This window comes from Nicotiana tabacum, chromosome 2 (assembly GCF_000715075.1).
Source record: "Nicotiana tabacum cultivar K326 chromosome 2, ASM71507v2, whole genome shotgun sequence".
NCBI lineage: Eukaryota > Viridiplantae > Streptophyta > Magnoliopsida > Solanales > Solanaceae > Nicotiana > Nicotiana tabacum.
This window is the reverse complement of record NC_134081.1, coordinates 120,942,152-121,086,330: the sequence shown is the minus strand read 5'-3', so window position 1 is coordinate 121,086,330 and position 144,179 is coordinate 120,942,152. Positions and strand designations below refer to the sequence as shown.

Below are 144,179 nucleotides of genomic sequence, written 5' to 3'. Positions count from 1 at the left end.
TCCTAGAGGGCTGGTGCAGAAACAAGTATCTCAGGTGTCTGCCCTCCAACTGGAGCTACTGGGGGCTCCTCTGTAGCAGCCCTTGCAGGTGCCCTGGCTGCACCACATGGACATCCTCAGCCTCTAACCCGGCCCCGACCTCTCGCGGCTCTAGCAGGGGGCGCGGGTGCCTGGTCATCAGATTCGCTTGTATGTGTCCTCACCATCTGTGAGAGAATAGAATACAGAAGTTTAGAATTTTTGCACGACAAGGAATAAAAGTAGTGAAATTTTCCTAACAGTTCCATAGCCTCCCTAAGATAAGTACAGACATCTCCGTACCGATCCGTGGGACTCTAATAAACCGGCTTGTGACTCACGACACCTACGAACCTAGAGCTATAATACCAACTTGTCACGACCTAATTTCCCCTCCGTATGACGTCGTGACAGCACCTAGTCTCTACGCCTAGGTAAGCCTAACGTTTGCGGAATAATGAAATGAAAATACAAATTCAACAACTAACTATAGTAATAACAACATAAATGGATACCTTGCCACTTGGCATATACCATAACTAACTCCTCAATATACTACACAGCATTTCCCAAAACCTGGAACATCGTGAATCACAAACTACAGAAGGAAAATCTAGTGTCTCTATACATCAGAGTTTATTAAAAGAAAATATATAAGATAATGGACACGGGGAAGAGTAAAAGGGGACTCCGAGGTCTGCGAACGCAACAGATATACCTTGAAATCCCCAAAGCTGTCTCGGCTCACTGACAGTGCGGCTGATAAGGAGCACCTGGATCTGCACACGAAAAACATGTGCAGAGAGTAGCATGAGTACACCACAATCGGTACCCAATAAGTGCCAAGCCTAACCTCGGTCGAGTAGTGACGAGGTCAGGTCAGGACCCTACTGGTATATATAATAATAAAGCAAGGCAGGAATGAAATATCGCAGTAAAATAAAGACTAAAATTTAACAAGAAAGAATTCATAGAAGGTAACATCTCAGTACACAGAAATACAACAGGGGATCTCCCGAGATACCGTCTCGTAGTCCCAAATGTAAATATGCAGGGGGATCTCCCAGAATACCGTTCCGTAGTCCCAAAGTAAATATGCAAGACATGGAGATCTCCCGGAATATCGTTCCATAGTCCCAAAATAAATATGCAGTATAGGGGGATCTCCTGGAATACCGTTTCGTGGTCCCAAAGTAAATATGCGGTATATGGGGATCTCCTGGAATACCGTTCCGTAGTCCCAAAGTAAATATGCAGCCAAACAATAGAATTCAATAGTTACGGCACGAAATTATACAGTTCAACTTAAGTACCAGTTAAGGAAAGCCAGGTAAATTCACTAAATATGCTACACGTAGTTCAAGTAAACAGTTAAGATAAGTAGGCATGCTATTCTAGTCTAGCTCGATACCACACATGCTGATGGAACTCAAATAAGAAGTAAATCAGGTTATTACTTAGTAGAAAAATTGGGGTTTTTACACAATTAGCATGTATACGTACTCGTCACCTCACGTACATGACACTCATATATCAACAAATCCTACGAGGAGTTCCCCCATACAAAGTTAGGCAGGTCACTTACCTCGAACCAAGCTCAATCAATCGGTAAGAATGCTTTTCCACGAATATCCGACTCTGAATGGCTCGAATCTAGCCAAAATAATTCGATACAGTCAACAAAAATTATAGAAATCAATTTCATAAGACAATACTACATTTATCAATAAAAATCCGAAATTAACTCAAAAATCGCTCGTAGGGACCATATCTTGGAATCCGACGAAACTTACAAAATCCGATAACTTATTCAATTATGAGTCCAACCATACCAGTTTCACTCAAATCCGACTTTGAATTGACACCGAAATCTCAAAAATTCGTTTCTATGAGATTTCTAAAACTTTCCCAAATTTCCATCTCAACACACTAATTAAATGGTGAAAACAATGATATATTCGTGTATATTGACCAAATCCGAGTTAGAATCACTTACCCAAATAGTTTCCCTTGAGAATCTATCAAAAATCGCCTCTCCTCAAGCTCCAATTGGTCAAAAATGGCAAATGGGACGAAGTCCCCTGTTTTTATAATTTTGTCTAGGCAGCCCTCGATCCTGGCCCTCGATCATGGCTTCGATCATGTCCCTCGATCATGGCTTCGATCATGGCCCTCGATCCTGGGACTCGATCCTAACCTTCGATCCTGGGCATCGATCATGGCTTCGATCCTGGCCCTCGATCCTGACTCTCGATCATGGCCCTTGATTCTGGCCTTCGATCATGGCCTTCGATCATGGCCCTCGATCCTGAGCCTTCGATCATGGCCCGAGATCATGAGCCTCGACCCTGGCCCTCGACCCTAGCCTTCGACCCTGGGCTCGATTTTTGGGCTTCGATCTTGGGCTCGATTTTCTGGGCTCGATTTCTACATTTCCAGCAGAAAATAATTGCAGCAGCTGTTTAAGTCCAACTTTTGATCCGTTAACCATGTGAAACTCACTCGAGGCCCTCGAGATATCAACCAAATATACCAACAAGTCCTAAAACATCATATGAACTTATTTGAAACCTCAAATCACATCAAACAATACTAAAATCAAAATTCACACCCCAATTCAAGCTTAATGAAACTTAAGAATTTCCAGCTTCTACATTTAATGTCGAAACCTATCAAATCAAGTCCGATTGACCTTAAGTTTTGCACACAAGTCAACTCCCCGGTCAAACTTCCAAACTTAAATTCTTATTTTAGTCATTTCAAGATTATTTTAACTACAGGCTTCTAAATAAAATTTCGAACACGCCCCTAAGTCCAAAATCACCATACAGAGTTGTTGGAATCATCAAAATTCTATTCCGGGGTCGTTTGCACATAAGTCGACATCCGGTCACTATTTGAACTTAAGCTTTAAAACTTGGAACTAAGTGTTTCAATTCATTCCAAAAACTCACCGTACCCGAACCGACTACCCCGACAAGTTAAATAATAGTTATAATGTACAAAATGAGCAGTAAATAGGGGAGTGGGGCTACAACTATTTAAAATGACTGGGCGGGTCGTTACAACATGATCCTTTTATTACTTAAGTATATCAATCTAAGGTTCGGGTATGAACACATGGGCTAATATTTAAAGTACATCTAAAGTTTTTGTAGCATTTTAGAGTATTTTAATTTTTTATCTTTTTAGATCTGAGATATTTATTTGTATATTCTTATTACTTGGCTTAATATTTTTTTTTTTTTGAGTTAATGTACGTTGTTCTTTTGATCATGAAAAGAAATGGGACAACTTTGGATTTTATTAGTATTAGGCCAGTAGAAAATAAATTCATTTGGCCCCAAATTATGTGCTTTATCTTCAAATAATTATATTTAACCTTATGTACTATCATTAATATGGAACATAATAAATAATTGTGTAAGCTAAGGCATTAAACATTCACTAAAAGAAATATGAAGGACTTAAATATCACCAGAGGAAAAGAAAGATATATAATAATAAATATTTAAAGTTTTAACTAATCTTACTAATTATGTGGCTTTCATGTATTAACTTTTCGGCAGAAACTAAACTTAAAGTTATATATAAAGAGCCAAAGAAATGTTAAACTCAAATTCTTACAAGATTAATAGGATTTCAATATAAAGACTAGATATATTAAATTCTTAAGAAAAATACTACAGATACTAATAAGTTAAAGATATTAACGGAATGACTTTTAGGAACAAAGAACCTGTAATCTCTTTAAATTGGTAGACTATCGGGTATATACCTAATATGAATTTTAAACTAAAAAATATTTCTTTAATTAAAGTAAAGTTCTACTGCATATCCTTAACAACTTAAAATAAATAAAGCCAAAATTATGCAGATTTTTATAACCGAAACTATTTTAACTCACTTAACAAAATACTACTTACTACATTATCATAAAGAAAAACTAAGAGTCGAATTTAATTAAAACAATGGATATAATAGGCTCTAAAACACATATCAAATTGCAGATTCAAACGGTAGGCAAATAATATTAAAATGAATAACAAAGAAAGTATAGATGAAGCTTAGTTAAGCTTTTCAATGTCGAAATATAAATTTCAGAAACTACAATAAATGAGAAAAAATTGTAACCGCGAACCGGATCTTGAAACTGGATTGAACTTTCGTTTCTTCAAATAAAATTCTTCCTCCTTTAAAATCTCCTGAGGATGATGTTTCTGTGCATGTAATATTTTTTCTTTTTGGTTAGATTGCCGAGTATTTTGTGGCTAAGTGTTGTATCCCCCCTTTTGTTCGGTATGTCTGTCTTTTTATAAAGAAGAATATTAGTAGTTTTTTTTTAATCTTCTTCCAAGATTTTTGAGTGGGGAACGTGGGGTTTTAAAGTGAAGAAGATGAATTGAGTGTGTGCTAGTGTAAAGTAATGTGAGGGAGTTGGGAAAAAGGGGTCAAGTGAGTGCTAGTGTAAAGTGATGTGAGGGAGTTGGGGAAAAAGGGTAAAGTGAGTGCTAGTGTAAAGTGACGTGAGGGAGTTGGGGGAAAGAGGTAAAGTGAGGTATTTGTGAGATGAGTGATATATAATTTTCTTAAGTAACACCTATAAAAGGTGACATAAGAGCTAAAATATGTAGATTAAACTTAAAATATATTTACATACTAAAAAGTGATAAAAATTTCAAATGGTCAAAAATTAGGTGCTCACAACATGCCCCTCTTTGCTTGGGAACATGAAGTGTTTTCAGGCAAAGAAAGATGAGCGATATGACTAATGTTTGGCCATACCATTATTAAAAAGGGAAGAGATAAGAGAAAACAATGCAACCGAGTCTTGATTTTGGACAGCCAACATATCCCGGGTTATAAGGAAATCGGGTCGCGTGTAGTTCAAAGAGGAAGAATGGAATGATGGAATGACGAGTTGGAGATCTAGTGAGGTTCTGTCGAGACTCCGGTTCGCGGTTCTGTTATTAAATCAAAATCAAAAGAAACTAATCAAGCCTACTAGCTATCAGTTACAAGATTCCTATCTATATGTCTTCTAAAACTTGATCTTGAGTCTTGACTGGTTCTTCACGCAGACTCTGATCTGAACCTTGATGCTATCTAGTTGCAGGTGTTAGTTTATTCTTCTACGGCTTCTTCTTATCAAAACTGGAAATGCAATGCTTCAGCCATGTGTTGAGCAGTCCACATCTTTTCATATGCTTCTGCATTTTGGATTAACTTATTTTTTTATTCTGAATTGAGACTTTTTATTTTGATAATCCCGAACTGTGTGCCTCCTGGTAAAACCTGCTCAGACACCAAAACAAATAAACAAACAAATATTTTCTGCCCCAGTTTTCATTAGGAAACGTTCATGAGTTATTTGTAACAAGACTCAATAATTCTTCATTATTAAAAACAATAAATGGTCGGGATTGGTGTAACCTGGGAAAACATGACTCTTTGGGAATGGTGTACCATGATTGTCTAAATGGTGCCTCAACTAGGGAGTGGGGACCTTATGTTAGAAAAGGAGACTAGGGAGTGGAGATCATATGTCTAAAGTAACGTCAACTAAGGAATGGAGACCTTATGTTGGAAAAAGAAACTAGGGAATGGAGACCCTATGTTGGAAAAGAGACTAGGGAGTGGAGACCCTATGTCTAAAATAACATCGACTAGGAAGTGGAGACCCTATGTCTAAAATAACATCAACTAGGGAGTGGAGACCCTATGTTAGAAAAGAGACTAGGGAGTGGAGACCCTATGTCCAAAATAAACATCAACTAGAGAGTGGAGACCCTATGTTGAAAAAGAGACTAGGGAGTGGAGACTCTATGTCTTAAATAAAATCAACTAGGGAGTGGAGACCCTATGTCTTAAATAACATCAACTAGGGAGTGGATATCCTATATTGGAAAAGAGACTAGGAAGTGGAGACGCTATGTCCAAAATAAATATAAACTAGGGAATGGAGACCCTATGTTGGAAAAGAGACTAGGGAGTGTGATGTCGCCCAAAATCACATCACTAATTGGGATTGTGAAGCGGTCGATGCAATTATAAATATCCAACACGAGTCGGGGTCGATTCCATAGAGAGCTTTATGTTGGATTAGGTATATATCTAGTCTAAGTATATGATGTTCCCAAGATTGTACTTCCACATATTCGGTTGTTTCTTTTCTACTCCTAAATCTTATGCTAATGTTGTAATTGTAAAGCTAAGAGACAATGTTTTGGTATTGCTGTTTTTCAGGTTATAAAAGATTTAGGGTTGTAACTTTCACCTAGTTGGTTACCTAACGGATTGAGATATTTAGGGGATGTTTGGTTGGTCGGGATACAATATAACAATCACACACGATTACTCACTCTATACCTCTCGGTAGTTTGAGTGATTTTGCCCTATTTGGCTTTCTCAAGTCCAAATGGGTATTTCACAAAACAAGTGATAAATGCTCAAGTCGGGTCTTACTATCTCTTGATTCGACCCTTTAGTTGGGGCTATCAATTTTATTGAGCTCACCCCAATTTCTTGATAGCCAAGTTTTCCTAGACTTAGTCTCTCTTTCTCAAGTAGAGACTAAGTCAATTAGGCATGAATCAATATTTGCAACCATCAATTCTCAAATTCAAGCAAGAACTAGGCTAAATATCATATACCCAATCATAAATAAGCCCTAAATCAATCACCCATTAAGTACCCATACTAGGGTTGGATCACAACCCTAGCTAAGGGTTTAGCTACTCATAGAAAATGAAGAAATTAAAGAAGAAACTAAGATAAAACTCATAATAGATGATTAAGGGAAGAAAATCTAATGTTAAAATGATAAACTATTACAAAGTTACCCAAAACAGTAAAAACAAAATGGCTATCTATTCTCAGGTGTTCTCTTCTTAACCTAATTTGACAAAAAGAGCTATTTATACCCAGCTGAAATTATCGGACAAAATTGTCCCTGTGGAGATTCTGTGGCCGTACAATTATGTGTGTGGTCCGCACTTTGACATTAGCTTGACAATATGGACTTCTGCGGCCGCACAATTCTGAGTTGCGGCCGTACTTCTTCAATTCCGCAGTCCGCATATTTCTGAGTGCAGACGCACTCTCGAATTTTAGCTTTGACATGCAAGACTTCTGTGGACCGCACATTTTTGATTGCGGCCACACTTTTGATTCTGCGGCCGTACAATGATGGTGCGGTCCGCACTTCTTCATAACCCCAGAATCCATCTCTCAGAACCTCATCTTCTGCGGCCGCACAATAATTGTGCGGTTCGCACTTTGCATGGAAATTTTGTCAGAGGCCTCACTCGTGTTCTGCGGCCGCACTCAATATTATGCGGTCTGCATTTTGACCTTTTAGCTTTGTTTTAGTCCTTGTCCAAAATTACTCCTTCTTGAGTTGATTTTTATCTCTTTGACTCATATTCCAACACTCCTGCAAGAAAGCACATTTCATCAGTTTTCGGAAATACCTTTAAGCAATTTTGTGCTAAAACAAAAGTAAAAGAGTGCAAATAAGTAGTCAAAATCCCTACTTATCAACTCCTCCAAATTTAAGCTTTTGCTTGTCCTCAAGCAAATAAGGTAATTCCCATCTCCACAAGAAAAAGATATTTCAACTGGCCTAAAGTGAATCAAACACACATCAATTGGGACCAACAATTACCCACAACACTTATAAATTAACAAGAATGCAATGATTTGACTTTTTAAGTATAATAGTTCTAATGTGACACTAGAGCATCAAGAGTTAACTTTATTCATCAAGGAAGCTCACTCTTTCATGTAGGTCATTGTGGATCCCAAACTCCTCCTCCTCCTCTACTCTCTATTAGCATATCTTACTTTAGAATGTAACACGCAATTCAAGGATTGTGAAAAGTTTGCTCATCTCTCTCAAAAGAATGTTACAAGTACGACTCTAAGTACCATATGTTTTCCCCTCATGTAAATTACCACTAATGTAATCTCACTCGACTTGAAATCATGTAGGGAATTTTCTGGATGTAATGAAGGCTTTTGGACTAAGGTAGGATTTGTTGGAATATCATCTTTCCTTAAGCACTCCATTTTCTCCTTTTGGCTCATACTTTGTCGACTTTTTGAGTCATTTTCTTTTTCCTAGGGGGAACTAGAGAGACTTAACGTCACCCTTTCTTGGTCATGATATTCATTTTCTCCTTCTTTGTTTACTCCATGCCTTTTATCCTTGTTTTTCTTTGAATCCCTTCAACTCTTTACTTTATTCACTTTCTTTTTGGCATTTTTCATTTTGTTCTTTCTTTCTTTTCTTTGCCTTCCCTTTTCTTTGCCTTCCCTTTTCTTCTTTGTGCATGGAATCATCAGCACCTTCTGGATCCTCCAACTGGATTTCATCGTCCTCCGATCGGGCAATAATAGGGTGGCTGAACATCTAGAGCATCTCCGCAACGGTGTGGGCAGCAGGGTCCGGCTCCTCAGACTGGCCAGCTGCTGTCTCTAATGCCTCAGGTACTGTTGGAACTGCTGGTGCTGCTGGTGTTGTTGGTGTTGTCTCCATCAGAAGGTCAAGGGGAATATCCCTAGCTAATGCAAGCTTGGCCACCTCGGTGCTCAATCTTTCCATTGATTTATTTGATGCCTCAGATTTTCGCATCTTTTTCACCTGTTTGCCCAACTCTTCAATAGCTGCCACCACTGTATCCATGATAGTCTTATGATTTTCTAGGATCTTCTACAAAGTTTCCTCCACTGACGGAGGTACCTGAGGTGCTGATGGGGTAGAGGACTATGCTGCAACAACACTGGATATGTCAGACAGCTTTGAAGTAGTTGTCTGCATCCAGTTGTTGAGATTCACCAATGTCTGGGAGACTCCCAGCGCAGTGAGTGGATATGTGGAAGAGGCAGACACTGGCATTGATGTAGATGGTCTAGAAGGTGGAGATGGTGGCATGTCAGAAGTCTCGGTGGAAGGACCGGCTGCTGTGGAAGGCATGGCAGCTGTAGAAGGCTCAACAGCTAAATCTGTAACCACTACCGTTGGCTCATCAGACTGGCCAACGGTGGTAGTTGCCTTACCCTTGAACTTTGGGTTTCCTAGACCTTGCAAAGAGTACCATGAGAAGGGCTGTTTAGCCCGCACCTTTTGATCAAAACTCCTCGGCTCCACCCTTACATCCGTGAGGTATGTTGTGAGTGTGTTGGGATATGGATAGGAACTTTCATCTCTTTGGACCACCAACGACATATTGGTCGACATGATGGAACACATATTTATTGGGTACTCGGCCATGATGGATGCTACCAAAACTGCTCGGGGGAGGGGAATATTATTTTCATTCCGGCTCGGGTCTAAGCGGCTGCACACAAAGGATTTCCACCCTTTTGCTTCAAAATTGAGGGTGGCCTGAGAAATGGGAACCCCCGTTGTGATCCACGGTGGTGGTGGTGGTCCTGGATCTGCCAATATCTCTGCTAGCCAAGGGCGAACTGCATCACCCTTAGAGAGCTTTTCCAAGTACTGGACTGGTTCTAACTCCTCGAATCCCAAGTACTAGTTCAGTGTGCACTGATCGAATCTAACTTTCAAATTTCGCACTTTGGTAACTTTGGTACCCTTATTGATGTGTGCCACATTGGCATAGAATTCTTGTACCAAGTACTCCTTGGAATCCTTGACACTCTAGGTGAACCACATCCACCCTTGGCGCTCCCGGAACTGTCTAAGGACATTTGGATTATGAATATCTAAATCCTTAATTAAGAAATGTCGCTCAAGTGTGAGAGATCTCTGGGGCCACCACTCTCTGAACCTTGAGAAGGTCGTCAAACTCACAAACCGATCCTCCCATGCTTCCTTCTTCTTCGACTTCTCTAGGCCGCCTACTCAAGTGCCACCTCCTCTACCATCATCCGGGACATCATCATCATCATCTATTGCCACTATTGTCGGAGGAGTAGGTGTAGAGGAGGGCTCTGAACCCTGGCTACCGGCATCGGAACCCTCAAAAAAACTTGCTGAGGTGGAGAGTTCATCCCGGAGTTGGTATCTCCCTGGGAAGTGTGATGGTTGGGACTGGGCCTCAAATTGTTCTCCTATTGAGTGACCTTCGGAGGCTTCCCTACACGGGAAATATGAGCTTGATTCAAAAGGATCTGTGGCCCTGCCTCTCCCCGGGGTTTGCTTTTTTGTCAAAGTTTTCTTTTGCACCCCCAAAGGTTGAGTGCCTTTGACCGGCCTCGGGAGGGTTCACCTATCCCTTTAGATGTATCTCCTCTACCTCGTGAATGAACCATTGTCTGAAATATGAGGTACATAAGTCAGTTAGAACGCAAAACGGTGTACACAAATACATAACAGTTGCAGGAAAACAGATTGCAGAAGAGGCAGTGCGAACCGCACAATTTTGAGTGCGGCCGCAGACTGCCATGTGCAGACCGCACAATTTTGAAGTATGGTCGCACATCCTGAAGTGCGGACCGCATAATTTTGAGTGCGTCCGCACAATCCTAATTCCAGAACATTGGTTTACTGAAGTTCCAAAGTGCGGTCACACACATTTTTCTACGGTCGCACAATTTTTCTGCGGACCGTATAATTTTGAGTGCGGTCCGCACTTTTCATGCAACATTTTAGCCCTAAGTTTAAGATCTACGAACCGCACAAATTTGTGTGCGGCCGCACAATTTGAAATTACGCAGCACTGACTCTGTGTTTTGCAAGTTTTGCACAATTTAGACATGGTATTTGCAATTAAACATGATTAATGATCTACCCAGGTCCCAATGAACATATATGATATTACCCACATGATTTTAAGCACACATGACTAACAATTGACATTTTAGGTCTGAAAATAATTCTACCACAAAAGAACAAAAACTAAAAGAAATTGAAAAATCTAAAGAAGTAATGAACATACCAGTTATGAAGGATGCAGGTAAGAATCTACAATGATGAAATGAAGGAAGATTTTGAACTAATTGAATGTGTACTGTGTTTGCTTAGGGTTCAGGAGCTCAGAGTCTGTAAGCTATGAATAGTGCGTTGAGGTTCTATTTATAGGTTGACCAAGTCACCCCAAACCTAAGGTGAGTGCGGCCATACAATTTTGAGTGCGGACCGCACTCTTTACCTGGACCTTGATGCAAATCTACGGTCCGCACAAAAGTGAGTGCGACCACAGAATTTGTGCGGACCGCACAATTGTGTGTGCGGCCGCAGATTGGCTATGAATTTTGACAAGCCAACTTCAGAGAACTTGCAATTTTGGTCTTCCAGTAGTGCGACTGCACACAGAATTGTGCGGCCGTAGAGTGATTTCTGCTGGTGCCTTTATAATTGTGTGGTCCTCACAATTAAAGTGTGGTCCGCACATTTTCAACACTTAGCCAATTATGACACAGTCCCTGCAGTACACATCGATTGCTGCATATACTTCAAAACTAGTTAGCACAAAACAAAGCCTATCTAATGAAAAAGAAAAAGAAAAAAGAAAAAGACACATTGGTTGCCTCCCAAGAAGCGCCTTATTTAACGTCGCGGCACTATGTAGATTACCAATCATTTGAAATGAAGAACCGCCACGATGTGGCCATCATCAACCTTACCAAGATAGTATTTTACCTGGTGCCCATTGACTCTAAACACCTCATCATTTTTATTCAAGTCCAAAGCACCAAAGGGGGTTACATTCACCACTTCAAATGGGCCACTCCATTTAGACTTGAACTTGCCCGGAAATATCCGTAACTGGGAATTGAACAATAACACAAGATCACCTTCTTTAAACTCCTTGTTTCGGATGGACTTGTCATTGAGGTACTTCATCTTATCCTTGTATAAGGATGAACTTGAATATGCATGGTACATGAATTCATCAAGCTCATTCAATTGTGCCACCCTTAAGTTGGAGGCAACATCCCATTCAAGATTAAGCTTCTTCAATGCCCACATAGCCTTGTGCTCAAGTTCCACCGGTAGGTGACAAGCTTTCCCAAACACTAACCGATATAGAGACATACCAATCGGTGTTTTGTAAGCCATCCTATAAGCCCAAAGAGCACCATCAAGTTTCTTTGACCAATCCGTCCGGTTGGCATTCACAGTCTTTGACAAAATACTCTTGATCTCCCGGTTGGAGACTTCGACTTGCCCACTTTCTTGAGGATGATAGGGAGTCGACACTTTGTGACTGACACCATACTGCGTGAGTAAGGTATCAAAAGATTTGTTACAAAAGTGCGATCCCCCATCACTAATAATGGCCCTTGGAGTACCAAATCTCGTGAAGATGTTCTTTTTCAAAAATGCCACCACACTTCGAGCTTCATTGTTAGGTAAAGCCACGGCTTCAACACACTTTGACACATAATCCACAGCTACCAATATGTAAGTGTTCCCACAAGAGCTCACGAATGGACCCATGAAATCAATGCCCCACACATCAAAAATGTCAATCTCTAAGATGGTGTTGCGGGGCATCTCATTCTTCTTAGAAATCCCACCGGCCCTTTGACAGTCATCACAACACTTGACGAGATCGCTAGCGTCCTTGTAAATATTAGGCCAATAGAATTCACAACTCAACACTTGTGTTATCGTTCTAGCTCCACCATGGTGACCACCATATGGTAAAGAGTGGCAAGCCTCAAGAATTTCCCTTTGTTCCTCCTCCGGCACATATAGTCAAATCATACTATCGGTACAAATCCGGAAGAGATACAGCTCATCCCAATAATAGTCAAGGCAATCTCATTTGAGCTTCTTTCTTTGGTTTGAAGAGAACTCATTCGGCACAATACCACTCACAAGATAATTGGCTAAGTCGGAGAACCATGGCATCCCGGTCATTGAAATGGCTAGAAGTTGCTCGTCGGGGAAGAAATCATTTATCTCAAGGACGTCATGTGGCCTCCTCTCCTCCTACAAACGAGATAAGTGGTCTGCCACTTGGTTTTCACTACCCTTGCGGTCTTGAATCTCTAGATCAAACTCTTGCAATAGAAGCACCCACCGCATTAATCTTGCTTTAGAATCTTTCTTGCTCATCAAATATCGAAGTGCCGCATGGTCGGTGTGTACAATCACCTTTGTACGAATCAAATATGGGTGGAACTTCTCCATAGCAAAGACAATAGCAAGGAGCTCGTTTTCGGTCACTGTGTAGTTGACTTGGGCATCATTCATGGTCTTACTAGCATAGTAGACCGGATGGAAGATTTTGTTGATATGTTGCCCCAAAACTGCTCCGACCACCATATTACTTATGTCACACATGAGCTCAAAAGGCAAGATCCAATCCGGTGCGGTGATAATAGGAGTAGTAGTCAACTTAAACTTGAGCAATTCAAATGCCTTCATACAATCCTCGTTGAAATGGAACTTGGCATCCTTCGCCAAAAGTTTACACAAGGGGTTCACCACCTCAGAAAAGTCCTTGATGAATCGGCGATAGAACCCTGCATGACCCAAGAAGCTCCTCACTCCCTTCACGGATGTAGGGGAGGGAGTTTGGAGATCACCTCAATTTTGGCCTTGTCGACCTTAATACCATGCTTTGAAATTTTGTGGCCAGGGACTATGCCTTCTTCGACCATGAAGTGACATTTCTCCCAATTCAAAAACAAGTTTGCCTCCTCACATCTTGCCATGACCTTATCCAAGTTGTTCAAGAAATCATTGAAGGAATTCTCAACCACAGAGAAATCATCCATAAAGACCTCAAGAAAATCCTCCACCATGTCGGTGAAGATGGGCATCATACACTGTTGAAAGGTCATTGGTGCATTGCATAATCCAAATGGCATCCACGAGAATGTGAAAGTACCATAGGGACAAGTGAAAGTAATCTTCTCTTGGTCCTCATGATCATTAAGAATTTAATTGTAGCCGGAATATCCATCAAGGAAATAATAAAAATCTCGTCCGTCCAACCCATCAAGCATTTGATCAAGAAATGGAAGCGGAAAATTATCTTTCCAAGTGAATTTGTTGAGCTTCCTATAGTCCATGCAAACTCTCCACCCGGTGACCGTTCTTGTGGGGATCAACTCGTTTTGGTCATTTGTTACCACAATCATACCCCCCCTTTCTTTGGGACACATTGCACCGGAGAGGTCCACGAGCTATCGGAAATGGGGTAAACAACCCCGGCATCCAACCATTTTATGATCTCCTTCTTCACCACCTCTTGCATTGCTTCATTTAATCTTCTTTGATGTTCAATTGAGGGTTTGGCATCCTCCTCCAAAATAATCTTGTGCATGCAAAAGGCGAGGCTTATAACTCGAATATCCGCCAGTTCCATCCTATAGCTTTCTTCTTCTTTTGAAGTACTGCCAAAGTAGAATCTACTTGCACACTAGTCAAGCAAGAGGAAAGAATAACAGGTAAAGTAGAACATAGCCCAAGAAACTCATACCTGAGATGTGAAGGCAATGGCTTTAACTCCAAAGTGGGAGGCTCATATATTGAGGGCTTTGTTGGAGGAGTCTTCCGGTTCTCAAGATCTAAGGATAATTTTTGGGGTTCATAAGTATACGACCCCATTCGTTGTAATGCATTTACACATTCCACAAAGCCTTCCTTCTCATCATCATCATGATTAAGCAATACGGCTTCCAAAGTGTCATCAACATTCATCATGGCACTAGCATCATCAACAATTACCTCGGTCACTAAGTCCACAAACGAACAAACTTCATTGCTATCCGGTTGCCTCATAGATTTGCATACATGGAAAACCACCTTTTCATTACCTACCTGGAAGGTGAGCTCACCGGCTTCCACATCAACAAGATCCTTCACCGTAGCAAGGAAAGGTCTGCCCAAGATAATAGGCACCTCATAGTCCACTTCGCAATCAAGAATCATAAAGTCCGCTGGAAGGATGAACTTATCAACACGATCCATCACATCATCAATAATACCCAATGGTCTCTTCATAACTATCCGCCATTTGTAACCCCATAGATGTGGGTTTTGGTTGCCCAATTCCCAAAGTTTTGAACACCGAGTAGCGCATCAAGTTGATACTCGCCCCTAGATCATATAGAGCTTTGGAAAAGTCGGTGATTCCAATAGTGCAAGGGATTGTGAAAGAGCCGGGATCTTCCAATTTCTGAGCCATTGAGTGCACAATAGCACTCACTTGATGTGTCATCTTGATAGTCTCACAATTCATTGATCTTTTCCTTGTCACCAAATCCTTCATGAACTTTGCATAACCGGGAATTTGTTCCAACGCCTCAACCAATGGCACATTAATGGATAAGCTCTTCATCATGTCAATAAACTTCTTGAATTGGTTCTCACTATTTTGCTTGGCGAGCCATTGAGGGTTTGGAGGAGGAGGCCTTGGCATTGGTGCCTTGGCCTTTGGCACTACCAGTTCTGATATGCTAATCACGTGTTCCCTAGACGGGTTCACTTTTTCTTGGGTCTCCTCCACACTCTCATCAATATCTATTCTCACTTCTTTATTAGCTTGAACCATATTTCTTGGAATCTCAACTTCTTGAACCACTACATCATCATCCACAATTCTTCTTTGATTTGAGGTGGTTGCATCTCCACCTATTCCACTCCTTGTTGTTATGGCCATGGCATGTCCCGTATTTTTCCCACCCTTCGGGTTCACCACCGTATCATTAGGTAGTGCCCACTTAGGACGAGTGTTTAAGGCTTGCGAGATTTGCCCCAATTGAAATTCCAAATTGCGGATTAAAGTATTGTGAGAGGCTAATTGAGCATCGGAGTTGACATTTTTCTCCATCATTTGTTTAAACAAATTTTCAATTCATCCCATCTCATTGTTGGAAGAACTAGAACCTTGAGACGGATGAGGAGGCAGGTTGTTTGGTTGTTGATACATCGGGGGCCTTAAAAAGCCCAGCCCCCGATTCCCTTGGTTGTTGCCTCCCCAATATCCTTGATTATTGCCACCCTAATTGCCTTGGTTGCCTTGATTGTTCCAATTGCCTTGATTATTGTTATTGTTCCAATTACCTTGATTGTTGGTACCACCACTCCAATTGCCTTGGTGGTTTTGATTGTTTCAATTTCCTTGATTTCCTTGAGATCACCATTGTTGTTGATTCGAGCCTTGAGAGTTGTTCCTTTGCCTTGGTAGTGATTCACATATTGCACTTCTTCCTCTTGCTCATATGATTCGTCTTGGTCAAACCCACTATCATCTTGCACAAATTGTTCCACACGGTTTTGCACTTGTTGACCCTTTTGCCTTTGCTTGTTCACCATCATATTGACACCTTCTATTGCATTTACTTGCTTAGGACCTTGAACCTGTTGAAGTTGAGCTTTGTCCAATTGATTCATTGTAGTGGTCAACTCGGCAATTGCTTGCCCATGATCATGCAATTCTTTGTGTAGGTGAATCACATTTAGATCACCTTGAGGAACATTTTCTCTACTTTGCCATGCCGATAAAGTATCCGCCATTTCATATAAGATTTCACAAGCTTTGTCATATGGTGTTGTCATGAAATTTCCACCGGAAAGTTGATTGACCACGCATTGATTGGTAGTATTAATCCCCCTATAGAAGGTTTGTTGAATCATAGCCTCATTCATGTCATTATTCGGGCACTTTTTCACCATAGTGCGGTACCTCTCCCATATCTCATGCAAAGGCTCATTAGATTCTTGCTTGAATACTAGAATCTCGTCTCTAAGAGTAGCTATATGCCCGGGAGAAAAGAACTTGGCAATGAAGTTTTCTGCCAATTCATCCCATGTATGGATAGAATGGTTTGGCAATCTTTCTAACCAGTCCAAGGCTTTCCCCTATAGAGAGAAGGGAAATAGCCCCAACCTTAGAGCATCCTCGGAGACGTTGGTCTGTTGACTCCCCCAGCAAGTATCCACAAATCCTTTCAAGTGTTTGTACACATTTTGGTTCGGAGCCCCGGTGAAGAATCCATGTTGCTCAAGCAATGTGAGCATAACATTTGTGATTTGAAAGTTGCCCGCCCTAATGCGGGGTGAGACTATGGCACTTGCGTACCTTTATTCGGCAACACCCGATATGAAGTCGCTCTTTGTGGGTTTGGGGGTGGAACGGGAATATTGTCTTGAGGCGGTCGGCCTCATTTATTTGATTGAGGCTTAAGAGGAACATCCTCAACTGGGTCATCTTCCACGTCCACATCCCCCAAAGGCATGTTTCCGAGATGATCATTGTTGAGAGTCATTTTTGTACCTACAAATGATTCACAAAAAAAGTTAGTAACCCAGAAAGAAAAGAAGACAAATCACACACAAAACCAAATATATAGCTAAACCAATTTTTAGCACCCCGGTAACGGCGCCAAAAATTAATGTCGCCAAAACTCACACCACTAATTAGGATTCTGAGGCGATCGATGCAATTATAAATACCCAGCGCGAGTCGGGGTCGATTTCACAAAGAGCTTTATGTTGGATTAGGTATATATCTAGTCTAAGTATATGACATGCCCAAGATTGTACTTCTGCATATTCGGTTGTTTCTTTTCAACTCCTAAATCTTATGCTAATGTTGTAATTGTAAAGCTAAGAGACAATGTTTTTGGTATTGTTGTTTTTTAGGTTATAAAAGATCTAGTAGTTGGTTACCTAACGGATTGAGAGATTTAGGGCATATTTGGTTGGTGGGGATACAATATAGATATAGCAATCACACACGATTACTCACTCTATACCTCTCGGTAGTTTGAGTGATTTTGCACAATTTAGATTTCTTAAGTCCAAATGGGTATTTCACAAAACAAGTGATAGATGCTCAGTTGGGTCTTACTATGTCTAGATTCGATCCTTTAATTGGGGCTATCAATTTTGTTGAGTTCACTCCAATTTCTTGTTAGCCAAGTTTTCCTAGACTTAGTCTCTCTTTCTCAAGTAGAGACTAAGTCAATTAGGCATGAATCAATGTTTGCAACTATCAATTCTTAAATTCAAGGAAGAACTAGGCTATATCATATACCCAATCATAAATAATCCCTAAATCAATCACCCATTAAATACCCATACTAGGGTTGGGTCACAACCCTAGCTAGGGGTTTAGCTACTCATAGAAAATGAAGAAATTAAAGATGAAACTAAGATAAAACTCATAATAGATGATTAAGGGAAGAAAATCTAATGTTAAAATGATAAATTATTACAAAGTTACCCAAAACAGTAAAGAAAAACGGCTATCTATTCTCAGGTGTTCTCTTCTTAACCTAAATTTGACAAAAAGAGCTATTTATACCCAGCTGAAATTATCGGAAAAAATTATCCCTACGGAGATTCTACGGCCGCATAATTATGTGTGCGGTCTGCAATTTGACATTAGCTTGACAAGATGGACTTTTGTGGCCGCACAATTCTGGGTTGTGGTCTCACTTCTTCAAATTCCGTGATCCGCACATTTTTGAGTGCGGCCGCACTCTCGAATTTTAGCTTTGACATACAAGTCTTCTACGGACCGCACATTTCTGAGTGCAGTCGCACTTTTGATTCTGCGGCCGCACAATAATGGTGCGGTCCGCACTTCTTCATAATCCCAGAATCCATCTCTATGAACCTCATCTTCTGCGGTCACACAATAATTGTGCGGTTCGCACTTTACATGGAAATTTTGTCAGAGGCTTCCTCATTATCTGCGGCCACACTCAATATTGTGCGGTCCGCATTTTGCCCTTTTAGCTTTGTTTTAGTCCTTGTCCAAAATTACTCCTTCTTGAGTTGATTTTCATCTCTTTAACTCATATTCCAACACTCCTGCAAGAAAGCACATTTCATCTATTTTCGGGAATACCTTTAAGCAATTTTAAGCTAAAACGAAAGTAAAATAGTGCAAATAAGTAGTCAAAACCCCTACTTACAAGAGTGGAGACCCTATGTTGGAAAAGAGACTAGGGAGTGGAGACCCTATGTCAAAAATAACATCAACTAGGGAGTGGAGACCCTATGTTAGAAAAGGAAAACTAGGGAGTTGAGACCCTATGTCCAAAATAACATCAACTAGGGAGTGAAGACCCTATGTTGGAAAAGAGACTAGGGAGTTGAGACCCTATGTCTAAAATAAGATCAACTAGGGATTGGAGACCCTACGTTGGAAAAGAGATTAGGGAGTGGAGATTCTATGTCTAAAATAACTTCAACTAAGGAGTGGAGACCCTATGTTAGAAAGGAGATTAGGGAGTGGAGACCCTATGTCTAAAATCACTTCAACTAGGGAGTGGAGACACTATTTTAGAAAACAGTCTAGGGAGTGGAGACCCTATGTTGGAAAAGAGACTAGGGAGTTGAGACCCTATGTCTAAAATAACTTCAACTAGGGAGTGGAGACCCTATGTTGAAAAAGAGACTAGGGAGTGGAAACCCTATGTCTAAAATAACTTCAACTAGATAGTGGAGACTCTATGTTGGAAAAGAGACTAGGGAGTGGAGACGCTATGTCTAAAATAACTTCAACTAGGGAGTGGAGACCCTATGTTGGAAAAGAGCCTAGGGAGTGGAGACCCTATGTTGGAAAAGAGACTAGGAAGTGGGGACCCTATGTCTAAAATAACTTCAACTAGGGAGTGGAGACCCTATGTTGGAAACGAGACTAGGGAGTGGAGACCCTATGTCTAAAATAGAATCAATTATGGAGTGGAGAACGTATGTTGTAAAAGAGACTAGGGAGTGAAGACCCTATGTCTTAAATAACATCAACTAGGGAGTGGAGACCCTATGTTGGAAAAGAGACTAGGGAGTGGAGACCCTATGTCCAAAATAAATATCAATTAGGGAGTGAAGACCCTATGTTGGAAAAGAGACTAGGAAGTGGAGACCCTATGTCCAAAATAAAATCAACTAGGGAGTGGAGACCCTATGTTAGAAAAGAGACTAGGGAGTAGAGACCCTATGTCTAAAATATCAACTAGGGAGTGGAGACCCTATGTTGGAAAAGGAAAACTAGGAAGAGGAAACCCTATGTCCAAAATAACATCAACTAAGGAGTGAAGACCCTATGTTGGAAAAGAGACTAGGGAGGGGAAACCATATGTCTAAAATAAGATTAACTAGGGAGTGGAGAGCCTATGTTGGAAAAGAGATTAGGGAGTGGAGACCCTATGTCTAAAATAACTTCAACTAAGGAGTGGAGACCCTACTTTGAAAAAGAGACTAGGGAGTGGAGACCCTGTATCTAAAATAACTTCAACTAGGGAGTGGAGACCCTATGTTGGAAAAGAGTCTAGGGAGTGGAGACTCTATGTCTAAAATAACTTCAACTAGGGAGTGGAGACCCTATGTTGGAAAAGAGACTAAGGAGTAGAGACCATATGTCTAAAATAACTTCAACTAGGGAGTGGAGACCCTATGTTGGAAAAGAGACTAGGGAGTGGAAACTCTATGTCTAAAATAACTTCAACTAGGGTGTGGAGACCCTATGTTGTAAAACGCAGCTAGGGATTGGAGACCCTATACTACAATGATTTTGGACTTTCTTTCTTCTTCTTCTTTTTTTTTTTTAAAGATAATGAGTAAAATGCGGGAAAGAATTTGGAGAAGACTTCCCTTTTGAAGTTACTGCTGCTGCGGAGCTATTTTAGTCTCTGCGTGGTTTCTTTTGGCTACACTTGCTTCTTGCAAGGTTGCTTTTGGATTGCACTTGTTTTCTGTTTTTTGTTTTTCAAACAAAGAACAATTGTTAGTGTGAATTGGTGGTTGGTTTTGGGGCCTTGAGTGTTTCAGTCACTTGATCTTGGTCCATCTTCTTTTGATGATGATTTCAACTTGCCACTAGTTGTTTCTTGAATATCACTTGCATTTTTGGCCCCAAAGAGACTTTGACTTTTCAAACTTTTACATGACGGTTGGTTGCATGGGACTTAACCTTTTCAACTTTATTCTGCCTTTGTGGCATTTCACTTTCAACTTCTTTCTTCCAAAACTGTCAATTTCAGAGCATTGGGAAATCTTTGGATTTTCAAACTTTTCCAAAATGGTTAGCCACTTAGGACTTAACCTTTTCAACTTCATTTTTCCCTTGTAGTCACTTTCAATTTGATTTCCTCCTTACAAGTGTTTTTGATTTCGAAGTATCTGTCGTCATGCCCAGTCGGGGTCGACTTGATGCCCCTTGCCGAGGCTAGGCCCTTTTTTGCATATTAGCTTGTATCAAATGAGAGCCCTGTAAATCAGTCTTGCCATTCCTTCTTTGCCTTAGTTTTTAAAATAAAGTTATACCGAAAGGGATTCAAAGCAATGGAATGGAAAATGAGTTTAAATAAGAGGTGTCCCTTTCGGGGAAAGAAAAGGACTTATCTGGAGTACATGTGGACTTCAATGAACATGGCATGCCTTTTGGACTGGATGCTTGATCTGTGTAAATCGTCCGACTCTCAGAAATTCATCACGACTTTTGCCTCGAAATCGAGAAACCTTACCCAGGACTATCAATACCAACGGCTGTGAAGATCCTCTTTTCGATTAGTAGTGCCCTTTGCGGTATTTCACCAGCTGACCTCTCTCATTTCTCTTCTCACCATCGCCTTATAGTGCCCTTTGTGGGTTTTTACTAACAAGACTCTCTCATTTTCATTTTATCTGCTTGTCGTCGCCTTATGGTGCTCGTGAGGGTTTTCACCAATAAGACTCTCATTTATTTGTATCAGATCCAAGTGATTGTATCCTCCAATTCTTAAACATTCTGGTTGATTGATCGGAAGGACTTGAAAAGGATTTGGATTGAATTACAACATTGGAACTTTTCAGGCAAACCAATGCCGAACCATTGTAACATCTGCCCCAGTTTTAACTTTTGGGGGAATGCGAATTTTGTTTTAGGTATGACTGAACCCCAGAGAGAGGCTGCCTACATATCCTTTCGAAATCAAGTCAAACGTAGTTCAAATAACTTTGTCTCTGATTTTCTTTTGTTTTTCTTTTTTTTTTCTCTTTTCCTTTTTTCATTTTTAATTTTTCATCATTTTTTTTTAAATAACAACTTTCAGGTTCCAAAAAGGGTGATCAAAGAAAGGGAACCGGCTCAATGAGTTTACAAAGGATTGGTAGTGTTTGGATAGCAAAAAAGAAAGCCTTCGTTATCCCAATCGGAGCATGTTAAAGCTGTAAAAATGGCAAAATGTAATACCTTTTGACCGCATCTGTATTGACAGTTGTCTCAGGGTCATTTCCCTCGATATATCCCAAATACAGTGCTCCCTACGGCAACACTCTTCTTATAATGTACGGACCTTTCCAATTTGGAGCAAATTTTCCTATGGCTTCTTCATGATGCGGGACAATACGTCTCAGAACGAGTTGACCCACTTCAAATTTTCTGGGCCGCACTTTCTTGTTGTAAGCACGGGCCATTCTTTGTTGGTACAACTGTCTGTGACAAACTGCGGCCATCCACTTTTCATTAATCATAGTCAACTGTTCCAACCGGGTTTTGACCCATTCATCATCCTCGATATCGACTTCAACAATGATCCGAAGAGAGGGAATCTCAACTTCTACATGAATTACGGCTTAAGTTCTATAAACCAATAAGTAGGATGTGCCCCCACTGATGTGTGCCTGGTTGTGCGATATCCCAATAGTGTAAATGGCAACTTTTCATGCCATTGTCTAGAACCCTGAATCATTTTCCTGGGGATATTCTTGATGTTCTTATTTGTAGCTTCAACAGCGGCATTAGCTTTGGGCCGATAAGGGGTAGAATTACGATGCGTAATTTTAAACTATTCGCATATCTCCCTCATCAAGTAGTTGTTCAGATTTGCAGCTTTATCTGTAATGATAGTTTTAGGAATACCAAAATGACAAATAATGTTGTAATGCACGAAGTCCACCACTGCTTTCTCGGTGACGGCTTTGAAAGTGACTGCTTCGACCCATTTTGTGAAATAATCAATGGCAACCAAAATAAATATGTGCCCATTTGAAGCTTTTGGCTTGATTGTCCCAATAACATCCATGCCCCAAGCAACAAACGGCCAAGGCGCTGACATAGGATGTAGCTCTGAAGGTGATGCATGAATTAGGTCACTGTGTATCTGGCTCTGATGGCATTTTCGGACGAAACTGAAACAATCTTTTTCCATTTTCATCCAGTAATAACCCGCCCGGAGGATTTTCTTTGCAAGGACATACCCATTCATGTGAGGCCCACATACTCCCAAATGCACTTCATTCATGATCTTTTCAACTACCCGGGAATCTACACACCTCACAAGATTCAGATCTGGAGTTATTTTGCATAGGACCTCTCCATTCAGAAAGAAACTGTTTGCAAGCCTTCTGATAGTTCTCTTTTGATCTCCACTGGCCTGCTCGGGATATTCTTTTGTTTTAAAAAACCTTTTGATATCATGATACCATGTCTGGACATCTGGCTCCATTTTAATTGCGTTACAATAACCATGCTTCTTTCGAACTTGGATTTCCAGCGGGTCAATATGAACATTACCCGGGTATGGCAGCATTGAGGTCAAAGTAGCTAGTGCATCAGCTAGCTCATTGTGGAATCGAGAATATACTTGAACTCGATGGACTTCAACAGTTTGCTGAAATCTTCCACATGTTACCTGTACGGGATGAGTTTGATGTCTCGAGTTTCCCACTCACCTTGGGCTTGTCGAATGATTAAATCGGAATCCCCCATGATTAATAATTCCTCTACATCCAGGTCAAATGCCATGTTCATGCCCATGATGCAGGCTTCATACTCGGTGGTGTTGTTGGGTTGTGGTCGGATAGTGCTGACTGGTAGGCAAAATCAGAATTGCTCCAATCCTGACACCTTTTGCATTTACAGCTCCATCAAAGAACATTTTCCAAGAATTGTTGTTCTCTGGAATTACTTCAATTGAGTTCACTTCCTCGTCTAGAAAATAAGTTCTTAGGGGTTGGTATTCATCACCGACCGCGTTCTCATCTAGATGATCCGCCAAGGCTTGGGCTTTTATCATCGTGCAAGTGACATAGACAATGTCAAACTCGGTGAGCAGGATCTGCCACTTTGCTAACTTTGCAGTAGGTATTGGCTTCTGGAATATGTACTTCAAAGACTGTCAGGTACAAGAACAAAGGTCTCCCTGGCTCGGATGGAACCAAGACTGGTGGATTTGACAGATATTCATTGATTTTATCAAAAGCTTCTTGACAATTATCTATCCATTTGATCACCGCGTCTTTCTTTAGCAACTTAAATATGGGCTCACAAGTGGTAGTAAGCTGAGCAATGAATCTGCTGATATAATTCAATCTGCCTAGTAGACTCATGACCTCTTTCTTGGTATTCGGAGGTGGCAAATCCCGAATAGACTTTATTTTTGTTGGATCTAATTCAATACCCCTGTAACTGAATATAAACCCCAAAAGTTTCCTAGACGGAACTCCGAATGCACATTTAGTTGGGTTCAATTTCAAGTTATACATGCGCAGACGCTAAAAGAATTTCCTCAGATCTCGCACATGGCCTTTTTGCGTTCTGGATTTAATGATCACATAATCCATATATACCTCAATTTCCTTGTGCATCATGTCATGGAAGATGGCAGTCATAGCTCTCATGTAGGTTGCCTCGGCATTTTTCAGACCAAATGGCATGACCCTGTAACAGTAAGTGCCCCAAGGTGTGGTAAAAGAAACATTTTCTGCATCTTCTTCATCCATCAGAACCTGGTGATATCCAGCATAACAATCCACGAAAGACTGTATCTCATGTTTAACACAATTGTCAACAAGAATGTGGATGTTTTGCAACAGAAAGTTGTCCTTGGGACTTGCTTTGTTCAAATCCCGGTAATCAACACACACTCGGGTTTTTCCATCTTTCTTCGGCACAAGAACCACATTAGCCAACCATGTGGTGTATCAGACCACTTGAATCACACCAGCTTTCAGTTGTTTGATGACTTCTTCCTTGATCTTATCACTGATGTCGGTTTTGAACTTTCTTTGCTTCTATTGAATGGATGGATAACCAGGATAGGTCGGCAACTTATGTACTACCAAATCAACGCTTAGCCCTGGTATATCATCATAGGACCAAGCAAATACGTCTTTGAATTCAAACAAAAGTTGGATCAAGGCATCTCTAGTTCTTTCATCAGTGTGAATGCTTATCATGATTTCTCGGATCTTTTTTGAACTACCCAAATTAGTTGGCTTGAATTCATTTAAGTTTGGCTTAGGCTTATTCTCAAAATGTTCCAATTTTCGATTTATTTCTCTTAAAGCATTATCTTCATCATATTATGGTTCTTGATTCATTATTTCAAGGTTAGACAATATTTTAGGATCTGGGCATGAAGTCCACAAGCATGTCATGTTATTTAAGTCTGCATTATTAGAACTAAAAAGAAAAAAATAAGAAAGTAACAAAATCAGAATAAAGAAAGAGAGACATCTATGGATGATGAAATATTGATTCCATTTCATTGAATTGAGGATATAAGGGTTTACATCAAAATTAAAAGACAATAAAGTAAAAATATTCGAGTTACACCCTGAAATAACTCGTAATGTAGAAGAGAGGGCAAGACTGGACTACTGGGACTCCCGTCTGACAGGGAATGGGGTAGCTTTCCAATTCTGGAGCTTGATATCTGGCCCCATATACTACACCTCGGCATTGCTCGTGCCTTCCCCTGGCTGGACCATGTGGGACTCATATAGCATTTGTTTCAAATCTTCACAAATATCATCGATTTCTTCAGTCGTGAAGGCCTCTTCTTCTTATTCTACATATTTTTGTTTGTCAAATGATTGGGCGAGATGTGAAATGGGTTGGGACAGGACCCACTCTTTTTCTTTGCGCTTATCAGCCCATTTTCTCTAGGCCTCTGTAGCTCGAAAACCCACACCGAAAAACTTGTTACTGCGATTGAAGTAATAGGCTCGGTGATTCCCTACAGAGATACCCCAAGCTCTTTTCCGGGCTTGTACCCATGTTTAATTATTTGGGTGGCAACCATGACCGAAGCATTAGACAAGCAAGGTTGAGGTAATGGGGGCCCTTCTTCACACTGGTCGGCGACCATAATTTTGAAGGCTTGGTATACAATATGCTCGTTGCCTTCCCTAGCTTCGAGACACGGGACTGAAGGGTCCCGATAGATGGATTGCTCGTCCTCTCCATGGACAACAATTTTGGCACATTCATCGTAGCCTTCCTTTGCTCGAATTTCTTGGGAGTGTTCAAGATGAGCTGTTCTTTTCTCGGGGCCTTAGGAACATAGAGAATAACATTTTTAGCAGGCGCTGCACCAGTTTTTGTTTCTACAGCTTGAGGAACCGGATTGATTTTCTTCTCGGTTTTGGCCTATTTTACTGCCGCTTTAGGTCTTGCCTCTGAATCAGTGATGGCAATGATGGCCTTCAATGCTGGATCAAACTCCTTGTCATCACAGATCATTCCAATGACCGGCCCATTATTTTGAGCCGGTAATGGATTGTTAGTCACATTACGGATCTCTTTGTCCCTTAGCACAATTGATTTTTCTTCTATCAAGCTTTCAACTGCCCTTTTGAGGGTCCAACAGTCTTTTGTATCATGGCCTTCTACTCCTGAATGGTAAGAACATGTGGTTCCGACCATGTATGATGGGGATCCCCGCGTCACATAGGTCCCCTTTAGCACATACAATCTTGCCACATTCACTGTAGCCTTCCTTTGCTCGAATTTCTTGGGAGTGTTCAAGATGAGTTTTTCTTTTCTCGGGGCCTTAGGAACATAGAGAATGACGTTTTTAGCAGGTGTTGTCCCAGTCTTTGTTTCTACAGCTTTAGGAACCTGAGTGATTTTCTTCTCTGTTTTGCCCTGTTTTACCGCCGCTTTGGGTCTTCCCTCTGAATCGGCGATGGCAATGATGGCCTTCAATGTTGGATCAAACTCCTCATCATCACAAATCATTCCAATGACCGGCCCATTATTGTGAGCCAGTAATGAATTTTTAGTCATATTAAGGACCTCTTCGTCCCTTAGCACAATTTTGTTTTCTTCTATCAAGCTTTCAACCGCCATTTTGAGGGTCCAACAGTCTTTTGTATCATGGCCTTCTACTCCAGAATGGTAAGAACATATTGTTCCGACCCTGTATGATGGGGACTCGGGATTCTGGCAGTTGGAAGGCACAGCTTGCAATAAACCCAGTTGGATTAACTTTTGAAGCAGACTAGAATAAGATTCACCAATAGGGGTAAAATTGGTTCACCTGGGGGGCTCACGAGGGCGTGGGTTATTTTGGTGTGCATTTTGTGATGGGCGCGGATAATATGGATCTTGGTAGAGATGGTTATTTTTTGGAGGTGGAGCTCGGGCTTGGTTGTAGTGTTTTTATGGTCATGCATAATGTTGGGCATTCATCACTACATAGTGAGGTGGTGCCATGGCATAAACTGCATCTTGATGTGGGTAATAGTGTTGCAGGGTTCTTGGTGGCATGTAAGAGTGGTCAAATGATTGGCGAGACCCTCTTGAACCTGAAGCCATCATGGCTCCCTGCTCCCTCTTTTTACGATTAGCCAAACCCCCTGAACCATTTTAGATGGCTTGGGAGGTGGCTTTCAAGGCATCTTGACTCAATATTCGTCCAGTTTTCAGACCGTTCTGTACCATTTCCCCAATTTTGATTGCCTCAGCAAATGATTTACCCATAGCGGATATCATATTCTGAAAATAATCAGCCTCTTGGGCCTACAAGAAGACTGTAACCATTTATGCTTCGTCCATGGGCAGTTTTTCTTTGGCAGCCTGCTTGCACCATTTGATAGCATACTCGCGAAAACTTTTCGCAGTTTTGTTTTTCAAGTTAGACAGGGAATTTCTATCTAGAGCCATGTCGATGTTGTACTGGAATTGTATGACAAAATCTCAGGCTAAATCATCCCATATGTACTAGTGGGATATTTCCTGATCCACATACCATTCCGAGGCAATTCCTGTCATGCTTTCTCCGAAATAGGCCATCAGCAACTCTTCTTTCCCACCAACTCCTCACAGCTAATTGCAGTATCTTTTTAGATGAGCAATTGGATCTCCGTGACCATCATACTTCTCGAACTTTGGCATTTTGAAGTCGGCAGGTAGATGAATATTTGGGAATATTCATAAATCTAAATAGGAAACACTTTTTTGGCCACTCACGCCTTGCATGTTTTTCAAGCTTTGTTCCAAGCTTCTCATCTTCCGAGCCATTTCTTCATACTCGGGGTTCCTAACTGCTCTTTCTTGATCAACTGGGGACTCATACTATGGATGTTGAGCGTATGAGTCAGGAGTAACATGAGTTATGTCCGGCTGAAATTGCGGGCCCTGAAAGGTGAATGTTGAGGCTCAAAGCATGGCCTGGACATGGTTGGTTGTGCCATGGTGAAGACCGGTGGTGCATGGAACAACATCGACGGTGCTCCGGAGAACGGTGCCTAGGGACGGACCACAGAAGGCATACCGATGAAGCTGGATGATGTATAAGGGTGCCCAAATTGGAAATATGGGTTAGTCATGGGGATGTTGGTGGTTCCAACTGTCCTTGGGACCAGCTCGGGGAACTCGGGAATTGCGCTTGGCGGTTCCCTACCGTTGGACCAGGCGTCCCACATTTCCAATATGCGGAGATGCAGCATCTTGTTTTCTTCGGCAGTTGCCGACTCGGGTTATGAAATAGCAAGCTCGGGGCTATCCTCAGTGTTAACAAGGTGGAGATTTCTTTCTGAAGCCATTGGGACTTTTCCTTTGGATCTGGAAGTAATGATGTGTTGCCAGTTTCACCACAAACCAACCACTTTAAGCTTACTTTATAAGAGGCAACAAACGTGTTAGGGTTAAGCATTTAACAGATACGAATAACACGTAAATATGTTATTCTCCTAAGATTATTACCATCTCTAACATGCTTTTGGAAGGATTTATGTTTCATTCCGGCTTATAAGGTTACTGCTTATTGACGTTCTTATTTCCTTCTCTCTTTTTTGTTCTTTCTTTCACTTGCCTCATTTCGATCCCTCATTCTAGAGCCATTGAAAAATATTTGATCGAACTTTTTGGGGGTTGCCTACGTATCATGTCGCCACATGTATCAGATCATTACGTAGTTCAGGGGGAAATAATAAAAATTTTGATGATTTTTTTTATTTTTTTATTTTTTATAAAACAAAATAGAATATTTTTCATTCATTTTCCATCAATTTCTTTTGGTTTTTAAATACAATGAGAGAAAAGGAAAATATATAGAAACTAACTCAATTGACTCTAAAGACATAAATATGACTGGAATAAAACAAACTTTGATAGGAATAAAAGCCTCCAAATATAAAATTAAAAATGCGACAAATGAAAATGAAACTAAAAACTAATTGACTGCACTAAAACTTTAATTTTCAATGGCCTTCTTGCTTAAACTGATATCATCAATGGTTTGCATCCTTTGGCCTCCACTCTCCTCCAAAGTCTCGTACAAATTCTAAAACACCGTCGGCAACTGTGGAACAAGGGCACGTGCCTGTTGACCAATTTTCTCATTGTTTAGATGGCGATGATCATTATGAATATATGTTGCTTTCTCTGCCAATTGAAGTACTTGCTCTCTAGCTTGCCCCATATTCACGTGACAATTCTGCAATCACATTTGGGTAGTGTTGAAGGCGTGCCGCATCTGAGCCTTACGTCCTTCGTATTCTTCAATATGACGGTTTAGTATACCTCTCTCAATCATCCACTAACATCGCTTTGCCTCAAAATCTGCATGTTGACGACCCCTCTTCTGCCTTTTTATTTCTTCCAATTTTGCAAGAAGCTGACCCTTTGAGCGTATCCAATGGGCCCTTTCTCTTTCAAACTGCTCTCTCTGCTGATCAAACTCCAATTGTTATTGGTGCGCATTCTCTTCAATGATACTCAAGTCTTCTTGCATCTTATGCATTTTAGCATTTTTATTCGCCTCAACTCTTCTGACTAAACCAATCGTGCTTGCCATTTCTTTTTCTAAGCGGGCTGCCTCATTCTTAGCATGTTTTAGATCTTTATCCATGACCCGCAAGGCATATTGATAGTCTTTCTCAATATTTAAACGAATCTAAGCGACTCCGGCTTGCTGCTGGGCTTGTTGTTAGGCTATGGTCACCCAAGCATGCTCCAATTCCTCTTTTAGCCTTTCTATAGTTCTTTGATCATTTCTCCTCCTGTTGGACTCCTCAGGCCTATCTCTAAACGACGAAGGGTCATGAAACCTGGTAATATATTTAGGGATCACCTCTCCACGATCTCGGTCTTCTACCATCTCATTCAACTCCGAGACCTTACTTGCATACCTAATTTTCATAATTGTTTCTTCGGCATAAGGCTGATCTTTACCAAAATCATGACAGAACTTGCTCATATCTCGTGTTGGTGGCACTTCCTGTAGTCGTGCAAATTGGCGTATTACCTGAAGTAGAGCATAGGGTTGAACACCATCCAATCCTATGAGTACCAAATAAGAATGGTATACAGACTCACAAATGACCTCTTTAGAGGAAAACCAATCGTAGTTCCAAGTGATCCGTTTGGCAGATAGAGTAAGAAGTAGATCTTTCCAGGCGTCAATCCCTTCTGGTAAGTCATATTCGTCAATTCTTTTTTGGTGATCATAAGTATGATTGGGCCATAGCTCACTAAAATCAGTGATCGTAGGATGATGATAAAAATGCTCCAAAAACCATATCTGTAACAAAATGTTGCAACTATCAAAGTTTCGCGTGCCCAATTTATATCTAGTTAAAGCACGAAAAATGTAAGAAAGAATCATAGGGACCAAAGTATAATCATCCTCTTCTGAGGCCAGAGCCTCAACTATACCTGCCAAGCAAATGTCAATGCGTCCTTCCCTTTCCAGGAAAACAACACGCCCCAAAACAATAACCATAAATGCAAACCTTCTGTGTACCTTCCATGTTTCCTTATCTTCCTTTGATTTCAATTTTTCCACAGTCCTTTCTAAATTGCATTCTAGGCCATACAAGTGAAACAAAAATCCCAACTTAACCCACTTGCCTCCTAAACCTTCATATTATCCGTAATTTATGTTCAAGAGCTTCAGAAACCTACCCTCATTCACATTTTTTGGTACTATGGGCCTTGGCGGCGAAGATTACGGCCCTACCCCTGGAAATGGGCGATTTCCTCCAAGGTCGGAGTCATTTCACAGTCGGTAAAACGGAACACATTATTTTCAGGATCCCAGTGCGGAATCAAAGCTTCAATCATATCCCTCCTAGGCTTGATCGTACTCATGTGAACCAAATGTCCCAAGTACTTATTTATCTGGTTTCGCTCATATTCCTTAAAGTCTCTCCACCAATCCCACAACAACTGTTGTATCTGATCGACAATCAGAAAATCTGGTATCCCTTCTAATCTGGGCCTCTTTTTAGACTTACCTCTTTCCCCACTCATGGTGTACCTGTTTACCCAAACATAGGGTAAGTCTTTGATCAAATATATTATTGACACACCAAAATTCTGATTTTTCGGGTTTTGACTCAATAAAAAAAAAAGCCAAACTGTGGGACTAAAAAAAAGGTTAAATTAGTAAAATAATCATGAGATAAAAAATATAAAAGGCTCGAAATGACTATTTTTCGTAAAAATAAGTGAACGCATAAAAATAAATAAAAGAAACTTGTCTCTTTTGTTAAAACGACCATTTTGCATTTTCGAGGAAAGTTTCAAGGCTATTTCGACAAAAGAAGCGGATGCAAGAGCAAAACTGGTCAAAAGAGATAAAACTAACAAAGCGACTATATTATTATTATTATTTTTAAAAAAATCATAGATACTTATTTTTATTATTTTTTTAAAAAAATAAAAAAAAATAGGTTTGAATCCGATGAAGGTTGCCTACGTATCTCACATCCGATGAGAATCAAACCCGCGTACTTTAGTTAAATAAATAAAAAAAATATTTTGAAAATTGTGATTTTACACATTAGAACCCTTCAAAACTTTTTTTTAAAAAAAACAAAAATGGGAACTTTATGAAAATGTGGAGGAAATTTTCTCTTACTCTCTCCTCTGCTCAATCAATATATCCTAAAGTCGGTCAACATTTGAGTAAACCCTACCAAGTAATGTTACATATAGCTCAGAAAAATGAACATGCTGGTGTAACGACCCGGTCGGTCGTTTTGAGAGTTATAGCCCCGATCCCCTGTTTACTGTTTTCCTCGTATCTCTTTCTGCTTATGTGACTTGCTGGGAGGCTTTGGTTGTGTTTTCGCAGTATTTTGGGATACTTAGTCCCTAAACAGAAGCTTAAGTCTTAGGATTTTTTACTGTAGTTGGAATTGTGTGAAGACGACTCCAGAATATAGTTTTGTTGGTTCAGTTAGCTCCGTTGGGTGATTCTGGACTTAGGAGCATGTCTGGACTGCGAATTGGAGGTCTGTAGCCGATTTAGGCTTGAATTGGCGAAAGTCAATTTTTTGGAGATTTTGATCGGTAGTGGACTTTTTGATAGCGGGGTCGGATTCTAATTCCGGAAGTCGGAGTAGGTCTATAAGGCTGAATATGACTTGTGTGCAAAATTTGAGGTTAATCGAACATGATTTGATAGGTTTCGGCATCGGTTGTAGAAGTTTGAAGTTTTAAAGTTCATTAAGTTTGAATTGGAGGGTGATTCGTGCTTTTAGCGTTGTTTGATGTGATTTGAGGGCTCGACTAAGTTCGTATGGTGTTTTAGGACTTATTGGTATGTTTGGTTGAGGTCCCGGGGGCTTCGGGTATGTTTCGGATGCTTAACGGATTGAATTTGGACTTATGCAAATTGCTGAAGTTTTCTCATTTCTGGTGTTTTCGCACCTGCGGTGGGGACACCGCAGGTGCGGACTCGCACGTACAGAAGGAGGAGCACAGATGCTGATTTGGGCAGCCCTTGCTGGGTTCGCAAGTACGAAGAAAATGCCGCATTTGCGATGCCCACTGATGCGCTAGAGGAACCGCAGGCGCGAGGGAAGACCACAGAAGCGAACCATTATCCGCAGGTGCGACCACCTGATCGCAGAAGCGGTCCCAGCCACCTTAATCCATTTCCGAACCTACGATGGAATTTCCGCATGTGTGGCATCGCAGGTGTGACTAGAGGTCGCAGGTGCGAGATCGCTACGTTCCTTGAACAATGCACCGGAAAGTTAAAAAAATATTTGGCGGAAAAGCGCATTTATGTGGTCCATTATGCGATCGCATAATCACTCTGCGGACCGCATAATGGCCGCAGAAGTGAGGCAGTGGAGGGTTAGTCTGGGAGCAATTATGTGGTCGACTATGCATCCACATAACTGTTCTGTGGTGCATTATGCGACCGCATAACAGTTATGCAAACCGCATAGTGATCGCAGACACAGACAGATTTTTTGGTCATTTTGGACACCAATTATGCGACCGATATGCGGTTCGCATAACCATTATGTTGTCGCATATGCGACCGCAGAACCTGTTCCGGAGCTCCATTTTTGGGTTTTTAAAACCGGACCCTACTTCGTTAAATACACACTTTGGGCCATTTTTGAGGAAATATTTGATGTTTTAGAGAGAAGGGAGAGTGTTTTAGAGAGAGAGGAAACCCTAGGCTAAGTATTCATCAAGTCTTGCTCAAATCGTGGAAGATTAACAAAGAAAACCCACAAGTTCTTCATCTAAGAGGTAAGGTTCCATACCCTAGATTTCAATTTCGAATTTGGGTAGAAGATAGTTGATTAGGAGTATGATTCTTGGGTATGAGAGTATTATCTATACTTTCATGTACCAATAAGATTTGTGGGAAGATTGTTGAGCTTAAATAAGTAAGGATTGGATTGTGTAGTGAAGGAAATCTTGTAAAAGAACCTTGTGGTTAAATTTGCACACCAAGTGTTTGATAAAATGCTCAAATAAGTTGAGACCATGAATATCTTCCTAATTATGGTTGGGATTGCTAGAATTTCTGGAACGTTGTAGTAATTTAAGGAAAGCTCAATTGAGGTATGTTGGCTAAACTTTCTCTCTTGGAATCGAACTCCATAATGTTCCCGTGAAGTATGGATTGCGTATTTAAAATGTTGTGGCTTTGAATCGTATTTCAAATGAAAGATAGTATGCCAAATTGTGTGAGGAAATCTCAATATTCTTAAGACTCTTAATTGCTCATATGTGTATTTAAAGTCTTGACTGGAAATGTATTATTGTTGATAACCTATAAAGATGATTGGAAGTGAAATCAGTGAATTAGGGATATAAAGTGTGGCCAATGTGCCAATACTGAAAGTTATACTTGTGGCCAATGGTGCCAAGAAAATGAAATAATGTGAGAAAGATTGTGAAATGAGCTTTGACTCAACTATTCCAAAAATATTGACTTCGATAATATAATTGGCTAAAAGCTTATGAACTCAAGTGATGCCCATGTGTGGCTATTTTAGTTAATGTTATGCTTTATAAGTATTTTTCTATATGTTTTGCGTTCTTACATATTCGTGAGTAGAAATTGTGTATGATTTTAACTTGTGCTTCGATTGCCAATCATTTTACTCCATTTATTGGAAAGAAATTTGTTGTGTTTAAAACCTTCATTACTAATGAACTTAAAGTTGTGATTTCCGGAATATTATACTTGTTGATAATTATGATGATGATCTATGAAAAGGGAAGAAAATAAAGTGTGGAATATGGAATACGTCCATTGCGCCATGAATAAAGAATCATATGTATAGCCAAGAGAGCCAATGAAATAATAATATTGTAAGTGGTTGAAAGTACGAATTAAGTGATATGTGGTGTGAAAGGTTATGAGATGTACGTATTTGTTCTTTTGTTTCCAATGTGTTATGAAACCCTATGGACGGTCTATGAAACACATAGGTACATTGTGATATGAAATCCTGTGGACGGTCTATGAAATGCATAGGTACATTGTGATATGAAATCCTGTGGACGGTCTATGAAACGCATAGGTATATTGTGTTATGAAATCTTGTGGACGGTCTATGAAATGCATAGGTACATTGTGATATGAAATCCTGTGGACGGTCTATGAAACGCATAGGTATATTGTGTTATGAAATCCTGTGGACGGTCTATGAAATGCAAGGTACATTGTGATATGAAATCTTGTGGACGGGCTATAAAACGCATAGGTACATTGTGTATAAGAAGTATAAGTGTATAATATGATATGTGAACACTAAGGACGGTCTAATAAGATACATTATTAATGCAGACAATAGGTGCCCCTTTCGTTGTCCTTATTTGTACAGGTTGTTTCAATTACATTATATTATGTGTTCCACGTATAGATCATATGGGCATTCTATTTTGAAAGAGGATTTCTAGCTATACATACTAGTGCTATTCGACAGTACTAACGTCCATTTTGCCAGGGGTGCTACATCTTTAATGGATGCAGGTGGTTCTATAGCATATGACATTGATCAGTGATAGTTGTACACTCTTCTCAGCTGATTTGGTGAGCCCCATTTCATTTCGGGGTCATGTATCTTTTGTTTCTCATGTATTTTGTGGTTAAGGTATAGCCGGGACCTTGTTGTCGGCATTATCATTGTACTCTTCTTTATCTATAGAGGCTTCGTAAACATAGTGTGGGTTGTGTATTGGTGCTGGGAAAGACAACTATGTTATATTGTGGTTGTATTACTTGTCTCATTTGAGACTTTAAAAATGATGAAAACTATTGGTAATGAACTGGTATTGTAGACATGATCACGTTTTGTCTAATTAATGAAAATATGTATTATCTCCATTCGTGGATGAGTTTAGGTAGAATGAAATCTAACAGCCTTTCTCGGTCGGGCTCACTCGGTTGAGCATCGGTCGCACTCCTCGGTTTTGGGGCGTGACAAGAAGTTAGAGATTCCGGAGCGGAAATGGGAGCGGATCACTATGGATTTCATGGTTGGACTTCCACGGACCTAGCAGAAGTTTGATGCAGTTTGGGTGATTATGGATAGGCTGACCAAGTCAACTCATTTCCTTCCTGTGATGACTACCTATTCTTCCGAGCAGCTGGCTCGAATTTATATTCGCGAGATCGTCAGGCTTCATGGCGTACCGGTATCTATCATCTCTGGCCGGGGTACGCAGTTTATTTTATGGTTTTGGAGGGTCGTACAGTATAAGTTGGGTACTCGAGTGGAGCTGAGCATAACATTTCACCCTCAGAAGGGCGGATAGTCCGAACGTACTATTCAGATATTATAGGATATGCTCCGTGCGTGTGTGATAGAGTTTGGAGTTTCGTGGGATCAGTTCTTTCCACTTGCGGAGTTTTCCTACAACAACAGTTATTAGTCGAGCATCCAGATGGCACCGTATAAGGCTTTGTATGGTAGGCAGTGTCGGCCTCTAGTGGGTTGGTTCGAGCCGGGCGAGGCTAGATTATTGGGTACAGACTTGGTTCAGGATGCCTTGGATAAGATGAAGGTGATTCAGGATCGACTTCGCAAAGCCAAGTCCAGACAGAAGAGTTATGTGTATTGGAAGGTTCGCGATATTGAATTCATGGTTGGAGAGCGGGTCTTGCTCTGGGTTTCGTCTATGAAGGGCGTTATGTGGTTCGGGAAGAAAGGCAAGTTGAGCCCAAGGTTCATTGGTCCCGTTGAGGTGTTGCGGCGTGTTGGGGAGGTTGCTTATGAGCTTGCCTTACCTCCCAGTCTAGCAGGAGTTCATCATGTATTCTATGTTTCTATGCTCCGAAAGTATCTCGGTGATCCGTCTCACGTGCTAGATTTCAGCTGAGTCCAGTTGGACAAGGATCTATCTTATGTTGAGGAGCCAGTGGCTAATTTGGAAAGGCAGGTTCGAAAGCTGAGCTCAAAGAGCATTGCTTCTGTGAAGGTTCAGTTGGGGGCCAGCCGGTCGAGGAGGCGACTTGGGAGACCGAGCATGATATGCGCAGCCGTTATCCTCATCTTTTCACCATTTCGGGTATGTCTCTATACTCATTCAAGGACGAACGATTTTTTTAAGAGGGGGAGGATGTAATGACCCGGCCAATCGTTTTGAATTATAGCCCCAACCCCCTGTTTAATTCTTTCCCCGTGTCTCTTTCTGCTTATGTGACTTGCGCGGAGGCTTTGGTTGTGTTTTCGGAGTGTTTTGGGACTCTTAGTCCCTAAACGGAAGCTTAAGTCTTAGAATGTTTTACTGTAGTTGGAACTGTGTGAAGACGACACCGAAATAGAGTTTCGTCGGTTCAGTTAGCTCCGTTGGGTGATTTTGGACTTAGGTGCGTGTCCGGATTGTGAACTAGAGGTTCGTAGCTGATTTAGGCTTGAATTGGCGAAAGTCAAATTTTTGGAGATTTTGACCGGTAGTGGACTTTTTGATATCGGGGTCGGATTCCGATTCCAGAAGTTGGAATAGGTCTGTAAGGCTGAATATGACTTGTGTTCAAAATTTGAGGTCAATCGAACATGATTTGATAGGTTTCGGCATCGGTTGTAGAAGTTTGAAGTTTTAAAGTTCATTATGTTTAATTTGGAGGGTGCTTCGTGTTTTTAGCATTGTTTGATGTGATTTGAGGGCTCGACTAAGTTCGTATGGTGTTTTAGGACTTGTTGGTATGTTTGGTTGAGGTCCCAGGGGCTTCGGGTGTGTTTTGGATGCTTAACGGATTGAATTTGGACTTATGCAAATTGCTGAAGTTTTCTGGTTTCTGGTGTTTTTGCACCTGCGGTGGGGAGACCACAGGTGCAGACTCACGCGTGAGGAAGTAGGAGCACAAATGCGGATTTGGGCATCCCAGGCTGGGTTTGCAAGTGCGAGGAAAATGTCGCAGATGCGATGCCCGCTAGAGGAACCGCAGGCACGAGGGAAGACCGCAGAAGCGGACCATTGTTTGCAGGTGCGACCAACTGATCGCAGAAGCGGTCCCAGCCACCTTAATCCATTTCCGAACCTGCGATGGAATTTCCGTATGTGTGGCATCGCAGGTGCGACTAGAGGTCACAGGTGCAAGATCGCTGGGCAGAAAAGGGGACATTTCGAGGGTTTGATCTCATTTTCATTTTGGGTCTTTGAGAGCTCGGATTGAAGCGATAATTCAAGGGTTTTTCAGAGAAAGCTATTGGTTAACGATCCCTAACTCATTTATGGTCATATTCCACTAACCTATAGTTGATTTCATCATTTAATTAAGGAATTTGGTTGAGAATTTTGGGAAAATAGGAGAAGTTCTTCAACTAAGTTTTTGAGTTTTGATTGGGATTTTGATATTGGATTTTGATAATTTTAGTACGAGTGAACTCGTGAGTGAATGGGTGTTCATATTTTGTGACTTTCACCCGATTCCGAGACATGGGCTCGGGTCGACTTTTTGGGGCGATTTTCTAATTTCTTGCTTTAGCTTTTATTTCAATAATTAGATTAGTTTCTTATAGTTATATTTATGGTATGTAATTGATTTTGGCTAGATTTGGGCCATTCGGAGTCGGATATTCATGGAAAAGGTATTGTTACCAATTGATTGAGCTTGGTTCGAGGTAAGTGGCTTGCCTAACCTTGTATGGGGGAAATCCCCTTAGGATTTGGTACTGTTGTGATATGTGAGCGTCGTGTACGTGAGGTGACTAGTACGTACAACATGCTATTTGTTGCAAAACCCAATTTATTTTACTGAGTAGTAACCTATTTTTCCTTTAATATGAGTTATACCGTTTAAATGAGTATTAGTCTATTTTCATTCTTAATTAAGTTATTCCAATATGTGTAGTTATCCTGTTTAGTCTAATATCGCATGTCTACGTGATTTAACTGCTTATTTGATCTCTTTGAAGCATGCCTAGTTGATTTCCTATTTTTTTCCTTGTTCTTTATCAGTATAACTGTAGAAATCTTGTTGTTAACTGTTGTATTTAACTGTTTGAGCTACATATTTACTTTTGAGACTACGATGAGGTACCTCGGTAGTTCTCCCTGCATATTTACTTTTGAGACTACGAGGCGGTACCTCGAGAGTTCTCCCTGCACATTTACTTTTGAGACTATGAGGCGGTACCTCGGGAGTTCTCCCTACATATTTACTTTTGAGACTACGAGGCAGTACCTCGGGAGTTCTCCTTGTACATTTACTTTTGAGACTATGAGGCGGTACCTCGGGAGATCTCTGTGCTTATTTACTTTGGGACTACGAGACGGTATCTCGGGAGATCCCTTGCCGTTTAACCCTGTGTTGCACTGCTATTTTTGCTGCGTTTTCCTTTTGTTAAAATTCCAGTCTCTTAATATATTGTTATATTCCCCTGCAAATATTTATTATATACCAGTGGGCCTGACCTGACCTCGTCACTACTCGACTGAGGTTAGGCTTGGCTCTTACTGGTACCATTATGGTGTACTCATGCTACTGTTCTGTACATATTTTGTGTGCAGATCCTGGTGCTTCCTATCAGCCCCGCTACTAGCTGAGAGTGCTTGTTGATGTACGGAGATTTCAAGGTACATTTGTCGCGTCCGCAGACCTCGGAGTCCCCCTCTGTTCTCTCATATGTTATTTACCTTCCGTACTTCTTCTATTAGACTCTGGTGTATAGAAATACAAGTTTCCTTCTGTAGCTTGTGACTTATGATGTTCTGGGTTTTGAAAATACTGTATATTACTAGAGTGTTGGTTATTGTAAATGCCAAGCGGCATTGTTACCAGTTATTTAGTTATCTGTTGCAGTTAGTTACTAAGTTTTGCTTCCATTAATTATTATTTTCGCCTTTTGTTAGGCTTACCTAGTCGTAGAGACTCACGACGTCTTATAGAGGGTGAATTGGGTCGTGACAACTGGTTTGACGAATTAGTAATTGTCCTAGACGGGCCCGGCCCTGTACCGAGTCCCGCTAAGTCCAATTCACATGATGCAAATAAAGTGTAGCCTACTAGGAATATTCATTGCCTGCGGCTTGTTCTTCTAAGGTTTCAAATCCTAAAGGAGATGGTATCTAGACGTGGCTTACCCGGGCTGACAACCCGAGCCGAGGAACGTCAAGCGTCACCAGTAGTAGAACAACACTGGCTAGCTAACGGCTCTCCCGCCTAAACATGTGTGACTAAATCCTTCAGCATAAGCTGGTAGGCTAACTGGCTTTATCTCAAGACAGAAATTTTGGGATGCTGGTAGGCAAACACAACATAACTAACTATTAGAGGACTCAGAGGGGTGCGAGAGAGGATACAATATATATCACAGTTCAAATAAATATTAAAGCGGTAAATAAGCGACAAATAGCACAGTAGGCTTCCAAACACAATAATATCCAAAACATGATAAAAGCCAAACAAGAATCAATATACAAAGCTCGAATTCTTATTAGTAGTCCCCAACGGAGTCGCCAGAGCTGTCACACCTCTTTTTCCCACGCAACCCTTATTACGAGGTTGAGTTAGAAGAGTTTTTTCAATTAAAGTGACGTTTTGAAAAGGGAATATTTATTATTTGGAGTCGCCACTTGGAATTGAGTTTTGGTGTTCCAAATCACCTTTTATTTGAATCTCTCATCAAACGGAAGATTTGACTCCTTATTTATGGTCTACCAAAATAGAAGACTGAGTAAGGAATTCTGTTGACTGAGGGGGAGGTGTGAGGCACCCCTCGAATCCCGTGATTCTAGCACGGTCACTTTTATTGACTTCCAGCATAAATCAATTCTTGGCTATTCTTGTATTTTATTGATTATGGTTTACGTATTTTTTATTATGGTTTACGTATTACCACTTAATTATTATTGTATTTTATTAGTTGTTTTGACCTTGATGCAGTATACACACAAGGTATTTATTTAAAATTGAATGTTAAACCAAGGTACGGAATGTACACATGGTTGTTGGTTCCCCAAGGACACACAAGTATACGTGGCCGTCAAGTAATAAAGTGACTCGAAAGTCGGATGTCGAACCCACAGAGACTTAGATTAACCGTTAACTAAGCAAACTAAAATCAATTTACTGTCCAAGATGATCTAAAGTTTAACTTTTCTATTACAACTACTATTGTGAAATTTAAACACGTAATCAAGGGAGATATAAATTCAAGGGTTGTGGTCGGTTTATCAATCCTATTGAGTTTATAATTATACATGTTAATCCAAATTATCTATGATTGCTAGTTGACTGGATCGTTTATATAAATAGCATGTTCCCATAATACTATCCGTTTATCCATAATATATCAACCTTATATTTCTATGGTCTTGAATCTATCATGACCGAATATGATACGGTATTCAACTAAGCAAGACTGTTAGGTATATTCCTATCCTAACCGCGAAATCTTTCCCCGAGTCACGGGTTCAGAAAAAAGCTCTCTCCAATTCTACTATAATCTAAGCAAGGCTTTTCCAAGCATAACATAGATAGTAAATAGAACTCAACTGTTGGCCAAACAATTAAGCAATTATGCACAGAATTAGAGAAACAACCAAAGATGATAACTCGAATTAACGGTAATATAATTAATAAACTTCAATATACATGACAACCACGACCCTATAACGTGAAGTTTAGCTCCACATAGACATGGTAGCAAAACAACAAATCATCAAGAAAAAGTAAAGATTTCTAAATTTGATGGAAGAAAGATGGAATCTGATGAATTCCGGCCTCCACGGCAGCTCCGTGCTCTCCCTTCGTCTAAATCTGTCCAAAGTCGGTCTTCCCCTAAAAATGGTGTTTAATGACTATTTATATCTGTAAGGAAAAGACTAGACAAAATAACCAAGTCCAAAACCAAAAAGAAGATAAAATAGGCTTTAAAAATCCGGAACGCCTCGCTACAGACCTCACGGCGCGAGACAAAACGCGAGCTTCACCTCGCTACACACTGTGCGCCGCAACCTCTATAGAGAACTTCAAAGCTCGCGTCGCGTACTGCTTCTTCGATTTCAGTTTGCTGTTTCGTTGCCAAACTTAGTCAAATTCTCTCTTTTCAATTGTTCTTTTCACTTCTTTGCATTAACTCTTTTGTTCTTGTTTTCTTTCTTTTTTACCTTTGCAATTGTTTCTTTCTTTTGTCTTCTTTTAATTTGTCTTCAACCATTGCACAATAATATATCATAATATTTTCCATCATCAAATAATCACGAGCCATTTTTGTAGTGCATAAAATACACATAAAATCTCTATGTTACTCTCAATTTCGTCTTTAACGTACCTATACATAAAATAAACTCAATTAATCACAAATATAGTATAATTCAGCATTAAAGCCCCAAAATGTAAGGTGAGTAATGCACTAAAAATATATAATTATAGCCAAACATCACTACCCCACACTTAAACGTTGCTCGTCCTCGAGTCAACCAACAATTCACACTATCCTTGAGCACTTTGTTTTTACACAATTGAGGCACACTACACCAATGACCATGGTTTATAGCAACAATTAAACTTTAGCATGTGCAATCACATACACTTCCCTTTTCTTATGCCATACTTCACTAATATTCACAATAAAGACAACATGCTCCTAATAATCCTAGCCTCAAAAACCAACTCAATGTCACAATGCACTCATGGCTTGAACACCCAACATCATAGAGAGAAGTCTAATAACATTACCTATCATTTGTGAAACCATGTGCCCTTACAACAAGAACAAGAGAGTAAGTTGAATCCATACATTCAAATCAAATGCTCAAATATATTTTAAGGACTCATATATATCAAAGAAAATCTCTCACTCTCACAAAAGAAGTCACATGCATGCAATTGGCACCACTCGATCTAAAATCAATTAGGACTTTTTTATGGTTGTAATGTGGGCTAAGGGACGGGTAGGATATATTTTAGGAATAGTGGCTAATCCTCCTAAGCACTTTAACACATCACATGATAAACTTTAAGCGCATAATTTCTCGATCCACTTTAATTTCACAACTTCAATCACTCCCAACAATGTTCCCTTTTTCTTTAAGCACTACCTTAGTTTATACCCCACTAGCAAGAACAAGATATCAATTTATTCATTTAAAGATTTTTTTTTCTCTTTTGCAATTTCCACTAGTGGTGTATTCTTTTACAAAATAAGTGCATATTTCTTTCTTTTATTGGTTCCACTCGTAAACCACCCCCCACTTAGTACCTTCTTACTTCTTTAGAGCTCATCTCACCATTAAAGTGCTTTAAGAGGTAAAATGATCAAAACAACGTCAATTAAGAATAAAAGGGGTATAGGGTTGTAATGTGACTGCCAAATAAAAGTCTATATGCTCAACGGGGTTAAATAGGGATAAATTTTATTTGTGATAGCTATAAGCTCAAAAAGATCAAAAAAAGCCTAAAATTATTTTTCAAACCGAGCATCATCTCAAATTTCGCTTCGACTCACATACCGGGCAAGTTCTAGACACAAGCACAATAATATGGACTATACAAAAATCTCACCACACATGGCACATGACTCACTAAGGACGGTTTCATTCCGACTCTCAAACTAATGCAAGTATTCACGGAGCCACGAGATGTTAAGCATTAAGCACAAAGTGAACATAAGTCAAGAAAACGAAACATAGGCGTCACAAAACATGCTATCCAAATAACCAAGGCATCATAAGCACTTTTAGCACATATGAAAGATATTACGCATGCCAAAGTCTAAATATGCCAATATCAAACAAGTCAAGGGCGCCTAGGAATCTCATCTTTCTTCCTTCATTTATTTCCTAAATTCTAATCTACTCTAAAAAAAAAAAATACTACCCGGTTCAAACTACATCCCATCGAAAAGAACCGAGGCATAAAGAAAAACCACAGGGGATTATTACTACCTAAAGAAAATTAAAAGACATATTTTTGGATTTTTATTTAGACTTTAATCCCTCAACAAAACTGTCTAGGAGATCCATCGTCGGAAAAAGTCCAATTTTTCTACCTTTTTCGATTTTTCTTATTTTTCGCATTTAAAAAAACAATTAAGCTACTAAATACTACATAACTACGAAAACAAAAATAAGAAGCTAAAATCAAAATAAGAAGTTAACATTTTTACTAACATACTACTACTAATTATCTAGAGAAATTCTCTCACCCCACACTTAAAGGAGTGCAGTATCCCCAATGCACAAATAAAGCAAAACAATAACGAGGGTGGACAAGAAACTCCCTGAAAGGCCAAAGGCCGAAGCAATAGCGGCTCACGGGTATTCAGACTTCCCCAGGCATAGTCCTTTGTGTGGTCACCCCACACTTAGTTCTCACCATCTAGCTCGTTTTTGCACTCTTCCAATGGCTTTGCCTCCTATGCTTATAATCCTACAAAACAAAAGCAGATACTACAACAATAATAAGATAAAAATAAAAATAAAAGAAAGCAATAAAGCTGGGTTGCCTCCCAACAAGCGCCTGATTTAACGTGGTGGCACGACTTGTAGCATTTTTTTGTCTCCATCTCGAACTTATGAATTGAGCCCTCAATAGGGCATCCAGTTTGTGGCTATGCTCCTTCGATGGGGCTACAAAGAAAATCAGGCCAAGCAATAAAATTTTCGCTCTACAGCTCTTGACTTTTAGATGAGGAATGTAATTTTTGCTTTTTGGCACAACAAATTCAAGAATATAGGCACCCCGATCCTCGTCCATTGGCTCCTCCAAAGGCTCAGATGACTCGATTTCCATGTCATCATCCAAACACAATGTTGAAAAATGTATGGAATGAGGACCAATACGCCATAACTCTAGAATTGTATTACTCTTTACATCCTCATATGTACACACACTAGAGTCTTCAAATATAATATTATCTACTTCCTCACATGACTCTAGAACACTTCCTCTCAGCATTGGCATCCTCAAGAAAAATATGGTCTAATACTTGGTATTCTCATTTTAGCTCCTCAATTTGGTCTAGAAGATTTTTTTCAGTTTCACACAACCTATCATTAAATTGTTGGGCGTTAAACGCATCAACCTTTGCACTCAAATCTGCATCCAAGTTGTGCAATGCCAAGCTAAACTTGTCAATTTCTTGTGCAAGATCAACTCTCTCCTTCGACCAGTCATTCACCAACTTTATTAAAAGATAACGTCATTTCTCATATTCCCTTAATCGTGAATATCCGTTCCAATACCAACCCTTACTCTCATATTCAAATTCAGACCTCCCAGAGTTCAGGTCATGACAAGCCCAAAAAGACGGGCCATAAAAGTTTTCCGCCAACCAAGCGTCTTTATCAATAACCTTACCTCCAGATATTTCACACACAGATGTCATGTTGAGAGAGCTATGAACACACTAAGAGAAAATTTATTTTTTTATGAAAATAAAAATATTTACAAAAAGAAATAATAAAAAAATAAACAAAACCTATAAAGATAAAAGTAAAAGTCTAATCTAGAAAAATAACTAAATAGAAAAATTAAAAGCTTGAACAGAAATCAATTAAAAGCTTAACTTAGATAAACAATCAATAACTAAGTCCCCGACAACGGCACCAAAAACTTGTTGGTTCCCCAAGTACACGCAAGTATACGTGGCTGTCAAGTAATAAAGTGACTTGAAAGTCGGATGTCGAACCCACAGAGACTTAGATTAACCGTTAACTAAGCAAACTAAAATCAATTTACTGTCCAAGATGATCTAAAGTTTAACTTTTCTATTACAACTACTATTGCGAAATTTAAACACGTAACCAAGGGAGATATAAATTTCAAGGTTATGGTCGGTTTATCAATCCTATTGAGTTCATAATTACACATGTTAATCCAAATTATCTACGATTGCTAGTTGACCGGATCGTTTATATAAATAGCATGTTCCCACAATACTATTCATCTATCCATAATATATCAACCCTATATTCCTATGGTCTTGAATCTATCATGAACGAATATGATACGGTATTCAACTAAGCAAGACTATTAGGTATATTCTTATCCTAACCGTGAAATCTTTCCCCTAGTCACTGGTTCAGAAACAAACTCTCTCCAATTCTATTCTAATCTAAGCACGACTTTCCCAAGCATAGCATAGATAGTAAATAGAACTCAACTGCTGGCCAAACAATTAATCAATTATGCACAGAATTAGACAAACAACCAAAAATGATAAATCAAATTAACGGTAATATAATTAATAAATTTCAATATTCATGACAACCACAACCCTAGAACGTGAAGTTTAGCTCCACATAAACATGGTAGAAAAATAACAAATCATCAAGAAAAAGTAAAGATTACTAAATTTGATGGAAGAAAGATGGAATCTGATAAATTCTGGCCTCCACGGCAGCTCCGTGCTCTCCATTCGTCTAAATTTGTCCAAAGTTGGTTTCCACCTAAAAATGATATTTAATGACTATTTATATGTGTAGGGAAAAGTCTAGACGAAATAATCAAGTCCAAAACTAAAAAGGAGACAAAATAGACTTTAAAAACCTGGAACGCCTGTTGTCGCGAGGCAAAACGCGAGCTTCACCTCGCTACACACTGTGCACGGCAACCTCTATAGCGAGCTTCAAAGCTCGCGTCGCGTACTGCTTCTTTGATTTCAGTTTGCTGTTTCGTTGCCTAACTTTGTCAAATTCTCTCTTTTTAATTGTTCTTTTCACTTCTTTGCATTAACTCTTTTGTTCTCGTTTTCTTTCTTTTTTTCCTTTGCAATTGTTTCTTTCTTTTGTCTTCTTTTAATTTGTCTTCAACCATTGCACAATAATATATCATAATATTTTTCATCATCAAATAATCACGAGTCATTCTTGTAGTGCATAAAATACACATAAAATCTCTACTTTGCTCCCAATTTCGTCTTCAACGTACCTACACATAAAATAAACTCAATTAAGTACAAATATAATATAATTTAGCATTAAAGTCCCAAAATGTAAGATAAGTAATGCACTAAAAATATATAATTATAGTCAAAAATCAATGGTCAAAACATAATTATTTTTAATTTAAAGGTATCAAGACGTGGGAATGCGCACATGATCCTTTTATTACTTAAGTATATCAATCCAAGGTTCGGGTATGAACACATGGGCTAATATTTAAAGTACATCTAAAAAATTTCTAGTTATCTTTTAGATCTGAGATATTTATTTGTATATTCTTATTATTTGGCTTAATATTTTTTTTTAGTTCATTTGGTCATGAAAAGAAATGGGACAACTTTGGATTTTATTAGTATTAGGCCAGTAGGAAATAAATTCATTTGGCCCCAAATTATATGCTTTATCTTCAAATAATTATATTTAACCTTATGTACTATCATTAATATGGAACATAATAAATAATTTTGTAAGCTAAGGCATTAAACATTCACTAAATGAAATATGAAAGGCTTTAATATCATCAAAGGAAAAGAAAGATATATAATAATAAACATTTAAAGTTTTAACTGATCTTACTAATTATGTGGCTTTCATGTATTAACTTTTCGGCATAACTAAAGTTAAAGCTATACATAAAGAGCCAAATAACTGTTAAACTCAAATTCTTACAAGATTAATAGGCTTTCAATATAAAGACTAGATATATTAAATTCGTAAGAAAAATAGTACAGATATTATTAAGTTAAAGATACTAACGGAATGACTTTTAGGAACAAAGAATATGTAATCTCTTTAAATTGGTAGACTATCGGGTATATACCTAATATGAATTTTGAACTAAAAAAAATATTTCTTTAATTAAAGTAAAGTTCTACTGCATATCCTAAACAACTTAAAATAAATAAAGCCAAAATTATGCAGATTTTTATAACCGAAACTATTTTAACTCACTTAACAAAATACTACTTACTACATTATCACAAAGAAAAACTAAGAGTCGAATTTAACTACAACAATGGATAGAATAGGCTCTAAAACACATCAAATTGCATATTCAACAACAACAACAACAACAACCCAGTATAATTCCACTAGTGGGATCTGGGGAAGGTAGTGTGTACGCAGACCTTACCCCTACCCTGAGGTAGAGAGGCTATTTCCAAATGACCCTCGGCATCCTTCCCTCCAAGAACTCCCCACCTTGCTCTTGGGGTGACTCGAACTCACAACCTCTTGGTTGGAAGTGGAGGGTGCTTACCATCAAAGCAACCCACCTTGTCAAAAAATTGCATATTCAAACAGTAGGCAAATAATATTAAAATGAATAACAAAGTGACGTGCGGGAGTTTGGGGAGAGGGGTAAAGTGCGGTATTGATGAGATGAGTGGAATATAATTTTCTTAAGTAACACTTATAAAGAGGAAATAAGAGCTAAAATATGTAGATTAAACTTAAAATATATTTACATACTAAGAAGTGGTAAAAAATTCAAACATGGTCAAAAATTAGGTGCTCACAGTTGAGGTGGATGAGTTGGTTGCGATTGAGAATGATGGCGGTGGGAGTGGTGGAGATGGTGGGCGGTGGTAGTCGATAATGGTGGCGGCTATGATTGAGGATAATGTGGTGGTGATGATGGGTGGTATGGTGGTAATTGATAATGGTAGGTGGTGGCGACGACAGTTAATATTGAATATGGATGATAGCATCTTGATGAAATGAAGTCTTTGTTATAGATTTTAATCATACATACATATTCAGACTCATTAAGTGGTTGTGAAGAAAAAAAATACAAACACACTTAATTATTAAGACCTACATAATTAAGATTCAAATTTTAAAAACAAACGTATTTAATATTTGAGATCTGAATAATTAAGATTCAAACCTCTATTAAAATGCAAATAAATAAGGCCTTAGTGGGTTTAGTGTGTTTTGAGATAAAAATTTTAATTACATACTGTATTATTAAATGATACGTAGATCTTTTATTTTAAAAAAAAAGATAAATGTGATGATTTTCGCAAACACGGGATGTTTGTTTAACAATGAAATGAATAGGCAAAGCAAAAGTCAAAGTTTTGACACAAAGAAGAAGCTTCTATTACTCGGCCGCACACGCTTCCTGTTCTCGTATAGGCGTTGTTTGTTTACCGAAACATTCAATCAATCTCTTTAGATTTGCCTGTTGGGTTTTTCAGAGAATGACGTTTTATCTGTGTCTTCATACTTTACAAGCTATTTACTTCCCTCAACTAACTCTTCCCTTTTCCTTTCCCTTCCGCTATCTTCCCTTCACAGGTATCTCTCTTTCTTTTCTTGAAATCAAAATCATATACACACACTAGAAAACCATTGTGTTTTCTTTGTCATTTTCCTCAACTTGGTTCTTCATTTTGGATCTTTTTGTTGGTTGTTTTGTAGTTCTTTTGGTTGTTTTATTTGGGTATTTTTAATTTTGCGTATATATGCTGACAATTGTCTGATTCGATCCGTACAAACTTTTAATGATTCTACTTTCTCTCCGTGGATGTTGTTTAATAGGAAATTTTCTCTTTTTTTGTGTGTTGAGAAGTTGTTTGACATAATATGAGTGAATACTATGGAAATTCAAGAGCAAGCTCAAGTTCTACAACATCTAGTTTGAATAGCAGTTCACAAGGTACTGAGGATGATCATACCATTGCAAGAATTTTAGCTGAAGAAGAAGAAAATTCGCTCAATTATGGTGGCAATAAACTTGGGAGGAGACTTTCTCATTTGGACTCAATCCCGGTATGATTACACTTGTTGTAGTACTATAAGGCTTTTCTTTGTTATCCACTAATTGATAGTCTCTTTAAATGGAGATCTTGTGGAAGAAAGAAAGTAATTTTACCACTTTACCTAGAAAGGTATCTGGTATTAGTCTTTTGTGATTTGATGGACTCACTATCTTGGCTTGTAGAGGTTTATGTAGAGATTTGCTTGTAACTTGTAGTATCTGCTATGATAAATCAACTTAGGTATTCTATACTATCTCTCTCTTTCACTTTAGCTAGCTAGAAGAGAGCTTGTTCTCTTCAACAAGCATACGCCGGCCAAAATGGTACTGATATTTTCCGTCTCTGTTTTTAGCTGACTCGCTCGGGTTATCCCTCACCATTCCAACGTTTCACCTTAAATGAATCCAGAAGCAATTTGCTTGTCCGTGGTACTTGTCACTTTTCTCCGAAGGCTATTAAATTAGCTAAACCATGTACGGATTGTCCATGGATGTCCCTTGAGCCTATTCTTCATGGGATACAAGAGCAGGAAGAGCTTCTGTTCCATCAATGCAAGTAATTCCAGCAACATTCCTTACTGTAACAGAACAAGGACCATCAACTCCAATTGTCCTTATAGATAGGCGAAAACCACCTCCTTGATACATTATGCTACCAAGCTTCTCTTAATGCCAAGTAGTAGAAAAACCCATTTTTCGAGCTATTTTATCGAGTTAATGAGGTAATGGAACTTAGACAAAGACGGCTTGGCCCCAGCTAGAGTGTAGGCTTGCTTTGCATAGGTTCGGGTAACTAAATACAGATAGAAGAAAATTTCGAGCTTGAATAAGCATGCGAGAAAGGGAAAAAGGTTGTTGCGAAGGGGACATGTGATCAATTTCTTCTCCTTTCTAACCGATCCATTGCGCGTCACGTCACCCTATCCATAGAGGAAGAAGGAAAATGTTCAAGAAGTTTGGCAATCCGGGGAACTTTTGACTTTTTTATGAACAATTATCTAAATTTACATTTTTTTGGGCAACTCTTTCAAATTAAACAGAGTGTATAATGTGACCACATGTATGTATATGTATGTATCGAAAGGTTGCTTCTCTATATATTGCCTTTTGAGCTTTAACCCGTGAAAACCCATGTTGTACTATCTCTACATTCTACTTACAGTCTTATTGTACCTGCAGCACACTCCACGGGTAATTGGGGAGATACCTGACCCAAACGATGCCACACTAGACCATGGGAGGCTCTCTAGCAGGTTATCCATCACTGTACTGAGCATGCTATAGTTGTTCAGCTTGAGGTCGTTGGTTGACTTATTTTGTGAATCCAGTTTTTGGAACTTGATTGACATGATTTTCACTTCATATGTATCGATTAATTATAGTTTTTCAATTCTTTGTCCGAATTATTGTTTTTTGTGCTCGTGGTTATCTTTTTTCCATTTACAAATGTGTACTTTTTTCTTCATTAGCGTCTTTTTTCATAACTTAAGCCATGCTTTAATTACACTTAGCACTTAAACGGCGATAATTTCTTGGTGCTTTTCTATGTTTTTCGCCTTTGACAAGTCTGATCCTATGTTTAACTTTGATTCAGGTTAGCGACATATGGTCTTACTGAAATGCAAATTGAAGGAGATGGGAATTGCCAGGTTGGTCTCTTTTGACTAGTCGACAAGCTCTCGCCGCACTTGAGACCCACTTGCTACTTATTAGTTCACAGGTGGTTTAAACCTGCTTTATGACTGTCTACCTGGCTTATTGTAGTTTCGCGCCCTTTCGGATCAGTTGTATCATAATCCAGAGTATCATAAGCATGTAAGGAAGGAGGTTGTTAAACAGGTCTGTTTGCATTTTTTCAATATTTGCTTCTCATCTCTTGTCTTTGGTTGTGAAACAGGATGTGTGAAAAGTTAAGATTACATAATGATTATGTTTGAGGATTGTGTTCATCTTAGATTACCATATCCTGCACTGCTTATATTTTTTTTCATTAGTTTTAGTAGAACTAAAGTAACTCGTGCATAATAATAGAGTACTAAAAATAAAATATCCCGGTGTTTGCTTGAGACTCATCAGCTCAACTGCTTAACCTAATTTGTGGATCTATTAAACATCAACACAGTCCTATACTTGCTTGAGTTTGACACCTATGTCTAGTTTATGTCCTACACGTTTCTTATCCTAGTTGGCAATCCATTTCAGCTAAAGCACTTCAGAAAGTTATATGAAGGTTATGTGCCCATGAGATACAAAAGCTACTTGAGGAAAATGAAGAGGTAAGCTGTCTGCTCAATTTTCAGTGCTTCTTATAGCGGGAAATCTTAATACATTACCAACATATTCTTGCTCTAACCAGGTTGGGAGAGTGGGGAGATCATGTCACTCTACAAGCCGCTGCCGATAGAGTAAGTTGAAAGTTTCTCTTTTGTCCTCAACTAGCTTTTGAGGCATATATACGGTACACTTGTTAGTATGTAAGACAGCATTTGAACACTACGAACAAGAAAAAGCCAACAAATTATACTGTCAATAATGGTGTATTGCCTGGATAGTGTAACTGATGCATTGCAAATTTAAGCTTTTTAAATGAGAAAAAAAACAATGAAGGGACTTTGTTAATAGTATCTATCATTGCATTATACACATAGTGGAAAAATTTTAGGAAGTGAATTTTTGAGTTGATGTTGGTATATAATATGTTAGCATTAAGAGTTATGAGTATTAAGGCAATTCTGCTCGGCTTCCTGGTCACCATGGCTGAGCTGTTAACCTTTAACCATTTGGTTTTTATGAAAATTCTTTTTCCTTAAGAGAAAACCCCTCAATGTATTAAAATGGTTCCTGATTAGAACTTTTTGACGGTGAAATTTAGAGCTTTATTCTTGCCCAAGGGTGTAGGAGAAAATAACCAAGAACATTTCTAATAATCCCTCTTACTTTCTTACAAACACCGGCATCTTCTTATTTTTTAGCCTGACTTTTTGTGCAGTATGCCTGTGTTGCATGTAGGTTACTGAAATTTAACTGTAGATATTAGAGCAGAAATGAGAAAAAGTTAAATTTGCCCTGTCACATCTTGTCAACCTATATTTACGCTTAGAAGGTATACAAATGTCTAAGACATCAAATACAAAGGCGGATTCAGGATTGAAATTGGGTGGGTTCAGCTTTTAGATTCTTACAACTAAATTTGCTACACTTTAGAAATTATGGGTTCAAACTTGAATATATTTGAAGTTCAACATAGCATCAGACATGAAAGCAACTTAAAAGCAGGACATCTACTACGTAAAGAATTTCCGCAATATAACTTATCTCTTGCTCTTTTACCTTTGTGGAACTGCTTTAGATGTTTGTGTTGTTAATTAGCCTTTCACCCTTATGTCCTCTGCATTTTTTTTTTGCTTTCCCGTATTGGATGACTGATGGTGCTTGTGTTTGCTTGTATTTTGTTTGCAGTTTGGGGTAAAAATATGCTTGGTTACGTCTTTCCGAGACAATGGCTACATTGATATCCTTCCCAAGGACATACAACCTTCTAGGGGTACATAAATCTTCTGTTATTTTTACCTAATGATCATGGCACAATCAATACTTATGATAATTAATTCTTTGACTTCCTGCTTGAGTTTTTAAACTCAAAAAATAAACTAAATACTTGAAATTTACAAATAACTCTAAAATAATTATATTATGATATAAATTCCAGAATTTAAATAATAGTACTTGCTGGTTTTGTTTGAGACACTAAACCAAAAGTATTCTTCTGAACTTTGTAGCATGGTCCCACTTTGAACTCTCTAGCATGCTCCCACTCTATTATAAGAATAAATATGCATGAAACAAAAATGGAAAAAACAAAAGGAAAACAAAAAGAAATCATCTTCTCAATTTTGACAAATGGATGTGCTTTTCTCATTTGGAAGAAAGTATCATCGTGTTGCTTGATACCACAGACAATAGATTGTGAGTGGAAGTATGTCTCCGAAGTGAACTGGTACTAATTAACTTTTATGTATTGTAACTAAAACACCTTTAATTTGTAATGACATTGTTGCATCATTTAACGAGGCCGATTCTAATGACAAGAGTCCTTTGCTGTCATCTGTGAACTGTGAAACATTTGTATGTTTACAATCAGTGAAAGTAAGCTTTATACAGAGTTTCCTGATGCACTTACTGAGCAGTATTAGTTGCTTTCAGGAGAATTTATCTCCAGAGTCTTGTTTCACGTGAAACACACAATTTAATGATACAAAGCACCTATTAAGCGTTATTTGTTACAACCGATAAACTTGATCCTCTGCCAATAAAGTAACATCAGATTGTCACTCCTGTTTTAGTAGTTCTCTCTTTGTTATGCTAAAATTGTTTTCCCAAGAAATTGAATATGCTGAACATGTTTAATGATTAAAAAAAAGGGCAGCCCGGTGCACAAGACATCACGTGTTCATGCAGGGTCCGAGGAAGGGCTGTATCCCAAGGGGCGTGATGTAGAAAGTCAATCCTAATACAAACATTAGCGGCTGCTTCCACGGGTAGAACCCGTGATAGGTTACATGGAGACAACTTTACCGTTGCTCCAAGGCTCCCCTTTAACATGTTTGATGATGTTCTACTGATTATATTTTCATAAACAAGAACATCCATTCATGGTGATCTTAGGAAAGGCCGAGTAAACCTGATCAGATTAACTCTATCTTATTAAGTAAATAAATTCCAAATCACTTGTTCGGAAATGTATTCGTGTGGTGCAGACGAACATTTCTTGTGGATATGTTTAATCTCTTGAAGGTACAAAACTTTTGACTTCTTATTCTTGATTTTCAGAATTGTGGCTGAGTTTCTGGAGCGAAGTTCACTACAATTCGTTATACGAAATTGGAGGTAACAAAGTGTCTTCTTGTTTTTACTATTTCTCAGTTCAGAATTTTTTGTCATAGCTATTCTTGAATACTGATTTTTACTTTACTTTGAACATAATGTGCCACAGAGGTTCCAGCTAGAGTGCGCAGAAAGAAGCATTGGCTTTTTTTCTAAGGCATTCACCACCAAAAATACTGCATACTGTATATTAATACATCCTGAAGAAATGCTTTGTCCGGTCGCTACAGAGCATGGCATGCACATATAGCAAATCCTATGTATAATATTTATTGCTCAGTTTGTAAAAAGAAGAAAAATATTATTTGATTTTACCCGATTTCGGGATATATTAATTATTCTTTTGGATCTTACCTTAAATTCTTTCACGTTCATTCGACTTTAAAAATCTTTGATATGCCAGTAGAAAATGTAGAGACCCTCTAGTGTTGAAGAACCCCAAATTATTGAATGAAGTTTATTCATATTTCCTTCTTTAATTTATTTAATAACCACTAGCTATATACTCTCGCACTTCCTATTGTGTTATTGTATAATTTGAAAAGTTTAACTAGAATTGGGAATTTCTTATTCAAACTTTTGGTTGCTCGTTTGTTAAACGTCATTCTCCATTTCAACATTATTGAGGCATATTTTTATTTCACTCATGTTGGGATCAAATTAGAATTTTTTGTAAAGAATATTCTTATTCCACTTATAGATTGTTGTTATTACATGCAAGTAGTGGTGATTGTAATTGTATTTAAGCTTTGTTTCTTCTCAATAATGAGTACCCTCTAATTCGGTCATGTATATGATAATCTATCTAAATAATTTTGTAAATACTTGGCTATAATATCTAATATTTAACATCTAAACTAAAGTTGGGGAGATATAATAATATAAGAGGAGTGCTTTACTCAGATTTCTTAATGTTTCAATGATTAGAGCTGCCTCTTCTAGTAGTGTCTCAAGATCACTAAAATGAACAATTTGTCTCTTAAGAATAATAAGTCGATTATTCGGATGAAAACAAGTTCAAATAGCATATAAAACAAAGCTTTGTGGAATTGCTATATGTTTTCCCTTTAAGCATCTTATATTTGAAGATATTAATCCGATTAATTTGAATTCATAGAGTTTTCTCTAAAAGAAGTAAATCGCTCTCTTCAAAGGTCTAACCCAATACTTTTTGTATGAAAGGGGCTAAAACGATCCAAATATACTCTTAACATGATGTGATATTGTCCGTTTTGGACCAAGCTCGTACGGTTTTCCCGAAAATATCTCACACCATTAAGAGTATCAAATTCCTTATAAGTATCTTCTTTTTCTCTTATACTTTCTATGTGGGGCTTTATTCAATACATCTAATAATCTCCCCCTCGAACTAAGTTTCATATGACCCATCACTATTCATTGGTTAATTTTGGAATAATCTCTCCCTTGAACTAAGTTTCACACGACCCATCTGTTTAATAGGCTAGTTTTGGAGATTAACTATGTCACCGACATGATTTTGAGTATTTACGGTTACCAAAACTCAAAAGTTGTGTATGCATTTTCAAAGCTACGGGTAAAGGTCGTAAGCCCCGTAGACAGGCAAAGGCACGCCACACGACGCCATCTCTGTAGTTCTGCCGCCAAACCATTGGCCCTGATACCAATTGTTGAGCTAAAACGGCTATTGTCCGCTTTGGGCCAAGCCCGCACGTTTTCTCGAAAATGCCTCACACCATTAATTAAGAGTATCCAATTCCTTATAAGTAGTTTCTTTTTCCTCTTCTACTTTTCGTGTTTGACTTTATTCAACACACCTAACAAATAGATTCATACGGTTTTATCATATCATATAAGGGCAGTTTGGTGCACAAAGTATCTCGCATTTACATAGATTAAGGAAAGAGCTATATCCCAAGGAGAGTGATATTGAGATTTTATCCTAATGTAAGCAGTAGTTGTTGCTTTCACAACTTAAACTTGTGACTTATAGGTCACACAAAAATAACTTTATTATTGCTCATAATAATCGAAAAACTAACTTAAACTTGTATTTTTAGTAAGTCAATAAATATAAAATACATGGACTTTATGTGTACTCTTATCATTTAACTATATTTTTAAATCTATATAACTTTTTATCATTGACTATAATAAATTAATTTAATTTAGGTGCGAATAAGTTTTTATTTATTTATTTATTTATTTCTCCCTTCGATCCATTTTAATTGATTTTTGGATATTTTTTACACATATTAAAAAATCTAATTTTGAGAATGAATTAACAATAAAATTGATTATATTAGCCTTAGTTTGTTCATTGAAAATACAATAAATATACCTAGCTTTTTTTATTTCAAGGATAACTTTGAAAAAAAGAATTTTTTTTTTTTTTGATATTTGAAAAAATTAAATATTGTGGACTATAAAAAAAAGATAAGTGGATCATAAAAAAAGATTAAAAAAATTAATTAAAGTGGACGGAGAGTAAATGTAGTCGCAGCTCAAAAACAAACCTAAAACCCCCGTAGGCTAGGTGTTCTTTTATACTATGATCTCAGCGTTCTCTCTCGCTTTTTCGGGGGAGCAAAACAAAACAAAAACAAAACAAAAATTTGACCCCTCTCCCCTTTTTCTTCCTCTTCGATTCCTCGAAAAACCTACTATCTATTACTTCCACTCACAAACAACACACCTATAATAGTTAGATATACATATATTTACGCTATGTGCTCTTCTCTTCACATATTCAAAACCCTATAAAAGCTCAGTTCTCTTTGTTGATTCGGTGGAATCTTCACATTTTTATCGTTTTTTTCTGTATGTGTGTTTGTATAGTTAGGTTTAGTATACTTTCCAATTCTTCAGTTTGAGCTTTTTGTTGTAATTAATGGAGAAATTCGATAGCAATGATTTCAGCAACTTGGCTAGCTCCTCCAGCTCTGTATCAGGTTGAATTGATTTTACTTTTATCCCTCTGGGTTTAATTTTGTGCAAATTTACTTATTACTTCTATCAGTTTTTTTTTCTGGCCTGATTATTGGTTTTCTTTTTTTTTCTATTTGATACAGAGGGTGCGCTGTTTGATGCATCACAGTATGCCTTTTTTGGGGAAGAAGTTGAATTGAGGGGTTTAGAAGAGGATGGAAATAATGGTGTTCCTTTGTTGGGAGGTGGATTTGGTGATGATGAGTTACCGGAATACCATTTGTTTGAGAAAGATGAGGTACATACTCCCTCCGTCCCAATTTATGTTTCGATGTTTGACTGGACATGGAGTTTAAGAAAAAAAAAACTTTTGGAACTTGTGGTCTAAAACAAGCTCCACATATTTTGGCTATAAATCGCATCATTGAGGGAAAATGGGAAGTTTAAAATTATATTGTTTCTAAATATAGAAAGATGTCATTATTTTTGGGACAGACTAAAGGAATTAGTGTCACATAAATTGAAACAGATAGAATATATGTTTTACAATTGTGGTAGGATATGGACCCTCTTTCTAATATATGGTGAGTTATGTGTTATCAACTTGAGAAAGGAAAATATGAAAGAGATTTAACTTATATGCTAAAATCCATTGTTTCGTCTGTTTGGCTGTAACACATAGGAGTTGTTATTTTTCATAAAACAGTAATTTGTGGGTCGTGTAAATGGCGAGAGAGTAGCCAGTAATATTTTCTTAACTACTCCTAGGTACTAGTCAAACATTTTGGGCACTTTACAATCCTTATTTTTGACTAAGTGTAATTGTGCTTAGCACATTTGCCTTTCAATCAATTAAGAAACGAGCTTGGTACATCTTTCTACTGAGGAGTCAATACGATAATATGAAAATACTGCAGTTCTGCATCCCAGAACTTACCCTATTGTGCCTATTACCTTGATTTGATACTGTCTTGTGAACTTGTACATGCTCTTTTGAATATGATACTGTGCTTATTAGCTTGATAAGTTGCTGATAAATTGTAGAGTTTTGTAATATAGTTTGCTACCACTAATTAATTCAATGCTTTTGTTTCCAGGGATCAGCTTTGGGGTCTTTATCTGACTTAGATGATCTAGCAACTACATTTTCAAAGGTCAGCCATGCTGCACTGGTTTGAGTGATGGTTATGATTCTCTATAACCTTCATATTTCTTATGTTTAGGGTTGGATGTTTATAACGTTCTCTAATTTTCTATCTTCCTAGCAGTATGGGTCTGTTTATTTTCATTCTACAAAATGGGGAGATATCTTGCAGCGAGATTCCTAATAGATGAAATTTTTTACTAATTTTTATTGTCTTCCATCAAAGGCTCCTGGAACTAGGGATTCTAAACTTTATGCCAGCATCTCTTTGTAAATACTTCGAGATATTTTCTGTAATTTCAGGAGGTGCTTAGTACTAGTTCTCTCTGTCTCCCCATTTATTAGAGATAGTTTGCTTTTCTTAAGGAGTAACACCTGGAACTTTTATATATACTTCGTAGAATGAAACAGCAACTCAATATAATTAATTCTTTTGATCTGTACCTCTCGTAAGAGACAACAGATCCTGATGTTACATGGGCTTACTGCTTTGGATTTACTTTTTTATCCTTTATATTATGCAGTTAAATGCAATATAATTCTTGATCATCACTAATTAAAATAATACCATAACAACTTACTTGTACTCAATCAAAGAGAATGGTTGGTATTGATATGCTCCCCTTTTTTTCCCTGATAAGTAAGGGTATTGAGATGTTCTTTCTTGAGACTTACGTGAATGCTTTTCATTTGTCTCTTCTAGTTGAACAGAAATGTCACTGGGCCTAGGCATCCTGGAGTTATTGGCGACCGTGGATCAGGATCTTTTTCCAGGGAAAGTAAGTGCAGGCATTGATTCATCATTCCTAAAAGTTTTAATTGTATTTGCTGAATCTATTTTGGGATTTTTTGGGTGCATATATGTGAAAAGAGAATCCATATTTAATTAAGTTGTGGACAAAACATAGGAGATTTCTTTTTTAGGAGTTTGTGTTACATGATAAAAAGGAATTTACCTTTCTGGATTCCTAGTTATGGCGTTCCGAATTATCAGAATTCCTGATTATGGATACAATCTTTAAGAATATTCTATATGCTTAACCTTGGCATATAAAATAAATTTAGCCCATTCAACATATAACTTAAATAATTCTCCTGACATTCAACAACGCCTCAAATTCAAAGAGGTAAAGCAACTTGAGTTTGTAAATTGAATTGGGAAGTCAAATCAAGTATGTAGGAGAATGTTACTGCTGAAGGAACAGTGTATATTTTCATCATAATAGTGTTGGGGAAATTTACTTGCCATTGCCGTGAGACAGAACTTATTGGGCCATGGTACTACAGTGAATGCATAGACATGGCTGATTTGAGGACATGCATGCTGCCAGCTTGACTTGATCTCTAGCAAAGCAAGCATGACCATCACAATCTTTCCCCTTGTCTACCAAATTGGAGTTGGATACTCCAATTGAAAAAGCAGAAGATGTCTCTGTATTGCATTGATGAACGTGTTTACTTGTGGAAGTTCTTTCAATATTGATCTGTTTTTCCTCAATGCCACATTTCAACTTTGTGTCCTTTTCTCTACGCTGTTGCTGTCCAATACCTATACTGTCACTACCCTTCCTAGACCCCACTTGTGGGATTACACTGGGTATGTTGTTGTTGTTCCCTAAAAGATCATTTTTAGAGAGGCTTATTTGGCATAATTACCTGCGGAGAGATCCATGCGACACAACATTTAGGTTTTAGAGTGGAAAATTGTTGTTCTTTGACAAGTGAGCAGCAGTTGTCGTAAGACAACTCCACCACCGACCAAGAGGTTGTGAATTCGAGTCTCTAAGGGAGCAAAGTGGGGAAGGGTCACTATTGACTTCTTTTTTTTTTTTGAGAATGGTAACAATATATTCATCAGCCTTAAGGAAAAGCTGGGCACCATATTTACAAAGTAGATTAAGCAAAATAGAACTTTGTTCTTCTTAGAAGGTTACTATAAGGCTTCTAGAAAATCCATTAAAGATTCAGTATCTTCTACATATTTTCCTTTACACCCAAAATACAAAGATTGTATACAATTCATCTTAATTGTCTGTATAGAGTTACTATTGTCTTCAAAACACCTTGCATTTCTCTCTGTCCATATAGTCCACCATACACAAGCTGGGATGGAGTTCCACCATTTCTTCTGCCTTACCCTGCCTCCCCCATTTTTCCAGCATTTAAGAAGCTCAATTGTAGACTCTGGCATGACCCAATTTAGGCCAATCATGCTCAGAAAAATTTGCCAAAGCTGACCAGTCATTTTGCAGTGTAAGAACAGATGGTTATTATTTTCTGCATTCTCCTGACACAAGAAGCATCTTGAGCTTAGCTGAAATCCCCTTCTTTGTAGTTTTTCATGGGTTAAGCATGCTCTTCTAGCCACCAACCAAGAGAAGCATATCTCTTTGAAAAGAGCATTAACTTTCCAAATATTTTTCCAAGGCCAGCTTGTATTTTGGTGTCCAGTAGAGTTTTAAAAGAGTGTATACTGATTTAACTGTGAAGTCCTTTCCATCTCTCTTCCATATCATGGAATCTTCATTGTGAGATGTACCGTTGACTTCTAGGAAGGGTTTTTTGTTTTTTTTGGGGTTTGGGGGGGGGGGGGGTTAAGGATTTACCATATCCGGAAAAAAAAGGAAAAAGAATTATCGCCATTCTTCACTGGCTGTCCGGCTAAACCCAATTCTGGAAAGAAATTAACCATAAGGCATAAAGTATCTTTTCCCTTTTGTCTTGTTCGTTATTTTATGTTGGATTGCTATACATTATGTGATCTAGCAGCATTTGAGTTGGGATCTTCTGAACATCTATGTTGTTCACTCTGGGTATCTGGGCAAACCTGTAGTTTCTTCTTTACCAATTACTAATTATTTTTCAAAAGAATCTTTACCAATTTAATTGTTTGATTTGATTGGTTTGTGGGGTTCAAAGGAGCTGTTGACTCGCGTTTGACTTCAGCTCCCTACATCTTCCATGTTCTTGACGCCATCGTTTCTCCTTTTATCCATATCTTGTGTATTGAAACAATGATATATCGCACATACAATGCACCTATCGATTTGCATGCTATTAGAGGGCAGCTTTAAGAGATCTGTGTATGTGAAGATTCTTTTGGTTATCACTATCTCTTCGGAATGTTCACTAGATTAAATATTATGTTCATAATAGTGTTAATAAAGGATCGCTTAATGCACGCTTAAGCTCTGAAGCTCAAGTTGTGCGCTTCCCCTCACTTAGTTGGCGCTTTGGTTTAGGTGCCAAGGTGATAAGGGCGCACCTTTGTACTGATGGTCACTGTCTTTAAGAGCATAATACTAGACATATAAAGATAGTTGACAAAGTGAGACATTAATTGTTAATAGAACATCATGACTGAACTTTTCAGCGATTAGATAACAACAACAATAACAACCCAGTAGAGTCCCACAAGTGGAGTCTAGGGAGGGTAGTGTGTACGCAGACCTTACCCCTACCTTGGGGTAGAGAGGCTTTTTCCGATAGACCCTCTGCTCAAGAAAATGAAAAGAAACAATTGAAACAAGCAGTAACAACAACAAAGGCCAGAACAAAAAGATAGTACCATCAACCTAAGAGCCAGAAAAATAGATGGAAGAAAGCAATAGCAACAAGCAGTAACAATGACAAGATACTAGGAAACCGAAGCGGAAAATAGTATGAAAATAACATGTAGTACTAGCAATCTAAGGTAAGACACTATCGAACTAGTCTTACACCCGGTACGGAATAGAAAAACGCTCGACTACCTACTAACTTTCAACCCTAATTCTCGACCTCCACACATTCCTATCAATGGCCATGTCCTGGGTAAGCTGAAGCTGTGCCATGTCCTGTCTTATCACCTCTTGCCTATACTTCTTAGACCGCCCTCTACCTCTTCTCTTACCCGCCAAAACCAATCGCTCACACCTCCTTATTGGGACATCTAGACTTCGCCTTTACACATGCCCGAACCATCTAAGCCTCGCTTCCCCATCTTGTCCTCCATTTGGGCCATACCCACCTTCACACGAATATCTACATTCCTAATCTTATCCAACTTAGTATGTCCACCCATCCATCTCAACATCCTCATTTCTGCTGCTTTCATCTTCTGGATATGGGAGTTCTTGACCGGCCAACACTCTGCCCTATACAACATGGCCGGTCTAACCACCACTCTATAGAACTTACTTTTAAGTTTTGGCGGCACATTCTTGTCACACAAGACGCTAGATGCTAACCTCCATTTCATTCATCCCGCCCCTATACGGTGTGTGACATCCTCGTCAATCTCCCCGCCCCCTTGAAATTTAGGAATTAGGATTAAGAAAATTGAAATTTAGTATTAGACTTGCCACTAAGAACTTAACATCTTTTCAGTTAAATTAGAAATTTAAAATGGTTTTTGAACTTAATTATAGCTTTTACCTCTCTTTTTCCAAAAAGAATTATTGTTTGCATTTATATTTACATTTTTTTGCATTATTTTTAAATTTTAAACTTTGCTTCATTAGCTTATTTTTCACCAAACCCCACACTTTAATTGCGCTTTGCACTTAAAGCCTCAACAGACTTTCATGGTATTCTCGCATTTTGCTTTTTACGTCTCTGGTTCATGATTGTCATTCTTGTGATGGCTTGCCGTGCGTGTCTTTTTGATTGATGAAAGTTATTTGCAGGTTCATCTGCAGCTGAATGGACAAAGGAGTCAGATTTTCCTGATTGGTTTGATCAGAATTTGTCTGACAGTGAATGTTACCAGGAAAGCAAAAGATGGTCTTCACAGCCACATCTCTCTGCTGTGCATCTTGCAGAGTCAAAACCATTGTATAGAACATCCTCATACCCTCAGCAACCCCAACAACTTCAGCACTTCTTAAGTGAACCCATTTTAGTACCGAAGTCATCGTTCAGTTCTTTTCCTCCTCCAGGTGGCCAGTCTCAACAATCCTCACCTTGCAGTCATTTACGTCCGCAAAACATATCATCTCTTGCCGCTGGACCTCAGTCTCCCTATTTCACTGCTAATCTCTCTTCTTTGTCAAACTCTAATATGCATTTGGCAGGCTTGCCTCATGGGCTCCATTATGGTGGAAACATGTCACAGTTGAACACCATTGGCCTTTCACTTAATAACCGGCTGCAAAATCAGTGGACCAGCCATGCAGGACTCATCCATGGGGACCATTCTAGTCTCTTAAACAGTATCTTACCACATCAGTTTCCTCATCAAAACGGGCTATTATCCCCTCAGATAATGTCCCCTCTGCAGCAGCAGAGACTGCATCTTGCAGTCCAGCCATCTTTAGGTCATTTTTCAGCACTACAATCTCAATTATTTAATTCCTACCCTTCACCATCGCATCTGAGCAAATATGGATTGGCGGATTTCAGAAATCCAAGATCTAAGTCATCACATAAAGGTAGACAGAGTGAGTATTCATCCAAACAAGTTACTGACGGTAGTAACCACAAACGGGAGAGTAATGTGTCACAGTTCAGATCTAAGTACATGACTGGTGATGAAATAGAGAGCATTCTGAAAATGCAGCATTCTGCAACACATCGGAATGATCCATATGTAGACGATTATTATCACCAAGCTCGGCTTGCAAAGAAAGCAGCTGAGTCAAGATCAATGCGCCGGTTCTGTCCAAACAAGGAGCAATCTTCACGGTCGCGCAATAGCACAGAAACGCAGCCTCATCTCCATGTTGATGCTCAGGGGCGGGTTTCATTTTCTTCTATCCGCAGGCCTCGTGCTCTTCTTGAATCTGATCCACCAGGCCTTGTTTCTAATGATGGCAGTGGTGAACAGAAGATATCTGAGAAACCTTTGGAGCAGGAACCAACATTTGCAGCTAGAATTACCGTAGAAGATGGTTTCTATCTTCTGCTTGAGGTCGATGACATTGACCGGCTACTTCTGTTTACTCAGCCCCAGGATGGTGGTGCTCAACTCAGGCGGAAACGGCAAATCCTGTTAGAAGGCATGGCGACCTCGCTTCAGCTTGTTGACCCCCTTGGAAAAAGTGGCAGTTCTGTAGGGCTTACCCCTAAAGATGACATTGTATTTTTATGGTTGGTATCTCTTCCTAAAGGCCGAAAGCTCATATCGAGGTACCTTCAGCTTCTTATTCCTGGAGGTGAGCTTGCCAGAATAGTTTGCATGGCAATTTTTCGACATTTAAGGGTCTTGTTTGGTGGCCTTCCACATGATGTGGAAGCCGCAGAGACCATCACTAATCTTGCAAAAACAGTCTCTGCATGCGTCAGTGGCATGGACCTCAATTCGCTCAGTGCTTGTCTAGCTGCTATTGTTTGTTCGTCAGAGCAGCCTCCTCTCCGCCCACTTGGAAGCCCTGCTGGAGATGGAGCCACTGTTATTCTAAAGTCTGTACTTGATAGGGCAACTTATCTGTTAACAGATCCTCAGGCTGGAGGCAGCTTCAGCATGCCTAATCCTGCCCTTTGGCAGGCGTCTTTTGATGCCTTCTTTGGTCTACTTACCAAGTATTGTCTGAGTAAGTATGACAGTATAATGCAATCAATACTTGCACAGACTCCGTCAAACACAGAGATGATTGGTTCAGAGGCTGCAAGAGCTGTAAGTAGAGAAATGCCTGTCGAGCTTCTACGTGCAGGTCTTCCGCACACGAATGAGCAGCAGAGGAAGCTGCTGTTCAATTTTGCTCAGCGGTCCATGCCTGTTACTGGGTTTAATGCTCATGGTGGAAATAGTGGACAAATAAATCCTGAATCCGTAAGCTGCTAGCTGAGCTGCTAAGATAGCAAATACAGTTGTACATTCGTAACTCTCAGGGTGGTCGTCTAGATGCTCTTTGCCAGAAACATGGTATTCTGATCCAGAAGAAATAGAAGGCTGGAAGCAAGGGTATGCATATATATTAGGCATCGTTTTAATGCCTGGAGTTCCTCTTCCTCCATCTTGTGTTTTCTTTTTTCTTATTTCCCACCTTCCCCCGAATTGTTTACAATGTTGCATTGAAATGTGTCATCCCTATTGTAAATTGAAGTATATGCGGGTGGCATAGAGGTGAACTACTGTTGATCACATTGGATATGCAATAGTGCTTTGTCTTTATTGTTGCACTGCTAGAAGGGCAGCCTGTGGTGCATTAACGCGGGCGCCCTTTCTCTGCTGCATTTGTGTATGATGATGCTATTGCCAGTTCAGCAGCTAGGATGGTTGTAGCAGTTTCTGTAGATAATTGACGCAAATGCTGCTTTTTCTCCACTCAAAATAGATACATGTTAAAGCAGTTCCTGTTGATAATTGATAGAGGTTTCATGTCAATTTCATGCAATATAAAATATTATTATTATTATCACTCTGACTCATGTATATAGCAACTTGCTCATGTTTTTGTCCTCTCTTGGCTGCATTTTCCTTGTGCTAGTTTGTTTTTATCATCCCACCTGCCCTCCAAGCACTGAAGTTTAGCCAGTTCCAGCTAGTAATTGTCAAGGTAGAGAGATTTAATTATTAAAGGATATATATATATATATATATATATATATATCATCATCATCATTGTAATTTAATCTATTGTAGCAGGACGTTTACTGTATATTTTAAGTTGCCAATCAGTGCTAATTAAACAGATTATTTGGCTAATGCATAAAAGGGAAAGAGAAAGGGTCAATGGTACATGTGCTAGAATGATGCATCAAACATGTATTCTCTCTCATTCATGTCCTGAAAAAGAAGCATTCTTATACCCTTTGCTTGGTTCTTTTTTATCTTTAAGTTTGCCCTTTAAATATCAATTTCTTCCCTTGAAACTTTTGATCATCCTAAGTTGTGTTGACTCAAAGCCTCCAATAGTGGAATAACACACAAATATAACTTTTTTTTCAATTTTATAATTTTTACAAACGGTTTATTTAAGGAGTATTAGTTTATAGTAGTAAGAGAAACTACATGCATGATGCTGAAAATAGGTTGTAACGTGAAAATTTGTATTGGTAGAGACTGCACGTTTCTTCATGTTCTCATCTTTTCTTCTTATGTATGATACAAAGTGATATCCAGCTAATAAGAAGAATTGAAAAGCAAGGAAATTTTTAATTGATCCCTAAGAAAATCCTTCTAAGTGGAAAAAAATTACTATAGTTTATAGGTTGGGTTCTTCCTGTTGTATATTTGCTCCGGTTCTAGTATTATTCTTCTTGTTGTTATTGCTTCTCTTTCCGTAGTTCTTTGTCATTTTGCTATGATTATGTTTTTCTTGAGCCGATGATCTACCGGAAATAGCCTCTCTACCTTCACAAGGTAGGGGTAAGGTCTGGGTACATACTATCCTTCCTAGATTCCACTTGTGGGAATACATCGAGTATGTTGTTATTTTTGTTATTATAGTTTATAGGTTGGGCTATATAAATTGGTGTAAATATCTGGTGCAAGTAAGATAAAATTTGGCTATATATTTTACGGACAAAAACAAATTACCTCCTTATCAGTATTTCCCCCCCTCGAATTATGGCATCTCTTTTATTGGCAGTTGTTAAAATTTCTATGAATCATTCGTTGGTAGTTCATCAATTTTTATCATATTTAATTTACTTAAGCTATATAGTTAATAGACACAGACAAATTAGCTTCTTAAAAATCTTTTTTTTCTCTCTAGTTATAGCGTCTCTTTTATTAACAATTGTTAACCATCAACTTAAAATTCCTACGAACCATTTGTTGATAGTTCATCGGTTTTTGTCATATTTAATTTACTTCCATTTAAATACTTGAAATGGTTTACATGTCAAATTTTCTTTTCTTTATTTACACCAACTTGATGCATAATATTAGCCATGCCAACCCTCAAAGAAGAGATAAGATTATTAGGTATGTCAGCTAATTAAGAATCCTTTAGCTTGTTCCCATCAACACATTTAGTCAACTTTGACAGCCTATTCGAATACTTCAACCCTAACTGAAAAAGGGAAACAATAGAAGTAGTAGTAATATTCTAACTTTTGCGAAGAATTGAGACTCTTAGTAAAATCAATCTCTTTGTTGTTAGATTTAAGGTAAATTTTTTCATAAACACTGTCACAATTTGAAGAAATGAACTAAATAACTTATTGTAGTTGTAAGCGGTGTCATTTTCTATATTTATCCTTAATATTTTTATTTTTCTTATACATAATTAGTAAAAAAAATTCGACTGTGTCCCGTGACACCACATAGAACAAGGTGTATACGCATAATTTACTCATATTTTATAATAATAGGATAAACAATAGTAATTTATTTTAAACACGACTCTCTCTCTATCTCTCTCACTCCCTCTCTCACTCTCTCTCTCACACAAACACAATTGCCTTTGTTGTCCGAGGTAGAGTTAGAATTTCAATTTTATAAGTTCGGAATTATTTTAGAACAACGATTTCAAGTGCTAATTAATAACTGAGTTCTAAACTTAATATATGTACATATTTAATGAATTTCTTGAACATAAATACATTGTTTAAGCAAAAACTACTGGATTCGGCTGAATCCGTAACTGGACTTCTAGCTCCGCCCCTATTTGTTGCTTCATTTTTATCCTCCACAACCTTCTTATTATCTTATATTCTTTTGAGATATTTTCATACAAGATTGAAAAGGGTGGACGTAAAGGGGTATAATTTGGCATCCTTGCTTATTCTGTTCTCTTAAAGTTTAACCTAAAACTAATCAAATTATGAATTTATGATATCCTTTCTTCCCAAATTTAATAGATTATTGAATCCTAAATCATTTAATCATCCATGTATTATGCTAAATTCATATTGTTACGCCATATTTAAGGATAATATGATTTCAATAATAATCTAAATATAAAATATTTTCTATGCAAAGGAACCAAAAAATAAAATAAAAAATAGTTATTCAAGGTTAAAATATGTTTAGTGAGACACAAGAAATAAGAGGTAATTAATTTAAAGTAGTATTCAACTTCTTTTGTTTCCTTATAAAAGGGAGTAGCTTAGGATTTCGAGTTATACTCAATAATAAATCCTATTGCATGAGATGATAATAATAATAAAATCCAAAAAAAAAAAGTCCAACAAATAGGAAAATGACATTTTCCCTCTCTCAATTGAATAATAAACCATTTCTTAATTCTCTCTCTCTTCTCTCTCACACACACACACACTGTCCCCAATAGACCAGGACTCTCTTCCACCAATGTCTTCCTTTCTCTCTCACACACACACACACTTAGCAGAAGAAAAAGGAGAGTCATCAATGGTAAAACGACTAATGGCAGTTTTACGTGTAACACAATTTTTAATATTTATAATTAATTATAATCCATTAGTTTAATTTTGAGGCTGCTTTGAGTTTATTATTAGTCTCAAGAACATGGTCCACTTTTCTTCCACTGAAATATATTGTCTTTTCGGATTTTCTAAATCTACTTATCTTTATTATCTGACTTCTTCTTCTTATATACTACAAAACTTCTTTGGTCTTTGTCTTTATATTCACAAAACTTCTTCCCAATTGTTTCTCGTTTTGTTTTCTCTCTCTTTTTTTCCTTAATATTAATACTAGTAATTAACATTATTATAACATACATCAGTTTTGGCTTAAGGAAAAATCTCTTCCGTTTCCTCTTTCGTTTCAGGTAAACAATCTTTTATGTCATTCTTTCTTAATATTCATCATCTGGGATTTTTTTACGTAGTTTTTTTGTTTATTATCTAGAATTAGATTTTGCATGTGATTTTTACATTGTTACAATTTTTTTGGCGATCATCTTCTGAGGCTATAGACGTTTTTTTTAAAAAGAAAATTAATTGTTTGGTGAATTATATTCTTGGTTCCTCCGCTTTTAAGGTCGTTGCAAAGTATTGACTTTTTGTTTTTATCTTTCTGTCATCTTTCTATACACATTATTATTACACATTCACAGGTTTTCTGGATTTTACAAAATTAGCTTTACTTATTTACATCTATAATTTCGTGATATACATTTTTTTAAGTCATTCTCTGAAATGTAAGGAAGAATTTTATTTGTCTTTCTATGATTGTTGTGGCTTTGTGATGTTCAAATCAACTTCTGATTGATTAGTCTTTTATTAAAAAAGTTGTCTTTTTAATTCGATTGGTGAAAAGGGAGATAAATTCTGCATTCTGCATCATGATCTTTGATTCCAACGTGCAAAATACTTATTTTACGATGTGGTCTAAATTAGCATCTAAAATTATTTAGATATAGGATAGTTTTTTAGGTTGGAGGAGGTCCTTTTATGAAGTATTGCTTGAAATAGAAATTGGATTATATCCCTTTTGGAAAATAAAGAAGTCAGCTTTATTTGTGTCCTAGTTGATCCTAATTGGACATTAAAAATAAAAAGTATATTGACTTCCTAAATAATCAAACGCTGAGATTGATGATCTTTTAGTAGTTAGGCTTATATATGGGGAAGTTTTGATTCGCTGGAATTCTATAAATGGCCGCTGAACGCCAATAGCTGATGGATTCCCTGAAAATATTTTTTTAGAAACTGCAAAGGTGTTTGTACCAAATTCTTGTTTGTTAGATTTAGTAGTTCGAGAGTGGTGAAGCCAAAGATTTCCCCAAGGGTGTTCAAACTTGAAAGAAGTGGAGAAAATTCCCCGACAAAGGGTGTCCAATATATATGTTATATATCTTTAAAACCTAATATTTTACCTATATACACAATATAATTTTCGGCAAAGAGTGGTCAATTGACCACCATTAAGGCAGTGTAGCTTCGCCCCTGGCTGCAGGATAATGCTGTTATAACTTATTAAGTTGCCATCAGTGTTGAGTATGTTGAATTGTTACATGGTATGGGAGAAATGAATTGATATACCAATAACTAAAAATATTAAGGAGAATATACTTTGAAAAGAGCTAAATATATTTGCACATTAACTTTCAGGCATGGATTTTGTGGAGTTAAAGAGAAGGAGCAGCACTTCCAGGAAACTGCTCTTGGTTGCTGGCATTGCTGCAATTTGTTTTCTTATATTCAGAAATTCATCTGGTTTTAGTACCTCCGTCAAGGTGATTGTCCGACTCATAATTAGATCATATGTCTTACAATGTATATCAGAATCTGTTGGTAATCGGCAATCAAAATTTGTAATTTTCAGTTTTCTCAACACGAACCTGGTGTAACTCATGTATTAGTGACTGGAGGTGCTGGCTACATAGGTTCTCATGCTGTCCTTAGACTCCTAAAAGATTCATACCGTGTAACTATTGTGGTATGTCCCTCTTCATTTCAAAATCCCCTCACAAATCAAGTTTTCGACTGTGTCATAATCATGAGATTTTTCTGACAGGACAACCTTTCGCGTGGAAATATGGGTGCTGTAAAAGCTCTCCAGGAACTTTTTCCCGAGCCAGGGCGACTTCAGTTTATTTATGCTGATCTAGGAGATGGTGCTGCTGTATCCTGGATAACTTGTTTTCTTCTTTCATGCTTAGCTTCACGACTTATCTACACGTTTAGTTCTCTATATAGTAACATCTTTGTTACAGCTTCAGATGTTGTCAGGATTTTTTATCCTTAACCAACAACCTCAGGTTAACAAGATTTTCTCACAAAATGCATTTGATGCTGTGATGCATTTTGCAGCTGTTGCATATGTTGGTGAAAGTACTCAAGAACCGCTTAGGTACCTGTGAATGTTAAATTTTTGATAAAAGAAATTATATCGGAAACAGCCTCTCTGCCCTCCCGGGTAGGGGTAAGGCTGCGAACATCCTACCCTCCCCAGAAATTGTTTCTCTCCTTTTTTGTCTGTCTTGTAATACTCTTGCACTGTGCAGGTATTATCATAACATCACGTCAAATACTCTGCTTCTAGTTAAGGCAATGGCTGCACATGGTGTAAAGACACTAATTTATTCAAGTACTTGTGCAACATATGGAGAGCCTGAGAAAATGCCTATTACAGAAGAGACGCCACAAGTCAGTAACTAATTTCCACTTCATTAGAACTTTTTATTTATACTGATGTTTCATCGGTAAAGTCATATGTCAATAAGAAAAACACCGCCCTGTCAAACTAGAACGAGTTTGCTCCATTAGGCGTTTTCACTTTTGCCAATATCTGGAATAGGTGTTTGTTATTGTGATTATCGTTACTGATTACAATGTTTCCAAACTAACTGGTGTAACTGTGAATACAAAACAGGCCCCAATAAATCCATATGGAAAAGCAAAGAAAATGGCTGAAGATATCATACTGGACTACTCCAAGACTTCAGATATGGCTATTATGATATTAAGGTTTGTGCTTTACACTTGAATATCTTGAAAAGGAATGGTCAGCTGATCCTTAGTAAGGAAGCGCCTTCCTGCGATTGAATTAAGTGCATTATCATTATAGGAATGGTTTCACTTCACCAACTCGAACAATGTTCAAGCCACCTTGCATAATAATGCTAAATACATTCATATGATAAATAATAGGTACTATATTTTTCACCTTTAGAGAACCTGTAGTGAATCACTGAAAATTGCTTTCCGCTGATGGTAGGTCCTTTTTATCACTAAGCAGTAAAACAAAAACCACTTTTTCCCAACTCTTTGAAGCTTGATAAAGTTGTTGGATTTTGGTGCTTCTGAAGTTGGTGCAAGTGTAACGTCTTTGTACATACACATTTCGCAATGCAAGTATCTGATGGTCTACAATGTACTAATCAGGTACTTCAATGTGATCGGCTCAGACCCTGAAGGAAGGTTAGGAGAAGCTCCACGGCCAGAATTACGTGAGCAAGGTCAGATATCTGGTGCTTGTTTTGATGCAGCCAGGGGCATAATTCCAGGATTGAAGGTAAGCAGTAATAGGTGTATTACTGAATGTTCTTCAAGTAGATATTGCACTTCTTTTCTTGATTTGTCATTTTCTACTTTTTGGTTTACTTAGTTACTCTCTCCGTTTCAATTTATGTGAACCTATTTTCTTTTTAGTCCGTGCCAAAAAGAATGCCCCTTTCCTTATTTGGAAACAATTTACCTTTATGCAATGATTTATAACCACACAAAATATATGTGACTCATTTTACACCACAAGTTTAAAAGTCCTCTCTCTTTTCTTAAACTCCGTGTCCAGTCAAATGGGTGCACGTAAATTGAAACGGAGGGAATATCTCGTTGTCTCCATTATCCAAAACAGCCTGCTTGTTTATGTATAAACAGTATGTAAAACTTAATCTTTATTCTTATCTGGCAATTTCAGATAAGAGGAGTAGATTACATCACACCAGATGGCACTTGTGTAAGAGACTATATCGATGTGACTGACCTAATTGACGCTCATGTTAAAGCTCTCGAGCATGCAAAACCTAGCAAAGTTGGCATCTACAATGTTGGGACTGGAAAAGGTTACTTTGCACTAGTTATAAATTACTTTTTGAACATTTTGTTTGTTGCAAACTTATATATTCATTTTGGTATAAGTGGATGTAGTCTAAAGGATCTGAACCCATAACTTTTGACACAGAGTACATATATATATATATATATATCCTGGATCTGCCTCTACATATTGGTACACCGGAAGTGATTTTGTTGATAGTCAAGTCCTTGTCATTACAGGTAGTTCAGTGAAACAATTTGTGGAAGCTTGTAAAAGGGCAACAGGAGTGGACATAAAGATTGATTACCTGAGTAGACGTCCAGGAGACTACGCTGAAGTGTACAGCGATCCTTCTAAAATTAGGCGCGAACTGAACTGGATAGCAAGGTATTCACTTGAAGAGAGTTTAGCAATAGCATGGAGATGGCAAAAGGTACACAGAAATGGTTACAACTAAAGTAACTCAGTTTTGCTGATCAGGTTAATGCCTGGAGGAGACAGGATTAGCTTTTGCTAATTCAGATTCTTATCGATATCCCATTTTGTTATAGCTTTACAGTTTACTAGATGTATATCCGCCTTTACATATTCTTTGTTTATCAATAGGCAATTTTAAATTACCAGGTGATTTGGATAACAAAATGTATACATGAGACATAAAGTGACAAGAAGGTAGCTGGGAAAATGGAAATATCCACAGATGATTCTATAGCATCTTAGTTTTGTTTGTAATTCTAAGATCAATAAATTTTGTACTTCTTCATTTAATCTTTCATAATTCATCTTATCAAAGTTTCTATTAATCAATCAACTCTCCTCAATCCTTATTCGTGTGCATTTAACTCTAGTCGGACTAATTTTATTCATTATTAGATAGTTAATCTTTTTAAGGAAAAAAGATTCTTTAAAACTAGCAGTTCCCTAAACCTAATACCTCTTCCGTAAACTGAAATGCCTCTAATCAAACTATATGGACTCCCAACCTAGTGGATTCCAAAATATTAGCTCGAAATGATTGAGTCTCTAATTTCAGTGAGGAACAGGATTGATTCTGCAAGCAGTTTAGTACAAACAAAGAGAATTCGAACAAAAAGATTGAAAGTCGTTGATAGGATAGGGAAGAGAAAAACAAAGCAATGCCAAGAGTGAAACAACTATTCTTCACTCGAAAAGAGCAGAACTTAAGTGAAAATCGAAAATCAAGCCACATAAAAGAAATCTTTCAAGTATATGCTTTTGGCCACCCTCCCCAGTATCAGTAACCAGGAGAGGAACTAAATATTGTTTAGAAATATGACGAAAGCAAAAATGATATTATTTATACATAACGATAGCTCCATTTATAACGAGCTAAACTTCCACGTTCAAGAAACATTTAAACTTGATTATCTGTTATATCATTATTGCACAATACATCACCTATTATCATCTAATTGTTAAGTAGTGAGACCTGGATCCTAAATCAAAATTATGAAATGTCTTTGTGGGTTAGGTAGCTTTTGGTTTTCTTGAGATTCACATCAGTTCCCCGCCCCTTGTTTTCAAAAATGGCTGACCCATAAAAAGCTGGAGAGCAAGGTAGATGACTTTGCCAACAGCAGGGTAACTCTAGCACAACCAGACAATAGTGGCATAACTTAACGATACAAGTATTTCAAAATTTATATACTCCATATATTAAATACGCATCCATTGTCCCAAAGGAATAGTGGACACTTTCCAGTTTCTAAAAGAAAGGAAGTGCAGTTTCAGGGAACAAGAGGGGCAGAGGTTGGTGATAGAAAGAGTTCATAGGAGGGGAGCTAACAAAATTCCATTCTGCAGCCAAAAACGGCGCATGAATAATGTCCCACTCTTCTACATTAATATGGTGTTACAGCTACCAACGGATTAAGTGTAAGATCTCTTAGCATGTACTATTTGAACCCATATTTGCCTGGAGACCGAGGACTCCCAAAAACATTCCATGAAAAAGATGGGTTTGACTCGGAGTATACTCTACAACTCAAGTTGTTGTCTCTTCCTCTTTGTAATTTGCAGTTATCTAGCCTTTGATGTGTCATTGTAGGTAATAATCATAACTCATCATGGTCTGATTCGTGATCTTTAGACTGGGCATCAGCTTTTCCATTGGTGGATGGTTTTTCTGCATCTGAAGCTGTTTTTTCTTTCTGGGAGGTACCCTCCTCGGAAGAGAAGTTGGTAGCGTCTGCTTTCTCCCTGCTGCTTTCAGTTTCATTTTTCACAGGCTTCTCAATCTTTGGCTTCGGTTTGGGTATTCTATTTACCTTAGTAACCTGATCCACAAAGAAGAGAAAGGCAGAATCAAAAGGTGAAAGCTTCATATGGAGAAGAAGTTGACTACCTAATTCTTGGTCAGCTCTATCACTAGAGCAAATTAACGATGATTTAGGTCAAGTACCTTGTCTTGAAGATCGAGAACCTTTTCATATACTTCTTCAGAAGTAAATGCAGGCTTGTTGAATCCAGGAGTGCTGTAGGAAAAATAAAAAAGGCATTAAACATACAAAAGAATGAGAAAAGGGATAAAAAGATTAGCAACAATAAGATAAATTTTCAATGGTAAGAATGGGATGTATACTGTCAAAGCAGCTTATCTTTTGTTATCAAACACTGGTCGTCACATAGATGGTTGGCCGTGGAAGAGTATCTGGAAAGTTAAAGCTCCTTATAAGGTGATTGTTTCACATGGCTGGTAGCAAGAGAAGCATGCTTAACTCAAGAGAACCTGAAAAGGAGGGGATTCCAACTTTGCTCTAGATGTCTTTTATGTACAGGGAATTGGAAACGAACAGCCACTTATTCCTTCACTGCCCTATTACAAGTCAACTGTGTCAACTGTTCCTTAACATTGTTGGGCTAAGATGGTCTATGCCAGCTACTACTGTTGAGTTACTAAAATCTTGGAACAACACTGGAGACTCAGTCAGTCAAAAGACATGGTGGAGGTGGAGACTGATACCTGCATGCATATGGTGGACAGTATGGAAGGAGAGAAACTCAAGAGTTTTTGAAGACAGATACAAATCCGTTCAGGATGTCAAGATGGACTGTATTCTTCTATTTCATTTTTGGTGTAAAGAAAGTCTTGTAGAGGATACAGAATCTCTGGTAGACATGTTAGGCTTTTTGTAAATAGGTAGACCAAGATTGATCTACTATTCCCTGTACATATGGTTATGCACTGCCTTAGTGCATTTTTTATTAATACAAATGTTACCATTCTCAAAAAAAAAACAATAAGATAAATTTTCTCAGAACAATGTTTATAGAAAGTTGTTTCTTCTAGAAGGTAATTTTGTAGAGAGAGTTATGACTTCCTCAAACTGGCAAGCCGGACCACTGGGATATATGGGTCACAATTTTTATGGAGAACCAGCACAGCCTGATGATATTTTATATAGTTTTCCACCAGAGAACTTTTGCTGTCAAACTCAAGAACCGACTCAAATAACATATGAAAATTCAGAGAATAAAGAGAATCAGTATTTATGCTATTCTTATTTCGTTCTTTTTATTTTACTTATTTCTTTTAATATTGAAGTTGTCCCATGTGGGCTTTTGGCCCAACTCCAGTCGGTGAAAAGGTTCAGAGCTCGGGGTGTATGGGCTCGCTGCTCTAATCCTATCCAACTTAACCTTGTACATGGCAGGGTTAGAAGCTACGATGTGCTAACCACACATCACCCGTCCTTATCACTTAACCAAAGCCCTGCGGATAAACATTCTTATAGCACCCATTTTCTTCTCTTTTCTACTCTACCAGTACAATCCTCCTCCAATCCCCAATTGAATAGGGGCAAAAGAAGATAGCAAAGTTCCACCTTCTTCCCTCCTAATTTGGTTGCATGAAATACAAAACCAAATAAGAAATGTGGCCTACTACAGATAGTAGGTTAGCACCGTGAAGAACATTTTCGCTTGCCATAATAGGCTAGCATTGTGAAGAACTTTTTCACTGGCTATAGTAGGTTAGCATTGCATAAAAATAAAAAGATGTTTTTCACTGGCTGTACCACATCACTTTTATCTGTCCTTTTCCCTTGTCCTACAAAAGTGATGTGGTACAGCTTGTGAAAAAGTTAAAAAGTAGTTAACATGCTGAAGAAGCATATCAGAGAATCAACTTTTTTTCCCAGAGGTTTGCTCTCTTGGAAGGTATTTGTACGGGACTTACACCACCTTCTTCTTAGCTTATACTTATACTTCACTCTTCCAGTTTTTCTTTGATTAACATATATGGAAGAAAAGGGGAAAAAGGAGAAAAAGGATGACTTGGTCACAGAAAGAAATGGAGAGGCTAAGAAAGATGGAAAAAGGAGTGAGGGGTAGAGGAAAAGAGGAAGGAGAGTAGTTCACCGAAGGAAACAAATGAAGAGGAGATCGCCGAGAAAAGAAATGGCGAGGAAGTATTTGCCAGTGAAGAGGAAAGAATAGAGAAGGCGTGGTTGATTTGGAGGAGAGATGGTCTTTTTGGTGCTTCGATTTTGTGTTGGAAAGACAAAAAAGTCCTGCTATTAAAAAGATATTAATGTGCTTTAGAAGGTAAATGAAGGAAATGAAAATGGAGTTGTAGTAGGTTAGCAAGACCCATATACATACATGTATGTGTATATAATATATGTGCACAAGTGTTCGAACCAAAGAGTATATGCTTTCATACACAGATCCACTAGATTCATTCTTTACGGAGAGAGTATTTCAGTTTTCACTTTCAAGGCCCATATACACACACATGTATGTGTATATAATATATGTGCACAAGTGTTCGAATCAAAGAGTATATGCTTTGATACACAGATCCTCTAGCTTCATTCTTTACGGAGAGAGAATTTCAGTTATCACTTTCAGGGGTTCAGTGGCTCAACAGTTTGAAGAACAAGATGTTACAACAGAAAAAAGGCACGCTACGTTCAGTGACTAAATAAGGTGGTAAGAGAAACAAGCAGAGAAGTATGAAAAGAAAAGGGAGAGGCAAAACTATGTATGTAAATAGGAAAAAGATAAAGGTTGAAAGACATGAGCAGGGAAAAGGGAACTTACTCTTTCTGTTCAGCCACCTTCTGATTTAACCAATTCTTCACTTTCTCAGCTTCTTTTAAAACCTGCAAACATGACCCTTTTTATTTCCCAGCTATGAACATATGAGAAGAGATGTCTAGCTTTTATTATATCAACAACAGAAAAAAGACAAACACAACAGCTGAAAAGAGCACCTCATCTATTCTTCCCTTAGGAAGCCAAGATTTGTTTGTTTCCCATCCATGCACAATCTGAAGTATCCAAGAAATAAACAAAAGGTAAATTGCGAGGATTAAAGGGAGAAAAAGATGGGAAAGCTTTCCTGGCTGGCGCACAGCTTTGAAAATCACACAGAGTATTGCGAAGGAATCTGGATAGTAAGGTCAGCATCAACAATGTAACTAACTGAATTTTCTACTTAAGCACAACGACAGTTATGGCACCAAATGTAAAATCACTGAAATGCAGATGCAGGTTGATATCAATTTCATCAGTACATTTTCTATTATCATCTCAAACAGTGCCTCAGAATAAACAGCTTATTTTCCAACATTCCCACTAGAAAAACTTCAGTACCAACTTTCGGATTGATGTGCCAGTGTAAGTGTGTAACCTAGTAAACCTTTACTAATTTCTCCATTTGCCTTTTGGAAAAAATTAAATAGGTACTGTTTTTTATCCTACTAGATACAGATACTACCATAACGCAATTACTCTCTCAAGCTTACATTCTACACTTCATGATCCAAATAATCTTTAACCAAACAGAAAAGAACATGAATAGAAGAAGAAATCAAATTTCCTACCTGTTGCACTTCATTAAGGTATTTGCGAGCATGATCAGATGCAGCAGGGCGTGCAGTAAGTTCATTATGTCTGCACCAAATATTTACATTCAGCATAGCTACTTAAAGTGGTACTAAAAAAACTATTCTTCAGTGTTTGACCGTTAATATTAGGAGCAGACCTAAAAAATATGGGATCACCAAAAGCTTTCAGCTCATCTAAACGTTTTTGAAACTGGGTGGCAGAAGCATCTTCACCATCAGTGTACAACCATTCTTGTACCTGAAAAATGTGCAGCAACTTCATTTAATATTTACAATATATATACATATATATGACCAAACATGGAAAGAGGAAGTAGGCAAACCTCATCAAGTTTCTCAATAAATGATTGACGCTCCTGACTGGTGGAAACTTTTGTAAAATCTTCAGATTCAAGCTGTTAATGAGCACATGCAAACATAACAAAGAGAGGTGTTTTATTAATCAGTTTCATGCGATCAACGAATAAAAATTTTGGCACGAAACAGCAGTGACAGGACAGGGGGCCACTGGAAGCCAACTCATAAAAAAGTGCATCGCAAGAGAAACAAAAAATTTGAGAAGCTAACAGCGATCCACAAGGTGACAACATCGAACACACACCAGAGAAACAGAGTGTGTCTGCACGTGTCTGTGTTCTGTGTCTATGTGGAAGTTTCATTTAAGGGCACAAAAGCAAAACAGTGTAATAAAAGGATGCATCAGGAGGATCTTAAAGCATGGATATGTGCTTGAAAACTCTTGCAGAAAGATTTATCTAGCTGCAAAGCCTTTACCAAGCTAGAGAAAAAATATTATATAAATCAATATGGAGAACAAGCAAATGCAATTGGAACGTGAAATGGGAAAATCAATAATACACATAGATAGGGCTTCAAGTTCCTGGAGCTGAGTGGATCAGGTGTCAAGATAATCACACGCATCCACAAGTGTTAAAGACACAAAAAGTATAAGCCCGACGCATCCACAAGTGTTAAAGACACAAAAAGTATAAGCCCTCAAACCTTGTCTCTTGTGTCATATATGTATCCTTCCAAGCTATTCTTCAATTCTGCAGTTCTTCTTCTTTCTTCATCTTTTTTGTCCAGTGCTTCTAGTTTGCTTTTAGCTTCACTAAAAGATTCTTTCGAAAGGGATGCTCCTGGCCCAGCAGTCTTCTCCTCAATCTACATGAACAAAGAAGCCTCACGGATAAGACTGGTAAAGAACTTCGTAACATAAAGGTATTTTTAAATAGCATTTTCCCTGGCACCCAATGGAATGAAGGGGATTCGAAATAGCCCCCCTGCAAATCGATAAGTTCAGATGACCTTTAGTGGAACTCGGAAAGTCCGTTTCTTCAGCTTCTTCTCTGTACTAAGACTTGTGGTGCTAGAATCGTTTGCACTAGGATCAGAGGTATTACTGTTACCACCGTCTGCATTCAAATTTTCACTGCTTTCCTCTGTATTACTGGGGCTACTTTCAGTTGATGTATTCGCAGAAGCAGAGGTTGAGTTGTCCACTGTCAGATTCTTTCGTGGAACTTCCACCCATTCAGTTATTTCAATAACAGCATCAGCTCGATCTAATGAAAATATTCCACTTCTACTAAGGGAGAAATGTAGATTAGCCTTGACGGGGGCAGAAAGATTCCGTGATGCATACCTAAAAGAAAAAGCAGAAAGCTCAGAATAACAGATCATGATCCACTATTTGATCCATATATTGCTGATTCTTACTTCTCGCTGGCATCAGCAAGACCTGACACTGCATACTGAGCAAATGTAAGTGAAGGAGTCCCAGGTGGCAAGAAGTCATCGCTTTCATATGCTAGTGAAACTTCAAAATCCTTGTTATGAACAATGGATCTGAACATCTGCAGTTAGACCACACAATGGGACATAAAACTGTCATGTATTATTACGCTCTTTAATAACCTGTCATTTCCCCAACAATATACAGTCAAAACAAATTTCTGATATACCTTGCTGGGTAGTTTCTTCATACGTGGTATGATCAACTGTTTGGTGCTTTCATCTTTGGGAAGATCTGGACCGTCCACTTCAATCACATATCCATACGGAGAACCATCAATCATCCCCAATTTACGATTCAATTTGATTCCATCACTTATATTTGCAGCATGCAACGAGGCACCAAGCGCAATTGCTTCATCAGAGTCCAAGTGTCTGTCCAGTTCTTTCCTTCCAAGAAATTCTTGAAGCTTAGCCTGCAAAGGAGGAATGTAATTTATTTTCGAGAAAACAATCAGTGTCTTGACAAATCCCTAAATCAATCATGCTACAAGCAATGATATCCAAATTTACATGACTACTACAGTTTGTCCCTGCTGGCAGATAAAGATGATGCTGACAGATTCAGTGGCAAGAAACTCCAACAGCCAGCAACACAACATTTATTTTATCCTATAATATACATTTCATCGGCAATCAAAAATATTTCTTGGGTTTGCTAGTATATGGCAACAACTAATATGTGTATTCAATAACTGTAGTTGGTAGACCTCAACTTTGTTAAGAAAAGAGCAGAGACACAGACCTGCAATTTTGGCACCCTGGTGGCACCTCCAATCAACTCCACTGCATAAATATCTTCCACTTTCAAACCAGAATGTGTAAGAACTTCCTTTAACGGTACAAGAGCTTTTTCCCACAAATCTTCACATAACTCTTCAAACTTCTCACGAGTTATTGAGCTCCTGTGAGAAAATAAAGTTCTGATGAGTGAATAAATTAAAGAACAATTGATAATTTAGTAGTAGATCGCTCTTCCTCCGCTTCCAAATGTGAAAGAATGGCAGTAGATTCACATAAGTCACACACAAGAAGAAGGGTGGGTACTGGCTTTGGCTCCTATATGTCTTAGATAGCAACCTATTCACGAAGGAGCAGAACTTCCTTATCCAATACGAAATTGAGAATTTGATCGTGTCAACTAAAAGTTTACATAATCCGCAATGCCATATTAACTAAAATATTGTGAAGAAAAAATGCAAACACGGCAAACTGTGGAAGAGCAACAAACAATACAATGCCATCCAATTAATGTGTATACCTAGAGAATCAGTTTCAGATTAATCGCATAAGCTCTATAGCATAAAATCATAGCGTGTGCGACTGCATTGACTTTTAGCTAAGCCTTGCCTCATGCTATACTTCACCTTCCGCATATGCCATTGCACATCAGAAAGAAAGTATTTCTCCTTTTCGTTTATATAAAGGATCTCTAGGATTGCTTACTTAGACAAAACTGATATTGGTCCTGGCCTGGTCCAAAATATCTCTGGAAGGCTATGGTAGTAAAGGTGCAAAAGGTAGGGCCCCTTTGTTTCTAGTAATAACCCATTTCACGGTACATGAACTTCTCAAGTGATATCAAATTTGTGAAAGCTTAAAAGAGCAACAGGAACAATAAGGTTTAAATTCAAAATAAGAAATTACAGCAAGAGCCTATTCTTTGAAAAAATAGCTCCATCATATCTGGAGCACATCGAGTCGAATCACTTAAAGGGTTCATCACGAGCAGCACGTGAAATACTGTAGCCAGTGCATGGCATATGGTACTAAGTCTCACTCTGATGCAGCATAAAGTTTCTCCAAGCCTTTCATATCATAGACAGGACTTATTGACCACCATTCTCTAGATAACATGACATCATTCACTTACTAACAGCACACTGGGGAACTAAAAGATAAATTTCAGAACTAAAATTTCCCAGAAATAGATGAACAAGAAAATAAGAAAGAAATCAGATTCATGTGCATTAAAATCAATGAACAACAAACTCACCTAAAATCCCGATCGTCATAAATAGATTCAACTGAAATTGGAGCAGCTGTATTTGCACTAAGAATTTCCTTTGTTCGCTTAACTTGTTTCTTTAGCTTCGCCATTGCCTTTGGGGATTTCCTTATGTCAACCCCATTTCCAAGCTGTTTATTGAACTCATCCGCAAAGTACTCCACCAATCTTAATTCCATATGTTCCCCTCCCAGCTCCGCATCCCATCTAACATCCTTGACCTGCAACACTCATCTGTTATACTAGCTATCTAACATTCAAGGAAAAAAGATTAAGTACCTATACTAGGATTTAAATTTTATGGGTTCGGGATGTTAGTGAGTCCACTAACGCTTTGAGTTAGTGGGTTCAAAATTTAATATTTATACACAACTAGTAGATTTCTTAACACATATTCAAGGTCTGACGCAAAGCTACTGGTATAGATACCATAGCTTATACCGTACATCCACCCCTATATACAATGCTACAATCCTTTGCACCGAAATAATAAACCTAACAAAATAACTTCAACAGAAGCATTCTCCACAACAACTATACAAACCATCAGAATTGCAATGTTGCATGTAAATATATAAAAAATTCTATTCATACAAATACAAATAATACTCTGAGCTTAAAATCAATGAAACGGTTACTTAATTTTACCTGAAATTGGTTAGCTGAGACAGTCTTCCCAAACTCCTTAGTATTATAAGCAGAGAAGTAGACCAAGGCAGCATAGGTACTACCCGCACCCATATCATAGAAAATCACATGTCTTGACCCATTTGAAAAATCTTTATCAATCCCATACTGCAATGCTGCACCAGAATGTTCATTCACCAGCGCCAATACATTGATACCAGCCAATTCTGCCGCAACAAGCAGCCCTTTCCTCTCCGCCACTCCCATATATGGCGGCACAGTCACCACCGCATCCTTCACTGGCGTTCCCCGAGTATGCGCCTCCGCCAATCCAAGGGCATACTTCAACAACATCGCCACCAGCTCCTCCGACGTGAAATCACCATTCTCAGTCCTAAAAACCGCCACATTTCTCGATTCCTCGGGCGAAATATCATAACTTAAGTAGAGAGATTCAAGGGTTTTGGACACGTGCGGGAAGGTTTTTGATATTAGATCACGGAGATGGGAGTAAACCTTGTTGGGATAACGAGCGACGATTCCAGAAGCTTCTTCGCCGATGAGGCGACTGCCGGCGTGAAATGCGACGAGAGACGGAGTTTTCCGTTTGGACATTTCGTTAATAGCGATGGCGATTGGAGGTTGACCGGGTTTTAAGTTGACCACGGCGACTTTGAACCATTCGGATCCCAGATCTATGCTGGAAACTGCGGATTGACATGGAATTGGAGTGAGCAGCAAAAACAATGATAGGATTATCCCTATTCGGAATAACATATTCGCACGCCGGCGTTAGGAAATCGGAGTTTAATCGGAAAAAAGATCTCCGGTGAAGTTTATTAGTACTTAATTGGGAAGAGGAAATTTCAGTAACAGAAGGGAGAGTAGGGTATATATACCATTGGGGTTACAGGTGGAAAGTGAAGTGGCTAACCAATAAAGATTTGACATTTGGCATAATGTCCACGTGGCATGTTATGTGACGCCCGGTGTGTTGGTTTTGCTGTTGGCTTGAATCTTACTTCACACCCCCGTCGTAATTTTGAAGCTTCTGGGCAGTTCCAATAATTCCCATTTTTAACTACTCTTTTTCTTTATTTTAGCTATTTTCACGTTTATTAAACAATACGTAATATATATGAGATATAATTTATTATATTATTCCGATTAAATAATTTTTGAGAATTAAGCAACATTAAAAAAAACTATTTACTTCTTTAATATTAAGAGTAGAGTTGGAAACAAATAACAATGCAATCTAAAATCCCTAAAGTAACAATATTTTTGGGATAATTTTTTGAGCTTAAAGTGACCGTTAAATTGAAAGGGAGGACGTATTTTTTAGTTTGAAAACTTGCACATGCTTTGTTGTTAATTCTGAAATTCTTAAACAAATGTTAGTTTTTATAATTTTTTCCAATATTTCACACAGTTTGGTTTTTGTTGAATTAAATGACTAAATACTTAATTTTTCTTAACTTCATCAGTCAAAATTATTAAGAAAGTTCTACTTTAAAATAATTTAACGTACGAGAAACACGTATGAGAGTATAGTGTCTTTCGTATTTTTGATAGGCGTACATCTAAGAAAGAGCTCTTTAACATTTTGCGTAAATTTATCAAGTTCTTTTATACAGATTTTGTTAAATTTTAAAGCTCAGACAATGATTGTTTGATGGGTCAAAATCGATCTTTAGTCAAAATGGTATTAGTAAAATATTCCTGGGACGCCGCGTATCGAAGTAATCGAAATAACAACGAAGGTCGTGGTCAGGGAGTCAGCAAGGATTGAGGTCGAAAAGTCACCAAGGATCGAGCCCGAGGTCGAGCACCCTTGACGGAGTTATAACGGCTAGTTTCAAGATAGAACATAAAAGAGAATATTCTAGTGGATATTCTCTGTACCTGTACTGTTAGGATTTTTAGGAACATGTTCCCTATAAATAGAAAGAGACACAATGATAGGAGACATGTGATATTCATTTGTAAAATACACTTTGACTTTAAAGGAGAGAATCGGATCTTATTGAAAGCGTACAACACACAACCTTTTCATTAAGATTATTGTTTATGTTTTTTCATTTGATCCGAGAAAAACTCGGATATTCAAAGGATCATCCATCATTCATTATTGTCAGAAAGAACATTCAATGATTCCATCCTTTCTTGGTGACTCATTCAATCTATTTACTTAAGTGATATTTATTACTATTCATCAATATTTAATGCTATAGTATTTCCTTTGACTTCTTCAATATTGGTTGTGCACTACCACTGCTATTAAAACATATCTACGTAGTATTTATTGCACTTCTGAGAACTTCATCTTTGGGATATTATTGTTAACTAAGATTAACCCTCATTCATATAAATTTAATTAGTTAAACCAGGATATATATTTTTTGGTCAAACAATTTGGCGCCGTCTGTAGGGATTTCTTTGTTAAATTTTTAGTTTCCTCTAGATCTACAATTAACGCAAATCACTAACATCAAAAGCCTCGAGATCTCCTTTTTTTGTATGTACAAAAACCTACATGGCAGGTAACCAATGAGAAAGGACAAAAATAATGAGTGATTTCCCTAGCAACCTCATGAATGTTATCAACGAGAGTTGTGAAACAGTAGGCGAGGACGTGACGCCCAACGCGTCCCCTAGGCGCGAGAGGTCCTCCCCTCCCCATTGCAGCATAACAAAACCCAGTGAAAAAAGGAGCCTCTACGTCCGCAGAAGAAAGGACGCCCCTAGCTGTGAAAAAACTCCTCGAAGCATGGCTGACCGACACGCTAGTGAGCGTCCTCAACAAACCCACTCCAGGCATGACTACAGAAACCACAAGAGCCTGCATGATACAACAAACAGATGAGCAGTGCAACCGACCAAGCCATCCGACAACTGGTATAACTCACAATATTACTAATAGTGCAGGTGACAACGCCATCGTTGTCGTTCTAAAAAGGATGGAAGAAATGGATAATGAAAATAAAGCACTCCGAGACCAAATGAAATAACACCAAGAACGAGTCGACAAGATACCGAATGCTCCTAAACTGCTGCCAAAAGGGACGCCGACAGGTTCGTAGAGAAGTCGTACATTGATGATGCAACCCGGCATGCTATACCGGAAACCTTCAAAATGCCGCCCTACCCCAGGATATATGATGGAACGACTAATCCTGAGGATCATGTGACTCATAAAGTCACCGTCGTGAAAGGCAACGACCTCGCCAAGGAACAAGTGTCCTCTATTTTGCTGAAGAAGTTTGGCGAGACCCTTACGGGAGGGGCATTCACATGGTATTCACAGCTACCAGCCCGCTCCATAAAAATTTTCGAGGAAATGACCAACAGGTTTGTAACTGCCCATGCCGGAGCCAAGAAGGCCGAAGTAAGAGTAAACGACATATTCGCTATCAAGCAGTCCTTGGGAGAGGGACTAAGGGGCGTCCTCGTCCGATTCAACAAAGTAAGGATGACTCTGTCGAACGTATCCATAGGGATGGCGGTCGTGGCCTTCCAAAACGGGTTGAGTAAAGATGGTTCAAGAGCGACTAGAAAATTATTGAGCCGGTTGATAAAATTATCCCCCAACCACTTGGGATGAAATCCAAAATGTTTATTGCACCGAGGTCCGAGCAGACGAAGACGATCTCAACGGACCAACTCACCGGCGAACATCGGTACAAACCGAATCGAGAAAGGAACGAAGAGACAATATCAGGAGGGATCACCCGGTTATGAAGAAGGCTCATCTAGGCTAAGGACAGGGACTCACGGGAACGAAAGAGGTATGACCCATTTACTATCTACTCACAATTTTTGTGTGTCACCTAAAGAAAGAGTCTACACTCTTGAGAAACTCGGAACGAAGGTAAAGTGGCCGCCGAAGATGAGATCAGACATGAACACCAGGAAATCTGAAGCCCTCTGTGAATTCCACCAGGAACGTGGGCACAAAACAGAAGATTGCATCGCCCTCAAATAATAAATCGTAAACATATTGCGGCAAGGGAACCTCAAAGAGTTGTTAAGCGATAAGGGGAGAACTAACTTCCCCAGAGGACGTGAACATCAAGGCCCACTGAAGCCGCCATCGCCAGCTCGTACTATCAACATGATTATCGGCGACGACGATGACGCCTCTATCAATGGTGTGAAGTTCACCCCCCCAGTAAGACAAGTCATGCGTAAATTCAACTCTACCATCAATGATGCAGTCCGCGAAGAGGTGGAAAAACTATTAGAGAACGGCTCAATCAGGGAGTCGAAGTACCCCAAGTGGATCGCCAATATAGTGATGGTCAAAAAGAAAAACGGGAAATGGCGGGTGTGTGTGGATTTCACATACTTGAACAAAGCTCATCCGAAGGATTCGTTCTCATTACCTCATAACGACCAACTCATCGACGCAACAGTAGGGCACGAACTATTGAGTTTCTTGGATGCTTACTCAAGCTATAACCAAATTCTTATGGAGGAAGAAGACCACGTTCATCACCCACCATGGAACGTATTGTTATAGGGTCATGCCGTTTGGGCTGAAGAATACGGGGGCCACGTATCAAAGATTGGTAACAAAGATGTTCAAAGACCATCTAGGTAATACCATGGAGGTATATATAGATGACATGTTGTTCAAGTCTGAGAAGGCAGAGGATCACATCGATCATTTAAAAGAAACTTTCGACATATTAAGACGGTACGGAATGAAGCTGAGCCCGGAGAAATGCGCGTTTGGCATAGCCTTGGGAAAGTTCTTGGGGGTTTTGTGTCGCAACGAGGGATCGAGGTCAACCCAAACCAAATCAAAGATATCGAGGGGATACCAGAACTCTTAGCAACCAACAAGCAAGTCCAAAGTGACTGGTCGAATCGCCGCCCTATCGAGATTCATTCGCGGTCGTCGGATAGATGTCACAAATTTTTTGGCTTACTCAAAAAGGACAACGGACTCGAATGGACTCCCGAGTGCGTCCAGGCTCTGCAAGAACTGAAGGCATACCTATCATCACCACCCCTGCTTTCAAAACCTAAACCTGGGGAACAACTCCTCATCTATCTAGCTATCTCCGAAGTAGCGGTAAGCATAGTCTTGATCTGCAAAAATAAAGGTACGCAATCTCCCATCTATTACATTAGCAAAACACTCATCGACGTTAAGACGAGGTACCCACACATCAAAAAATTGTCTCTGGCCTTGGTCGTAGCTTCACGAAAGCTTAGACCCTATTTCCAATACCACCAATATTTCGGTCGTCATAACTTTTCCCCTGGGGAGCATTTTGCATAAACCCGAGCTATCGGGGAGGCTGGTCAAATGGGCTATCAAGCTAAGCGAGCACGATATCATATACCAGCTGCGGACGGCGATAAAGTCATAGGTGGAAAGCCGACTTTGTCGCCGACTTCAGTTCAAAAATAATGCTTGAAGTCGAAAGGGAAACCGTCCAAACTTCCTTCCAAACATAAGACCTCTAGGTCCTATACACCGATGGCGCATCCAATGCATCAGGGTCCGGACTGTGACTCGTACTCGAGCTCCCTACAGGCGAAGTAATTCGTCAGTCCATTAGGTGCCCGGATATGACTAACAATGAGGCCGAGTATGAGGCCATAATTGCAGGGTTGAGGCTAGCACTCAAGTATGGGGCGAAACGATTGAAACTCCGTTGTGATTCCCAGCTTGTAGTTAACCAAGCCACATAGACTTTCCAAATCAAGCATCAAAGGTTGCAAAAATACCAAACCAAAATCTGCAAGCTCTTACCTGAGTTCAATGAATGCCAACTCGACCAGATCCTACAGGCGCATAATGCTGAAGTAGATGGCCTCGCCAAACTGGCCAGCTACCAAAAGCATCACGATCGGGGATAAAAACATAGTCCATCTCCTCAATTGATCACTAGAATAAATCGAGGTAAGAACCATAAACCTAACTTGGGATTGGCACAATCGTATTATCACATATTTGCAAGACGACACACTCACAGGCGACAAGAAAGAAGCCAAGAAACTAAGAATGCAAGCGGTCAGATACAGTCTCCTTCATAACGACCTACACAAGAGGACTTACGGCTGCCCTCTGGCGAAATGTTTGGGCCCGAACCAAACCTAACACATCCTCGAAGAAGTCCATAAAGGCCATTGCGGTGCCCAGTCCGGCAATCGAGCACTGGTCAGATGCCTCATACGGGCAGTATACTATTGGCCCAACATGAAAAAGGACGTCGCAGACTTCATGAGGAAATGCGAACAGTGCCAAAAGTACGCCCCAATGATTCATCAAGCAGGCAAACACCTCCACTCAGTCACCTCCCCTTGGTCGTTCATCAAATGAGGAATGGACATAGTAGGCCCCCTCCCCTCCCAGCAAGGGCAGTGTAATGTACTCCTTTTGGTTTTAACTGACTATTTATCTAAATGGGTGGAAACATGAGCATTCACCTAAATACGGGAACAAGAGGTAATCAACTTTATATGGAGAAATATCATCTGTCGATTCGGCCTACCCAAGGAGATCAGTTGTGACAACGGACCCAGTTCACGGGAAAGAAAATAGCTGAATTCTTCAAGAAATGACATATCAAGAGGATACTCTCAACCCCATATCACCTAGCGGGCAGCTGGAAAGCATAATCCTCCAACAAGTCCATATTAAACATCATGAAGAAAAAGCTCGAAGACGCCAAGGGATTGTGGTCGAAAATACTACCAGAGGTATTATGGGACTACCGAACATCCCCGAAGATAAGTACAAGAGAGATGCCCTACTCTTTGGTCTATGGGACCGAGGTAGTAATATCGGTCGAGGTCGGAGAACCCATCCTAAGGTACTCCCATGAAAGAGCCACGAGTAAAGATGAGAGCAGAAGGCAAGAACTCGATAAAATCGACGAACGAAGAGATATGTCGTACATAAGAATAGCAACCCAAAAACAACAAGTAGAACGCTAGTACAATAAGAAAGCAAAGGTTCGGCTGCTTAAAGTTGGGGATTACGTACTGAAAGCCAAAACTCAAGAGAGCAAAGACCCCCGGGAAGGCAAACTGGGGACAAACTGGGATGGCCCGTACAAAATCACAGCCAAAGCGAACAAGGGTTCATTCCAACTAGAGACAATGGAAGGAAAGCAACTACCAAACAATTGGGACATCAACCACCTCAAATACTTCAACTTCTGAGAGAAAACGTGTCCCCTAAGTCACACTCTTTTTCCCTCACTTGAGTTTTGTCCATTTGGGTTGTCTCAAGGAGGTTTTTAACGAGGAGACGAAGGGACCACTTTGAGTTAATGTGCGCGAGGGTAGGACTGTTATTAATCTTTCATTGCTCAACTTCTCAATACTCTCAAAGTCAAGCAATGAAGGGACTAGGTAGACTGGGACTGGAACACCAGCCAACACTCAAAGTTTGTAACTTTCTCCAAGTATGTACCCAAAGAAACAATGTCATAGTAATAAGAAACTTACGTTTATCAGAACACCTTCGTATTAAGGTTATGTTCGACCTAGCTCGAACAAACACATATCGGCCCTCGGGCGCGATTTAACGAAAGTTTATGTTCGGCTAAACTTGAACAAACACCTGCCGGCCCTTGGCCATGATTTAACGAAAGGTTATGTTCGACTAAAATCGAACAAAAACCTACCGGCCCTCGGCCATGATTTAACGAAATGTTATGTTCGACTAAGCTCGAAAAAATACCTACCAGCCCTCGGTCGCGATTTAACGAAGGGTTATGTTTGACTAGGCTCAAATAAACATGTACCAGCCCTCGGCCATGATCTAACGAAAGGTTATGTTCGACCTCGTTCGAACAAACACATATCGTCGCTCAACCACATCTCAATAAAGAAACGCACGTGACATATGAATATTCGGCTCCAAGGCCACGACCAACTAAAAGACAACAACAATAAGAAGGAAAACAGCGAAACGAGCAAACAATATAATCAAAAAACATACAAGTACAGAAAATAAACCACGGGAAGGGTAAAAGATGCAAGGAACAACTTTGATATTTCATACTTAAACTGTTTACAAAGGCTTGTGAAGACGCCGGCAAAAATACACAAAAAAGTCAAAAAGAAAACTACTGGTCGCCACCATCATGACCTTTAGCGCCCTCGCTAACTCGTTCTTCAATGGCGTCGTCACCGTGACCACTGAGACCCTCACCTTCTTGATCTCCCTCGCCATCGCCACCTTCGCCCTCAGGATAAGCGATATCGTACCAGGGGTTCTCCTCAAGCCGGTCTACACCCTCGTCCCCATCCTCCTCATCGGCCTCAGGCGTAGCGGGATCATATCCTCTAGCGACTCGAGCTTCATAATCCTTAACACGAACATCTTCAAGGGCAGCCTCAGAAATGGACCTCACCGCATGCAAATCTCAAAATACATCTAACTGGGCCTCGATATGAATCCATTCTTTATATAACTCCCGAGGTATATTGGGAAAATCTGAAGTGTGGGAAGAGGATGGCTGTGCAAGTAATTGGGCCTTCTCGGCCTCCAAAGCGGCCACTCGATCATGAAGAACAGAGTTATCTTTCTCCAGCTCTTCGATACTCTCCTTGAGTTGATCTTCCTTAGCTCTCGCCGTTGATTGATTGTTCTCCCACTTGGCTCGAAGAGTCCTATTCACCAACTCAAGCAACTCTATCTTCCTCCGAGCATCCAAATGAGAGGACTTCGCCTTTTTGAGATCCTTTTGCTTCTCGGCGATCTCAATATTGAGGGCCTCCAGCTGAAGTCGACACTCTTCTAACTGCCCCCGCAACTCGACCACTTGAGCTTGAAGGTCGTTGCATTGGGCCTCTATTCCCCTGCTGACCTCAAGCTCCTCTTACTTACTCCTCAATGTCCCCTCAAGGACGTTACATTTCTTGATGGCCTTCACCAACTCATCATCTTTCTTTTTCAACTCGTCCTGAAGGGCCTGCATATTGTCGTATTCGCGAAATCGCCTGCATAGATCTCGGTACTTGCCACGATACTCAAAATACTTAGCTTTCAATTTCACAAAGATTTCTATATGCCTCTTCTCACTCTGGGCGCTCTTGATCTCCAAAATCACCGTCTGCAATCATTAAAAGGAAAGAGAAGAAAGAAGTCAGAACCAAAGTTGCTCTGAAAATAAAAAATAAAGAGGTCGAAGCACAAACACGCACCCTAAGAGCAAGGCTAGCAATGCTCCTCGACAAAGCACCGTCGTTTATTTCTTTAAGGGTCTTACCCTCTATCTCGAAACAGAGAGGGTCGAGGGCATGAACTACATCCTCGGTGTTCTTCAACAGGTCACGATCCATGGGGATCGCGATAGTCCTTGTAGGCCCCTCTAACCTTATCTCAAGCTGGGTAAGCCCTTCTTCCATCATCCTCAGGTCGTCCGCATCAATGTTAGAACCTGACTTATCGCCCTCCTCAGCGATGTCGTTGCCCCTCTCGTTAGCAGGCAAAGAGGTATATGTGGCAGTCCGAGAAGTTGATGCTTCCTCTCGCCGCGAAAGGTCAAGAACATCAGTAACCGTCTCTCCGATCTCCATCACCGCAGAAGGAAGAGACAAATCTACATCGGCTCCCACCAACCTCGGAGCCTCAGAACTCGGCTCAATATCATCCCCCACTACAATAGTCACCGTCTCATGCAGTAAAAAGTCCCCTTCAGCCACATCAACGGCTCGGGTGGCTCCTTCATCGGCGCCCATAGACCTCATCTTACGAGGTTGGAGAGCTCCATCACCAAGCAAAGGCTTATCATCCTCTTCAATGAGAGAATATATAGGAGGAGCCTAAGTCTCCATGGCCGAAGTGGAAAGAGAGTCAGGCACGGCAACAGGAGGAGTTGGGACAAAGATAGGATCAGTCGCGGTCGAAGTAGGAGTGAAAACTGAGGGCGTAGTTGTAATGACCCGGCCGGTCGTTTTGAGTATTTACAACCCCGTCTCCCCATTTACTGCTCAAATTGTGCTTTACGGTTATTATTTGACTTGTCGGGGTAATTGGTTCGGGTCCGGTGAGGTTTTGGAATGAATTGGAATACTTAGTTCCAAGGTTTAAAACTTAAGTTAAAAAGATTAACCGGATGTTGAATTATGTGTCAACGACGCCGGAATAGAGTTTTGATGATTCAAATAGCTTCGTATGGTGATTTTGACCTTAGGCTTGAAATGGCTAAAATAGAAATTTAAGTTTGAAAGTTTGACCGGGGAGTTGACTTTTTGATTTCGAGGTCGGAATCCGATTCTGGAAATCAGAATAGGTCCGTTATGTCATTTGTGATTTGTGCTTGATTTGACCTTAGGCTTGATTTGATAGGTTTCGACATCGAATGTAGAAGTTGAAAATTCTTAATTTCATTAAACTTGAATTGGGGTATGATTTGTGGTTTTAGCGTTGTTTAATATGATTTAAAGTTTCGACTAAGTTGGTTTAATATTTTAGAACTTGTTGGTATGTTTGGTTGAGGTCCCGGAGGCCTCGGGTGAGTTTCAGATGATTAATGGATCGAAATTTGGATTTAAGGAAAAAATCTGATTAATGGTGCGAGCTCGTAGAAGCGAGCTGGGCAAGCGCAGAATCGGGGAGGGGCTGGCAAGGCAGTGTGCGCAGATTTCGTTATATCTGCGAAGCCGCAGAAGCAACTTTGTGATCGCAGAAGGGTGTCCGCAGAAGTGGACTGAATTCCGCAGAAGCGAGCTTCGCCGCAGAAGCGGCAGCTTCGCCGCAGAAGCGAAAAGCCTGGGCAGAATGTTAAAAACAAGGGTTCGCGATTTTGACTTCATTTCTAACATTTCAAGCACGGTTTGGGCGATGTTTAATAGGGAATTCACGGAAAAACTTGAGGTAAGTCACTTGTGATCATTGTTAGTCAATAATATTGGATTATCATTGAGTATTTCCCCTAGATTACGTGTTTTTGAGTTAAAATTAGAGGATTTGGGCCTAGGAATTTTAAAATAAGAATTTTAGATTTGGAGGTCGAGTTGATGTCGGAATTTGATAAAATTTGTATGGTTAGACTCGTGGTTGAATGGGATTTCGGATTTTGTAATTTTTGTCATGTTCCGAGATGTGGGCCCCACAGGAGATTTTTGAGTTAAATTTCGGATTTTGTTGGAAAATTAGTATTTTCATATGGAATTAATTCATATAATTTGTATTGACTGAATCGAATTAAGTATGACTAGATTTGAGGCGTTTGGAGACCGATTTGCTAGGTAAAGGAATTACACGGTTTGAGGTAAGTAACAGTTCTAAATTTGGTCATGAAGGTATGAAACCCCGGATGTGTTATGTGATTGGTTTTGAGGTGACACACATGCTAGGTGACAGGCGTGTGAGTATGCACCGTACGAATTATGACTTGGTCAATTCCATGGATATGTGTAGTCGAATAATTTGTTGTTACCCGTACATTTTTCCAAGTATTAGAGAAATCAAACTATAAATTATGTTTAAACCATGTGTTTACACTGTTGGGACCCATAGAGGTCGTGTACATGTTAAATTATCTGCTAAATTGTTGTTTCATACTCAGTCACGATTTTACTTGCATATTACATCTCAGTCTCTATTGCTCATTATTGATGCATCATATCATTACTGTCGGGCTGCTTATCATTATTTATGAGAGCCCGAAAGACTGGAGAGGTTGATGATTGAGTGAGGCCAAGGACATAATTGTGAGGATATTTATGGGATCGGGTTGTACGCCATAGCATGTTTCATTAATTTATGCCATGATTAGCCTGTTATAGCACTTGGGCTGAAGGAGTCCCTCAGGAGTCTGTACACATCCCCAGTGAGTGCAGGTACCTACTGAGTGCGAGTGCCGAGTGCTGAGTGATTGAGAGGAATGAGTGACTGTGAGGAAAGAGTGATTATGAGGTTGGAGCGAATGGGAGGACTGAATGATTGTTGCTCTGAGAGGATGCATTGATTTAATTATTGTTGCACTTCAGCTGTCATATATCACTGTTTTGATAATTTTTGAAAGATATTATCTTCTGTTTCAGTCGAATTTGATATGAAATTACTGTTTGAGTTTTAAATGATGAACTTTAAAGCATGACTACCTTCTTATGTTGGAAATTACTGTGATTAGACTTAGCTGTGAAGCTCGTTACTACTTTCAGCTCTTTATTTAGTATTGTTACTTGCTGAGTTGGTTATACATATACTACACCCTGTACTTTCGAACACGACGGTTGCTAGTGTTTCGGAGCTTTATCTGATGGAGACTATCAAGGTAGCTGCTTGGCGTCCACAGACCTTGACTCTCTTTCCTTTCAGTTTTTGTACTATTCTATATTTTCAGACAATGTTTTTATTAGTCAGACCTTGTTATCATTTAGATGCTCATGTACTCAGTGACACCGGATTTTGGGAATGTATTTTATGTCAGTAATTTGTGAGATTTTCTATGAAATTCAAATATTATGTTTTCAAACTTAAAATAAATTATGATTTATTGAGGTTGTCGGTTTTCCTAGCATCGAGATAGGTTCCATCACGACATGCAGATTTTGGGTCGTGACAGTAGTAGCCTTCCTCTTTCGGAACGAAGGCGCGGGAGCTCTCGACCTCCTTGGAGACCCCTTGGCCGAAGCTATGGAAAACCAGGAAAATGGAAAATCAGCGATGGAAAATGAGCAAAGAGATCAAGGCGCTGATGATAAAAAGAAAAAACTACCTGCCGAGGGAGGAGATGACCGAAATCTCAGAGAGAAGCTCGACCAGTCGCGTACCCCCGCTGTATGGGGAAGGATCCTTCTAACCCAATCAGCAAGGTGGGATACCATCTGAAGAGGCCAAATAGTAGCTGTAAAAAGGAAAAACCCGATTAATCGACCCACAACAAGGAGAACATTGAAAACATGAAATATGTAATCTAGTACGAGTACAGAGTAGGGTTCCAAGCCTTGGGGAAGTCTGCGGCAGTGGACACTATGTCTTTGGTCCTAACATAGAAGTAGTCGAGCCAGAAGTGCCGACTAGCTTTGTCATCCATCCTCACCACCAAGCATTCTCCCCACTGGTAGCGAAGATTTAACAAGGTCCCTCGGTAGAAATGAGGGACGAAGAGATGGACCAGGTGGCGTACTGTGATGTCGACACCGGCTAATTCGACGAATTTCGTCAACATCATGGCCACCTTAAAAATATAAGGGGCGAGCTGCGCCAAACACACATTGTAGTACCTGCACAGGTCTTCTATCAGCGGCGACAAAGGAAACGAGTATCCGATCAGGAACGAGTATGCGTAGAGGGCGCAGAAGCCAGGATGGCGTACCCGAACCTCATCCTCACCCGCTGGGATCAAGTCCACGTGACCCAGAAGGCCAAGTCTAACCTTGAGCTCGGCTAATCGCTCAACCGTCATCGTAGATTTTAACCGCTCCGTCACCACTTCCGTCGCTTTATGGAAGTCCGATTTGGCATCTGGGTATCAGGGCATAATCTCTTCTACATTGGGTAAACCTTCCTCCTCGGCGGCAATTCTGCCATCTTCTCCCTAATTGGGAAAAATGACGTCTAAAGGAACAAAGTGATATTCCATATGAACATCCGACAATTGCAAAGACATTGTTGCAGAGAAAAGATGGTGAGGCAAAAGAGAATAATCGTCGAAGAAAACAGAGAGTTGAAAGGATTCTGCGAAGAAGATGAAGGAGAAGCTATTGCTTAAAGAGAAGGAAGAGTTTGGAAAAAGCTTCAAAATCAACAAACCTTACCCTATTTATAAGGTTTGAGAGGCACCAGAATCAAAATGGCAGGTCATGATTAGCATGGAAATCGAAACGACAGAGCCAATCAAGGGTCACACCTAAATCGACACAATGCGTCGGGAAACAACGTCAGTATGACGCATGATGTCATGACGTTATTTTTTCTCTTTGACCAGATGGCTCCAACAAACTTCTCGAAAAATTCAAAAAATTCAAAATATGCGGACCTCAAAAGGCCACGTAGCCCTGTCTTTACGACCACAACCTGCATAGCCAACTCTATAGAATTGTATCACAAGCTACATTGTCTACTTACCAACCTCGCCCGCAGGAACGACCTCGATAAGCGGATGGACTAACTATATGGGTCAAAATACATCTTTAGTTGAAATGTATTAGTAAAACATTCATGGGACGCCACGTGTCGAAGTAATCGAAATAACAATGAAGGTCGTGATCGAGAAGTCAGCAAGGACTGAGGTCGAAGAGTCATCAAGGATCGAGGCTGAGGTCGAGCACCCTTGATAGAGTTATAACGACTAGTTTCAAGATAAGACATAAAAGAGAATATTCTAGTGGATATTCTCTACACTTGTACTGTTAGAGTTTTTAGGAACATGTTCCCTATAAATAGAAAGAGACACAATGATAGGAGATATATGATATTCATTTGTAAAATACACTTTGACTTTAAAGGAGAGAATCAGATCTTATTGAAAGCATATAAACACAATCTTTTCATTAAGATTATTGTCTATACTTTTCCACTAGATCCGAGAATAACTCGAATATTCAAAGGATCGTCCATCATTCATCATTGTCAGAAAGAACATTCACTGATTCCATCATTTCTTGGGTGACTCATTCATTCTATTTACTTAAGTGCCATTTATTGCTATTCATCAATATTTAATGCTACAATATTTTCTTTGACTTCTTCAATTGGTTGTGCACTGCCGTTGCTATTAAAACATATCTACATAGTATTTATTGCACTTTTGAGAACTTCATCTTTGGGATATTATTGTTAACTAAGATTAACCATCATTCATATAAATCTAATTAATTGAACCAAAATATATATTTTTTGGTCAAACAAGTCCTTGAAAGAAATTAGGACCAAAAAGAAAGAAAAAGTGTGTAAGTAAATTCGTTTGTGTAATGAATGCATATGTCCAAAGAATACAAAAGCTCATGGCCTTAAAAGTTTAAGGGGCAAAAATTTTGTGGGGTCATGGTATTTGTGTGGTTATAAAAACTTCTCATTAAGGATAAAATGGGTAAAATAAATGTTTAAAGTTAAATTATTTCCAATTGTAGAAATGTATCATTATTTTTGGAACGGACTAATAAGGAAAATGTTTCATTTATGACATAGAGGGAGTAATATTTTTACAAAGAATGCAACCTGGCAAAACTAACCCCAGACCTACCTGAAATCTAACATTACTTAATTTAACATACTAACCACAACTAGCTACAGTTAACAAACTAAATAAAACTTAGATACAAAATTATACTCCCGTCATTTTAATTTATGTGAACTTATTTTTTTTTTAGTCTATATCAAAAAGAATGACTATTTTTTATATTTGGAAACAAATTACCTTTATGCAATGATTTATAGCCACACAAAATATATGTGCCTCATTTTACGCAACAAGTTCAAAAGTCTTCTCTTTTTTTTTAAACTCCATACCCAATCAAATAAGTTCACATAAACTGAAATGGATGGAGTATCATTTTTTTTTATTGTTGTTACTAATATAAGTATCATTTTGGCAAATTTTGGTGGGCTTGGGCTCTAACTAGATTTGCTATGGAGATTTTTACATTGTTATACACTATTTGAAACTTTATTACCCTCCCTACTCAAGTTTCAATTTAATTATATCATATATACAAATTTATCAATTATATACACTTTAGGAAGTAAATGAGTATCCATTTATATTAGAAATAAATTATTTCTCTCTCTCTCCTCTCTCTCTCTCTCTCTCTCTCTCTCTCTCTCTCTCTCTCTCTCTCTCTCTCTCTCTCTCTCTCTCTCTCTCTCTCTCTCTCTCTCTCGCTCTCTCTCTCTCTCTCTCGCGCGCGCGCGCTCTACGTCTCTCCCTATCTCTCAATCCCTAATTCTAGTAATGTAGAGCAAAGAAAAAGAGAGCAACAATTCCACCATTGACAGTCATTAAAAAGCTTTGAAGCTTTGAATTCGAATTTGGGTTTTCAAAAACCATTATTTGTTTGGATTGGGTATTGTTGCAAACAATTGAGAATATTGTTTGAAATTTATATCTCAATTTTGAGGGTGTTTTAGTGAAGATTAAACTTGATTTTGGCTGAATTTCAGATTGAAACTCGAAGAAGAAGAAGAAGAAGACATGACATACATTATACTTACGAAATTGTAGTAAAGTTGTAGTAAAATTGTAGAAAAATTGTATTATGCTGTTTATATATATATATTTTTTATTTAAATATTATATGAAAGTTGAACAATATTGTATAAAAATTGTATTTAAGTTGTATGATATTGTAGTTATATTATATGAAAGTTGTATATAACTGGGTAGAAATAATGTATGAAAGTAGTAGATAAGTTGTATAATATATAATTAGTTGTATGAAATTTATTTTTACTATGTATAAATCAGATACAAAATATACAAAAGACATATTGTATAAAATTTATATAAAAATTATATTTAAGTGGTATGATATTGTAGTTGTATATAACTGGGTAGAAATAATGTATGAAAATTATAGATAAGTTATAGATAAGTTGTATCAAGCTATGTCCTCCTTTTCTTTTTTTACTATTAATGTCAAAATTTGCTTCATTCTATCCTAGTGGTCTCCACCCGTGAGCTATTTTGATATTCTTTTTTTTCTCTTTTCTAATGTCTCTTTCAGTCTCTATACTTTTAACGTGGTAAAAAAGGTAAATTATTTTTTTTCTCTCCATTTTTGCCGAATAAGAAAAGGAGAGCATAGTCTATCAACTGAAAAAATAATACCGAAAATTTAGAAGGATGTTAGTCGTAGAAACTTAGCCACTAGTGGTAGGCACAATTGAATTCGAATTTTCAACTCAAGCTATATACATCAGTTGAGATATGAGGGATTAGATTCTCTAAATCCCTAAATATAAGTTCAATCTGGACATAAGATTTAACAAGGAAATTAGAAAACACCTAGCAAGAGACGATACATATGAGGGAAAGGGAAATAATGGATTAAGAGCCCTTTAAGGTGGATTGTATATATTTTGTAACTAAAATGTGTTTAGGTAGGGTAAATACCGAAACATGAATATTTTTCGTAATAAGGTTTCAAATAGTGTATAAGAATGAAAAAATCCCTTTGCTATGGAACCAGACATTGATTTTGGGCTTGGATATGTTCATGCGTGTGAAGAATCCGAGAAAGCTATACAATATAGCCGCTCTAAAAATAATAACTGATAAATATATATTTTATATACATTAGTGTATAATATACAAAAGATCTATATTCTATACATAATCAATGCATATTATTTTATATTTGCTAGCGAATGTAATTATTTTTGGCCGATCGGCCAAATATATAACTTGTCCAAGAATCAAGTATTTTTATTATCTCATTTACTTTATTAACTTTATTTAAAGAAAAGGTGGACATATTTGATCCTGAATTATGTGAAGGTTCATCAATACTTTTCGTTAATTTTATTTATTATTTACCTATTCGTATCAGTCACTGATATTACCAAACGGTCTAAACTGGCTTGTATTTATCCTTATTCACTGACGGAAAATAATTAGAGATTGATTAGACTCTAATTGGATTGTTTAGCATCATATTGCCACGTGTCAATCATGTGGCTTAAAATTAAATTCAGCCATTCAATTTTACCTTTTCTTTTTCCTTCTTCTCTTCCATTTTTTCCTCTAATTGTTTTTTTTTATTTAATTTGTGCTATAATTTTTTGGGAAAAGTGTTGGACTTGCAAGTAACTTCGTGTGGTGGTAAGAAATGGGGAGCCAACTAATTAGGACATAACCATACGAGGGAAAAACATACGTGTAGAAACTAAAGCCTCCAAATGAATTATTGTCGTGCTTTTTATGAAAACAAAACAAAACCATAGGAAGTTTGTCATCATGTTTCTAACGAATTCTTGAAAAGTAGAAAAGGGAACCATTCTTCTCACTCTTTCCCTGCAAAAAGCAGAGTCTTTTGAATTCTTGAAAATTCAATAACGCAATGGCTTTGCATTTTAGCAGTGCGTGTTTGTGTTCTTTGAGCCAGAGGCGGGTGCAAACAATTAGAGCTGTAGCTTCTGAGAGTAGTATTACAGTGAAACCAGAAGAAGATAAGGTGAAACTTGGTGGGTCTGATTTGAAGGTTACAAAGCTTGGAATTGGAGCTTGGTCTTGGGGTGACACTAGCTATTGGAACAACTTTGAGTGGGATGGTGAGTTTCATAGAGTTCTTCGATTTTTATTACTAGTTGTTGTTTCTTTCGCTTCGATTTTCTTATGGGATTGCTAGTGTTACTGCTTGTTGCTATTGATTCTTTTTTTATCTTTCTTTGAGTCGAGGGTTTCTACGCTACCATACCTAGACCCAATTACTTTTTTTTTTATCTTTCTTTGAGTCGAGGGTCTTACACATTACTTTACCCAGATCCCACTTGTGGTATTACGCTTGTGTTATTGAGTTTCATAGTATTCCTAGATATTACTACTTGTTATTTCTTTCGCTTCGATTTTCTTATTGGATTGCTTGTGTTATTGTTTGTTGCTATTGCTTCTTTTTTCATCTTTCTTTGAGTCGACCGTCTTCCACACTACTCTAGCCAGACCCTACTTGTGGGATTACACTGGGTTTATTGTTGTTGGTGGTGGTGAGTTTCATAGAATTGAGAAAGTTTTTGAAATTTTGGCAATTATGTTTTTCTCTTTATTTGCATTTTCTTGGGGTAAATCATTTTGCTTATTGGTTTCCTATATCCTGATTACATTCGTCGATGAATTTGATTCTGTACTAAGCTTGGTTATTCTGGAAAAGTATTTTCTAACTCGTTTCCCATCTCATCTAAAAGCTTTGTTTAAAAGAGCACACTTTTATTTATCTAATTGTCTTTTCAATACATCCCTCACGTGCGAGCTTCATTTTTCTGCCTGCTCTGATACCATGTTGAATTGTATCTCATCTAAAAGTTTAAGTTGTTAGAAAGAGTACACTTTTATCTATTTAATTGTCTCTTCAATAATATGCCCCTTTTCTCCCTTACTATCTTAGTGTTGTGTCTGTTTATTATAGTATAACTTTTTATTAGTCATTACTCAGGGATTTACTAGGATATTTATTCTGGAAATTTAAGAGATAATACGTATATAGAAAGCTGGATACTCTTGGTAAGATGGTCTTGTTTGCTATTGAACGTAGCTTGAAGGGAATGCCCCAATTTGATTGTGATTTGTGACTTTGTTACAAAGGAAAGAACGAAATTGGATTGAGGCTTAATCCCATTTTGTGTAACGTTCACCAGCTCACGATTGTCATTCACTAAGGACAATCTTAAATTGAAGTGTGACTAAAATTGTGCCTGATCCGTGCATTCCTACTTACATTTCCTTTTGGAAAATATTGCTATTAGTTACTATTGCTACTGCAATTACTGCCATTGTAGATATTCTTTTTCCTTCCTAATATTTTGAAGATAAGTCAGGAAATTTATACAGCTATTTGGCCTCTAGCTTATGATAATATCTTCATCATTGTTTTTCCTCACTGTAGATATTGAAGTTGCAATTGCTATAACAGGTTTAAATATGTTAGAAACAACAGAGATTATACATATAGTGTCAAAGAAGCAGTTCTTATAAGCAGAATCTTAAGTTGTTTGAGCAATAATAACAACCATTGGGGCACATTTTGGATTCCCTATCTGATTGGTGTAATATTTCAAGGGGCATCCTGATGGCCCAAATTACACTTCTTCTGCTTGTGATGAGTTTTTTCATTCGCTTGTGTCGTGTTCTGTTTATCTAGAATGTCTTCTTTCCCTAAAAATCAGATGATACTAATTCAGGATCAGATTTTTTTTTCTGTTTCTCTTTAAGTAAGTAGCATCCAATTTTTTACCCTCTATGTTCATCCAAGTTTTAGATAATAGAAGAGTTTCTAAAAAGGATCTTTTGGCTTAGTCTGCCTTTACTACAGAGAAAAATAGGACACTTGTTTTCCGGTTAATAAGGGAAAGTCTTTTTTCTTTTCAAATTCAAGTTTGGCTCTGATTAGATTCTTAGGGAACCATGGGTGAGCAGCCCCTAAACCAAATAAGAAAGGGCTTAGGAAACAAATTGAGAAAGCTCAACCTTCCGACGGCTATTCTTGTTATTCTCTTCTTGCATGAGAGACCACTGGAGATGTTCTTTTTCTTTTCAGCTTCTAGAGAATTTCCATTTCCAACCTCCTCTGTGAAAACTAGTTGTCTAGTTTGGAAAGTAGAAAATATTTGTTCACATAACTATGCACACCTAAACACTAAGCACGCGCAAGGGCACGTGCTTCGAGGTATGAGACGAGGAAAGGGCTTAACAATGGGTATGGTGGTCGGAGGATGAAGATATGGGAGCTAACAGTACCGGTGACTGCAGAGAATTGAAGAACTGGCAGTCAATGTAGTCAATACTTGTTAGTGCAGAGGCTCAATCTCATATATTCATGCAGCACTTACCTATTTCTCTTAACATGGGAAAACCTTAAATTACTTTGGAGCTTTCCAATGTTGTCCAACTCTGAATGTTTTCCTTAAAACAGAAAAGACAATTAGCCAAGGTTTTGCATTTTCTTAATAGAAAAAAATGGAAAACTGGAAATATTGTAGAACCAAACATGACATAACATTTCCATTTCTTTTCTGTTAAGATCTTTTCTGGCCACGTAGGGTTTTTGTCTAGGGTAGCTAGTGACAATGTTGTGTTTTACTACTTCGCTTTTCAGTGCATGTCCTATTTACTAGCTATCGTTTTTGCTTTGCATCTTTCTTCTGCATTTCATGGTGTTCCTATTTTTTCTATGATTGTTGTGGTGATACTAATGTTGTCTCCTCTTGTCGTTTTGTCTTTTTGTTTTCTTGAGCCGAGGGGTAGGGGTAAGGTCTGCGTACACACTACCCTCCCCAGACCCCATTAGTGGGATTCTACTGGGTTGTTGTTGTTGTTCTGTTAAGATCGATCTTATGGTACTTACTAATAGCATCTGAAGTGTCAGCCACTTTTCTGTTTTTCCGGCTTAGTTATTCTGTTTGAGTTGTTACCTAGCTTGTTCAGCTTCTGCATTATCAAAACCAACATGTTAAACTCTTTTCTTGTACTGCACTGATCACAGATAGGAAGCTGAAGGCTGCTAAGACTGCTTTTGACGCCAGCGTTGATAGTGGAATAACATTTATCGATACTGCTGAGGTCTATGGTTCAAGGGTGAGTAATGGTTTTTATTTTGTCAATTCTCTTAGTCTGCTAAATTATACAGAAAAGATGTACAATCACGAGAAACCACTATTTCCTCTACTTACAGTTCTCATTCGGTGCGATAAATTCAGAAACACTGCTAGGAAGGTGAGCTCTAGTTCTCCTAAATGTTCATTATTTTCACTTGTGACCAAAAGAATATCAATTTGCACGTTCTTCATGACAATTAAAGTTTTTGCTTTTATATTAGATTCATCAAGGAAAGAAAAGAAAGTAATCCAGAAGTCGAGGTTGCTGTTGCGACTAAATTTGCTGCATTGCCGTGGAGGCTAGGCCGTCAAAGTGTCCTAGCCGCCCTCAAGGATTCTCTTGCACGTCTCGAACTTTCTTCAGTTGATCTTTATCAACTTCACTGGTAGGCTTCTTGGACCCTCTCTTTTTGGTTAATTTTCTGTAATTCTGTTAAACAAACAGTAAATAATTGATCAAAGCTTCTTTTGGTATAATTCTCAGGCCAGGAATATGGGGAAATGAAGGTTTGTCTTGACTGATTACCTTGTTCCGTTCAACAAATCAGCTACTTTTCTTTCACACGTAAAATTGGGAAAAGCTTAGTCTATGAGAAAATCCCTTTTCAGGTTATATTGATGGTTTAGGAGATGCAGTGGAGCAGGGCCTTGTAAAAGCTGTGGGAGTATCTAACTATAGTGGTAAACCTATTATTTCTAGTCACTCAAGTATTGTGACAGTTATTGATGATTGTTTTTAGTTCACTCTCAACTCGGTAGCATTTTGGATTGCTTACTTTACAAGAGTGTTATGAAAATATGACTCTTCGGCAAATTAACCAAGGATTCATGCTAAATACAATATTTGGCCGATTGAAGTAGTTCTTGTTTCAGAAAAGCGTCTTCGCGCTGCATACGAGCAGCTGAAGAGGAGAGGTATTCCGCTAGCTTCAAATCAAGTCAATTATAGCCTGATATATAGGTTTCCAGAGCAAAATGGTGTAAAGGCTGCCTGTGATGAACTGGGAGTCACGTTGATTGCATATTCACCCATTGCTCAAGGTAAAACCTGATCTTTTTTCTCTGTTGTGATAAGTTCAAGGTAAACCCTGATTATGCAGTTAAGTTGCCTATTTTTGTTAATTCTGGGTATGCAACTGTATTCTTGTGAAGATTTACGATGGCCTGATTAATGGTCTCACTGAGACAGACATGAAATAAATAGTTACGGAGGCTTTAAGTTGTTTACCACAACAACAACAACAACAACAACAACAACAATAGACTCAGTGTAATCCCACAAGTGGGGTCTGGGGAGGAGGATAGTATGTACGCACCCTTACCCCTGTCTTGCAAAGTTAGAGAGGCTGCTTCCGATAGACTCTCGGCTCAAGCAAAGCACAGTAATAGCAGTTTTAAAAAGAAATACAGTAGTGGAAGAGGCTTTAAGCTGTTTATGTACATAAATTTGTAAGCTGGTTTCCTGCACCTTTGTCACCCTGATATAGAAATTATTTTCGTCATCGCACATGTATATAGTGTTTCCTAATTCCATACTAGTATAACTTACTGAACATTCCTCTCTATAACAAACGTCTTCTGTGCCAATCATTGCTGTTGCACCAAAGTTTAACCGACATAGTTAATAGTTCTTTCCAAACGATCATGTATCATTATTCATAGTCGTAGAAAACCTGCTGAAGCATACTATTTGTGTAAATAGGGTTCTTGCTTCACTTACTATGAAGTAACTCTAAGCTGTGGTTACACTACTGCCGTTGAATCTACATACCATGTTTCACTAAGGCTAACTGGAGCACTATATTGTGTCTTTACTGTCGGTAAATAAATTACAACAAAAATTATGTCTCTCCAAGTTGCCATATCTAAGTCTTTGCCGAAGCTACTGATAAAAGCAATACTTTATCCCTTATTTGCTCTCTTTTGCTGTCTTTGGAGGGGAAATACTTTTTACCAGTACATTATGCTGTTTGGTTCAAAGAACTTACTGTTGCACCCTGATATTTAGGTGGGGTCGGGTCGGTCCTCTCTTAATTATGTCAATATTTATTAGATTGAAAATAAAAAATGAAAAATGTGGAGTAAAAGAATTGCATCGGAAAGTTAGGTTTTCCAGCAATTGTGACTTTTGTGTGAGCAGATGAAACTGTTTTGATTTTTGTGTTAGAAAACATAGCTATATGATTTTGATGAAAAAAAGTCATAGTTATATGACCATTTGTGAGATTTACCCATTGTTTCAAGCTAGAAGTAAGAAAATCTTCGTCAACTCTGCGTGGAATTATTTGGCTCAGATTTACATTTTTAAACTCATGCAGGGACTTTGACTGGGAAATATACTCCAGAAAATCCACCCACTGGCCCTCGAGGACAGATCTATACTCCTGCATTTCTAACCAAAGTAAGGCCTCTATAGTATATGACTACAGATTATTAAGAATTTCACTTCTTACGTCTCACGAACTTTTGTGCACTGCAGTTGCAGCCACTCATAAATAGAATAAAGGAGATAGGAGAAAGCTACAGTAAGACTCCAACACAGGTATGTCTTCCCTGTTTCTAGAAATTTCTTGGTTTAGCTTAGCTTAATTTCTTCAGGTGTAGTTTTGTTTGGGATGCTGTTACGCTAGTCGTAGTAGAAGCTATAAGTTACTTGGTTACACCACCTTCATCCCAAATATCATACTCTCTTTTAGCTGGAAAAGATGAAGGAAAAAGTGACAATGGACCGTCATATGAACCCTACTAACTAGGTGCATGTCATGAGTTCGAACCTTACTATGGACAAAAGGGCGGTATTTATGTGGAGAAGGATAGAAACTGTTCCATTATCCATTGAGTTCGAACCGTCCGCTATTTAGTCCTCAAGAATTTCTAAGTTATCAAAAAAGGAAGCCTACTAGCTTAGTATATATGATCCTTTAATCAAAATGAGTTTTTTTTCTTTTACGACAGTCCATTGAGTCAAGATTTATAAAATCATAAGGAAATTCCAAGTTCACCTTTGAGTCAACATTCAATATACTTTAGGGATTTACGTTACAATACACTGATGGTGTACAAATGTTTTTACACTTCAGCGAATTCTAACTTGTGATATTAGGTTAATTATTATATTTACTAGATTATAAATTAATGCTTATCAAGAAATTTACCTATAACTACTTAATAAGTGACCTGATCGTGTAAATATTTTATATGTCATCAGTGCATAGACCTTAAACTCGTATTTTAGATGGTTCTTGGATGACTTTAGGAATATGATAGTCATTACTTGGGCAATTCTTGGAAAGTCTCAAGGAGAAAAGGCGAAGGGAAATAATGATTTTCATTGTGTAAAGATATGCCACTTGGGCCTAACTCAACCCCAAAAGTTAGCTTGTGGGGGAAGGATTGACCAAGTTCATATAAGGAGACCACCAGCCCATTTAGTAACCAATGTGGGACTCTAACCTACTCTAACACCCCCTTGAACGCCCGGACCACCAACTGGAGCGTGAACAATATATCATAGGGGCCCAAACGGGAACGGACCTAGCTCTGTTACCACGTAAAATACAGAGAAAATGGAAAATGCTTTTGCACTCATTTGCTCTTGTCTTGTTACCTTCCACAGGTGGTCCTGAATTGGTTGATTGCACAGGAGAATGTTGTTCCCATCCCAGGAGCCAAAAATGCAGATCAAGCTAAAGAATTTGCTGGTGCATTGGGTTGGAGACTCACTCAAGACGAAGTTGACGAACTTCGGTCTTTGGCATTAGATTTGAAACCGGTTACAGGTTTCCCTGTCGAAAAATTATAAGCTGACAAGTTAATTTTTACATGTACATCAATTTTTTTCCTTAAATGTCTACATGTATTTCACAGTGATTAGTTTTAGAGAGTATAAGATTTAGAAAGTCTTGAAAATATAATGACTGCTGAAGCCTTGAATACTACTCCTATTCTCCATGTGAAACTGCTGTATGTTAAGCAAAAGTATAAAATCCCCTGGTATTTAAATTATATACACTAACAATGTGAAGAAATTTTACAGTATTAGTGCAATTTCAATTGGCTAGAGTAGGATATTATTCTATTTTTTCAAGGTACTTATTATGTTTGTTATTGAAAAGCTACATGTTGTAGGTCAACTTAACGTGATGGCATTAACAGTTTATACGCATTTGACACAATATAACTTAAACTCAATTTTTTATTTTTAGGCATGTGAAAAGCGCCAACTATTTAACAGATTAAACAAAATAAAAAAATGAAGTGATAATGAACATTAATTTTCATTCCTCTCCGAAAGAGGGGGGCTATCTCACTATTTTTAATTTCACTTGTCTTCTAAAAGCATATATTAGGTAGGGAAGAGAAAAAGTTATTGTTGATTTCACCTTATGTTATTTTCATTTTAAACATTTTTTAATTTAAAAAATATGTACATCTTTAACCTATTGAATGGGAAGGTAAAAACTAATTACTCCATCTAGTATTCGCAAAACTTTTGACAGTAAAAATAACTCATATGTTTCACTATGCACTATTATTATTTCTTTAACCACAATTGTTTTTTTATATATTTTTAATTATTTTAAATTATTAAGAAATTTCGACTTAAAGTACTTTTATGTAGTTTTAAAATATATAATTTTTTTTAAAAAAATATTGAAGATTTTATTTCTGAATTCATGCCGAAAAGTAGTTTGATCCTCCTAACACTACTTAAAATGGAATGGGTAACTGTCATATTACTCCTATGAACTACCCAATATCATTTTTTAAAACCTCGCCCAAATGGGGTCTTACGCGGGATGAATTCGGATATAGTCGGGCACTAATGAGGATACCGGACATCGGGTGAAAAACCAAAAAATAATATTTTTTAAAACCTGCAATTTTGACGTATTTTTTAAAACCTGCAGTTTTTTTTTCTCTCTTTGAATTTAGATGCCTATATGAAATGTTAGTTGAAGGAATTTTCTATCCCCATCCAACATGTGAACAGTATATTGTTTTTCAAATATGCGACAGTGACATCACTCTATTAAATTAACGGCAAGAATGACATAAAATTCATTAAAAACGTGGAATAAATAGGGAATCAAGAGCAAAACATCTTCCGTCCCTATAATAAATTTTAATCCACGTTCAATGTGAATGTGTTTGACTGGACACTGATTATAAGAAAAAATGAACATTTTTAAAATTTGTGGTACTAAACAAGTCAAAAAGGGTTCAAAGTATTTATGTGATTATAAAAACTTCTCATTAAGGGTAGAATAGTAAGTTTAAGCTAAATTATTTCTAAATTTAGAAATAAGTCATTCTTTTTTAAACGGACCAAAAAGTAAATAGGTTCGTGTAAACTGAAACGGACGGAGTAATTCTAATTGACTTCATCAATGAATAGTTGAACATAAACAAATTCAAGAACTTAGTTAAAATAGTATACATTGGAAAAAGGACTCTATCATTGGTTACCAATTCAAGAAAGTAGAAACAAACATTATAAAAAATATTAGTACTGTAATATAGTTCAATCATATTATAATAATTGATCCCCAATCTTCTTGTCTCCTTAATCAACATCATTACTCCCTGAACACAATATTTAAATAAAATATGTACAACTAAAATAAATTATGGACTTGTTTGTCCATAAATATTTTTCTTTCTTTTTTTGATTTTTATGTTCAAAAACACGTTTGACCATGAAAAATTTTCGAAAATAAGTTTTTCAAAAAATCACTTTTTCAAAATTTTCAGAATTTTTTTTCCCCACTCAAAATTGTAATATTTTTTCAAGTGAAATACATGTCCAAATATTATTTCAAACTTCAAATACCATTTTTTAACTTTAACTCAAATACTAGTACTTTTTTAAAAAAATTACAATTTTTATGTCCAAACGCTTACTATGTAAAAAAAATAAAAAATAGCCTGGTGCAGGAAACATCCCGCATTTACACGGTTGGAAGAAAGATTGTACCGTGAATGTGATGCCGGTACCTTAATTAACATCATTACTCCTTGAACACAATACTTAATAAAATATGTACAACTGAAATAAGCTATATATAATAAAATAAGATTAAAAAAAGAGGATAACTGCTAACGTGGCTACAGGATTTAGCAGCATTAGATCCACAAGGTGTAAAGGGGTCCATAAGAGAAGAGAAGAAGATTTCATACAGCTAAGACTATATGGGAGTAGGGACCCTAATATTGACAGCTAAAGCCACTGTTTTTTGCTGTATCCAAAGATAATTCATACATCATTTTCTTTTCTCATTAATACTACTGTCCACTTCCAAAAGTTATGATTCTTGAATGAGTGAAGCAGAGGCCATATAGTTTTTTTCTGAGTTGAGTTTGGTTTTTTCCATTACTATATTTTTGGTGTTTGTTCTATTTGTAAGTCTAAAGGTATGATCTTTTGAGTTCACTTCATTTTTTGGTCAAGTTATGTTGTTATTATTATAAGTGGGGTGCAAAAAAGATTGTATTTTTTAGCCATTTTTGATGTGTTGGAGTTTCTGTTATGTGCAGGTTGGTTCTTTGGTACATTTAACTTGTCAGAGATTCTCTGTTCTGTTGTCAATTCTTCCTTCTTTCAGTCAGGTAAACTGCAGAGTAATTTCCCTCTACTGAGCAAGAAAAATCCTTCTTTCCATTTTTTCTATATTTGGTTTTCTTCCTCTTGTTTTTCCTCTGGGGGTTTGATTTTTTTTTTTGGGGGGGGGGGGACAAGTTGTGAAAAGTAGAGGAACTGTTTGAAGCTTATGTGTTATGTCATGCTTGTCTATATTTAGTTATCTCAGCATACTTTTTAGAGATTGTACTAATCTCCTTTATTTGCTCAATTTTGTATTTTTTTGTGGTGCTCATGTTTTACCCTGTTCTATAAATTCTACTTTTTCTTGATATAAAAAAAGTATTCTTTTTTTAACTTTGTCCAAGTAATATATTAAGCATTCAATTCTATCTGTTTTTCTTTTTCAAAGTTTGATGATTTTAGGACTATCTTTTTACTGTGTGTAAAGACTGTTTCTTTCCTTCATATGCAGTAGTTTTAGCCATGAATCCATGTCTGCCTGAATGGAATATTGAGGCTGAACTTTCTGTTCCACATCAAAAGAAGCCAATAGGGTAAATACTCTCTCTTTACTATCATAACCAAAGTATATCAAATTTGTCTAAAATCTTGAATTAGCTTAAACTGGATTGCCTTTTCTACAGATTTGATCATGAGCTAGTGGAGCTGTTATGGCGAAACGGAGAGGTAGTATTACACAGCCAAACACATAAAAAACAGCCAGGTTATGATCCTAATGAATGCAGACAGTTTAACAAACATGATCAACAAACAATAAGAGATGTTGTCTCCTGTGGAAATCACACCAATTTGATTCAAGATGATGAAACCATCTCGTGGCTTAACTGTCCTATCGATGAATCGTTTGAGAAAGAATTTTGTTCCCCTTTCTTATCTGAAATTTCAACAAATCCAATTGAGGTTGATAAGTCAATTAGGCAATCAGAGGACAATAAGGCTTTCAAGTTTGATACATTAGAGATCAATAATGTTTTTCCACATTCACATCATTCCGGTTTTGATCCAAATCCAATGCCCCCTCCAAGATTTCACAACACTGGATCAGCTAAGCAGCATAATGTTAAGGAGGGGTCCGTGATGACAGTTGGTTCAAGCCACTGTGGTAGCAATCAAGTTGCTATTGATGCGGATACTAGCCGATTTTCAAGCAGTGCAAATATAGGGTTGTCTGCAGCAATGATCACTGACTATACTGGTAAAGTTAGTCCGCAAAGTGATACAATGGACCGAGACACGTTTGAACCAGCTAACACATCATCTTCAGGCGGATCGGGTAGTAGTTATGCTAGAACATGCAATCTATCTGCAGCAACCAATAGTCAAAGCCACAAAAGGAAAAGTAGAGATGGTGAAGAACCAGAATGTCAAAGTAAAGTAAGTTAATTTAGCTTCTAAACCAAGGATAACATATCTTTATCATGAAAGGATTACTGAAATTACATAATTTTTTATGTAGGCAGGTGAGCTAGAATCAGCTGGAGGAAACAAGTCAGCCCAAAAATCTGGAACTGCGCGTAGGAGCCGTGCTGCAGAAGTACATAACCTCTCTGAAAGGGTAGAATTGTTGGACCTTCTTATGAATATCTATATATGTTAGGACTTATTTCAAAAGAATTACACCTTAATCATCAAATGACTTTTGTCTTTACAGAGAAGGAGGGATAGAATCAATGAGAAGATGAAGGCCTTGCAAGAGCTTCTTCCTCACTCTACTAAGGTATGTTGATTACACTTTTTATGGGCAATATTTTTAGTTTTCATCTGATTATGAATTTGTTAGCATTGCAAAGTAGAATAGTATCCAACGCAACCTATAGTAACACAGAAAAGATACACATTCTGTATTGAATAGGAAGTAGTTTCTATGTAGACACTATAAAGACATTAGTGAACTATGTAAAGTGAATAGCTCAGTTTAAACTAAGCACAGGCAACAGGTATATCATGACTTAGAAGTTAGATATATGGGATATTTTTCAACAATGTAGAGCAGGCTTATTTTACTCTCTATGCTGACTGCAAAAGCTAAAAGGGCAGCCTGGTGAACTAAGCTCCCGCTATGCGCGGGTCCGGAGAAGGGCCGGACCACAAGGGCCTATTTTACACAGTCTTACCCCTGCATTTATGCAAGAGGCTGTTTCCCCGGCTCGAACCCATGACCTCCTAGTAACATGGCAGCAACTTTACCAATTACGCCAAGGCTCTCCAACTGCAAAAGCCAATGTATTGAAAATAAAGATTGGGAATATTTGATGCTTGGGTACACCTACTCAGCTTGATTTTTTTCTTGGATTTCTGATGTTGTGTTCCTTGTCTTTCTTTTTCAGACAGATAAAGCATCAATGCTGGATGAGGCTATTGAATACTTGAAGTCACTTCAGATGCAACTTCAGGTATATATAAACTTCTGGAACTCTTGAAATAATATGGGGTAGTTTAGCCAATCATTTGTCCAAGGCATATAACTTATATTCATTTACAGTGAATTTTACTCTTATTTTCCAGGATACAAATCTCGGTTATACGAACAGTTACTTGTAGTTATATTTAGATGACCTGATAGTGTAAAAATTCCTTTGTACTAACAGTGAATATAAGTTAAACCGAATGTTTCTTTTATGGTGGTTTTTAGATGATGTGGATGGGAAGTGGCATGGCATCGATGATGTTTCCTGGTGTCCAACACTACATGTCGAGAATGGGAATGGGGATGGGTCCGCCAACGGTTCCTTCCATTCACAATGCCATGCATTTAGCTAGGCTTCCTTTAGTTGATTCAGCAATTCCTTTGAATCCAGCTGCTCCTAATCAAGCTGCAATGTGCCAGAATTCAATGCTGAATTCGGTTAACTATCAACGCCATTTGCAGAATCCCAACTTTCAAGACCAATATGCCAGTTACATGGGGTTCCATCCACTTCAAGGTGCTTCTCAGGTTTGATCTTCCACCTACCTATACCAATTTTGATCATGTACCCTTACTATAAATAGCAAAACTTGTTTCCTGAATTCTCTTTCGATTCACATTTATTGCTTTTCTTTTGCAGCAAATGAACATTTTTGGCTTAGGTTCACAAACAGCACAGCAAAGTCAGCAGTTATCACATCCTACTAATAGTAATGCACCCAACACTTGAAGAGTTATCGCTGTGGATGCTATTAATGGAAACTTAGGTAAGGGATCCTCTCTTGCTTTACCATTTGAAAGTTGTATGGAGCTGTTTCTGCATAGGTAATTAATTACTCAGAGAGCTATAGAGTCACTCCAATTTTCAAGTTGAACCTGTCCAATTTTCGACGCTTATAACAATGTTTTTTCACTTCTCATTGGAAGTACATGGAAAATCGGTGAAGATAAAGTAAACCAATTAATGTGTTCGCTCCCATTTTTCATACTAACTTCTCTACAACAACATTCTTATATAACATGTATTCACTATAAAAGTCAAGTTTTACTCGAAACCGATTTTTATATTATGTTATATATATGTCCTCTGTAACATCACTTCACTATAACAGCCAAAAAATATCATAACAAATGAGGCTGTTATAGAGAGAGGTTTGACTGTATATATGAAAATCTTTGTATTTCGAGTGGCAACATCTGATGATTAGGATTACCATGACCTCTCATTTCTATTGATGACATTATCAGTCAGCTCTATTTCATGATTGTTCATTCACTATTTGATTATGCTTACACAGATTAGTAAAGATCATCTAAATTTATAAATCATTCTATTTTCAATGACAGGACAATGAAATAGCTTCATTTGGCCTATGTTTATCACGGTACGAGACTCTAGCTATCGTTGCGGACAGATCTTAAGGATTTTGGAAGCTAATCTTCCAAAGATGTAAGTGCTGAAGGCACCAAATTCATGAAATACATATATTTTTTTGTATGAATTTGTGCCAAACTCATCAAGACTTCCTCATATATGTGAGAAAAAAGCAGCTATAGCAATACTGGGGATCTATAAGCTTTATTCTATACGTGCATATTTTTCATGTTGCCAACTTTTATGCCGTCAAATGACAGGATTAGTAGTTGGCATCTATCTTGAATATATCTAACGTTTAGTTGGAATTGTAAGCTACTGTATATAACTGAATTAATGAGGAATAAGTAAACCATTCGTCAATATTAATGAATGCTAGTTGGTTTATCTCACTTTTACTATTTCTGCTGCTTGTTTAATGTTTTTTTCCTGTGTATCACATCAGATATTTCCATGGAAATCAAGGTTATTCACTATTCTGTGTGGCTAGCCATGAGTGTTCATTTTACAGTTTAGCTTTTTCTTTTGTCTTAATCACATCATCGCAGAGGCGGATCCAGAATTCAAAGTTTATGGGTTCAACTTTAAGATTTTTAATATTGAACCAATTATATTTTTAAAGCTATGGGTTCAGATCTACTGTTTGTTCCAATTTTAGTGAATTTTTACACATAAATTTATACTCCGCGTAAAACGTTATGGGTTCAATTGAACCAGGCTCTTTTACCTTGCATCCGCCCCTGTCATCTGGCATATCATTTCTAGTGCCTATGCCCCCACCTTCAAAAGTTACTGCCATGTTACCAGGAGTTCACGGGTTCAAGTCGCGGAAACAGCCTCTTGCAGAAGTGCAGGATAAGACTGCGTACAATAGACCCTTGCGGTCCGGCCCTTTGCCGAACCACGCACATAGCGGGAGCTAACCTACTAATAACAACCTTCATAGCACCAAAAAATTAAGAAAAAAGGAAAGAAGCTTCACATAAAAGAAAAAAACTATGAGCATAGTGTAACTGAATATCTGCTATGACTATATTCTTCTTTGCAAAAGCTAATGATAGAAACAGATATAAGTAGCAGATATCTTTGTGTGATGTTTGAACTTTCAAAGACATTTTTCCTTGGTCAAGAAGGATGGCTCTGTTGTCTGCAATGTTCAGATATTTATCATGTTGTTGTGTTCAAAGTTGTCTCTTACTATCCCATCAGAGGGAAGGCAAGTATCTCAGATCATGTTCTACTCCATTTCACAACCACAAAACTATGAAATGGCCAATTAACTTCATGTTTCAGTTGGACAATAACTAGTTCTTTAGAATGGGAGTCTTGGCGTAACTAGTAAAGTTCCTGCCGTATGATCAGGAGGTCACGAGTTCGAGCTGTGAAAACAGCCTCTTGCAGAAATGCAAGATAAGACTGCGTACAATAGACCTTTGTGGTCCGGCCCTTCCCTGAACCTCGCACATAACAGGAGCTTAGTGCACCGAACTGCCCTTCTTTTAATAACTAGTCACTTGAAGATTACTACCTAAATGCGCGTACTAACAACTACGCCTCATTTCTAGCAATTAAGTTATTGTCGGCTATGTGAATTCTTAGTTGCGCAAGAACCAGAAGTTCTTCACATTTTCTACTTGACATATAAATTTCTGACAAGACTAAAAAGAGTCCGTCCTACCAATATATGGTGCTTTTTTTATACTTCACAATTACCCAAACAATGCCTTATCAGCTAGCAAATAGAATCATATTGACTAGTTCTGTTGATGCAAGTTGTGCACTTGTGCTTCACAATACTACTTTAGAGGGGTGGAGGGAAAAAGATTTGGATCCCAATAAAAGAGATCTGAAGTGAGAAAAGGACAAATGGATATTACATAGAGCTAATAAACACCACTCAAATATGGTAGTGTGTGGACAAGTGTTTTTTTATTTTTTTAATGTCCATCTTTTTCTTGATGTTTACAGTTGGAAAAGATTGATGCCTCAAAAATGGGATCCACCACTCCAAAAATTGATGTTATCTTTGTTTGGTTTTACTCCACAAATCTTATCATATGTACCATTTAGTTCTCAAAGTTTTTGTCTGCAGGTCATGTTCACAACAATTCCCTTAGCTACTTGGACAAGACTGATCAAGAATGAGAAAAGAAGGTGGAGCTCTAAATAAAGCATCATTCTTTCTCAAGTCTCTTCCTTGTCAATGATTTCCCACTTTTATGAGGCGGACCTAGGATTTGAAGATTGCGAGTGCACTTTTGGATTCAACTAAAATCTGCTTTTATATAGGGCGTCACTGCTATAATTATCACTATTTTCTAAACATATATACATGTGTACATGAAATTTTTGCCGAACTTTGCGAGTGCCGGTGACCCCCCTACGTTTCATACTTAAAAATCTTTGTACATTTATCTCATGAGTTCGAATTATGCTGTGTGAACAAAATTTGGTATTTAAATGTATAAGGATAGAAGGACAGATGCATTATAATCCATTGACTTTCTTACTTAAGTAGAATTAATGAATTTCTCAATTAACAACAATAACAACAACCCAATAAAATCCTACAAGCGAAAAAAAAAAAAAAATCTAATTAAGTAAGAAAGTTGGTGGATTATATGATTATTAAGAAAGTCGGTGGATTATATGATTATTAAGAAAGTCGGTCATAAAAAAATTATATGATTATTAAGATTCTAACATGGGAGCTTCAGCCTTCAGCATAATTAGTGGAGTAATAAGCTATGGGACCTCATTAAGTAATCATTTGGGCAGATTAATTTTAGTGTCTCAACTGATAAGGAAAGTACAATAAGTCTGCTTTCAAGGTCAGTGTCACGGCACTGACTGCTGATGGAGGTAATTTAAAGCTGAACATGATTGATCATTTATCTGCTGCTCAAAAATGAAAGTTAATAATTATTCCATTCGTTTCAATTTAGATTATCTAAAGTTAAATTAGGTGAAGTTTGACTAATATTTTTAAAAATATTTTTTTATCACATTAATATGAGAAAAATTACAACTTAAGTACTTTTCGTGTAATTTTTGAATATCTAAATTTTAAGTTTAAAGTATTAAGTTGAACTTATTTAATTTAGCTTTGAAGTTTAGTCAGATTGACTTTCGATAAGCAAAATATGTCATCTAAATTAAAATAGCGGTAATAATAAAAAGGCGGCATTTGGTTAAGGCAGAATAGCCCGAGAGACACTTGTACTAGTTTGATTTTGTTATCCCGGTTACTCTACTCCACAAAATTTCAACCGGACACTTGAACTCGATCAAAACATAAATTTTAAACACTTGTGATGCTCACTCGCTTGACATGACAGACATATCATATCCATCTCAGCTAAATTAATGCCGCATCATTATTTATTACAAAATATTATTTTTTATAAAAATTCCAAATCCATCCCCTTTTTCCAAAAAAAAAAAAAAAAAATCCGAAACAGTCCTCTCTCTTCCACAATTCCATTTCTCAATCTTCTACCCACCATCACCGGACATCACCATCCCTTCCTCCTTGTCTGCAAATACATAACCAAACCCACGTTTAGTTACAATTTTCAATCAGCCATGTTATCTCCACTATCACCGTTACAGGTGAATCTCTCCAAAACCATCAGTACACTCCTCTACTTTTCACTTTTACTATCACTTCTCAAAATCCAAGCAGTCCCTTACTGCCTATTTAGCAGAATACTACAGAAAGTACAATGTTTAACCACCACAATTTAAAATATTTCATAAAATAATTGAAAAAATTAACGAAAAATAAAGAAAATCAGATGAAAATTATGAGATTCTTTTACCAGCAGTAGCATCTTCCCTGATACCATTGTCGAAATCGAATTTTAGAAGGGGAACTAAAATTGAAGCATCTTGTTTCATGATTTAAGCCATAAATTTTAATTGATTATTTTGAGTAGACTTCACAGCAAAAAGTAAACATGCAAGTGATTATTCATTCTATGAATTCAAGCCTTCTCATCAGAAATTGAAAAAAGAAAAACTCAAAATTAAATCAAATCATAGGTAAAAAAGTTTTTGATGGCAGAAACATCCATTTTCAGTAAGGGATTGCTTTGTTTATTTTTTTCTCTTTTTTTATTTGGTGGGGGGGGTGGGGGGAGGGGAGGGGAGAAGAAATGAACAGGGAGAAAGAAAAGGCAACGAGATGGGGTGGGATGCTGGGAAGAACGATAAGTCTCTTATTTTGCTTTTGCTTATTTTTTTTTTAACTTTTTTGACTTTATCTTTTTATTTATTTTTTCTTCTTATTTTAATAATTTATTGTTCAAAATGTTCATATTCACGCTCATTGCCCCGCTTGAATTATACCCATCTTGTCCAACTCAATATTTTGTTACCACATGTGCTCGGTCAATGGTGAGAGGTATTTAAAAGTTATATTTTGCATGAGTTCAAGTGTCCGGTTGAAACTTTATAGAGTAGAGGGACCTGGATGACAAAACCATACTAGTACAAGTGTCTACTAGGCTATTATGCCTTTGAATAATAGTAAGTAAGAAAACAGTAATATGTGATCATTGTTTGTTTTTGTTGTTATTATTATGGGCAAAAAGGCAAGGCAAAGAGAGGCCAACTATACCTCTTTGGCAATATTATTTATCTACTAGTAGTATCTTTTTTAGCCATACTAGTTTTACGATACGTGCGTTGCGCGTGTACCCTATCTCAACGAATACAAAATTTTAGAAAATTACATAAATATTATAGAAAATATTAATTATTATTGCGATGGTATTGTAGGCATATAAATTTTATTAAAATTAAATCCATAAAATAATTTGAATTATATTTTAAATTCAAGATATATTAGTCCAAATAAATATTATTGGATAATATAATTGAATTAATTATATAAGTTCAATATATATAGATTAAATAAATAAGTCTTAATCCATTGGGATAACCTATTTAATTGGGTTAAAGTGATGAGCCCACTTCATTAAGCCCAATATGTCATCTTTCTAGAGGCCCAGTTTGGTGCCACGTGTCAAATGACATGGCGCGCCAAGTTAAACGGAAGAACCAATAGGATCGTGCCACGTGTCAAAATGACAAGGAATGCCAAGTCAAATTAAAAGGCCAATTAAACTGCGCCACATGTGCAAGTGACATGTTCTAACTAATCAAATGCGGCCATGTTACACTTCAATTTGATTGGTCGGAAAGAGTTTGTTCTTATCATAACTCTTCCTTCCCACAACTATAAATAGAGATTTTCATAACCCAAAAAAGATACCAGAAGTTATAACAAGAAGCAAGAAAGAGCTCATGGATCAAACGCTGCAAATTTCTCTACGAGTTTCAAGCTTCAAGCAATCAAGTTGAAGTTCAAGAAATCAAGTTCAAGCTCAAGGACGAAGAACTTCAAGCTCAAGAACGAAGAACAAGTCAAGATTCAAGGAGTACGAGTTCAAATCAAAGTTCGTGCTAGTTGAATTCAAGATCATCATTTGTGCAAACAAATATAGATTCAAGATCAAGCTCAAAGACCCTTGAATTTATTTACTATTGGAAAGAAGAATCAGAGGATTCATAGAGATTGTACACTCAAATATTTGAAATAAAATACTACGATTATTGCAATATTTTCTAGTCTCGATTTTTCTGACGCAAATTTATTGTCTACAAATTCAGCACGCCCAGTGGGACAATCTCTACCTCTCATCTTAACTTTTCAATCACCAAAGTTTAGGCACATCAAAATGGTTTCAAAGAAAATCAACCCCGGATCAACTTCCACCAAGGTTGCTAACTCCAGGTTTTATGCTGATGTGGAAAGCATCCTCGATGTTACATTTGGAAGCTTTGGACCAGTTACGAGGAGCAAAGCAAGCTCTTTAGGACAACATGCACTCCAAGTTTCGTCCGCATCAACCCTATTTTCGGATCTTCATCCTCAAAAGGAGCAAGATCTTCCACAAACGCACCCGAAGGAGGAAGCGATGTTGCTGAAAAGATCAAGAAAACTCTTGCTCTGCTTGACCTCTCCAGATCTAAGAACTCTACTATGAAGGAAGATGATGATGCTTCAAGTGATGGATCCTCCCTACTTACACCGCATAGCGCGAGCAATTCGAGAATCAATCTGCGTGACAATACATGCTACTCCCCATCATCTACAACAATCATGCAAGCCATGGTGACAAACACTTCATATGTGGAAGAGCAGTTGGCAAACTTGACGGAAGCAATCGCTGGCTTGACCAAGTGCATGCAAAATCAAGATGCTAGAATCAACAAGATAATAGATAGGGTGGGAATCTTGATGGAAGAAGAATCCACCCACGCACCTGGCAAGCTCCCAGAAGTTCCAGAGAGTGATTCTCCCCCAAGACAAGTAGCATCCGCTAAGGCTATCCCTGTCTCATCTGAGGAGATGATTCCAATCGATCAACTGGATGAGTTTATTGAAGGAACCATTAAGAACAAGTATGAAGTTGCTGCTAAGTCCTCCCTTGCATACATAAAGCCCTACACTGCAAGGATCAATATGTTGAAGATGCCTGCTTTCTATCAACCTCCAAAGTTTCAACAGTTTGATGGTAAAGGCAATCTAAAGCAACATGTGGCGCACTTCGTTGAGACATGCAACAATACTGGGACTTATGGAGATTACCTTGTCAAACAGTTTGTCCGCTCGCTAAAAGGAAATGCTTTTGATTGGTATACAGACCTCGAGGCGGGATCTATTGATAACTGGGATCAATTAGAGCAAGAGTTCGTCAATCGCTTTTATAGCATAAGGCGCACTATGAGCATGGTGGAACTCACAAATACTTGCCAACGGAAGGGTGAACTAGTCATTGACTTTATCAATCGTTGGAGAAATGCAAGCCTCAATTGTAAAGACAAGCTTAGTGAAGCTTTTGACATAGAGATGTGCATCCAAGGCATACATTGGGGATTGCGCTACATTTTGCAAGGTATCAAGCCTAGCACATTTGAAGAACTTGCAAATCGTGCCCATGACATGGAATTGAGCATGGCCTCTGCTGGAAATGAAGGGCTACCCATCTATGAACCTCGCAAAGGGAACGACAAGCAAGAAGTCAGGAAGTGGGGAAAGTTCGTACCCAAGTCTGAAAGCAAAGAGGCTATGAATGTCAACACATCAACTGTAAAGTTCACGACGAAAGTGAGCAAGAAGCAGAGTATGAATTCCACTTCTTTTCAAGATAAGCCAAGTGGAAAGATGACTTTAAAAGAAATGCAAGAGAAAGAGTACCCATTTCTGGATTCTGATGTGCCAGCTATTTTTGAAGAACTCCTCGAGTTAAATCTCATTGAGCTTCCGGAGATGAAGCGACCAAATGAAGCTGGGAAAATAAATGACCCGAATTACTGCAAATATCATCGACTTGTGAGCCACCCTCTGGAGAAGTGCTTTGTCTTCAAGGACAAAGTTATGGACTTGGCTCACGAAAAGAAGATCGTGCTTGAAGATGAGAAAGCAAGTGCAAACCAAGTCTCTATCACCTTTGGCTCATTCAGTCCGGATGAATTATATGGTTTTAAAGAAAATAAAGATGAAGAATTACTGGAGAACGACAAAGATGAAGTCAATCAACCTAATGATGATGAAGGTTGGACGTTGGTGACTCATCGTAGGCACCACAAAAGGAGCCCACGAAAAGAATCAATAGAACAACCAACAAGGAAAATGATGGTAAAAAGACCAAGGAGATGGAATCCAGTTAAGCACTTAAAGAAATCAAAAGTGGAGGTGCACCACCCTCAAAAGCTACGACATCTAGTGACTTTGGAGAAGTTTTTACCAAGTTGGTTCCGCACGAAGATTTCCCATGGGGGTATTGATGCCTCTTGTTGCCATGCTGATGAAGGGGAAGAAAAGAGTGATGACCTACCATTGGAACCATCTTCGGAAAAGCTCATCGAGTCCGCTTCTCAAGAAGTTAATGCTTAGGTGACCCTCTTCATAACCGCCCATTGTACCCGGTTGGATATATGCGTGATGAAAGGGTAAATCGAATTTTGGTTGATGGAGGATCCTCAGTGAACATTTTGCCAATTCTCACTGTGAAAGAACTTGGTATTCCCATGAACGAACTCTCAGAAAGTCGTGTGATAATCTAAGGATTCAACCAAGGGGGGCAAAGAGTCATAGGCGCGATCAGGTTGGGAATCACCATTGAAGATATGCAATCAAGTGCATGGCTACATGTGATCGATGCAAAGACTTCATACAACATCTTGCTTGGAAGACCTTGGATACATAAGAATAAAGTTATTCCATCTACCTACCATCAATATTTGAAATACTACGAAGGTGAAGTCTAAAGAAGATAATTATTGATGACGAGCCATTCACCGAAGCTAAGTCACACTTCGCCTATGTAAAGTTCTACTTGAAGAACCGCATTGTGAAGGAGCTAAAAGCTGATGATATCATGAATGACAAGGATGATGAGTCCACAACTAAGAGAGCTGAAGTGATTGCTGACAAAACCAAAGCTGTTACTGAGAAGGTACACCCCAACCCAAATAAGTCTCATAAAGAGAACATTGTGTCTCACGGCAAGAAAGTAACTCCTTCGCTCCAATACGTCCCTAAAAAGAAGAAAGATGAAGGTGAATCATCTAATCTCCAAACTAACATGCTAAAGGGGTTAACTCTTCCGGTCAAACGAATTGAGTCAGTAAAGTCGTCCTCAATACCGCTTGCAGGGTTTGTGGCCCAAAATCGTTTGCAGAATGTGACACTCCCTACAAAGCGAACAGATAAAGGTTTTGATCCTAACGCTTACATGCTATTTGCAAAAGCTGGATACAATTCTAATGAGCCGTCAAAGTTAGGGAAGCTACCATCAGAAGCTGTGACGAGACAACCACGTGAAGGTTTGGGATACAAGCAACCGTCACCAATGCGCATCTCCATAAGAAGGGCGAGCAACAATTATATCACTGTAGAAAATGAATCTGCCGCTTCTAACAAGCCTTCTGTCTTTGATTGACTTGGAAAATCAACTGTGAGGACTTCCGTGTTTGAGAGATTGGGTCCATTAAAGAAGGGGAACAAGTTCCAGAGAAATTTTCAAAGCATAAGAACACTTGCTTCGCCTAAAATCCATAAGATATCTAAGGATTTGCAAAGTTTGGTTCCTTTTAGAATGAGGCGACAAACAAAACTTGTGGTTTCATGCAAAGAAGTACTGAAGGTAAAGCCATATATTGTGTTCTACACTAAGGAACGTGACAAAGATGAAGAAAGTGTGGGTTCTTCGTATCATGTTACTGTACAAGGCGAGAATGGTGTTCCATCTTCAATGGAGGATAATGCAGAATTGGAGGATGTTTTACCGTGTTATCACATATCCTTCAACGATGAGGACTCTCAAGAAGATGAAGATGTGGAAGATGCACCACCTGAACTTGAAGAAGGAGTGAAAACTACATTTGATGCCTTAAAAGAAGTTAACCTTGGCACCGATGAATCACCAAGACCCACCTACCTAAGTGCTTTACTAGAAGTTGATGAAGAAAGTACTTATATTGAGTTATTCAAAGAGTTCAGGGATGTCTTTGCTTGGAGCTACAAAGAGATGCCTGGCTTGACCCAAAAGTAGCAATCCATCACCTTGCCGTCAAGAATGGTGCTCGCCCTGTTAAACAAGCCCAAAGGCGCTTTAGGCTGGACTTAGTTCCCTTGATTGAAACTGAAGTTAACAAACTCATTGAAGCTGGCTTTATTCGTGAAGTTAAATACCCAACATGGGTTTCAAGTATTGTCCATGTAAGGAAGAAAAATGGCCAGATTCGAGTGTGCGTTGACTTCAGGGATCTCAACAATGCGTGCCCGAAAGATGAATTTCCGCTTCCTATTCCAGAGCTGATGATCGATGCTACTACTAGGTACGAGGCAATGTCATTTATGGACGGTTCATCGGGCTATAACCAAATTCGCATGGCACCAAAAGATGAATAGCTTACTGCATTCCTTACCCCCAAGGGCATTTATTGCTACAAGGTAATGCCTTTTGGCTTGAAGAATGCTGGTGCTACTTACCAAAGGGCTATGCAGAATATTTTTGATGATTTTCTCCACAAGAATGTCGAATGCTATGCTGACAACTTGGTGGTAAAATCAAGAGAGAATAGCGACCACTTGAAAGACTTGAGAATGGTGTTCGAGTTGCTCTGGAGGTACCAACTTAGGATGAATCCATTGAAATGTGCCTTTAGAGTTACTTCTGGAAAGTTCCTTGGTTTCATTGTCCGACATAGAGGGATTGAAATTGATCAAGCCAAGGTGGATGCCATTTTGAAAATGCCTGAGCCTCGGGATATTCACGAATTGAAAAGTCTGCAAGGAAAGTTAGCGTACCTTAGGAGATTCATCTCAAACCTAGCTGGGAGGTGCCAACCATTCAGTCGCCTTATGAAGAAAGGTGTCCCTTTAAAATGGGACCAAACGTGTAGCAATGCCTTTGAGAGAATTAAATCCTACTTGATGAAGCCTCCAGTTTTGGCAGCCCCTATACTTGGAAAGTCGCTGATACTATACATTTCAGCACAAGAAAGATCTGTTGGAGCGTTGTTGGCCCAAGAAAATAGTGAGGGGAAAGAAAACTCTCTTTACTACTTGACCAGGATGATGACACCAAACGAGCTGAATTATTCGCCAATTAAAAAGTTGTGTTTGGCGCTAGTCTTCTCAATTCAAAAGTTGAAGCACTACTTTCAATCTCATGTTGTTCGTCTTATTTCTAAAGCAAATTCCATCAAGTTCGTGATGTCAAAACCTATTCTTAGTGATCGACTAGCGGGATGGTATCTCCAATTTCAACAATTCGAGATTTTGTACATCCCTCAAAAGGCTGTAAAAGGACAAGCATTGGCAGTCTTCTTGGCAGATCACCCTATACCTGATGATTGGGAGCTAACTGGCGAACTACCTGATGAGGACGCAATGGTCATTGAAGTTCAATCTCCATGGAAGATGTACTTTGATGGTGCTGCACATCGCGGAGGAGCTGGTGTTGGTGTAGTATTTGTCACTTCTCAAGGTGAAGTTCTGCACTACTCTTTTACGTTGAGCAACTATGCTCTAACAACATTGCTAAGTATCAAGCACTAATACTTGGGCTTGAAATGGCTGTCGAAATAAAACGGTTGCAATTGCAAGTCTTTGGTGATTCTCAGTTGGTGATCAACCAACTTTTAGGTAGTTACGAGGTCAAGAAACCTTAATTATGCCCATATCATGATTATGCTAAAAAATTAATGGGATGGGTCGGTGACGTGACTATTCAACATGTGCCAAGGAAAGAAAATAAGAAGGCTGATGCTTTAGCTGCCCTAGCTTCATCGTTAACCCTGCATGATCAAGCGCAAGTTACTATCTGCCAAAAATGGATAGTACCGCTGCCAAATAAGGCTGAAGGTGAAGAAAATGAACTCAAGCATCTTGTCATTGTTTCTGAAGCTGAGAAAGAAGAATGACGACAACCCATTATCGACTACTTAATCTATGGGATACTTCCAAACAATCCGAGAAGAAGGACTGAAATCCGCCGTCATGTACCTCGCTTCATTTACTACAAAGATACTCTATACAGAAGGTCATTCGAGGGAATACTCTTACGATGCTTAGGGGAAGAAGAAGTACTCCAAGTTTTGCAAGAGGCACATTCCGGGATATGTGGGTCACACCAGTCTGGACCAAAGCTCCACCTTGATATAAAAAGGATGGGATATTATTGGCCAACAATGGTAAAAGGTTGCTTGGAATACGCTCGAAGATGCAAGGCTTGTCAATTTCATGCGAATTTTATTCATCAACCTCCTGAAGTGTTGCATCCGACTGTGGCATCCTGGTCGTTTGACGCTTGGGGATTGGATGTTGTTGGACCACTGCCAAAGTCCTCTGGTGGGCACATATACATCTTGGCTGCAACTGACAACTTCTCAAAATGGGCTAAAGTTGTTGCTCTTAAGGAGGTAAAGAAGGAAAATGTTGCAAGTTTCATCCGAGTAAATATAATCTATCGCTTTGGCATTCCTCATTACATAATAACGGATAATGGAAAGCCATTCGATAATAGGTTGATGAACAAGATTTTTGATCTCTTTGGCTTCAAGCAACATAACTCTTCGATGTACAATGTTGTCGCCAATGGTCTAGCTGAGGCATTCAACAAGACTTTATGCAACTTATTAAAGAAAGTCGTCTCTAAATCCAAACGATACTGGCATGACCGTATGGAAGAAGCTCTGTGGGCATATAGGACAACTCACCGCACGACAACACAAGTGATCCCTTATGCACTCGTTTATAGAGTCGAAGTTGTCTTGCCACTCGAGCGTCAAATACCTTCATTACGATTCGCTATTCAAGAAGGGATCACTGATGAAGAAAATGCTCGACTTCGATTAGCAGAGTTGGAGGCTCTTGATGAGAAGAGGTTGGAAGCTCAACAGAGTCTTGAATGTTATCAAGCTCGATTGTCTCGCGCCTTCAAGTAGGAGATCAAGTACTTGCCGTATGAAGACCCATAATTACTTCCCATAAACATGTGGGGAAGTTCACTTCAAAATGGGATGGGCTATATGTCGTACAAGAAGCTTACTCAAGTGGGCTTACAAGCTAGTTGATGCAGATGGCATGAGAATCGGCCCTATCAATGGAAAGTTTTTGAAGAAATATTATCCTTGAAGTTGATATGCTCCTTGACGCATGAGCCTAAACTACATGTTCCTACACTCCTGGCCCGCATGAGTCTAAACTGTGTACGACCCACAAAATAAAAGTTAGCTAGGTTGAAAACCTCGAAAGGGGCGGCCTAGACAAAAGTTAGGACATAAAAAAAGTCCGCTAGGTTGAAAACCTCTAAAGAGGCGGCCTAGGCAAAAGTTAGGACATAAAAAAAATAAAATAATAATAATAATAAATAAATAAATAAAAAATCACTCATTCTGAACTACGGTATGACTTGATCCTCTTCACCAAGGTACGTAGGCAGCTTAGAGTTTCATTCTGAGTTCAGTCGCATAAGTTCAAAGATACATATTGCCCTAGTCGTTGTCCAAATGAAGTACGATGGAAGTAATTCATTCAAACAACACTTGAAAATCAGGCTGAAATTTTATTCTTCTTTTGAACTTTGGATCTCATATGATTTAGAGGGGGCAAGCCTTCATGATAAACCAGTGTCTTCAATAGGGAGATTATAGTCTTTTAGGAGGCTACCAAGTATTTGCACTGAAGTTCAGGGATTTACTACGTCTTCATGTTCACCAAATCCTTAAGTCCTCCGGTCTTCAAGTTTGCTGCTCTTCAAGTTGAAATGTTTAAACCCTCCAAGTCTCCAAGTTGAAGTCTTCAAGTCCGTCGGTCTTCAAGTTGAAGTCTCCAAGTTGAAATCTTCAAGTTTGTCGGTCTTAAAGTTGAAGTCTTCACGTTCGCCACTCTTCAAGTTGAAGTCTGCAAAGTCCGCCAAATCTTCAAAGTTTCCAAATATTCAAGTCGATGTCGTCAACTCCATGAAGTCTTTAAGTTGAAGCTTTATAATTTTCCAATCTTAAGGTGGACATATAAGTCCCTTTGCACCTTAAGTTGGCCTCTTCGTGGGTTTGTCCTTAAAAGGAAACTATAACTTTCCAATCTTAAGGTAGACATATGAGTCCCTTTGCACCTTAAGTTGGCCTCTTCGTGGGTTTGTCCTTAAAAGGAAACTATAACTTTCCAATCTTAAGGTGGACATATGAGTCCCTTTGCACCTTAAGTTGGCCTCTTTGTGGGTTTGTCATTAAAAGGAAACTATAACTTTCCAATCTTAAGGTGGATATATGAGTCCCTTTGCACCTTAAGTTGGACTCTTCGTGGATTTGTCCTTAAAAGGAAACTATATTTTCCAATCTTAAGGTGGACATGCAAGTCTCTTGAGAGTAATCTCTCCGATAGTCGGGACACATTGAGAGTAATCTCTCCGATAGTCGGGGCACATTAAGAGTAATCTCTATGATAGTCGAGGCACATTGAGAGTAATCTCTCCGATAGTCGGGGCACATTGAGAGTAATCTCTCTGATAGTCGGGGCACATTGAGAGTAATCTCTCTGATAGACGGGGTACATTGAGAGTAATCTCTTCGATAGTCGAGCACATTGAGAGTAATCTCTCCGATAGTCGAACCACATTGAGACTAATCTCCCGATAGTCGTACCATATTGAGAGTAATCTCTTCGATAGTCGAGCCACATTGAGAGTAATCTCTCCGATAGTCGAGCCACACTGAGAGTAATCTCTCCAATAGTCGAGCCACATTGAGAGTAATCTCTCCGATAATTGAGCCATGAGAGTAATCTCTCCCATATTCGGGTCGTAATGAATACCCTAAGATTGTCTTCTTCATGCATGGATCATTTTGTTAATCAAGAACATATCCTCCTCATTGACCTACAAAAAAAAAAGAAAAAAAGAAAAGAAAAAAAAATACTTACTTCACGGGTGCTCGCAAGTCAAACCAAAAAGTTCACGCAAAGGCCGCTTCTTAATGTTGAAGCTGAAATATAAGGTGCTATATATAGTTGCGAAGTTGCGGCTACCCAAAATGCTAACCTCGATGTGGGATCAGTTTTGAGGCGGCACATATTTCATTTTCGAGTTAAAATCGAATTGCAATTCGAGTTGTATTCTGCTAGCAACGGGTTGTCGTGTAGTTACCCTTGAAATTCTAAACTGATTAAAAATGGGTGTTGGACATTAAACTTGACCACGTGGAATTTGAACTAGAATAGTGTAACACCCCAAAATTTTTTTGAAGTACTTGAGCGCTAGTAAGAAAGTTGATATGCGCTAATTATATTATTTTGTGTGTAGACAAGGACTATTATATGAATGATATCAATTGATCATGATAATATATGTATGAGGTGCATTAAGAATGGTTTATGGTCTAAGAAGAGCCCTAAGTCCAAGTCAAGTTGGAAATTTCATGATAGACTAAAGTTCCAAATGAGTACGCACAAAACAAAACTTTGGACGGTCATAACTATATATATGTAAGGAGTTAGGTGATGTATGACCTATAAAATTAAAGGTCTTAGAGTCTAGTTTCCAACTCTTCAAACCGTTTGTCATTTGCACATTCCCTCAAGAAGTTATGATCAAAATTACCAAATGCTGGCGGAGGAGTCTGCGGATGCGAAGCATTCGAGGCCGCATCTGAAAGAAAGGCTGGCAGTGAAGTACTACCATAGCATCCAGGTCCGCATCCGAACTTCAAAGAGGAGTGAAGTGGGGATGCGAAGCATCCAGGGCAGCATCCGAAACCCAGAAATCTGGGCCTATAAATACAATACAATTTCGGGGTTCATTTTTCCCATTTCTTTTGGACGAATTTTGAAGATTTTCTCCACTCTCTCAAGACCACCAACACCCCTCTTCTTCAAGATAAGCAATCCCCATTATTTTGGTGTGAAATTCCATCATTTCTACACTAAAATTGATGAAATCTACACATAAAATACATAAATCTTCAAGAAATTTCTTCAAGAACTCAAAGGAGAGTTTTGCAAGATTTCTTCCAAAAGGTAATCATATACCCTTAGACTTACATGTATGGATATATTATGGGAATATGAGTATGAATTAAGTATAGTAACTCATGGTATGGTGATTGGAAGCCATAAGTTCCCAATTTAAATACATAACCATTATAGAGATTGAAAGGTGATTACAGGATGGAATTTTTTTGGTTGGGTGAGAATGGTTGGTCACACATGTGATGTTAGGATTATAAGTTGTTAAAGAATGATGGTTGGATGAATTGTTGGTAAATGATGGTAGTTGGAAGTACTAATTATATGATTAAGAAATGTATAAATGTATGCCCACTAGGTGTTTGGTAAATTGTCTAAATGGCCTAAACTATGGAATGGGTTACTAATGTTGGTCCCAATGGATGTTGATATTGTAGATTGAAGTTGCTTAGTATAGTAGATCGTTGTAGTATCATTGAGGGGTGAATTTCAGTTTCGGATCGTTGGCATTGAATTGAGGAGACAAGAAGGCATTCAGAGGTGGATATGCACGGAGTGAAAATTTTCTGAGTATTGATTAGCTTGCTCGACGTTGGATTCGTCTTGTTGAGGTAAGTAAATCTTCTAATCTTGGAGTAGAGAGTATGAACCCTTAATATATGTATTGTGTGAATTGTTGGGAGGTGACGCACATGCTAGGTGACGAGCGTGTGGGCGTGCACTATAGAAATTGTGACATAATTATTTTTGTGGAATTTTATAGTTAAATAATCTTGGCATTTTCCATGTGATTTTATGTGTTAAAGAAATTAAGCTGAAAAGCATATTAAAAATTATGTTGAGGCTATGTGTCAGTATTATTGGGACCCACAGAGATTATATTGCTGTCAATTATTTGTTTTAAATTAAAAATTCATACTTAGTCATATTCATGTCATTACATATCATATCTCAGTCTTTGTTATTAATTATTGATACATCATATCATCATTTTGGGGCTATTTTTATGACATTGTGAGCCCATGAGAGAGAGACTGGAGAGATTGATGACTGAGTGAGGCCGGGGACCTGATTGTGAGGATAACTATGGGATCGGGTTGCACGCCACAGCAAGCCAGATTGGCTTATTATAGCATGTGAGTTGGCTGTGCAGCACGTGAATTGTCCATGCAGATCCTTATATTATACTATAGCACGTGTGTTGGTCGTGGCACATGTGAGTTGGCCGTGCAGATCCAAATATTATTATATCATGTGAGTTATCCGTGTAGTATGTGAGTTGTCTGTGCAGATTATAGCGCTTGGGCTGAAGGAGCCCCTCCGGAGTCTGTACACACCCCCAGTGAGCACACGTACCTACTGAGTATGAGTGCCAAGTACGAGTGCTGAGCGATTGGGAGGACTGAGTGACTGGGAGGATTGAGTGAATTGATGCTCTGAGAGTATGCATATAATTTTATCACTGGGTTGCATCGCATTGATATGCACATGTGACATACAGGCATAGAGATGGATTTTTTCTCATGTTGTACGATATTACATCATTCATGATTTCTCACATATGTTGATAGACGGGCATAGTGATGCATTTGTTTTACATGGGTTATCTGGAAAGAAAATGAAACATCTCATTTATTATTGAAAGGATTTCGGGAAAATTATTGTTTCCAAACTTATTCATATTTTTGGCAACTTCGGTAAACGATTTGGGTTTTTTAATGATGTACTTGAAAGGAAGAACTATTTTTAGAAAATCCTGATTTAGCTGAGCATTTTATTTCTGAGTTACTTCTTGTATTATTTGCTTTACGTTGTTATGGAATATTGTGGACTATTGGTTTGGGACCCGACCTTGGTAAAAGCTCGTCACTACTTTTAACCTAAGGCTAGGTTTGTTACTTACTTAGTACATGGGGTCGGTTATACTGATACTATACTTCTGCACATTGCGTGCAGATATTGGCTGTTATTGTTGATGTACTCAATAGTTGCCGGATTTGAAGATGTACCTGCGTTCTTATGGTAGTTGCCTCTTGTTCATGGTAGCCTTAGATTATAAAAACTCTATTAATGTACCTTTCAAACAGAAGATATATTTACTTCATATCAGCTTTGTAAATTCTATTCTTAGAAGCTCATGAATTGTACTACCAGTCCTTGGGGAATGTATAAGATTTAGATATTTTTTTTTACTTAATTGTCTTGTTAAGTTACATTGGAATTGGATAATGGATAATTGGCTTACCTGACGGGTTGGGTTAGGTACCATCACGACTAGTCAAATTTTGGATCGTGACAAATAGATGCCTTATAAAGAAGCAAAACGTGGCTGGTAACTTTATGGCTTGTTAACACGCCACGTGAGAATGAAGGCAAACGTACAAATTCAATGCTAATCATGGCAATTGGTAAAAAGATATAATTTTAGTAGATTGGCAAAGTTAAAATTCAAGAGCACTAGACTTCAGATCTGCGTGTTTCAACCATCCTCCTTATATGAGTTGATACTTCTAGCTTTGACTGGATGAACAAAATATATATCCTGACAAGTCTTGAAGTAGGAGGCATTTGTAGGTATATAAATTTTATTAAAATTAAATTCATAAAATAATTTGGATTATATTTTAAATTCAAGATATATTAATCCAAATAAATATTATTGGCTAATATAATTGAATTATTTATATAAGTCCAATATATATGGATTAAATAAATAAGTCTTAATCCATTAGGCTAGCCCATTTAATTGGGCTAAAGTGATGAGCCCACTTCATTAAACCTAATATGTCATCTTTCTAGAGGCCCAATTTGGTGCCACGTGTCAAATAACATGGCGCGCCAAGTCAAACGGAAGAGCCAATAGGATCGTGCCACGTGTCAAAATGACAAGGCATGCCAAGTCAAATTAAAAGGCCAATAAAACCGCGCCACATGTACAAGTGACATGTTCTGGCCAATCAAATACGACCATGTCACACTTCAATTTGATTGGTCGGAAAGAGTTTGTTCTTATCATAACTCTTTCCTCCCACAACTATAAATAGAGGTCTTTATAACCGAGAAAAGACACCAGAAGTTATAACAAGAAGCAAGAAAGAGCTTGTGGATCAAACAACGCAAATTTCTCTACAAGTTTCAAGCTTCAAGCAATCAAGTTCGAGTTCAAGAAATCAAGTTCAAGCTCAAGAACGAAGAACAAGTCAAGATTCAAGGAGTACTAGTTCAAATCAAAGTTCATGCTAGTTGAATTCAAGATCATCATGTGTGGAAACAAATATAGATTCAAGATCAAGCTCAAAGGTCCTTGAATTTATTTATTATTGGAAAGAAGAATCAGAGGATTCATAGAGATTGTACACTCAAATATTTGAAATAAAATACTACAATTGTTGCAATATTTTTCAGTCTCGATTATTTTTCTGACGCAAATTTATTGTCTACAATATTATTTAACTGCTACATTTTGATTAATCTACTATTTCTTTATTTTGAAGTGAGTTTTCTTTCATTGTCTAAGTACATAACTATGCATCAGATATTTTCTTTTATGGAAGTAAGAGTCTAAGATTGTAATAGATTAATTACCATTTATGGATTCTAGAAGGACCATGCTAATCTATGAGCCAAAAATATGGAGGTTATGTTACAAAAATCCTCTAAACTTTGCACGAAATTAGTTACACCCCTAAACAAATTATAGTCTTAAGTACCCCCGAAGTTGGCTATTTGATTGTTGTTACTCCTGGACGTTAACGTGGTAAAGAGTGTAGATAAATACACTCTCCTTTAGGCGCGTGAAAGTGAAAAAAATAAAAAAAATTAACTTTGATAAGATGTAATATTTTTCAATCGTTAATATAATTCTTTATTTATTACAATATAATTATGTATTTTTCTTGCTTCATGTTAATATACAGACGTATACTTTATCCAATTTTATATTTTTAATTTCTTCTTTAGATATAATGTCTATTTGATCCAATTGTATATTTTATCTTTTCGGATCAAATTTATAAAAACATTAGCTAGATAAAAATAGTTTATCTAAAATAATAAAGTAATAATTGTGTATTATTTGTTATTTTTTAGATGCAAATAACTATCTATTTTAATTATGTATTTTTATTTTTGGGTCAAATTAATAAAAAATTTGGCTAGACCTTTATTATTTTGTTGCTTAATTTAAAAGGTACAACCAACATAGGAGTTGTAATTATTTTCAGAAATTTACAATATTTTTGAAATGCTACCTACTATGTTGTTTAAATAAATAAAATAACTATTATAGTATATATTTTTTTATTTCTTTGACAAGCCTACACGTTTGTTTCCCGTTCAAAAAAAATTTCTCAAAACTTGGATAACGACTTCTAAAGTCATCTAATTACTATTGTTTTAGAAGATATCGAAAAACTCAACAAATAATTCTTTTAAAAAAATTAATTTAAATAAGGAAAGAATCTTATATATAATTTGTACTAAGTATTAGGAGTTTTTACCTAACACAAATAAGGAAAGATTTCATAGTCAAACTTTAAATTAATGTGAAAAGTCCAAATATTAGGAAAATAATTAATGACTATTTTGTCCAGTGTGAACTTTATATTAAAAGGGTAAAAAAGGCGAACGATATTTTGCTAAGTGCCTTTGTGCTTTTAATTTAACTAGCCTCTATGTTCGTGCGATGCATGAAAATATCTTGTGCCAAACATTAAAAAATGTGTATCAAAAGTAATAAATTTTCACTTGCATATATATTCTAAAACTATTTGTTACTAAATATGTGAGAATTTCATAATCAATTAAAACAAAAAAAATAAGAATATAAAAAAGTCATTCAATAATTGAATTAGAAGGATACGTTTTGGGGGGCAAAAGGAACTATTGGCCTAATCATAATAATTTACTCATATTTCTTTTTAATCCTACATAAATTTATAGACTATTTTGGTATAAACAATAGAAAATAAAATTATAATTTAAGACTACCTCTTGGTTTTGAATCCATACGTCTTTGGGGGAAAAAGGAACGAATGGCCTAAACATAATAATTTACTCATATTATTGTTTAATCCTACATAAATTTATAGAATATTTTGGTATTAAACAATAGAAAATAGAATTATAATTAAAGACTACCTCTTGATTTTGAAGCCGAAAACAAAATAGGCAGCTTATTATGTATTCTCCACTTTTAAACTTACTCTAATTTTTTGTTTCTTTTAGATATTGTTAGGATGGCATGTTATATTATGGCTTAAGAAATTCTTTTTTTTCAAATGACATTTAAGAAGTTCTATTATTAGTTGGTAACAAACTCCTATATTTTAGGCACTATAACTTAAATTGACATTATTTTGTGTTTTTGTAATTTTCTTGTATTAATTGGTTTCAAACTCCTATATTTTAGGCATTTGGTGTTACTGTTTTATCTCATATTCTAATTTTTTTTAAAGAAATAATTCAATTGTGAAGGGTATAAAAGTCGGTCAATATTTTGTGGTTATTTTTGTCGTTCAACATTTAGCGTTCCAACATTCGTGCTTTTATAATAATATAGATAGATATAGTACTAGTCTCTATGTTCGTGCGTTTCACGAATACCTTGTATCAAATATACAAAATGCATAAAAAGATTAATAAACTTTGTACCTCATATATATAAATGGAACTAAATATTATGGAATCACTTTGTTATACCATTATTTAGGTAGAAGTAATATCTCAAGATTAAGATACAATAATAATGGAGAAAATAAGATAGAAGTCATTTAGTCATCCCTGCTTTTACGGCATTATCTATTTTTTTATGTGTCGCATGTAATCTTGTGTCAATTATTACAAAAGGTTGTTTCTAGATAAATTCTTAATGACACAAATTCAAATTAACCAAACAAATATTCTTTGTTTGATTGTGAAAAAGAAGATCAAATTATACAAAAAGTTACACAGCTATATTTGCTCATGCTTGAAATGGTTCAATATACAATTTTTAGTTAGAAAGAACACAGCTGTCTTATTGTGCCTCATCCACAAATATACTTGCTCATCCTGAAATAATTCAACATGTCCATATCGATCGTCATCAGTGTACCTACATAATTGTGTCATGATATATATCCAGTTTAAATTCAAAATATCACTAATTACTTTAAACAAGTCGAGTTAGAAAAAAGAAACAACTCTTCCAAACCAAAAAGTAGTATGAATATAAATAAAATACAAGATAAGCAAGTTTGAGAGACGACATGCAAGATAGAGAAGACCTAGCTTCGCAGTTGTCCTCGGAAAACCTAACCAAAGCAACTGATTTAGTTAAGGGCATGACAATCAAAACAAATTAAAAATGACGTTCCTAGTCTTCTATGGAGCATATAGACACGCAACCCTTTATCTAGCTAGTTGTGGAGCGTGGTTAGAAGTGTTGTAATCTATATCGGATTGGTATAACTTTGGAACATCAACGTATTGGTAGGACACTTAGGTTAGTATTAGAATTCCATGCAAATTTATGTTAGAAAGACGTTCTCAATGTACAATTATATCCAATATTTATTCAGCGTTTTGAATAAATATTTTAACTTTTGAAGGGCATAAAAGTCGACTAATATTTTAGGGATATTTTTGTCGTTCAACATTTAGCGTAAAACATTCGTGCTTTTATAATATCTATCTATCTATCTATCTATATATATATAGAGAGAGAGATAAATAGATTAAATGACTTAAACATATATGATAACAAAACTACGGCAGATAATGTTAGTTTTTCAACGTTTCTACACGATAATACGCAAGAAAATATACAGACGATTACAAATCTTTATAGCTATCTAAGCTTCTAAAAGCTCCTTTCTTTAGCTGGTTTGCAGGTGCACTTATATTTTCTAAAAAAATGTTTTTCAATAATATAAATCATTTTCATGTATTTGATTGTCGCAAAATAGTCAAATATTTTTCGGGGAAGAAAATGACTTCCCTCGCTTTTGGATCGAATTAATTCTTTTTTTCCTTTTAAAACTATCTCAACACTTGGACATTATTACCGCATACTCTCTCTCTCCCCTCCTATGTGAATGCTAAAATGCTGACAAACTTTGCCTAGAATTATTAGCACACACACACACACACACACACACATATATATATATATATAATGCCAAAACGAATGTCACTTCCCTTGTTGAGAGAATTAACTTTGAATTTAAGATATTAGGTGAACGGTTATTTTGGTTAATTCTTTGAAAATCATCGACCTGGGCTTCTAAGAAAAATATTCTCCTGGGCTTTGACCTTTAACAATAATTATTGGGCCCACTAAGAAAAAACAATCAGCCCAAACAGAAAGAGACTCTTTCAGAAATCGCAATTGCTATATGATAGGTGGAGGGAGTTCTATTTTTTATTTTTTTTTAGAGGCCGCTCAATAATGATAATAGCTGAATTATGTAAAAGAAACAGCATCCCATCGTGTCATTTCTCGGTGTAGGGAATTTGACTTTTGGTGAATCATATATTTTGAGAAACAAACATATAATTAAGTAATTTTAGTAATACAAAAAATAGTTTAGTGACTTTATTAATGAACGAATAAAAACTCAATAACTGTGCATGAGATTTACCCCTATGTTTACCAAATGGAAATGTAATAATCCATTCAAGATTATCAGTGTTGTTAGCTTGTTGTGAACCCCATACTTGCGAATCCTATACTCCTTAACACTATTTTACATTCGTCTCAATTCTCAACCAACAAAAGTTAAAGTTGGGTTCTACAAAAAAAAATCAATTGACTCTCTCTTTTCTTTCTTTTGTTTTCCCTGAAACTACACTATCAGAGTCGCTTCTAAGTCGACTAGATAGCCCGTTGATTTCCTGTATGGCGGTGCTTGTCTTGACTTTGCAATGTCGGCATTGGCAACAACATATGGTTGCGTCGCATGTTAGGATGCGCTATTGTTGGACGTGTATCGACGATGCAAGTATACATTCGGCTCATGAGTGGTGTTCGGCTTGTGTGGCTAGGTTGGATCCTGTTTAAGCAGCGAAGTCCTATTTCGCATGTTATTTCAGTCATGGCACAAGTACAAATTAGACTTATTTGACGTGAGTTTTCTGTGTCGATTTCCTTTCGCTCCTTGCATTCTACGTGCGGGGTGACCCAAAAACTTCAGTTGTATCTCACGTCATCCTCGAATTGTCGTGCAATGGCTTGTTAACATTGGCATACTCAGTCGTTTTAGCGTCATCCATAGTATTAAAGGAATTCGTGTTGTTACATTTTTTGCTTCTCTAGACCAATCGAAACCAGTAAAGAAATGGTATTTCTGTTTCTCAAGGTCAAAGACAATGACGACAACTCTTGAATTTGTACAAAAAAGAAGATGCTCCAAAAATATATCAAAAGTGTTAGAAAAGTATAACGAGTTGTATTTTTTCATATCAAATTAATAAATGAGCACCATTAGAAGTATTTAACTTTCAGAAAGCAAAAAATATATGAATAGAATAGGTTAATCAAATTGTCAATTTTTTATTTGACTTTTATGTAGCTTAAAAAAACTACTATTCGCATTTACTTATTGAGTTGACCAATGAAAATAGAAAATAGCTGAAAATGGTATGAAGAAATACAAATAAAAGAACCGACATAAAATTCCTCAACTAGATAAGCACACGTGCCACAATATATATTGTTGGGATCAATAGAGCTAATAAGAATCCCTCGTCCTTAATTAAAGATTTCAAGTTTAAACATTAGGAATAAAAAAAAAATCCGATAGAAACGGTTTTCATTTCGAATTAATCTAAGCTTTTTATACGATGTGAATTTGAATTAGTTTTAGCTTCAATAGTGTTGAAAGTTGAAACAAAAAAAAGACAGGTGAATCAGAGGCGGAGCTAGCCCATTAAGTACAGGTTCGACCGAACTCAATCGTTTTGGTTCAATCCAAGTATTTATAATAAAAAATCTATTGAATATATATAAATTATTAATTTAGAACCCAATAACTTGTAATGGTGAAAACCACGAACCCATAAATTAACACGTGAGATGTTAGAGATGTGGCAACAATTAAACCGCGCGGGCATTTTCTACGGAGAGATCCTTATACTGAAATGTCATTTCGTGGTGCAGGACCGGACGAGGTGACAGGTGGCAAGCTACTATCTCCGTTGTCTTTTTTCTACTATTGTAATTAGGGGTGGGCGTCGGTCGGTTATTATGAGAGTAAAGTTCGGTTTATCGATTTTCGATTTTGTAATATTAATAACCGAATCAAACCAAAGTATTTACGGTTCGGTGCGGTTTTTTCAAAGTTCGATTCAGTTATTTCCGGTTTATTTTTTCGGTTATTAACGATTCAAGATTTTTATATCTTGGATTTACTTCCGGTAGTCATAAACTTCCAGTGGTCATAAAATACAAGAAACTTTGTTCTAAATCAAGCATTAATGCAAATTGAGTGCTTTTCAGCTACTCTAATCTAGAGAATCTTGGAATAAACAAATACAAATCTAGTTGTACTAGAACAAAGTTCTATTGTTAATTATTGGATTCAATTCCTTTTAGAGCAGCCCACTACTACTGTTTCTAGTATCAATATGAACAACATAACAATTAACAAAATAATAATTAATCTACTAGCAGGATTTCACGTCCAAACAGAACACAATAGCTACCAAAAATTGCTCAGAGATCAATGAAATATCAAAATAACTTAGCAGAAAATTACAGAAAGTCAAGTCCATGTTCCTATTTAACAAAATAACGTAGCATAGAAAGGGATCAATAGAAGAAAGTTACATGTTGACTTTCACTTAGCGGAATAATCAACACAAGAAATTTCCACCAAAATCGAATGAGCTGAGGAACATAGAAAAGGAACTCGAAACTCAGAAGAAGTCGCAATAATCTGAGGAAGAAGGATGAGCGACGAGCTGAGGAAGAAGGCAGCAGTCGCACAGAGGAACCCTAAATCTAATTTTTGATTTAGGTTTGAAAAATGAGAATGTATCAGTAAGACTAAGTCTTAAGTAATTAGGTTTGAGTAAATTGGGTGGGCTTCAAATGGGTATTGGACTATTGGGCTTCAGTCTTAAGATGGATAATAAGTTTTGGACTCTCAAAAGAACCCATATGTTCAAACGTATTTTTCTCAACTAATACCCAAAATTTCGGTTTTTTGGTTTAACCGAAAACCGAAACACCAACACCGTAAACCGTACCGAAAAATCGAAATTTAATAATTTAAAAACCGTGCACCGACTGAATAACCGATTAAACCGAAACCGAAAAATCGAAATTCACGATTTGGCTGATTTTTTCGGTTCGGTCGGTATTATGCCCACCCCTAATTGTAATTTTGTTTTTGATAGAAAATAAGTTCACACATCTATTGAAGGTGAAAATGGCAAAAATGATCCTTTATGTTTGAAGATAGGTTTAAAGCGGTCCCTTAACTATACACTGAGCAGTTTTAATTCTTTAATTTTGTTAAAAAATAACACTTTGGTCTCAGTAAACTTTATAATAAAAAAATAATTTAACTTTAAACACTAGGAAAGTCCCATCAAATCCAAAACACACACACAAAAATACAATAAACGCTAAAAGAGACGAAAAATAGCAAAAAATACAACTCAAAAAGCCGAACCAAACTCTAAAAATGAATAAAAAATAGCAAAAGCTACAAAGTTTATATCTCAAATATAAATTCCCCTTAATTTCTTTTTTTTTTAATAGTTTCCGTGAAATCTAATAGGAAAAATTAAATATACGAAGACCGAAAATATTAACTTTTGATAAACTTAAAAGGATGAAAATTGCTTAGTGAATACTAAAAAATTACTTTGAATATAACATCAAATATAAGGAACCATTTTTGTTATTTTCTCTCTATTAAAGTCTCAATCACTTTCACATGGTCGGTCTCTAAAACTACACTCATTAAATTAATTTTTTCGACCTTTTCTTTCGCTTTCCTCTCTTTACTTCTTTCAACTACCAATCTTCTTTTCTACTTCAGATATCCTTTCTTTTCTGTTGTAATTTTAGCTGTGTCTAACTAACAACCTCAGGAAATATATAGTTTTATATGCGAGTGGTCATAAAAATTCGAAAAATTAAACCAAACCAAAAATCAAACCAAACCAACTAAAAAAATCGATACTTTTTAGGTTTGGTTTGGTTTTGGTTTTAAACTTTAAAAACCGATCAAATTTGGTTTGGTTTTGGTTTTAATAAAATAAAAATAAAAACAGAAAAAATCGAATAAAATCGATTATAAAAATAGCTATTTAAATTTATTATCATACACACACACACACACACACACACACACACACACACACATATATATATATATATATATATATATATATAATTTCTAAAATTTTATGGTATATATTAGTCATTTGTATTTTTAGTCTAGTTCTTTGCTATTATAATAATCTAATTCTTTACCTTCTAGTTTGATTGGTAGTTTTCTTTTGCTAAGTACAAGAATTTATTTCATGTTAAAAATAATCAATTTTTAATTGAGTGCTTAAATTATTCATCACTATTTGAGTCAGTTATCATCAATATATCTTGGTAAATGATAGATTTCTCAAAGACCAATTGATTTGATAGCGTTACGTTAAAAATGTAGTCGTCGGAATATGCGTTTGGTAGTGTATGTCTCGTATTTAAAAAAAAAAGAAAAGGAAAAGGCCCAAAAATGACCTTGTGGTATTCGAAATGGATCAATTATAACCCCGTTTAAACTTGAGTCCACAAATGACTTCGCCGTTATAGAATGAGTCTAATAATGCCCTTGTGTTATTCGAAATGGATCAATTATAACCATCGTTTAAATTTAAGCCCACTAATGACCATGCCATTAAAGAATGGGTCTAAACTGTTATTTTCCTAAGTTAGTAATGATTAGGGGTATAAATGGATATTTAAAAACCGACTAAAGCGATAGAATTGTACCGTGCCGAACTGATTTTTAGGTTTCTTTTAATAAAATCGTAGTTTTTTATATAAATCTATAACCGTACCGATAATTAGGGTAGATTTTTTATTTTATAAAAATAAACCGAAAAAATATCGAACCTTACCGATAAATTTATATGTGAAACATATATTTATATATTAAGTTTACAAATAATAATGTATTAAAATTTGTACATTATTTATATTAATACATTATTATTTACAAATATAAATATTAGACCCATTCTTTAACGGCATGGTCCTTAGTGAGCTCAAATTTTAAACTTATGCGACCCATTCTTTATAAATATTAGACCCATTATCATTTTTAAACTTAATATATAAATATCGAACCGTATCGAATAAATTTACATGTGAAACATATATTTATACTGGGTCTAATAATAGGTCCGATATATTTACATGTGAAACATATATTCACATGTAAATTTATTCGGTAAGGTTCAAATATATTTACATGTGAAACATATATTCACATGTAAATTTATTCGGTACGGTTTAATATTTTTTCGGTTTATTTTTATAAAATAAAAAATCTACCCTAATTATCGGTTCAATTATAGGTTTATATAAAAACCTACGATTTTACTAAAATAAACCTAAAAATCAGTTCGGCACGGTTTTGTCGGTTTTTAAATATTTATTTACACCCCTAATCATTACTAAGTGAGGAAAATAGCATTATTAGACACATTCTTTAACGGTAGGATCATTAGTGGGCTCAAATTTAAACGAGGGTTATAATTTATCCATTTCGAATAACACAAGGATATTATTAGACTCATTCTATAACGACAGGGTCATTTGTGAACTCAAATTTAAAAGGGGCTATAATTGATCTATTTCGAATACATCAAGGTTATTTTTGGACGTTTTCCCAAAAAAAAAAATAGATGAGCTTTCACCATGTACCAGTTTCCTGTCACCATTTAAGACGGGCTTTCTTATCGATGATAGTACCACTTTAATTAATTAATCAACACGTGGAAACACTTTTACCCATTTTGCTTTTCTATTTCACAAACTTGTCCACTTGTCACTCCAAAAAGAAAAAAAAAATCTTTTTCCCGATTACAAAAACATGTTGAATAAATAAATTATTTCTTCGTTTTTTTTGGCCAAACTTTATTTTTGACCAAAGTTATTATTTTTTTGCCAAAAGTACTTTTGGCAAAAAATTGAGGTGTTTGGCCAAGTTTTTAGATGAAAAAAAAAGTAATTTTGAGGAGAAGCATAAATAGTTTTTGAGAAACAGAAAAAAGTAGTTTCTCTTTAAAAGTACTTTTCTGAGAAGTACTTTTGAGAAAAATATACTTAAAACAGTTTTTAAAAGTTTGGTCAAACACTAATTACTGCTCAAAAGTATTTTTCAAATTAATTAGTCAAACATAAATTACTTCTCACCAAAAATACTTTTTTGAAAAGTACTTTTGAAAAAAATACTTTTAAAAATAAGCAGATTTTAGAAGCTTGACCGAAGATGCGATAATGGGTCATAATGGGTCAGCTCAAAAGTTTTTAAGGTTGAACTTGAATAATAGTATTCTTCTCTACCATTTGAAGCCCAAGTTTACCATTCATCCGGAAAAATATGTATAACACAATAGTTTAAGGGGAAAAAATGACAAAATGGAAATAAGAGAGCAGAGGATATATATATATATATATATATATATATATATATATATATATATATATATATATATATATATATATATATATGATCTTAAACATATTTGGATCATCATTTGAAATCGTAAGGGAAGAAATGTTTTGCAAATTCAATGTTAAGTAAATCAAATAAAAATATACATAACGTCGATATGCTTGAAAAGATCATATAATGGTAAGATTATGTAAAGTATATGTCACATGTACCAATATATGATAAATCAAACATTTGGTATGTCACCT

The 144,179-nt window shown here is 37.6% G+C and overlaps 6 protein-coding genes across 9 annotated transcripts; 5 read left to right on the top strand and 1 right to left on the bottom strand.

Moving 5' to 3' along the window:
- The first annotated feature begins 48,901 nt into the window (after positions 1-48,901).
- Positions 48,902-54,767, top strand: LOC107811766 (OVARIAN TUMOR DOMAIN-containing deubiquitinating enzyme 11). 2 transcript variants are annotated; one of them, XM_016636759.2, is made up of 10 exons: positions 48,902-49,067; positions 49,342-49,541; positions 50,710-50,783; positions 51,125-51,179; positions 51,295-51,369; positions 51,733-51,806; positions 51,887-51,935; positions 52,990-53,074; positions 54,361-54,417; positions 54,524-54,767. In XM_016636759.2, the coding sequence occupies exons 2-10, from the start codon at positions 49,356-49,358 to the stop codon at positions 54,568-54,570; spliced, it is 702 nt and encodes a 233-aa protein (XP_016492245.1). In that variant the 5' UTR covers positions 48,902-49,067; positions 49,342-49,355; the 3' UTR covers positions 54,571-54,767. The 2 variants fall into 2 exon arrangements, with proteins under 2 accessions (XP_016492245.1, XP_075094751.1); XM_075238650.1 differs by lacking the exon at positions 48,902-49,067 and having other exon boundaries at positions 49,317-49,541.
- Positions 54,768-56,920: 2,153 nt separating this feature from the next.
- On the top strand, positions 56,921-65,802 carry LOC107811764 (protein PAT1 homolog 2). The gene is made up of 5 exons (XM_016636757.2): positions 56,921-57,344; positions 57,465-57,619; positions 58,419-58,475; positions 59,169-59,244; positions 63,133-65,802. The coding sequence occupies exons 1-5, from the start codon at positions 57,284-57,286 to the stop codon at positions 65,226-65,228; spliced, it is 2,445 nt and encodes an 814-aa protein (XP_016492243.2). The 5' UTR covers positions 56,921-57,283; the 3' UTR covers positions 65,229-65,802.
- A 2,796-nt stretch (positions 65,803-68,598) lies between these two features.
- Positions 68,599-73,566, top strand: LOC107811767 (UDP-arabinose 4-epimerase 1). 2 transcript variants are annotated; one of them, XM_016636760.2, is made up of 10 exons: positions 68,599-69,087; positions 70,373-70,497; positions 70,587-70,700; positions 70,779-70,886; positions 71,023-71,114; positions 71,269-71,410; positions 71,637-71,731; positions 72,149-72,278; positions 72,684-72,828; positions 73,043-73,566. In XM_016636760.2, the coding sequence occupies exons 2-10, from the start codon at positions 70,375-70,377 to the stop codon at positions 73,258-73,260; spliced, it is 1,167 nt and encodes a 388-aa protein (XP_016492246.2). In that variant the 5' UTR covers positions 68,599-69,087; positions 70,373-70,374; the 3' UTR covers positions 73,261-73,566. The 2 variants fall into 2 exon arrangements, with proteins under 2 accessions (XP_016492246.2, XP_075094755.1); XM_075238654.1 differs by having other exon boundaries at positions 68,599-70,278.
- An 889-nt stretch (positions 73,567-74,455) lies between these two features.
- Positions 74,456-83,978, bottom strand: LOC107811763 (heat shock 70 kDa protein 17). The gene is made up of 14 exons (XM_016636756.2): positions 83,127-83,978; positions 82,467-82,699; positions 81,216-81,375; positions 80,641-80,886; positions 80,396-80,532; positions 79,985-80,321; positions 79,679-79,840; positions 79,000-79,071; positions 78,814-78,914; positions 78,653-78,722; positions 78,041-78,097; positions 77,868-77,929; positions 75,226-75,298; positions 74,456-75,100 (listed from the first exon to the last, which is right to left on the bottom strand). Exons 1-14 carry the CDS (start codon positions 83,880-83,882, stop codon positions 74,879-74,881), a joined length of 2,688 nt encoding a protein of 895 aa, XP_016492242.1. The 5' UTR covers positions 83,883-83,978; the 3' UTR covers positions 74,456-74,878.
- Positions 83,979-100,900: 16,922 nt separating this feature from the next.
- On the top strand, positions 100,901-108,381 carry LOC107764022 (putative oxidoreductase At1g06690, chloroplastic). The gene is made up of 10 exons (XM_016582546.2): positions 100,901-101,298; positions 104,223-104,314; positions 104,412-104,452; positions 104,556-104,720; positions 104,819-104,841; positions 104,944-105,015; positions 105,208-105,375; positions 106,653-106,735; positions 106,814-106,876; positions 107,951-108,381. Exons 1-10 carry the CDS (start codon positions 101,088-101,090, stop codon positions 108,134-108,136), a joined length of 1,104 nt encoding a protein of 367 aa, XP_016438032.2. The 5' UTR covers positions 100,901-101,087; the 3' UTR covers positions 108,137-108,381.
- Positions 108,382-110,399: 2,018 nt separating this feature from the next.
- LOC107811765 (transcription factor PIF4) lies at positions 110,400-115,105 on the top strand. 2 transcript variants are annotated; one of them, XM_075238631.1, is made up of 10 exons: positions 110,400-110,748; positions 110,872-110,943; positions 111,390-111,471; positions 111,562-112,312; positions 112,395-112,493; positions 112,590-112,655; positions 113,266-113,331; positions 113,571-113,873; positions 113,986-114,112; positions 114,693-115,105. In XM_075238631.1, exons 3-9 carry the CDS (start codon positions 111,401-111,403, stop codon positions 114,073-114,075), a joined length of 1,446 nt encoding a protein of 481 aa, XP_075094732.1. In that variant the 5' UTR covers positions 110,400-110,748; positions 110,872-110,943; positions 111,390-111,400; the 3' UTR covers positions 114,076-114,112; positions 114,693-115,105. The 2 variants fall into 2 exon arrangements, with proteins under 2 accessions (XP_075094732.1, XP_075094734.1); XM_075238633.1 differs by having other exon boundaries at positions 110,417-110,748; positions 111,393-111,471.
- Positions 115,106-144,179: the final 29,074 nt, after the last annotated feature.

Excerpts from the sequence above, each read along its gene's own strand:
- LOC107811767 (XM_016636760.2), top strand. The coding sequence starts at position 70,375 with ATGGATTTTGTGGAGTTAAAGAGAAGGAGCAGCACTTCCAGGAAACTG. Across the intron at positions 70,498-70,586 it reads GTTTTAGTACCTCCGTCAAG|TTTTCTCAACACGAACCTGG; the intron begins GTGATTGTCCGA and ends TGTAATTTTCAG. Across the intron at positions 72,279-72,683 it reads GCATAATTCCAGGATTGAAG|ATAAGAGGAGTAGATTACAT; the intron begins GTAAGCAGTAAT and ends TGGCAATTTCAG.
- LOC107811763 (XM_016636756.2), bottom strand. The coding sequence starts at position 83,882 with ATGTTATTCCGAATAGGGATAATCCTATCATTGTTTTTGCTGCTCACT. Across the intron at positions 82,700-83,126 it reads TCTCAGCTAACCAATTTCAG|GTCAAGGATGTTAGATGGGA; the intron begins GTAAAATTAAGT and ends TGAGTGTTGCAG. Across the intron at positions 80,887-81,215 it reads CCAGGGTGCCAAAATTGCAG|GCTAAGCTTCAAGAATTTCT; the intron begins GTCTGTGTCTCT and ends CCTCCTTTGCAG.
- LOC107764022 (XM_016582546.2), top strand. The coding sequence starts at position 101,088 with ATGGCTTTGCATTTTAGCAGTGCGTGTTTGTGTTCTTTGAGCCAGAGG. Across the intron at positions 101,299-104,222 it reads GAACAACTTTGAGTGGGATG|ATAGGAAGCTGAAGGCTGCT; the intron begins GTGAGTTTCATA and ends CACTGATCACAG. Across the intron at positions 105,376-106,652 it reads ATATTCACCCATTGCTCAAG|GGACTTTGACTGGGAAATAT; the intron begins GTAAAACCTGAT and ends AAACTCATGCAG.
- LOC107811765 (XM_075238631.1), top strand. The coding sequence starts at position 111,401 with ATGAATCCATGTCTGCCTGAATGGAATATTGAGGCTGAACTTTCTGTT. Across the intron at positions 112,313-112,394 it reads AACCAGAATGTCAAAGTAAA|GCAGGTGAGCTAGAATCAGC; the intron begins GTAAGTTAATTT and ends TTTTTTATGTAG. Across the intron at positions 113,332-113,570 it reads CACTTCAGATGCAACTTCAG|ATGATGTGGATGGGAAGTGG; the intron begins GTATATATAAAC and ends GGTGGTTTTTAG.
- LOC107811764 (XM_016636757.2), top strand. The coding sequence starts at position 57,284 with ATGGAGAAATTCGATAGCAATGATTTCAGCAACTTGGCTAGCTCCTCC. Across the intron at positions 57,620-58,418 it reads ATTTGTTTGAGAAAGATGAG|GGATCAGCTTTGGGGTCTTT; the intron begins GTACATACTCCC and ends TTTTGTTTCCAG. Across the intron at positions 58,476-59,168 it reads TAGCAACTACATTTTCAAAG|TTGAACAGAAATGTCACTGG; the intron begins GTCAGCCATGCT and ends TGTCTCTTCTAG.
- LOC107811766 (XM_016636759.2), top strand. The coding sequence starts at position 49,356 with ATGAGTGAATACTATGGAAATTCAAGAGCAAGCTCAAGTTCTACAACA. Across the intron at positions 51,936-52,989 it reads TACAAGCCGCTGCCGATAGA|TTTGGGGTAAAAATATGCTT; the intron begins GTAAGTTGAAAG and ends TTTTGTTTGCAG. Across the intron at positions 53,075-54,360 it reads GGACATACAACCTTCTAGGG|AATTGTGGCTGAGTTTCTGG; the intron begins GTACATAAATCT and ends CTTGATTTTCAG.